This window comes from Bubalus kerabau, chromosome 11 (assembly GCF_029407905.1).
Source record: "Bubalus kerabau isolate K-KA32 ecotype Philippines breed swamp buffalo chromosome 11, PCC_UOA_SB_1v2, whole genome shotgun sequence".
Classification (NCBI taxonomy): domain Eukaryota; kingdom Metazoa; phylum Chordata; class Mammalia; order Artiodactyla; family Bovidae; genus Bubalus; species Bubalus kerabau.
The window spans coordinates 105,834,834-105,956,793 of record NC_073634.1 but is presented as its reverse complement, the minus strand read 5'-3'; the positions used below and the strand labels follow the sequence as shown (position 1 = coordinate 105,956,793).

At 56.3% G+C, this 121,960-nt stretch overlaps 4 protein-coding genes, 2 long non-coding RNA genes and 1 other non-coding gene across 17 annotated transcripts; 3 read left to right on the top strand and 4 right to left on the bottom strand.

Annotated features, from left to right (window-relative positions):
* Positions 1 to 10,613: 10,613 nt before the first annotated feature.
* GBGT1 (globoside alpha-1,3-N-acetylgalactosaminyltransferase 1 (FORS blood group)) lies at positions 10,614 to 20,998 on the top strand. Of its 2 annotated transcripts, none has more exons than XM_055539221.1 (7): positions 10,614 to 10,733; positions 11,825 to 12,013; positions 12,596 to 12,661; positions 17,750 to 17,797; positions 17,881 to 17,916; positions 18,634 to 18,768; positions 19,708 to 20,998. In XM_055539221.1, the coding sequence occupies exons 2-7, from the start codon at positions 11,943 to 11,945 to the stop codon at positions 20,390 to 20,392; spliced, it is 1,041 nt and encodes a 346-aa protein (XP_055395196.1). In that variant the 5' UTR covers positions 10,614 to 10,733; positions 11,825 to 11,942; the 3' UTR covers positions 20,393 to 20,998. The 2 variants fall into 2 exon arrangements, with proteins under 2 accessions (XP_055395196.1, XP_055395197.1); XM_055539222.1 differs by having other exon boundaries at positions 10,639 to 10,733; positions 11,914 to 12,013.
* Positions 20,999 to 51,356: 30,358 nt separating this feature from the next.
* Positions 51,357 to 75,113, top strand: RALGDS (ral guanine nucleotide dissociation stimulator). Of its 5 annotated transcripts, none has more exons than XM_055541509.1 (18): positions 51,357 to 51,612; positions 60,953 to 61,063; positions 62,288 to 62,481; positions 63,249 to 63,344; positions 63,901 to 64,214; positions 64,544 to 64,842; positions 65,844 to 66,059; positions 66,272 to 66,375; positions 66,817 to 66,901; positions 68,105 to 68,173; positions 68,574 to 68,660; positions 69,119 to 69,151; positions 69,482 to 69,603; positions 69,777 to 69,872; positions 70,227 to 70,341; positions 70,483 to 70,725; positions 72,075 to 72,189; positions 74,098 to 75,113. In XM_055541509.1, exons 1-18 carry the CDS (start codon positions 51,430 to 51,432, stop codon positions 74,271 to 74,273), a joined length of 2,658 nt encoding a protein of 885 aa, XP_055397484.1. In that variant the 5' UTR covers positions 51,357 to 51,429; the 3' UTR covers positions 74,274 to 75,113. The 5 variants fall into 5 exon arrangements, with proteins under 5 accessions (XP_055397484.1, XP_055397483.1, XP_055397482.1 ...); XM_055541508.1 differs by having other exon boundaries at positions 51,358 to 51,612; positions 63,285 to 63,344; positions 70,140 to 70,341; XM_055541507.1 differs by having other exon boundaries at positions 51,358 to 51,612; positions 70,140 to 70,341.
* Positions 65,067 to 65,139, bottom strand: TRNAY-GUA (transfer RNA tyrosine (anticodon GUA)). Its single transcript has one exon. It is a non-coding gene; the product is annotated as a tRNA-Tyr (tRNA).
* A 2,325-nt stretch (positions 75,114 to 77,438) lies between the features above and the next one.
* Positions 77,439 to 88,662, bottom strand: LOC129622638 (uncharacterized). The gene is made up of 4 exons (XR_008700100.1): positions 88,553 to 88,662; positions 86,776 to 87,548; positions 86,026 to 86,124; positions 77,439 to 78,506 (listed from the first exon to the last, which is right to left on the bottom strand). It is a non-coding gene; the product is annotated as an uncharacterized LOC129622638 (long non-coding RNA).
* Positions 88,663 to 88,933: 271 nt separating this feature from the next.
* Positions 88,934 to 95,624, top strand: LOC129622637 (uncharacterized). 3 transcript variants are annotated; one of them, XR_008700099.1, is made up of 3 exons: positions 88,934 to 89,154; positions 89,358 to 89,444; positions 95,295 to 95,624. It is a non-coding gene; the product is annotated as an uncharacterized LOC129622637 (long non-coding RNA). The 3 variants fall into 3 exon arrangements; XR_008700098.1 differs by lacking the exon at positions 95,295 to 95,624 and adding an exon at positions 94,614 to 94,852; XR_008700097.1 differs by lacking the exon at positions 95,295 to 95,624 and adding an exon at positions 93,477 to 94,043.
* On the bottom strand, positions 91,227 to 100,040 carry CEL (carboxyl ester lipase). Its single transcript, XM_055539220.1, has 11 exons — positions 99,975 to 100,040; positions 97,702 to 97,852; positions 97,502 to 97,624; positions 97,101 to 97,298; positions 96,393 to 96,523; positions 96,130 to 96,237; positions 95,912 to 96,029; positions 93,969 to 94,155; positions 93,267 to 93,470; positions 91,865 to 92,062; positions 91,227 to 91,571 (listed from the first exon to the last, which is right to left on the bottom strand). The coding sequence occupies exons 1-11, from the start codon at positions 100,038 to 100,040 to the stop codon at positions 91,256 to 91,258; spliced, it is 1,800 nt and encodes a 599-aa protein (XP_055395195.1). The 3' UTR covers positions 91,227 to 91,255.
* A 2,643-nt stretch (positions 100,041 to 102,683) lies between these two features.
* GTF3C5 (general transcription factor IIIC subunit 5) lies at positions 102,684 to 121,569 on the bottom strand. Of its 4 annotated transcripts, none has more exons than XM_055541502.1 (12): positions 121,163 to 121,569; positions 114,728 to 114,947; positions 113,348 to 113,546; positions 109,237 to 109,432; positions 108,297 to 108,401; positions 106,942 to 107,056; positions 106,669 to 106,728; positions 106,422 to 106,502; positions 106,135 to 106,256; positions 105,042 to 105,124; positions 104,082 to 104,224; positions 102,684 to 103,286 (listed from the first exon to the last, which is right to left on the bottom strand). In XM_055541502.1, the coding sequence occupies exons 1-12, from the start codon at positions 121,319 to 121,321 to the stop codon at positions 103,126 to 103,128; spliced, it is 1,644 nt and encodes a 547-aa protein (XP_055397477.1). In that variant the 5' UTR covers positions 121,322 to 121,569; the 3' UTR covers positions 102,684 to 103,125. The 4 variants fall into 4 exon arrangements, with proteins under 4 accessions (XP_055397477.1, XP_055397478.1, XP_055397479.1 ...); XM_055541503.1 differs by having other exon boundaries at positions 106,135 to 106,232; XM_055541504.1 differs by lacking the exon at positions 106,669 to 106,728.
* Positions 121,570 to 121,960: the final 391 nt, after the last annotated feature.

Here is a 121,960-nt window from a genome sequence, read left to right as displayed (position 1 = left end):
GCAAAAACAAACCAAAAAAAATGCAGAAAGTGGAAAGATAAATCACAAACTGGAACGGCATTCCTCATATCTGTGCTATCTGCTTAGTCGCTCAGGCATGTCCAACTCTTTGTGACCTCGTGGACTGTAGCCCACCAGGCTCCTCTGTCCACGGGATTCTCCAGGCAAGAAGAGTGGAGTGAGTTGCCATGCCCTCCTCCAGGGGCATCTTCCCAACCCAGGGATCCAACCCAGGGCTCCCGCATTTCGGGTGGATTCTTTACCATCTGAGCCACCAGGGAAGTCCCCTCATGTCCCAGGGAAATGCTTAACACCTCTGTGGTCCTGGAAACTCTGCAGAGTCAGTGTTTTTAAAGGAGACAAACCACAAACACACGCAACGCCAACAAAAGGCAACACACACGGTCAGTATGCGCCACATGCCCAGCCTCCCCAGTGAGGACACGAGAACGTAAACGTGGAGACAGCGGTGCCACCGCCACCCTGGGTGACACCCAGCCCTGGGGACAGTGTGAGGCCCAGCAGACCCCTGGAGGGCAGTGTGGAAGGACACTCCGCTCTGGGAGAACCGTGTGTGGGACCCCAAAGCTCCACAGGTGCATCCCTTTACCTGCAGAGCGACTCCCAGGACCTCACCCACAGGGATCCTCGCGTGATGTGTATGCCCACGTGCACACGTGTGCCTGTGCACTTGGGGGTGTCAGGTGGGCAGGATCCCAAGGGCGTGTACCTGAAGAGCGAATCCTAGGACCTCACCCACAGGAACCCTCGCTTAGTTTTTCACGGATGCGTTGTCAAGAGTCTCCATCAATGCGCTGGTTGAAATAGCAGGGGACCAGAAACACTCATGTCTGTGGAGAGGGGATGGGATCCACCAGGTGTGGTCTGCATGGTCGAGTGAATGCCCTGTAGCTGATAAAGTGGGTGCCGGCAGGGACATCCCAGGATGGTCTTACCTGAGACTCACGTGGCCCAACCCTCTGCATCCAGGATCCCGGCTATAAGACCACATGGATGTGATGTCAACAGGGAGACACAAACAGAGGTGAATGAATCTGTATGTGAGAGGAAGAGCTAGCAGGAGAGACGCAGCTGAGAGATATGCGTCAAACCACTCACCAGGGTCACCACTGAGCGTGATCGATGTCTTCTCCTTGACGTTTCTGTGTTTTATAATGTGTATATTACTTTAATTCTAGAAAGATTAAAAACCATTCTAAAGTTATTCCTCTCTCACTCCTCTGTGGAGTAACATTATTTAGTGCTTTTTCTGTTTGTTTTTGGAGAGCATAATACAGTTGGGATCACAGTGGGACTGAGATTTACAACTAAGGAATTCTAGTGTTGTGGTCTTCTTCTGTGGTGTTGGTTGCCAATTCTCTTTCATTTTTGATTTTATTGATTCGAGCCCCCTCTCTTTTTCTTGAGTGTAGCTAATGTTCATTTTGTTTAACTTTTGTTAAACGAATTTAAAGAACCAGATCTTCATTTCGCTGATCTTTTCTGTTGGGTTTTTATTTTCATTTCGTTTATTTTTCACTCTGGTCTTTGTTGTCTTCTTCCTTCTGCAGACTTCGGGCTTCGTTTGTTCTTCCCTTTCTCATTCCTTGACATGGCAGTGTTTATTTGAGGCTTCTCCTGTCTCCTGATGCGGGCCTTTATCACAGGAGCTTCCCTCTTAGGAACTGCTTTTGCTGCAGCCCTACTTTTTATTTCTAAAGCTGTTTTATTAAGAGGACAATAAATGTTTATTACAGTGAAATAGAGAATTATAAAGAGATTAAGAATCAAGGAAACCAAGTCCTTCTGCCTAGAAGGAGAGCCGTAACAGGTGGTATCTGGTTCCAGCCCTTTCTGTTTGTGTGGGTGGTGGGGGTCCCCTGAGAGTGTCACCCATAGCAGGAATTCTGGGGCGTGTGCTCTTCCAGAATCTGACTCCCTCAGGGCTGGACACTGGTCCATCAATCCTCTCGCCTTTCTGTCCCCCGTGGCCCAGATCAGAATTTCTGGGGAGCCCCCTGCTTTGGGACCTGATGCCATCCCGATTTTTCACTTCCATTGTCCTTTGGAAAGGAACATCCTCGCCCATAAATTTTTATTTACCCCGGATCCGCAGAAGCGCAGTCTCTTTTTCCTAATGTAAAGGGATTTCAGGTGTCGGCTGCAGTTTTCCATGTCGGCGGTGTCAACTTTGCTCCCTGTCTAGGAAACCGGGGGTGCAGTCAGGGGTGTAGACTCTCGGGGCGGAGACCTTAGGGAGGCAGGAGAGGGAGGAGCTAGGAATGGAGATGGAGGAGGGCACCAACCACACCTGCCCCAGCCTGTTCTAGGCTCCACCCTGCCCTTCTCTCATTCTCTGCTCCCTGCCCTGACCCCCTTCCAGTCCCAGCACCTCCCCAGGCCCCCAAGCAAGCCTCGCCCCCAACACACCCCTGCCCCACCCCCAGGATCCGCCCCCATCCGTCTGTGAACTCCTTGGATCTACACCGCCAGAAAGACTCTGACCACCCAGTGCCCTTGGAAAGGGAAATGCTGCCTACCAAGTGCACAGAGAGACGGGTGGGTGGGGCACACTCCAGGGAGCTTGGGGCAGCAGGTTTGGTGGTTTGGAAAGGAAAGGAGGAAGGGAGGCTCACTATCCCTCCCTGCCTCCCACCTCTGGCCCCCAACACAGGTAGGGTAGAATTGTGCCATAAGCTGATGGAGAAACTGAAGTTGAAAGAGACTCGCCCCCTCTGTGCCCTATGGAGTGGCAGAGCCAGGATTTGAACCCAGTGCCTGTCAGACCCTGCAGGGCCCACCTGACATTAAAGCTGCATCCAGATGCTACAGGAGGGACCTCTGGGCTCTGACATTCCCTGAGCCATTGGTCCCGGTGCCAAGAGAGGAAACTCGTCGTCTGGTGGGGATAGGCTGGTCCAGGTACTGGGAGAGCCCACAGTGCCCAGGGCTGGTGGCCATTCCCCAGCCGTCATTCCCAGCCCCAGACAAAGAGGTTAGCTTTGCCTCACACCCCTCTAGTTCAGAAAGGGCTGAGGCTGGGAGGGTGCGGCCCCCCAGGGAAGCCAGGACTCCGGAGCTCCAAGAGGCCACAGCCTGGGACAGTGGCTAGCAAAGAGCACAGGGTCCAAAGCCAGGGAGGCAGGGATCCTAGATCCAGCTCAGCCTCGTTCTAGCTGGTGACCTCAGGCAAAACTCTGAGACTCAGTTTTCCCATCTGTGAAATGGCCTGCCTGATGGGTTATTGGGAGAATTACTCAAAAAATGACATGTGGATCTCTTGCCCAAAGCCTAGAATGTGTTCAGAGACCCTGCCAGGCTCACAGTGGTCCTGCAGGGCCCAGGGTCCATGATGTCCCTCCTCAGGGGCACCTCCTGCAGTCCTGCCCCCAGGAATAGGCAGCATTATGTGAAGAAGGTCCAGGAGGTCAGCACAGCACAGGTGAAGGAGTTTCAGTGCTGGAAGGACAGCTGGAAAGTCTCCATTCTCCTGACTCCCAGAACCAGCAAAGAATAAATCTAGAATTAACTGCATATTTGTGACACATTTTTTCTAACCAATAAGAGCATTTCAACAAACATCTTTCAGGTCCCCCTAATTTTCCAAAGGGCCCTTTGATCCTCTAATTCTGAAATCTTTCTCTTTGGGAACCTCCATTCCATCTTTGTCCCTGCCTCTTCCACTTCTCAGGGCCTACCCATCACCCAAATTCCTTCCTTGGCCTTGTGTTTCTTTGGCCAGGTTTGGTTTCCACTCTGTGGCCACCTGGCACGGTTCTCTGCCTCGGTTTGCATTTTCACCGTCCGTGTCCCCTCAGGGGCCTCAGTGATGCGGGCTTTTTGTCCCCTTCTTATAGGTGAGGAAGCCCACCTGTCCACTGCTCAAAGCCAAGTGTGGAGCTGCGGCAGAGCAAATGGGACTTGGGGGCAAGTCGTTTGCTTGCAAGTGAACCCAGGAAGCCTGGGGGAGGACTGGGGTAGGGGGCCTGGAGGAGGGAGCCCTGTGGTGGGCATCAGTTCAGTCTAGTTGAGCAATCAGGTCCCAAAGGAACTGGCTCTGTCCCCCACAGGTGGAGGGTTATCCCCAGGATATTAACACTGCAGGCTGGCACTGATTTGCAGGACGCTCCCCAAGGCTGAGAGGAAGGACACAGGTGTTCCAGGCAGACGCTGTTGGCCTCTCGGGGACCGGTTCCCCCAGCTACAGGTGCATTCAGGTGGACTGTGTGAGCACAACAGCAGCGTCACCACCCCAGGTTTCCCAACTCCAAGCCCTCGAGCCTCTGCAGCAGGTCGCCGCACCCTCCTCTGTTCTCAACCTGTTAAGTCCCGTTGTTGGTCCTGCTGTGGTCTGCTGCCTGCTCGGCTTGCTGATCTCATTCTGTCCAGCCCGGGAACGGGCACCACCACCGTGTGTAAACAAGGCTGCAAGAAGACCAAAGCTCAGGGAGGCAAGGGACAGCTCCAAAGTCACTCTGGGAGCGTGAGGATGGACGCCGCCCTGGTCCAGCCCTGCTCCCGCCGCCCCTGCCATGCAGACACACCAGGCGCTTTGACAGCTGGAAACCCCAGCATAGTGTCTGCCTCCCCTCTGTCACACGGGATCCTCCAGACACCTCCCTGCTCCTGCCAGGCCCTGAAGATCACATACAGGAGGCCAGGGCTGAAGATCTGGTCAGCCTAGTAGGACCCCAGCCTCCACAGGGGAAGAGGGCTTGCCCAAGAGCTGCTGGGGCCAGGCTGTGAAGTGATCCTAGAGCCTGCCTGGCTCCGAGAAGCTGGCTGGGTGAGATCACTGCCTGACGAGGCCGCGGGACAAAGGTTCATTGATCCTCTAGCTGCATTCACATGGGCCCGGAGCTTGAGGGCAGACCTCCATCATCTGTACAAGAGCCTCTGAGCTGGGCACCACGGTGCCCCCTTGTTCTAAGTGGACAATGAGATGCTAAATCCCTCCCTGGCCTGTGAGTAGCAGCCCTGGGGTTAAAGCAGCCCTTGGGGCTTCCAGGGGGCACTAGTGGTAAAGAACTTGCCTGTCAACGCAAGAGACATAAGAGACACAGGTTCAGTGTGGTTCGGGAAGATCCCCTGGAGAAGAGCATGGCAACCCGCTCCAGTATTCCTGCCTGGAGAATCCCATGGACTGCCTGCCTGGTGGGCTACAGTCCATGGAGTCACCCAGAGTCACCCACAAATGAGGTGACTTGGCATGCAGAGCAGGCGTGCATCCTCTGGTCCAAAGACACAAGCTTGCCCTCCCGTGCGTCTCCTTCCCCCTGACCGGTTTGGCCTCCACCTGGGGGACACCCGAGCAGGGGTGTCAGAGCCCCAGGACCTGGAATACCTCAGTGGCCTGTTCCCTAGCCCAGCCCCACCTGGGGCACACTTCACATCTGAAACAGTACGACACGCACGCGCACACACACACACACAGTCCACGAAACACTGGCTCTTCCTCGAAGAGCTGCCCTCTGATGCTTTCTTTTCTTAAGATTTTTTTTTAATATGGACCGTTTTTAAAGTCTTTATTGAATTTTTTACAATATTGCTTCTGTTTTATGTTTTGACTTTTTGGCCACAAAGCACAAGGAATCTTTTTTTAAATATTTTATTTATTTGGCTGCACGGGGTCTCAGTTGCAGCATGTGGGATCTAGTTCCTTGATCAGGGATTGAACGTGGGCCCCCTGCATTGGGAGTCTTAGCCACTGGCCTGAGAAAGTTCCAGCATGTGGGATCTCAGCCCCTTGACCAAGGGTCAAAGCCGTGTGCTCTGCACTGAGGGGCAAAGTCTTAACCACTGGACCACCAAGGAAGTCCCTTTAACGTTTTCTATTTTACATGAAAGTACCAGCTCTTCCAATTCGGCCATAGCCCCCTGAGCAGCGGTGAAGACTGTGGGTGCCTCTGAATGTTCCCACTGCCATGATACCAGACCATCCTGCCCACCCCTGCGGTTCCCCTACAGAGATGAACAGTGATGTATATGAGCAATTTATATGTCTCAAGCCATTTCCTCTGGTTTCTAGAAGTAGATAAACCCAGTTGAAGGGGGGATGGGTCAGTTCAGTTTAGCCGCTCAGTCGTGTCCGACTCTTTGTGACCCCATGAACTGCAGTACGCCAGGCTTTCCTGTCCATCACCAACTCCCGGAGCTTGCTTAAACTCACGTCCATCGAGTCAGTGATACCATCCAACCTTCTCATCCTCTGTTGCCCCCTTCTCCTCCTGCCTTCAGTCTTTCCCAGCATCAGTGTCTTTTTCAGTGAGTCAGTTCTTCGCATCAGGTAGCCAAAGCATTGGAGTTTCAGCTTCAGCATCAGTCCTTCCCGTGAATATCCATTCACTCACTGGAAGGGTGAATATGAACATTGGAAGTGGGGAGGGGTATCAGAGTCCTATTGCAGGGTCACCCGCCAGAAGGAGAGTCCAGGACCTTTTATCTTCCCTCACCCTTTCACCCAGCTTCTCCCAGGCCAGCCCTGAGGCTGTCTTTGGGCTGGATTTATAGCAGCAGGGGGAAGGGGGAACAGGGAAAACAGAGAATGCTGGTTTGGCTGTTGATGGAATGCTGGCCTGCATGCCAGGGCCCCAGGGCTGCATCTGTGCTTCGGGCTCACCTCAATGACCAGGCAAGGACCAATGCCTGGAAGGCACACGGAAGAACTTTGAAGACCTCTGAGTGAGACAAACCAGTCGGCTGGTCCCAGACCAGGTCCCAGCGAACCAGTTGTTTGCAGCTAAAAATGGAAGCACAATCTTTCAGTCAGTAATCACCAGCTCCCTGGCCTGTGCCAGGCCCCTGCAGACTCTGGGGAAACAAACCTGCCCTACAGGAACCTGTGACCCTCAAGGGAAAGCCCAGGGACCCGGGCAAAGGCACCCACAAAGGATGTTGTGCCTGGTGCCACACAGATCTGCGTTTGCAACCTCAAACTGCATCATCGTGACCCTGACAAACCTATAGTTGCAGGGAAGAGAGTGGGGGCGAGAGAGGATGGTCACACACCAGGTCACATCTCAGTCCCTGGGAGAGCCAAGTGGCAGTTCTTGGCTTCTTGAAGGAAAGAATTCAACAGCGAGCCATGGTAAAGTGAAACAAGGTTTATTTAAGGAAGAAACACACTTCATAGACCAAATGCGCATCATCTGGAGAGGCACGAGAGGAAGCAGGATGCAGAGTCGTCAGTTTTTATAGGGGTGGGTGATTACACAGGCTAATAAGTGGGACATGAGTTTGAGCAAGCTCTGGGACCTTGTGGTGGACAGGGAGACATGGCGTGCTGCGGTCCATGGGGAAGCAGTCTGACACTCCTGAGCGACTGAACTGAACTGAACTGAATGAGTGGGAGAAGTATTATAGCTGTTTTAGGGAAGTGGTGGAGATTTTCAGAAATTGGGTCACCACCCACTTTTTGACATTTATGGTCACGCCTCCTCAGTTCAGCTCAGTCCAGTCATTCTGTCGTGTCCGACTCTTTGCAACCCCATGGACTGCAGCACACCAGGCCTCCCTGTCCATCACCAACTCCCAGAGCTTACTCAAACTCATGTCCACTGAGTTGGTGACGTCATCCAACCATCTCATCCTCTGTCGTCCCCTTCTCCTCCCGCCTTCAATCTTTCCCAGGATCAGGGTCATATTCAAGCCACTTGGGATATTATAATGAGCTGTATACCGAGACTCAAGATCAAGTGCGAGTTGAGTCTGCCATCATGGACCTAATTGATTCTAATCAATTTAGGTCGTGTCCTCAAGCTATGTCATCCTTTTAAAGGTTGTGCCCTGGCCCCTTCCTGTCTCACTATAACCTCTCTGAGCCACAGTTGTTATTTGCCTCCAACGCTATTTCTCTGCATAGATATCCCTTAACTTACGTTAGTCGCTCAGTCGTGTCTGACTCTTTGCAACCCCATGGACTGCAGCACACCAGGCTTCCCTGTCCATCACCAACTCCCAAAGCTTGTTCAAATTCATCTCCATTGAGTCCGTGATGCCATCCAACCATCTCATCCTCTGTCGTCCCCTTTTCCTTCCACCTTCAATCTTTCCCAGCATCAGGGTCTTTTCCAATAAGTCAGTTCTTAGAATCAGGTGGCCAAAGTTTTGGAGCTTCAGCTTCAGCATCAGTCCTCCCAATGAATATTCAAGACTGATTTCCTTTACAATTGACTAGTTTGATCTCCTTGCTGTCCAAGGGACTCTCAAGAGTCTTCTCCAGCACCCAGTTCAAAAGCAACAATTCTTCAGTGCTCAGCTTTCTTTATGGTCCAACTCTGACATCCATACATGACTACTGGAAAAACCATAGCTTTGACTATATGGACCTTTTTGGCAAAGTGATGTCTCTGCTCTTTAATACACTGTCTAGATTTGTCATAGCTTTTCTTCCAAGGAGCAAGCATCTTTTAATTTCATGGCTGCAGTCACCATCCGCAGTCATTTTGGAGCCCAAGAAAATAAAGTCTGTCACTGTTTCCATTTTTTCCCATCTATTTGCCATGAAGTGATAGCACTGGATGCCATGATCTTCTGCGACAAGATGATCTGCCGCAAGTGTTACGCCCGCCTGCACCCCCGTGCTGTCAACTGCCGCAACCGCAATCTTCATTTTTTGAATATTGAATTTTAAGCCAGCTTTTTCACTCTTCTCTTTCATCCTTCTCAAGAGGCTCTTTAGTTCCTCTTCACTGTTTGCCATTAGAGTAGTATCATCTGCATATCTTGAGGCTGTTATTTCCCCCCCAAATCTTGATTCCAGCTCATGCTTCATCCAGCCCAGTATTTCTCATGATGTACTCTGCATATAAGTTAAATAAGCAGGGTGAATACACAGCCTAGACATACTCCTTTCTCAGTTTTGAACCAGTCTGTTGTTCCATGTTCTAACTGTTGCTTCTTGACCTGCATACAGGTTTCTCAGGAGATAGGTAAGGTAGTCTGGTATTCCCATCTCTTCAAGAATTTTTCACAGTCTGTTGTGATCCACACAGTCAAAGGCTTTAGCATAGTCAATGAAGCAGAAGTAGATGTTTTTCTGGAATTCCCTTGCTTTCTCTCTGATCCAGTGGATATTGGCAATTTGATCTCTGGTTCCTCTGCCTTTTCTAAATCCAGCTTGTACATCTGGAAATTCTCAGTTCACTTACTGCTAAAGCCTTCCTTGCAGGATTTTGAACATTACCTTGTTAGCTTGTGAAATGAGCGCAGTTGTATGGTAGTTTGAACATTTTGGGGGATTGGAATGAAAACTGTCCTTTTCTAGTCCCATGGCCACTGCTGAGTTTTCCAAATTTGCTGGCATACTGAATGCAGCAGTTTAACAGCAGCATCTTTTAAGATCTGAAATAGCTCAATTGGAATTCCACATCACCTCCACTAGCTCTTTCTGTCATAATGTTTCCAAAGGCAAACTTGACTTCACACTCCAGGATGTCTGGCTCTAAGTGAGTGACCACCATCGTGGTTATCCAGGTCATTAAAACTTTTTTTGTATAGTTCTTCTGTGTATTCTTGCCACCTCTTTTTAATCCCTTCTGCTTCTGGTAGGTCCCTACAGTTTCTGTCATTCACCATGCCCATCCTTGCCTGAAATGTTCCTTTGGTATCTCCAATTTTCTTGAAGAGAGCTCTAGTCTTTCCCGTTCTATTGTTTTCCTCTATTTCTTTGCACTGTTTACTTAAGAAGGCTTTCGTATCTCTCTTTGCTATTCTCTTGAACTCTACATTCAGTTGGGTGTATCTCTCCGTTTCTCCTTTGCCTTTCGCTAGAAAAGACATACCCAACTGAATATAGAGGGGTACATTCCCTTCTTTTCTTCTTCTCTAATTTATTTGTAAAGCCGCCTCAGACAAACCCCTTTGTCTTCTTGCATTTCTTTTTCTTTGCGATGGTTTTGGTCACCACCTACTGCACAGTGTTAGAAACCTCTGTCCACAGTTGTTCAGGCACTCTGTCTACCAGATCTAATCCCGAATCTGTTCGTCACTGGCTCTTGTTAGGACTCCCTTCTTTACAAACAGGGTGCCTTCCTTTCTGTCTCTCTGAATGCTCCCTCCCTGACCACCCCTCTGCCTTTGAGGTCCACTATCTCTGCCCTTGGCCTACCCTTGGAGATATCTAAGACAGTCCTCCTGGGGCTCCTGTACTCCCTAGGATGAACCAGGGTCAGTACAACCTCTGGAGGAAAGTATGGCTAATTCCGTTCAGAGAGGAGGCAGAGGCTCCGAGAGATTCCGAGAGCTGCTCACGGTCTCCAGGCCGGCATTTCAGGCTCAGGGCTCCTAAGCAAGAGTGATGATCCCAAGCCAGAAAGTAAGGACGACGTCCTTCTGGTTTTCCCTTCCAGTGATTGTTTCAACGCTCTCCTAAAAACAATGAAGTTTTCTCCCCAAATCGGATCCCTGACTTCTCAAGCGCGCATCGCGCCGCATCCCGGAGTTCCCTGACCCACGCTCCTCTCACCTAAGATGGGTCTTCCGCCTTGGAAGCGTGGCCCACGTGGCCCACAGAGTGTAGAGCCCCAGGGGACCTCTAGGGGGCGGGGGCTGCAGCTGGTGGGCGGGTCGAGAGGCTCCTTTCCCCGCCCCCCTCGAGCCCGCCCGGGCCCGCCCACCGGCTGCGTCCGGCCCCGCCCACCGCGCTACCTGAGGCGCCCCGGCCAGCCGCGTCCCTGATTTCCGGGCCCAGCTGCGCCCCTCCGTTCGTCCCCACCTCGGTCCGGCCTCAAGAGGTGAGTCTGCAGGCGGCAGGGACAGTCGCGCTCCGTCCGCCGCGCCACGGGTCTGGCTGGGGCCCGCAGTGGCAGGCGGAAGTGGAGGCGCTCGCGTGCGGGCCCCGGGCTCCGGGGTGCAGGTCACCGGCTGGGGCGGCCGGAGTGCTGGCCGGGCTCTGCATCGGCGGCGCGCCCCACGATCTAGCGGAGCCGACGCGTCAGGTGGAGCCTTTGGAGGAACTGGCGCCCCAAGCCCGGGTGGGGAAGCGGAGGTCCGCAGAGGGAGCGAGAGCTCCAGCGGGCTTGCCAGAGGCCACGGAGTGAGCGGGACCAAAGCCCCGAAGCTCCTGCCTGGGGACCTCGCTCTGACCTCGGGCGGACGCAGGGGTGTCCCGCGCTCCCTGTGGCCCGGACTGGGCCTAGCGCTTTCACAGCCCTCCCCCTCGTGTCCGGAGCGGCGCGTACTGCGTCTTGTCCCCCGCACCAACCCCTACTATAGATGAGGAGGACCACCCCACCCCCGCCCCCACCACCAGGCTGTAATGGACCGGGGAGGAGAGTGCCTTGCCCAAGGTTGGCGCCGAGCCGGTGGAGGTGAAACGTGCTCCCGGGAGAGCTCTGCCTCCCGGAGGAACGGAGGAACAGTCGGCTGCCACCCCTGGCCCCCAACCTCTGCCAGGGAGATCGCCGCCACCCATCTCTGCCCAGCAACCCCCTTCCCCAGGCCGCGTGTGCCCCCGCGGTGCCGGCTCCGGCTCCGGGCAGGATTTCCAGCGACCCGGCTGTTTCCCCCAGAATCCTTAAGGCTCCATGTGCTCTGGCCCTAGTCGCTAGGAAGGCCGGCTCATCATGGAAGATTTCAGGAGGGAGACCTGCGAGCCAAGGGCAGTGGGGGCGGCCAGTCGCCTTTCCGGCCCAATGCCTCTCCCAAGGCACAGCAGCAGGCTTTGGCTAAATCCTGAGCCTCTGTCCCCTGGAACTGCCAGATCTGGGCCTGGGGTCCAGCTGGACAGGACGACGCCTGGACACCACATTCCCCTTGATGGTGGTGCCCAGGGGAGGGCAGAGCAGCGGTCAGTGTCCTGTGGATAAGGAGCATCCCTTTGCAGGTATTCCCCGACCCCGGAGACCAGGACTCTGAGCCTGACACCCCTGAGAGAGGTGGGCCGATTCACCAAGACCCACTTGGTCTCTGCAGGTGCCCAGGCTCAGAGGCCACCCCCAGCGATGCACTGCCCGAGACTGGCCCTGGGCCTGGGATTCTGCCTGCTGCTGGGCATCACCCTCTACTCTCTGTGGTGAGCATGCCCCTTGCAGCCCTCTGTCCCCACCCCAGACTCCTCCCTCTCTCAGCATCTCAACCCCCAAACCTGCACCCCTTCCCAGGATTTCCAGGTCCCACCCTCCTCTCTAGGCACACCTGTCCCTCCCCACCAGCCCCAGTACGACTGACCCAGCCTGGCTTATGGGTTTTCCTTTGCACTGACCTCCCGGCCTCTACACCTAACTCTTGCCTCTGCCTGGACTATTCTTCTAGCCGTGTTAATGAGGAACTCCTGTCTATGCTCCAGAATTCACCCCATGTGTCCTTTCTGCAAAGCTCTGGGGGTTCCCCCACACCACCAGTCCCTTGTGGGGCTGGTGTCAAGAATATTCCTCCCCCAGGAATGAATGGCTGCATAGCTGTATAATGACTCACTGCAGAAGGCCAGGAGGCTTTGTCCTCTGAGGTCAGCCAGACCCAAGGACTAATAGGTGGAGGGCGGGGGAGGGGGGACCCCAGGTGCGCCACTGGGGACCTGCATTTCCACTAACATGCACCAACGTGACTTCTCAGCCTCAGCTTAAAAATCAAGTCAACACATGTATTTCCTTCCTAGGGTGTATGTTGAGAACTGGCTGCTGGTCTCCTACATCCCCTTTTATCTCCCCTGCCCAGAGATCTTGTAAGTATGGGGCAGGCAGACTTAGGGGCCCCCGGAATAGGGAAGATGGGAAGGCTTTTCAGGTCACTTTGTAGGTTCTTAGATCCTAAACTCATGATTCTGAGCCACGAATGTGGAAGTTCCCTGTTTCCGTCTTCAGGTATCCTTGCAGTGCCCTCTCCATGGTGTGACTTTGAGCGTGTTGCATAGCTCAGAGCCTCACTTGCCATATCTGTAAAACGGGATGATAGAGTTTGGGGTGTGATGATGCCTGTAAATATCCTGGTGCTGCACCTGGTATATAGGAGGTGCTCAGGAAAGAATGGTTTCAGGACTTGACCTTTTTGCTCAATGTTGTGCTCTCTGTGAATTCGAAGGACAAATGCACACGTGGCCAGTCTCCCTCAGATAACAGATCTGACATTTGGACAGTTCAGAGTGATAAAGATGATTTGGGACGGTCTCAATGTGGCATTTGGCCCCGTGGTCTTCTGGTTTTCATGACACCGAAAGGAAAGTTTAAAATCTGGATCATAGACGACTAATTAACAGTAAGGTGTGTTTTGCTATTATAAACAGAATGTAGTAAATTAGGCAGGACAACAGAAAAGACAAAAGAAAACAAAAACCCTCTTGTGTCCGGGGGCCTGAATCGCACTCTGATTCCATGGTCAGCTTGTTGATTGCTGCACTTTCTATTCAGATTGTTCTGAAAGCAGAAAGTACGCTTGCTGTTGGAAATAGCTGTGACCAGAATGTTTTTGCAGTTCTTATCGTATTTCCCCAGAATTGGCTTCACTTTTCAGCATCTGGTCACAGTCACTTTACTCCACCCAGGGGCTGGGCCCTAATTCTTAAACCGTCTCCTTTTTCCACCAACGACTGTGGGCATTTAGGTTGTTTCTGGTTTACCAGCTTCTAAGTTAGTTCGTAATGAGCAACTCTGGATATAAAGCGTTCTTCATTTTTTTTTTAAATTAATTTATTTGCCTATGCTGGGTCTTAGTTGCAGCACGAAGGACCTCCCATCTTCGTCTCAGCGTGCAGGATCTTTAGTTGTGGGTGGCACGTGGGATCTAGTTCCCTGACCAGGGATTGAATCCCAGGTCCCTGCTTTGGGAGCATGGAGTATAAGCCACTGGGCCACCCAGGAAGTCCCAGCTTTTTCCATCTTAGAAATCCTTTTATTTGGTACATTCCTGGACCAAAGGATATGGCCAGGGTCTTCATCCATCTCATCAGGCTGCTCTCTAGGCTGCCTGCTTAGTCGCTTCAGCGGCGTCCAACTCTTCATGACCCCATGGACTGCAGCCCGCCAGGCTCCTCTGCCCATGGGATTTCCCAGGCAAGAATACTGGAGTGGGTTGCCATTTTCTCCTCCAGGGGATCTTCCTGACCCTGAGTCAGAGTGATTCAGGCCAATAGGATGTGAGGGGTTTTGTTTGGACCCAGGGATCCAACCTGCATCTCTCTCGTCTCCTGCGTGGGCAGGCAGGTTCTTTACCACTAACATGACCTGACGCCCCAGGAAGCTCTCCAGGGGGACCGTGGCAAACGCAGGTACACCTCCCCACCCTCCCCCACCCCCAGCAGCTGCACTGCACCTGGGCTGGGGCTGCAAGTATTCAGATCAGATCAGTCGCTCAGTCGCGTCCGACTCTTTGCGACCCCATGAATTGCAGCACGCCAGGCCTCCCTGTCCATCACCAACTCCCAGAGTTCACTCAGACTCACGTCCATCGAGTCAGTGATGCCATCCAGCCATCTCATCCTCTGTCGTCCCCTTCTCTTCCTGCCCCCAATCCCTCCCAGCATCAGAGTCTTTTTCAATGAGTCAACTCTTTGCATGAGGTGGCCAAAGTACTGGAGTTTCAGCTTTAGCATCACTCCTTCCAAAGAAATCCCAGGGCTGATCTCCTTCAGAATGGACTGGTTGGATCTCCTTGCAGTCCAAGGGACTCTCAAGAGTCTTCTCCAACACCACAGTTCAAAAGCATCAATTCTTCGGCGCTCAGCCTTCTTCACAGTCCAACTCTCACATCCATACATGACCACAGGAAAAAACCATAGCCTTGACTAGACAAACCTTTGTTGGCAAAGTAATGTCTCTGCTTTTGAATATGCTATCTAGGTTGGTCATAACTTTTTTTCCAAGGAGTAAGCGTCTTTTAATTTCATGGCTGCAGTCACCATTTGCAGTGATTTTGGAGCCCAGAAAAATAAAGTCTGACACTGTTTCCACTGTTTCCCCATCTACTTCCCATGAAGTGATGGGACCAGATGCCATGATCTTTGTTTTCTGAAAGTTGAGCTTTAAGCCAACTTTTTCACTCTCCACTTTCACCTTCATCAAGAGGCTTTTGAGTTCCTCCTCACATTCTGCCATAAGGGTGGTGTCATCTGCATAGCTGAGGTTATTGATATTTCTCCCAGCAATCTTGATTCCAGCTTGTGTTTCTTCCAGTCCAGCGTTTCTCATGATGTACTCTGCATATAAGTTAAATAAACAGGGTGACAATATACAGCCTTGACGAACTCCTTTTCCTATTTGGAACCAGTCTGTTGTTCCATGTCCAGTTCTAACTGTTGCTTCCTGACCTGCATACAGGTTTCTCAAGAGGCAGGTCAGGTGGTCTGGTATTCCCATCTCTTTCAGAATTTTCCACAGTTTATTGTGATCCACACAGTCAAAGGCTTTGGCATAGTCAATAAAGCAGAAATAGATGTTTTTCTGGAACTCTCTTGCTTTTTCCATGATCCAGCGGATGTTGGCAATTTGATCTCTGGTTCCTGTTCCTTTTCTAAAACCAGCTTGAACATCAGGAAGTTCACGGTTCACATATTGCTGAAGCCTGGCTTGGAGAATTTTAAGCATTACTTTACTAGTGTGTGAGATAAGTGCAATTGTGCGGTAGTTTGAGCATTCTGGCGTTGCCTTTCTTTGGGATTGGAATGAAAACTGACCTTTTCCAGTCCTGTGGCCACTGCTGATTTTTCCAGATTTGCTGACATATTGAGTGCAGCACTTTCACAGCATCATCTTTCAGGATTTGAAATAGCTCAACTGGAATTCTATCACCTCCACTAGCTTTGTTCGTAGTGATGCTTCCTAAGGCCCACTTGACTTCACATTCCAGGATGTCTGGCTCTAAGTCAGTGATCACACCATCGTGATTATCTGGGTCATGAAGATCTTTTTTGTACAGTTCTTCTGTGTATTCTTGCCATCTCTTCTTAATATCTTCTGCTTCTGTTAGGTCCATACCATTTCTGTCCTTTATCTAGCCCATCTTTGCATGAAATGTTGCTTTGGTATCTGCAAGTATTAGGTGTCATGAAAAACAAAAACTAAACACCTTGCTGATTTGAGAGACGGGAAATTTGCGCTGTGGTTTGAATTTCACTCCTTTGACCACGGCCCTCATCGCCCCACGCCTTCCCGTTTACTGAATTTCCTCTCGGGTGACCTGCCTGCTCCACCACCTCCCCGCTTGGCCTGTTGGTGGGTCCTCTATCACCACCTTTGGCTGAAAGTACTCAGTGCTTTTTTTTTTTTTCTAATTATTTGCAGTTTTTTAAAAATTATTTGCAGTCTGAGTTTTTTAAACAGATTACAGTTGGAGGTTTTTTGTTAGTTTTAAATGGTTACACCTTCCTCTCTGTTCATTTGGATTTCTTCTTTCAATGTTATTACCTTCAGAGGTCTGGAAACATGAAGTTCCTGTTTTTATTTTGGCTCTGGCTCATCTGTGCTTTGGTGTTCTTATGTCTGACTCTTTAATGTGGCCAGAACGGAGCGTGTCGGGGCTGGTGAGGCGAAGGGAGACACCGATGGCCAGGGAAGTGTGGGACGAGGGCCCCTTTCCTCTTCTCATTTCTGACCAACTTCTCAGAGTCCCGTCACTTTCTGAGCAGGACCTGAAATGTGCTTGTTTGTGTGAAACTGAGGCAGAGGGCCAAGTTGATGGATCAACTTTAAAAAATATATCTTCCAGAGTATAGGCTAATCACTATAGGACAAATACTGTAGGGTTTCATTTATAAGAGATCTCTAGTATAGAGAAATGGGACTTCCTGGTGGTTCAATGGTTGAGACTTCATACTCCCAATGCAGGGGGCACAGGTTCGATTCCAAGTCGGGGAACTAAGATCCTGCATGCCACATGGCATGGCCAAAATGAATAGAGGTCTTATTGAAAAAAAAAAAAAAAGAAGGTTTTTTTTTTTTACAGAGATGGAAGTAAGCATAATAGTTACCAAGGGTTGGGAGAAGGGATGGAGAGGCAGTATCTCAGGGAGAGAGTTTCAATTTGGGGACGATGAACAAGTTCTAGAGATGGGTGGAGGTGATCTTTGCACAGCAACGTGAGTGTACCTAATGCCCCGGAACTCTATGCTTTCAAATGGTTAAGGTCGTAAATCTTTGTCTTGTATATCTTACCACACACACAAAGCATAGCCGGAAGGCACCAGGACAGCTCCAGGAAGCTGAAGCCAGCCCACCATGGGTGATAGAATGAAGAGACCCAGGTGAATGGCAGGCACCCTCCTCAGGTGGTCCGAGCCTCACAGGCAACCTCAGGCCTCTGCTGGAAGTGGCTCTGACCGGCTCCCTGGGTCAGAGGAGCAGGCCTTTCCCGTCTCCAGGCCTCACTTCCATCCTGCGGAGCGACTCTGTTATTGTCCCCACTTTAAGGGAGAGGGGACAAAACCCCAAAGAGTGGGATGTCCAGCCCTGGGTCTCTCCAGCCGGAGGCGCCTCACCTGCAGCCTCGTCTGTCTGAGCTCCCGGGCTAGAAAGAGGCAGAACTGGGCTCACTTTGCAGCTTCTCAAAGCTTCTCCACGGTGCCCAGGCTCTTCCAGAGCCGAAAAAGACTGTGGAGACAAATGGCACCAGGTTGAATCACTGCCCTGCCACACGGGACCCTGGATGGATGGCCTCTGTAGGAGCCCAGCCCCCGGAGAGCGGGCAGAGCCATGGAGGAGGGGCCAGGGAGCCTGGGGGAGGGGGTGCCTGGCCCATGGGGGTGTTTTGTCCCCGCTTCATCCGTCCCTGCTGAGCGTCTGTACTGACGGCACCGATGGCCCTGTCTCGCCTCTCCCACCAGCAACATGAAGCTTCAGTACGAGGAGGAGCCGTCCCAGCCCGTGGCACAGTAAGCAGCCTGTCCTTTCGCCCTCTGTGGCCGCAGGGCGGGGGGCTGCCATCCCTTTAACCATTCGCCCTTCTTGGTTGCAGGTCACAGTACCCTCAGCCCAAGCTGCTGGAGCAAAAGTAGGTGTTGATTAGGGCCTGGGTGCAGGATGGAGAGATTCGAGGGGGTGGGGGTCGGGGGCAAAGCTCTGATTTAGAAGCTGGGGTGCCGGAGGGGTCAGCTGACCTCGGGGTCCGGGCACTCGGGGACCTGGGCTCCAGTCCAGCCTGATCACCAGCTGTGTAATCTTGGGTAGGTGACCCAGCTCCTCTGAGCTGCTTCTATACAGGTGGATGGTTAGTGATACCCACTCGACAGGGCAGAGGACCAGATGAAATGAGGTTGGCAAAATGCAGAGCAGCGATTCCTGGGAGCCCCAGTGGCTAGGACTCTGTGCTTTCACTGCCAAGGACCCTGACTCGCTCCCTGGTCAGGGAACTAAGATCCTGCAAGCCAGGCGATGCAGCCAAAAACAAACAAACAAACCAAAAAAACTGTAGAGCACTGTGCCTTCAGTGCTCAATCCATTATTAATTATGAGAATGATAACCCCCATCTCCAAGGCCCTTAGCAGACCCCAGAAATGCCAGGCTCCTCTAGACACTGGACGTGCAGTAACTCCTGGTCCTCTTGCCCTCGCTGGGAAGGAGCTATTATCATCCCCACTTGAGGATACGGTGGCCCAGAGACAGGGATGAAGCTGCCCAGGGTCACACAGCGTGGGAGGCAGGACCAAGATGAGATGGAGGCTTTCCCCAGGGGAGGGTCTCAGCCCCCTCGGCCCCCTCTGCTGCCAGGCCCACAGAGCTACTGACACTCACACCCTGGCTGGCGCCCATCGTCTCCGAGGGAACCTTTAACGCCGAGCTTCTGCATCACATCTACCAGCCACTGAACCTGACCATTGGGCTTACGGCATTTGCTGTGGGAAAGTGAGTAGGTGGCTGGGGGTGGGGGTGGGGTCTGGGGAGAGACAGGACCCTGCCCGGGCACCAGGGAGGCTGTGCCAGGTGGGAAGCGACAGAGCAGAGTGTGATGGTGGGAGAGGGCTTCCTGGAGGAAAGAGGCGGTCTGGGCCTGGCATGCAAACGGGGAGGGGAGGCAGCCCAGTGAGGGAGCACCAGGAGCCTTTGTCAGGAGACACCTTGCCGCCTCATCCTGTCTGCTTCCCCTGAACCATCCAGGCAGGTGTAAAGGAATGGCAAGCCCCCAGAAATGGAGGGTCCACACTCAGGCCACAGGCAGGTCAGGAGAGAGCTGGCCCTGCCCTGGGGACCCTCTCTCCTCCACCCCCGGGCCTGCCTGCTCCCTGGACGCCCCCTGTTTTCCCTCCTCCTCCCTTACCCCACCTGGCCTTTCCTTTCTGGGACTCCTGAGAGAGGGACCCCAATGGGGGGGGTCGATGACTAAAGGTAATGAATGGCCCACCTGGAGTCGGGGGGCTCCCTCTCCCCCAGCCCAGTCAACACCCAGCACCACTCACTTCCCCTTGATGTGCAGCTACTTACCCAATTCTCAACTCCTTTTTTCTCTCTGAGCCTCAGTGTCCTTGTCTGTAAAGCGGGGAGTTTGTGAGGCCAGGAGGTAATCCCTTAGAACATTGCCTGGCACTTGTAAGTGCTCAGGAAAAGTCAGGGCGTGCAGCCTGTGAATATCATCAAGATATCGTTCTTAGGACGGTCCCTAGAGGTTGGTACTGTGATCAGGGGAACTTGACAGACGAGGGGCAGACCAGAGTGACTTCTTGAGACAGGAAGCTGGGAGGGGGACCCCAGCCTAGCCCTGGGCCCTGCGGGGTGTGCCCGCCCGGAGCGGGGACCAGGCAGTGGCCCTGCGGAGGCCGTGGTGCATGACGGGGTCCTCTCCGGCAGGTACACCCGGTTCGTCCAGCACTTCCTGGAGTCGGCCGAGCGGTTCTTCATGCAGGGGTACCGCGTGCAGTACTACATCTTCACTCACGACCCCCAGGCCATTCCTCGGGTCCCACTGGGCCCCAGCCGCCACCTCAGTGTCATCCCAGTCCCCGGGCCCTCCCAGTGGGAGGAGGCCTCCATGGGCCGGATGGAGGCCATCAGCATGCACATCGCCAAGAGGGCGCACCGGGAGGTGGACTACCTCTTCTGCCTGGATGTGGACATGGCATTCCGGAACCCATGGGGCCCCGAGACCTTGGGGGACCTCGTGGCTGCCATCCACCCGGACTACTTCACCGTCCCCCGCCACCAGTTCCCCTATGAGCGCCGGCCTGTCTCCACTGCCTTCGTGGCAGATGGCGAGGGGGACTTCTACTATGGCAGGGCGGTCTTCGGGGGGCGGGTGGCCAGGGTGTATGAGTTCACCAGGGGCTGCCACATGGGCATCCTGGCAGACAAGGCCAACGGCATCATGGCAGCCTGCCAGGAGGAGAGCCACCTGAACCGCCGCTTCCTCTCGCACAAGCCCTCCAAGGTGCTGTCCCCCGAGTACCTCTGGGACGACAGGAAGCCCCAGCCCCCCAGCCTGAAGCTGATCCGCTTCTCTACCGTGAACAAGGACACTGCCCGGCTGTGGAGCTGACGGCAGAGGTGGGGCCGCCGTGGACGGGGGAACCCCAGCGAGCGCCCGGCTCACCAGAGCCTCTGGGCTCCAGGGCCTCACTCCTCAAGCCTTAGGTGGGACCAGCCCTGTGCCGTCTAACCTCCACCTTTGCTGGTGGAATCCAGCGGGAAGACGGGCCTAGAAAGGCCTCTGTCCACTGTGAAGAGCGGTGTCTGTGTGGAGGAGAACGCAAAGATCACACTGTCTGAGGCCCAAGGAGGGGAGGCCAGAGGTGGAAGAAGACGGGGCCTCCGCCAGCTCACGAGCCTTCGGGGCAGCCCCACCCAGCGCCCCAAATCCCCTTTCTGCCACCCGCTCATTCGTTGCCTGCTGCCCTTGAAGTTGCACTTTCTAACACTTGTAGGAAAGGCATCCCCACCCCCCTTTTCTCTGGCTGCAGGGGTCCCCCCTGTGTCCCCGCCAGCCTCCGGAGCCAGTTTTTCACTCAGGACCCAGAGGAGCCTTCTAGGCCCTCTGGTTTCAAGTCCCTGCCTCACTCGAGGTGGACGGTCCCTGGCACCAAGCACCTCTTCTGTAAGAGGGTTTGGGCAGCGTTTAATAAAAGTAGCGTGTGCTAGGCTCTAACCGGGCTTTCTTCACCTGCATTTCTGAGCATCCGGGCTGCCAGGCCCCTAGGGATACAGGCAGCCTGGGCTGTAAGTACAGTCAGCCTGGGTGGGAGGGTGGGGTACAGTTTTCTAGAAAGCCTGGGCTGCTGCTGGCCGCTGCAACAGGCAGGATTTCATCCCAGTTCTCCTGGGAGATGGGTGAAGTGAAAACATCACCGGCTATGCAGCCCTCCTGAGTCGGGGGGAGCAGAGCCCCTGCCCCCCAGCTGGATGTCCTGTGGGCTCTTGGTCCCTAAGTGCGGAGCACGTGTGTCTGATGCATCTGCTATCAACCTCAGCCTGGGGGACTCCTGGTAGGCGCGGGGCACCAAGGCCACAAGGCAGGCCTAGGATTAGAGGGGCTTCAGAGCCCTGCAGTGGTCGCATCTGCCTGGTGGGACAGAAGCAGTGGGCAGGGGGGTGGGGGGCCCAGTATACACTCCCCTGGGGGCAGCAGCATCCTTGCCACATAAGGTAGAGGGCAGGGGGTATGGACTGTGGCCAAGTCAGGAGGAGCAGAACCTACCCACCTGGGCACCTTGGGCAAAGCTGGGGCCAGCCTGAAGCCTACTCTTCCTGCAGCCTGTGCTTAGATGGCAAGCCAGGACAGACTGCAAGAGCACGTGGGGAGATAGCCTGAGCCGGAGAGGACGAGTCAGAGAGGCCCTGGGGTGCTCCCCGGGCAGAGGGACAAGAGTGGATCCATGGCCCATGTGTCCCCACCTTCCCAGGGTGCCCAGCCCTGCCCTGGGGAGTGTATGAAGCTGGCGGTGTTGAAGGGGCAGGCCCTGCCTTCACCGAGCTTCTGTGCTGGACCAGGGAGAAGGCCCTTGATGTGGAGAGCAGAGGAGGAGGAGTGGCCCTGCGCCCGGGCAGCGTCACAGGAGAGAAATGAACCCTTGCTCCCTCCAGCCCAGCTCTGGGTCCAGCTGATGGGCCCTTCTCAGCCTCAGCTCAAGCCCCCAGGCACTGTGGCTACCCCAGACCACATCCCAGGCATGGCCCTCAGACACAGTTGAGTGAATGACTACCCAACTTCCTAGACCTAAAACAGGGTCCAGGCTACTTTCCCAGAGAGCTGAGGACTTGGGCCCAGAGCTGCTCTGTGGGTGGGAAGAAGTATGGGGCCTGGCAGGAGTGGGAGGGGTGGCAAGAGACAGGCCTGACCCAGTAGAGAGAGGGGGAGTACCAGAAATAGAAATCAACAGAAGCACAAACGCAAAATGTCTGCAGTGTCCCCTGCAATGGAGACCCCTGAAACGTAAGCTTCCTGTCCCCTCATGGCCAAATAGCTCCTCCCCACGCCTTACAGTCCAACATCACTGCTCTGCCACAGGGCCAGCACCAGCATACCTTTGCTTACGCTGCCTAGTGGTCAGGCCTCCCTGTCCAATCACCTGGCCCAATTCCAGGAACATAGTCATGACACCTCCTCTAGGAAGCCTGCCTTGATTTGTTCCCCCTTCCTTCCAGAGTGGGTGCCTTTTGGTGTTGCCATAAATACTCATCCCTATGTCATCAGTTACAATGTTCTGCCCATCTCCACCCCTTTCCCAGTTCATAAACCCCAAGAGGATACAGGTGCTGGTCAACCAGGTTTACCCCGGTACCTGAAACCCAGGAGGCATTCTTTGAATGTTGAATGACTGCATGAATGTGAGGCAGCTGAGAGAACACGGGTTTTAGTCTGTCCTAGCACACATGGGATGCTGGGCAGGCCACTCCACCACCCTGAGGCCCTGGGGTGACAATCAAATGGGTCTATGGCTGGGAGCCCTCTGGGCACTGCCTTCTGGGCAGTCACTTGGAGAAGAAGCCGGGCAATTTGCCCAGCCCTGAGAAGAGGCAGACAATCACCACAGCCCCCTCTGTGCACAGGAGGAGCAGGCCCCATCCCTGGTGGCATCGCAGGGGTGCACGCTTGAGTGGTGGGGTGAATACACTCTCGCTAAGCTCCTCCCGGCTGAGGTGCTGCGGCTCTGACAAGATCACCTGGAGACTGTGCCTTGCGGGCCCGGCCTGCGATGACCCCCGCCAACCTGCGGTGACTGACCCCCGACTTCTTACCCTACACTCAGAGCCCTGCGGAGGCTGGTCCAGACACCCTCTCCACGGAGCACCCCTCACCTCCCCCACCCAGCCTCCCTACAGCCTTGCTCCCTCAGGGACCACCCCCGTGCTCTCCCCCTCAGAGCCCCCTGCCTGCAGCGCCCCTCCCCACAGCCCCGCATCCAGCATGGACTCACCTCCAAGGCCAGGCTGAGAGGCCACCTCTGCAGGCTCCTGTGAAAGCACAGCCATTGGGGTCAGAACGACCTGGGCTTGAACCCACAGTGGGGCCACCTCATGGCCCTGTGACAGGCCAGCTCGAGTGGTGACTCTCAGGCCTCAGTCTCCTCCACTGAAAATGGGGTCAGTAACTCTGCCCTTGGGAGGGAGGGCTGGGGATGAAAGCAGGGAGAGGAAGACACCCAGAGGATTTGGGCTCAGGACGTGGCCTGGCTGGGAGAGCCAAACCCAGGACACGGCCTCTGATGGTCAGCGCCGTGGGCTGGGCAAAAGTGAGGGGCAATGATTCTGAGTCCTCTGTTCACAGCTGGCCTTGCTCACTTACATCTGAGCGACCTTGAGAGCTGAGGTCACTGTACATAAATTAAAAGGGGCAAAATCCCTGAGCACCCAGGGGTATCCTTAGTCACACTAATGCCCCCTGACAGGCATTCAGCCCAGGTGGGCCGCCCCCTCCTCCCTGGGCTCCTCCAGCCCCCCATTCACCAACCAGGGCTACAGCTGGGGAAAGGCTGGACCTCGTGTCTGAAAGTCCAGGAAGACAAGGGAGTGGGGGTGGGGGAGGGCACGATCTCCTTTTCCTACTCTGCCTCTAGGACTGCTGTCCCAGCCGTGCATCGAGCTGGCCCGGACACGAGGTGCAGGACAGAAGGATGCGGGTGCACAATCCATGACTCCCACATCTCCAGGCCTACACGACCACGCGGCCCAGCACCCCCGCCCGGTGGGGTTTGGGGTGGCCCGAGGCGCTAGGGAATGCCAAAGAATGCCAAAGAATGCTCAAACTACTGCACAATTGCATTCATCTCACATGCTAGTAAAGTAATGCTCAAAATTCTCCAAGCCAGGCTTCAGCAATATGTGAACCGTGAACTTCCTGATGTTCAAGCTGGTTTTAGAAAAGGAACAGGAACCAGAGATCAAATTGCCAACATCCGCTGGATCATGGAAAAAGCAAGAGACTTCCAGAAAAACATCTATTTCTGCTTTATTGACTATGCCAAAGCTTTTGACTGTGTGGATCACAATAGACTGTGGAAAATTCTGAAAGAGATGGGAATCCCAGACCACCTGACCTGCCTCTTGAGAAATCTGTATGCAGGTCAGGAAGCAACAGTTAGAACTGGACATGGAACAACAGACTGGTTCCAAATAGGAAAAGGAGTACATCAAGGCTGTATATTGCCACCCTGTTTATTTAACTTATATGCAGAGTACATCATGAGAAACGCTGGACTGGAAGAAACACAAGCTGGAATCAAGATTGCCAGGAGAAATACCAATAACCTCAGCTATGCAGATGACACCACCCTTATGGCAGAAAGTGAAGAAGAATTAAAGAGCCCCTTGAAGGAGATGAGTGAAAAAGTTGGCTTAAAGCTCAACATTCAGAAAACGAAGATCATGGCATCCGGTCCCATCACGTCATGGGAAATAGATGGGGAAACAGTGGAAACAGTGTCAGACTTTATTTTTCTGGGCTCCAAAATCACTGCAGATGGTGACTGCAGCCATGAAATTAAAAGACGCTTACTCCTTGGAAGAAAAGTTATGACCAACCTAGATAGCATATTCAAAAGCAGAGACATTACTTTGCCAACAAAGGTTTGTCTAGTCCAGGCTATGGTTTTTCCAGTGGTCATGTATGGATGTGAGAGTTGGACTGTGAAGAAGGCTGAGCGCCGAAGAATTGATGCTTTTGAACTGTGGTGTTGGAGAAGACTCTTGAGAGTCCCTTGGACTGCAAGGAGATCCAACCAGTCCATTCTGAAGGAGATCAGCCCTGGGATTTCTTTGGAAGGAATGATGCTAAAGCTGAAACTCCAGTACTTTGGCCACCTCATGCAAAGAGTTGACTCATTGAAAGACTCTGATGCTGGGAGGGATTGGGGGCAGGAGGAGAAGGGGACGACAGAGGATGAGATGGCTGGATGGCATCACTGACTCGATGGAAGTGAATCTGAGTGAACTCTGGGAGTTGGTGATGGACAGGGAGGCCTGGCCTGCTGCGATTCATGGGGTCGCAAAGAGTCGGACACGACTGAGCGACTGATCTGATCTGATCTGATCTGAGGCGCTAGGGGGCACAGGAGGAATGCAGCAAGCGGTGGTGGGTGGGGGACGCGCTGGGTCCACACCGCGCGGTCAGCCCTCGGGGCGCGGCGCGCGAGCCCGCGGCAAGGCGGGGCTCCGGTGCACGCGCCGCCCGCGGGCCCGCGCAGGCCCTGGATGTGCACGTGCGCGCGCGCGGCCGCAGGCTCGCGGCCCGCCTGCCCCCGCCGGCGTCCACTCCCACGGTCCTCCCGCTGGAGGGAGGCCGCTGCGCGCGGCGGGGCCCGCCCCTCACACCTGCGGCGGGCGGGGGGCGGGACGAGCGGAGGCGGGGCTGCGGCGGGGCCCGCCCAGCCGGCCGGAGCCCGGGAGCCCGGGCGCAACCGAGCGGCGCGGCCCGAGCGGCCGGTGGCGCGGCGCGGGCGCAGACAATGGAAGCAGCGCGGGCGCCGGCGGAGCCCTGGGCCCGGCGGGGACGGGAGGCCGCGCCATGAGCCCCGCAGCCGGGCGCCCCCCTGCGCCGCGCGCGGGCCGAGGCGAGCGGCCTCTGCTAGCCCGGGGCCCCGCCCTGGGGCCGGCCATGTGCTGCCGGGGCTGAGAATGATGGTAGATTGCCAGGTGAGTGCCCCGCCCGGCCGCGGTCGCCCTCCCCGTCGTCGCGGGTGGAGGGAGGACCGAATGCCCCCCTACCCCGACTACCCCGCCCACACCGGACCCAGCCGGGAGGGAGAGTCCACGCAGAGCGCGCGCTTACGCAGTTCCGTGTCCAGCCCTTCCTGGTACGATTGGGAAACTGAGGCCAGGAGAGGTACAGGGGCTGGCCCGGGGCCCACGGCGTGGTGGGGGAGGGGGGCGGGCGGAAGGGCAAACTCCAGAAGAGAAGGAAAGGTTCCAGCCTCCTAGTTCAGGGCTCAGCCACTCCCATGGAGTTTCCTTGGGGAAGGAGAGCCCCTGACGTCCTGGGGGAACCCTTGTCCATCCCCTCCCACGAGGGGCCCTGTCCTCTCGGCCTCCCGACGTGCCCACAGACACACACAGTGACCTCACAGGTGGAGACCATGGCATACATTCAGGGGAGCAGTGGACACGGAGATGACAAGGGGGAAAGAAGAAAGCTGTAGGAAGCAGCTCCACCATGGGTCAGGACCATCCGGTCTCTTGGCAACAGGCTCAGGGCCCTAGGCTGAGGGACAGAGATGCCAGGGGCAGGTGGGCAGGTTCCCGGGAGTCGACCTGGGCAGGGAGCATCCCCAGAGCAGCCTGGAGAGGACACTTTCTGGGGTCCTGCATCTGGGCACCTGGAGCCACAGTGAGGCTCGCCCCTAGTGGAGAGGGAGCTACAGGAGAGACGTCCTTGGGTTCCTCTGCTGTAATATGGGGTGCATGGCTGGGGTGATCTCGAGGGTTCTACAGCTTGTAGAAGAGTCTGTTGGCCTTGGTTCTCCATCCCTGACCCACTGTGCTCCAAGTCCTTGGAAAATACTATCTGTTCCCTTCAGGTCCTTCTGAACATGTGGCAGCCTGGAGGGCTGAGGACCTGGGTGGTGCAGAAGGAGGCAAAGCCCTGGACCACTCGTCCAGGGGCAAAGTGCCATCTCTGTTGGCACCTGGGTTTCCTCATTTGGAAGGGGGTGGAGTTAGTTACCCCCGGTTGGGATGAGGAGGCCTCCGGAGGGACCTGGGGACCGGGACAGTGGAGGGAAACAGGGAGACGAGGGCAGCTTCTGAGGTTCTGCACAACGCCCCTGGAGCCAGCCGGTCCGGCTCCTTTGCCCCTGTGAGGGAGAGAGAGCCGCTGCCCTGACTACACCCAAACAAAGGTGTGGGTTTTGTTTTCTGGTTTTTCCCTGTCTGGGGCTGCAGTGCTCGGGCTGATCACTAGGGGGCGGGCTGTGCCCACAGTGCTCAGTGGTGGCGACTGGCGCAGGGAAGGGCCCCGGGGGAGTCCGGCTGCCTCTCACCCAACAGGCAGCTTTTATTACTAGCCTCCACATCCGCAATATGAGCGGCCCAGAGGCAGGAGGGGGCTCTGAGATCCTCTGTCGATTCAGCAACTGTGCCCCGGGCATTCACCCAGGAGCGTACGGCTCAGAGGGCAGATGGACAGAAAGCAGGAAAGTGAGTCCATGAGTGAGAGAACAGCACGTGCTCCTGGGAAATGAGTCAGGGTCCCAGAAGGAGGGGCAAGAACCCCTGGGACGGGGTGTCTAAAAGGCCTCCATGGTGACACCGATGCTGTGACCAGGACAAGAGGCGCCAGCCTTGCACGCTGAGGAGTCTGGAGGAAGGTCAAAGATGCAGATGCTTGGAGACAGAAGAGATGCTGGCGGGAGAGGAAGTGAGACAGGAGCCAGGGTGGCCGTGAAAGCTGTGGGCGGAGGGCAGAGAGGAGGGCAGGGCGAGACCTGGAAGGGTGTGCCGGGGTCTGCGCCATGTGACAGAATCCCCCTCCCTGGGCGCTTACAGGGACACACATCGACCGTCTCACAGTGTCTGGGACCAGGAGCTGGGCTGGGGTCTCAGCCAGGGTGGGTCCGTCTGTAAAACCATTCATGGGTTATTGGTGGGATTCACCGAGGCAGTGGATGTGCAGAGAGGTATGCATTCTGGAAGGAGACGCCCTGTGTTCGGGGGTGATTTGAGGCGGGGAATGTAATGCTGAATGTGAGGGTGGCGCCTGGGCCTGGCATCTGTTGAGTGCCCTGGCTGCACTTGGCCGGGGGAGCGGAGAGACGGCTTGGCCCCAGGAGCCCGGTGTGTTAGTTTCTTGTGGCTGCAGTAACGGTACCATAAACCGTGTGGCCCAAAACAACAGAGATTTACAGTCTCTTGGTCCGGGAAGGCAGAAGTCCAAGATCAAGGTGTCGGCAGCACCACGCCCTCTGAAGCCTCTAGAAGGGTGATCCTTTCTTGCCTCTGCCAGCCTCTCATTGTCGGCAATCCTTAAAGTTCCTCGCCTTGTAAGTGCGCCGCTCCACAGTCCGCTTCTGTCCTCACTTGGCCTCCTCGGTGTGTCTGTGTCCAGTCTTCCGTCTTGTCTTCTTATAAGGACACTGGTCATTTGATTAGGGCTAGGCAATGGCAACCCGCTCCAGTACTCTTGCCTGGGAAATCCCATGGATGGAGGAGCCTGGTAGGCTACAGTCCATGGGGTCGTGAAGAGTCTGACACGACTGAGCGACTTCACTTTCATTTTTCACTTTCCTGCACTGGAGAAGGAAATGGCAACCCACTCCAGTATGCTTGCCTGGAGAATCCCAGGGACGGGAGCCTGGTGGGCCACTGTCTATGGGGTCACACAGAGTCAGACACGACTGACGTGACTTAGCAGCAGTAGCCTACTCCTGAATGACCTCATTTTGATCACATCTGCAAAGGCCCTATTTCCAGAGAAAGACAAATATCATATATCACTTATATGTGAAATCTTAAAAAAAAAAAATGGTACAAATGAACTTATTTACAAAACAGAAATAGAATCACCAATGTAGAAAACAAACTTACGGTTACCAAGGGTGGAGGCGGGGGGAGGGATACTTTGGGAGACCAGGATTGACATATACACACAACTATATATAAGATAGGTAATTAATAAGAACCCACTGCATAGCACAGGGACCTCTACTCAGTACTCTGGAATGGCCTATACAGGAAAAGAATCTAAAAAAGAGTGAATATATGTATTTGTGTGCTAAGTCTCTTCAGTCATGTCTGATGCTTTGTGACGCCATGGACTATATAGCCCACCAGGCTCCTCTGTCCATGGGGTTCTCCAGGCAAGAAAACTGGAGTGGGTTGCCATGCCCTCCCTCAGGGGATCTTCCTGACCCAGGGACCAAACCGCAGTCTCCTGCATTGCAGGTGGATTCTTTACCACTGAGCCACTGGGGAAGCCTGAATATGTGTATATGTATCAATATAAAGTCACTTTGCTGTACAGTAAGTAGAAACTAACACAACATTGTAAATCAACCATCAGTTCAGTTCAGTTCAGTCACTCAGTCGTGTCCGACTCTTTGCGACCCCATGAATCGCAGTATGCCAGGCCTCCCTGTCCATCACCAACTCCCGGAGTTCACTCAGACTCACGTCCATCGAGTCAGTGATGCCATCCAGCCATCTCATCCTCTGTCGTCCCCTTCTCCTCCTGCCCCCAATCCCTCCCAAATCAACTATACTCCAATAAATTTGTTTTTTTAAGTGCTGCTAAAAAATCCTATTTCCACATCAGGTTTTATTCACAGGTGCATGAGGTTAGGACGCCAACTTATATGTTGTGGGAACACAGTTCAATCCAGGACAAGGGCATTGGAGTAATCCTACCCCCGAAGGCCAGGTTCCCACGTGTCCACAGGGATGGGGAAGCGTTTGGGTCTGATCAGGTCTCTAGGATGTGGCCCCCGGCACAGGGCTGTGGGGTGTGAGTGGAGCCTGGGGGTGCCCCCCGGCTTGGGGGCGTCCTGGCACAGCACCAGCAGGTGGCGCTGTGCCCTGCTTGTGGCCACCCTCAGCGGCCACACCACAGAGACAAAGGTCTCACCTTCCAGTTGCGAGGAGACGACACGCTCAAAATTGTAAACAGACCAGGCCCGCAGTCATTTCAGGGGTGACGCACGGTCGAGGAAGCCAAACAGGGCGGGGCCGCAGGGGAGCAACTGGGTGGCAACCTGGATGGGCAGCCCGTGAGCCCGGCCCGGGTCAGACCCACGTGGGTTGTCAGTTCTGCGTTTTTCCTGCTTCACCTGCAAGCCGAGCCGGCTGTTCTCAGCTGCTTGCAGGGGCCCCTGTGGCTATGATTACCCTGGCGGTTTCCAGACAGTTCTCCCGTTACTGCAGGGCCAGGGACCGTGTGTCCCAGATGTGGGGGGGCAGGGGGAGAGGGACCCTGAAGGCAGCCACGGAGATGGATGGGCATGCAGGTGGCGGCTGGAGAAGCCCCTTCCCCAGAGGCCCTGCCCAAAGAAGAGGCGATGCTGCGTTGATTTTCCCACTGCCCACCTGGGGGGGTTCTGCCCTGTTGTACAAAGCTGGGTGTGCCCTCTGGAGCTGAGAAGCAGGGGCCCTGGGCTCCCTGAGGGACAATGGGAGTCGCTGGGCATCAGTGAGATGCAGCAAAGTGCCCCGCGTGGCCCTGGCCTGGGAAACGGAAGCCATCTCTTACCGCGGCTCTGGGGCACTTCTGAATCTCACGAGGCCGGGGCCAACAGCCCTTGGCGGTGGGTCACTGATGGGTTCACACAGCAGACGCTCATCCACGGAGACTCAGAGCTGAGCACCTGGCCTGCACGGAGCACCTTGGCTCGCATCCGAGGGGATAAGACCCCGTAGAGGAAGAACGCAGGGACAGGGTACAGAGCAAGTGATAAATCCATGGGGAAGGTGCTGGGCCGGGAGCCTGGGGACCTGGCTCTGCTGGCCACTCTGCCATCAGGGGCACACTAGCCATGGGGCCACCCTCCATGAAGTGACCCCACACCTCCATCCATCGCAGGGCAGGTGCCTGCTAACGACAGCCAGCCCATGGCACTTTCCCTGTGCCCACGCTTTGGCCACAGTGTCTCGTTCTATCTGCAGGATGGCTCCTCTGCCATAGCCACTGATGGTTGCGGAAACTGAGGCCCTGGAAGTCCAAGGGAGCTCCCACAGCCAGGTGGTGGCAGGGCTGGTAGGGGCACGTCTCTGCGTGCAGACAAGCCTGGGAGGGGCTGGGCGTGGGTGCTGAGGCCAAATTCCTTCCAATTACAGTGGGCTCGCAACGGTCAGGGCAGGGCCAGCCCCAAGGTGGTGGTTAAGAGCCGGAGCAGAGACGTAAACAGAGCTAATGAACCCCTTTCGCCCTCTCCCCACTATAATGAAGGCCTTGGACTCTGTTCTCTGCATTTTCTCAGGGTTCTGGGTTTTTGAACCTCAAAGAGTCTTCTCTTAGGGTCACGGCTAGGAGGTCTCCCTGGGGAGTGAGGAATGAGGTTTGGGGACCTTGATGAATTCTCTCGGGGCAGCCAAGCCAGGGAGAGGGAGGTGGAGATAAGAGGGCTTCCCCCTAAAAATGATAAGCCCCGGGGAGAAAGAGTTCCCATGGCAACCTGGAGCAGTCACTTGGCAACTGAAGGTCCCCAAAATACTTGCCTGCAGGAAGGCTCAGGGCCGGGGCTTTCCCATGGCCTGTGTGTACGCCTTAGCTACTCTTTGTGGCTGACCCACAGCACCCTCTACTTCCACCCAGCAGCTCCATCCTCTGAGCCTTCCTGAGGGAAACCCTAGCCTGCTCCCCCACTCCCCATCACCCCAGCCTGCCAGCCAGCCACCTGGCATCAGGCCTGGCCCCTAGCAACGTCCCTTTCCTGGAGACCTGAGTGACAGCTGACGGTAGCAGAATGTCATAAAATGCAGGGTCAGAGGGCACAGTGGGCGGAGCCAGGCACCAGCCAGAGTTGGGGAGAGCACCTTGTGCTTTGTACCCCCTACAACCTGAAGCCGTGAGCAACCTAGCCTGGAGCAGGATGGCCAGGCAGGGTGTGGATGGAGGGGGGCAGTAGGTGGAGCCCCTGAAATAGGGGATTTCGGTTCTGGGCCAGTTTTGAGACTGGCTGTGTGACCCTGGCATGCCCCTTCTTACTAGCCTCAGTTTCCCCATCTGTAGCCCCATCTACCCTTGTATCTCTGTGTTCACCATTCAGTGCGTCAATTATGCCACTTATGGGGCCCTGGGGTGGGAGGGTGAGGGGCCAGGACCAGGCCAGCCACCATTTCTTCTTCCTCTGCCCACCTGTATCCATCTCCATGCTCAAGGGGAGGCAGGCGGCCTCGTGGGGTAGACCACTGGCTTTGGAGACGGACACCTGTGTCTGTACCCCAGCTCAGGGCTTAGCCTCGAGTGTCCTGGAACTGGCACTAACCCTGGGAGCCTCGCTGCTCCCCGGTGTGAGGACATTGGGGTGCCGTGGGGAGGGAAGACAGTCCGGCCCTGTGGGCCTCTCATGGGACACTTTTACTTTGAGGGAGCTGATCCTGTGTCCAGCAGAGCCAAGCCCATGGATCAGGGCCGTGTCTGGCCAGGATGGAGCCCCTGACCCCAGGACAGAAGGATGTGTTGGAATGGAGGGAGCCTGGTTGGGGCCAGGCCACCCAGGGGTTGGATTTGGGAGCTGGGCAGGGTGTGAGCCCCTCAGACGTTCTCTGGGGAGGGCAGTGAGGGATGGACTGTTGGTGACCGCCCCCCCCACCCCCATACGCACAGGGGTTTCTGGGTGCCCTCAGGGAGCCAGCATCCTAGTCTGACCGGGTCCATGCACTCTCTAAGTGACCTCAAGCCATCACCCTCTGTGCCTCCCTGGCCGCATCCCTCAAAGGCGGAGGGGGCGTGCCCACCTCCGGAGTTGGGGGAGGCTCCGGTGGTACCCGGTAATGTGCTGGGCGTGCGGGCTGTGCGCGGGGTGGGGGGTCCTGACTATCCTGGCCTTGACTGCCCAGCCCCACCCCCGGCCCCCGTGGAGCGCCGCGGGAGGAGGGGGCGGGGCGAGGGCGGTGCAGACAATGGCCCGGGTCCGGGTCGCCGGCGGCTGTGCCCGGAACGGGGCGCGGGGGCGCGGCCGGGCCTGGCGGCGAGAGCGGGCGGTGCGCCTCTGCCCGCGTTCATGCTGGTGGTCCCGCTGCCGGGCGCGCGGGCGGACGAGGTGAGCCACGGACCAGCGGGCGGCCCGGGAGGAGGGGCAGGAGGGAACCACAGGGCGGGGGCGCTGCCCACCTCCTGGGTTTTGCCCCCGGGAGGGAGCGCAGTTTACCGAATTGAAGCCTCTGGGCCCCGCCCCACTACCTGCGCAGGGTAAGAGGCGGAGGGTCCCACCCCGGGGTCTGGGGGCACCTCAGATCCTCCCCTACTTTCTGGCTTGGGGATCCAGAACCGGTTGGCTTGGGGAAGGCACAGGGCCTCTTCTGGTACCACTGGACCGTCCAGTTGTGCCCACCTGACTGTTTGGAGCTGGGGTGGGGAGGGGCTGACCTTGGACAGTGGAGACAAAGTCCTCTGGCCAGTGAGTGGCCCTGAGCCCAAGAACTCCCCACCCCCACCCCCACCATCCACCTCCTCCCCTCTTGGGAGTCTCCCCTGATCACCGGTCTTGTCCCAGGAGGCCATTTCCCAGTAACTGTCCAGCTTAGAACTGGGAGAGTGAGAATGTGGTGGGGGGGAGGGGCAGAGGACGCCCTTTAAGCCCCGGGGCTGCCAGCGCCTGACTCCATTCCAGGGAGATTCTTGCCTGGGTCCACTCCCATCTGTCTGGGCTGTGGCAAAGGGCGGGGGAGCCCAGCCCCAACCATCCTCATCACCATCTATCAGGGAGGCCCTGGCTCCCCCGGGCATTGGGAGGTGAGGCTGTCTAGAGGTCAGAAGGGAGAGAGAAGTCTGGGTTGGGGAGACTCAGGCCCTGGAAGGCTGCCTTCCCCCAGCGACGTCCCCGGGCAGGCGGGCTTCTGGGAACCTCCAGGCCCCTATTTCCCGGAAAACCTGGCTGACCCGCTGCTCCAACTCCCCTGACCGGCCCTGCCTCCCATCTCCGCTCCCAGCTGCGTTCTCTGGAAAGCATTGTAGGGACAGGTTGGCAGACTGGGCCTTGCCCTTCTGCTTTTACCATCCCTCATGCGCCTCTCCTGCCTTGCTGCGTCCTCCAGGAGGAGGCAAGAACCAGGGAGCCTGGCTAGGGTTTGCAGCATCCAGACAGGTGGGTCCCTCCACCCTTAGGTGTCTTGGCAGCCTCACCTGTGGACTCTTGGAGGTCAGGGTGTGTGAAGCCCCTGGCCCGGGCACAAGCAAGCCCTCTACAGGTGCCGTGCATGCGCGTGTTCAGTCGCTTCCGTCGTGTTCGACTCTTTGCAAACTTGGGGACTGTAGCCCTCCAGCTCCTCTGTCTATGGGATTCCCCAGGCAAGAATACTAGAGTGGGTTGCCATTTCCTCGTCCAGGAGATCTTCCCCACCCAGGGATGGAACCTGCATCTCTTATGTCTCCTGCATTGGCAGGTGGGTTCTTTACCACTAGTGCCACCTGGGATGCCCGCAGGTGGCAGGAGATGTCTTTTCCCCTCCAGGAAGGCAGGTGGCCAGGTGGCCCATCGGCTGTGTGGACAAGCCGTGACTGCCCTCGAGGAGCTGGAGGCAGGGCCCCCGACTTGAATCCACCCATATTTCCAGGTGGGGAAACAGGGGCCCCGAGAAGTTGAGACAGTTGCCCAGACCATACGGTGAGATGGCCTTCCTCCCTGAGGCTGGTTCTCCAGGCCCCTGACCTCCAGCACTCCACCACCCCACCCTGTCATAAGGTGTGCTGACCAGGAGGTTGCCCTTTGACCTTCTGGTTACTGGGAGTTGAAGTTCAAGGGCGAGGCAGTCCACCTGGCCTGAGGCCCTGTCTGGCTCTGGATCTGGCAGGTGGGCAGTGCCGGGTGTGGAAGGGCTGGACTGGCAGCAGATGATGGCAGTTTTCCAGGATTTCAAGAGCAGTTCCCTCCACAGCCCCTTGGGTCCAGGAAATCCCTGCACAGGGTCAGGCCTCCTTCCCCTCTCACTCACCCTGCCAGGAGCAGGCTTGGAGCATCCCTGAGGAAGTGTGCTTTCCAGGCCTGGGGACACAGGGTGGCGGCATCTGCCAGTAGGGCACCCAGCAGGATCAGGGTCCTGGGCCTGGGTGTGCCGTTCTGCACACGCGTATCTTGGGAGCCTCCCCGGCCTCTGAGTGAATATGTGACCATATGTCAACCTGGTGGTGGCTGAGTGAGCACGTGTGTGAAAGGACGTGTGCAGACACATGACAGGTGCCTGGGGAAGGGAGAGCGTGCATTGTGAAAGCGCGTGCACACGCGTGCAGGCATCTTGCTTGTTCAAAGCTCCAGGCCCGAGCCTTGACCGTGAGGAGGCCTGAGTGTTCATGCCCGGACCCCCCAGCCTCTCATCTTTAAACGGGTAGGCGAGCTTACCAGCTCACAGGGCTCTAAGGTGCTTGGCGCACGCCCGGCTCACGCTGGTGTGCTCTCGCCTGACAGTTGCACGGAGACCTGTCCAGCTCGTGGAGAGTCCCCTGGCAGGGGAGGCCACCTGGTGCCTTGGCGCCCTCTCGCCAGTCCCAGGTATGAGCAGGCGGAGGCCAAGAGGGGAGGCCCTGGCGTCTTGCCTTCTGTGGGAGATACCAAGGAAGGAGCAAAGTCCGGGGCTGGGCAGAGGGACTGTGGGTGGCAGGAGGGTGGGACAGAGGCTGTGCAGCTCAGCCCCAGAACCTGGAAACCCAAGGCGTCTTCACCCTGCCACCCCCACGGCCGGCAGGAACTCCGTTGCTGGAGAAGAAGTGTGGGAAGGAGGGCAGCGGGCACCCCCCCACCACCTCCTGGCAGCCATCTGGAGCTCCAGGTCCTTTCCAGAGGCCGGGACAGCTCAGGAGATCCCCTCTGAAAGGGCAGCCCTGGCCCCCCGCAGGCGGGTGGCGGGGTGGGTGGTGGCACCGGGCACGCAGTGTCCCTGGCACGGAGGGCAGCCTTCTCACAAGAGCCCATTTGTCCTGCCTCCCCGGCCCTGAAGCTCCCAAGTGACCAGGCTGCGCTGGGCACAGGGGCCTGACTGTGGGCTCAGCTCCCTGCCCTGCAGGCCTGGCTTCCCTTCGGGAAGGGGCTTCTTAGTGGTCAGACCACTGCAAAGCAAACTCTGTGTAGCCGGTGAGCAGAGTTCCATTCCCCAAGAATCATTACTGAGAAGGGAATTCAGGAAGGAGGAAAAAATCCCCGGATTGAACCAGAGCTGAACTGACTGCCCACCTCCCCCGACCGACATCCCCAGGCAGGTGGGCTTCTGGGAACCTCTAGGCCCCTGTTTCCTGGAAAACGGGGCTAACCTGCTGCTCTGACTCCCCTGACCGGCCCTGCCTCTCATCTCTGCTCCCAGCTGCGTTCTCTGGAAAGCATTTTAGTGATAGGTTGGCAGACAGGGACTTGCCCTTCTGCTTTACTGTCTATCATGTGCCTCTCCTGCCTTGCTGCCTCTTCCAGGAAGCTTTCCTGGTCATCTTCCCAGAACGAAGTAGGTGGCCCCGAGCTCTTGAATATTTTCAAGTCCTGGAACTTGGAAGCTGGAGGAGGAGCCACCTGGACCAGGGAGTGTTTCTTGAGAGCCCACAGTGTGCCAGGGGACCATTCTAGGCATCGATACGTCAGGGGATCAGAGCCCTGCTCTCAAGGAGCTCAACCCTGTTCCAATTTTTTAAAAAAGAAAAGAACTAAAAAATGCTCAGAACACCAGTATCTTTTGTGCTCCTGTGATGGTGTGTGCGTGCGTGTGTGAGTGACATAGTCATCCATCTACCGATTGACTGGGGTGGGCATCATTCCAGCCACTTGGGCGAACAGGGCAGATTGAGCTAGAGCCCCACTGAGTTGGGGGACACAAACCAATCCCACAGTGGATGGTTCTTTTGTTGACATTTTATTAATGTTACTTTCTTAGCTCATCCTTATTCAGAGTTGCTGCTCTCCAGTCCCATTGTTGTTCAGTCACTAGGTCGTGTCTGACTCTGCAACCCCATGGACGTTAACCTTCAGGCTCCTCTGCCATGGGATTCTCCAGGCAAAAATACTGGAGTGCATTGCCATTCCCTTCTCCAGGGGATCTTCCCAAGCCCGGGATCGAACCCCAGTCTCCTGCATTGTCAGGCGGGTTCTTTACCGTCTGAGCCACTAGGGAAGAGCCCCGGCTAGATCCTGCTGGGCACAAAGCCAGTGGGAGCGGCTGGGGCAAGGCCCGGATTCTCAGATTCTTGGCTTCTTGGCAACTTGTGTGACTCAGTGGGCTGGTTAAAGGAGCCAGCAGACGGGCAGCCGGAGCAGGGGAGCCCTGCGGTGGGTGAATCAGTAATCAGAGCAGCTGACTGCGGGGTTACTGTCCTGCCTGGGGTGGGGCCAAGCCTCAGCTGCCAAAATAAGCACCGCCCCCTCTGCAGTCCTGGTGGTTCAGCTGGTAAAGAATTTGCCTGCAATAAGGGAGACCCCGGTTCAGTTCCTGGGTCAGGAAGGTCCGCTGAAGGGATAGGCTCCTCACACCAGTCTTCTGGCCTGGAGAATCCCATGGACTGTGTAGCTCACGGGGTCCCAGGGTCGGACTGGACGACTTTCACTTTCCCCTGCCTTTCTTCCTAGGGCTCTGCTGCTCTGACCGGCCCCTACTTCTCCCCAGCCTGGGAGAGGGGGCAGAGCCTCCCCATTAAGGCATGTGACCTTTCATACAAGTCACTCTGAGGCTCTGGCCCCGATGGTCGTCCTCTAAAGAGGAACCCCTGCCAGTGCAAATAAGAGCAGAATCGTCCTCAGCTCTTAGAAGAAGCTGGGAGCAGTTTGGGAACACCAGCCTCAAAAGCCAGCCTGCTGTGTGGCTTTGGGTGAGTCTGGTGCTGTCTCTGAGCTTCTGGCCCCAGCTGCTCACCTGCAGACCTGCCTCATACATTGTGACTGTTAAACGATGCCCACACTGGCACATCAGTGAACAGCAGAGATAAGGGGGAGGGGAGTGGACCCCTGACTCCGGCTTAGGCTCTGAGTTGGGTGTTGGGGAGGCAGACAGGGACATGAAGCTGGACATCATACAAGGGACCAACCACCTTCTTACATCATACAAGGACCATCATACAAGGTCCCTGCTGACAGGGACCCAGCAGCGCCAAGCTGGACTTGTGCTGCCAGGAACAAATCCACTTTAACCCAGAACTGAGCAGAGGAAAGCAGGCTGCCCTGGGACCCGACAGGCCCAGGCATAGCCCTGGGCATGGCACTGACCCGCTGTGTAGCCGCAGGCAACTTGTTTGCCCTCTCTGGGCCTCAACTGTCTCAGTTTTACAACAGAGTGTAATTACAGCGGCTTCATCTGTTTCACAAACGCTGAGTGCAGAGGTGCTTTGTCCCACCGAGGAGCACCAGGGACAGGGCCAAGCTGGGTTCTGGGGTTGGGGCTGGGACTGGGGGGACGTCAGTAGCTGCTTCTGCCTGCAAGACTTCTCAATGTGGGCGTTTGCCTTGGAGGGAACCCCCGCCCCAGACCACTGCGCCTTTCCCGGTTTGGGGGGCTGGGTCAGTGGCGTGCATGGCCACAGCATCACCCCTACCTTGCAGAGCCAGGCCGGTGGTGACCGTGTGTTGAGTGACTTGATGATGGGCCTTGGGTTCCCGGAAACGAGAGGGAGGAGAACCTGGGCTGTCTCCCACCCCCAGCAGGACCCTGAGTCAGGTCAGGAGCCTGCAGGAAAGAGGAGTGAAAACCTGGCCCCGGGCCTCTGCCGTCTGCTTCCTGGACAGGATGTTGTGCTGAGCAAACAGCCTGAAGAGGAGTCACCACTCTGGCTCTGAGTCACAGCGCCTAGCGACAGCCCAGCAGTGTTTATAAACAGCACCCCGCCTCCACCCACGCCCTGAGCCTGGAGGGGATGCCCAGATGCAGGAGGCAGCAGGACCCCCGCCCCCGATCCTGGAATCCCTGCCCCCCGCAAGAGCGGAATTCAGGGCGCATGTCTGTGCGTACACATGTGTCCACCAGTGGGGTTTTGTCGGTCTGAGCTCCGTGTGTGGCTGGCCAGGTGCCTTATTCTGGGGCCACCTGCATCGTGGGCAGAGCGCTAACGGCAGGTCACGTGCCCACGGTATCCTGGGACAAGTGTGGGAGGCAGGTTAGCATCTCAGGGCTGCTGTAAATGTCCCCCCGAAGCCGCGCCCACCCAGAGCTCCATTCACGGTAGGGGCACGCGGATGGAGGTGGAGAAAAGTGTTGGGCGGGCGGCCAGTGTTGCAAGTGGAGCGTCCCTAACCGTCCCAGCCCCAGAGCCCTGGCCCTCCATGTCCCGTCTCCGTTCCAGGCCGTGACAGTGATGAGGTGGGCCATGTGGTGACTCAAGGCCGGCAGGGAACAAAGGCGCCTCTGCCGTCCCCCGACGCGGTGGGAGGCGGGGTGGGCGGGCCTGGGAGGCTGGGTGGGCGGGGCCCGCCCCAGGCCCCGCCTCCTCGGGGCTCTGGCCTTTCTTGCCTGCAGCTGGTCCTGTCCTGCCCCCCGGCCTGTGACTCAGGCCCTCGGCCTTCCCAGCGGCTCGGGGCCCACTGCTCTGAAGCAGCCCTGCCTGGGCCTGGTCTAGCTCGCAGAGGAATGGCCTAAATGGCTCCGAAGCCAGGTTGACCTGTGCAGAAGGTTGGGGTCGTTGGAGAAGAGCACTCAGGAGCCATGGGTGGTAGACGTGCCAGTTGGCACAGAGCTTGGTACCAGGGAAAACGCTCAATAAATGCCTGTCGAATCTAAGGCATGAACACACAGGCACACCTCACTGGGCAGCCTGGTTCCCTGTTGGTTCCTGTAACCCCACCCCCGCTTCCTCAAGGGCCTCTGGAAGCTCTCCCCCTCACCCCCAAATGTGTCCTCACAATTGGAAAGGCTTGTTGGTCCCCACACTGCCCACTGATCCCTGCCACAGGCACTGAGCCCGGGTCTCCTTTTTCATCCACTGTCCCAAAGGCTGGCAGAGCTCACTGGTCCACGTCCAGGGCAGTCAAACCACAAGGGATGCCCGAGGTCATACGACCAGTCAACTGGCAACATGGCAAAGAGAGGCCGAGGGTGGGGTCCTCCCAGGGCCCCGCCCCCCCCAAGCCCAGGGCTGTCCCCCACCTCACCCAGGTCCTACTGGGGCCTGCCCGGGGCTTCTCCCCAACTAGATTGAGCACTCAGGGGAGCCCTGCTATGCCAGCCTGTCCTCAGGAAGGTAGATCAGACCATATCTGCCAGCCCTCTTGGCCTCACCTTTGCGGGACCAGGGCTGCCTTGAGGTGCCCAGTGCATGCTTGCTGCTTTTAGACGACAAACGTTTCCAAGTTATCCCCTGGGACCCGGTTGTAGGGCTGCATGCCGAGCACCCAACAGGCCTCAGAGTGTCCTCTGGAGCTTGCTCTTGGAGGAAGAGCCAGGCCACCCTACCCCCGGTGCAGGGCTAATCTCCGCCAACATCCACTGAGTGTGTGTCAAGTGCCAGGCCCTGGGGCAGGCACATGACCATGGGAGACGATCAGAGTGCCGCCCAGAAACCAGGCCTGTGCTGAGTTCTTGTCGAATCTGGCAGTGTCTTTGTGCTCATTTGACAGATGAGGAAACCAAGGCCACTAAGTCGCTGGCGCAGAGTCCCAGAGCTGCTAACAGAGCCCAGTCACCTCTGCTGTTTCTCAAAGGTCCAGATTAAGTGTCTCTGTGTGCAGTAGGGCCAAGGCGGCTGGGGAAAAGGAGCAGGGGGCCCGAGGGGAGGTGAGCTTGGGGCGGTGGTCAGGGCTGACTCAGAGGAGCCTGGAGGCAGGGACAGCAAGGACTCTGAATTCTTTTGTGGGTTGGACAGAAGCCTTTGGAGTTTTAGTGCGGGAGACATGTACTGGGTGCAGGCATGAGGGAGGGTGTGTGGGAGGCAGGAAGGCTGCTGCCTCAGGGTCCACCTGGAACCCCCTGCCCCTCAGCCCACCCACCTCCAGATGCCCACCCACATTCCCTAGAGCAGAGGTCCCCAGCCTCCGGGCTGTGGACCAGTACCTCCCGTCAGATCAGCGGCGGCCTCAGGTTAGAAATAAAGTGCACAGTAAATGTACCACCGTTGAATCATCCCCAAACCATCCCCCTCACCCCCAGTCCATGGACAAACTGTCTTCCATGAAATCGGTCCCTCATACCAAAAAGTTGGGAACCTCTGCCCTAGAGAACCCCCGCTGCAGAGGCTCCCCCGTCAGGGCATCCTTCCTGCCATGAAAGAAATTCTCCTGCCCCAGCACTGTGGTTGGGTTATGTGAAACTATAATTTGAAAACCTCTGTATACCACACCCCCTCCCATAACGGATCAGAAACAGTGAGGCTCAGAGAGAAGAGGAACGTGCCTGTCCCAGAGGAAGGCAGTGTCAGGCGGGGGCAGGAACTAGGTCTCAGTTCCCCGGCTCTGAGCGGCCTCCTCTGCTGGGTCCCCTGCGCCCCCAAAGCCACCGGAAGAGGATGTGAAATGCTAGCTAGCTTGGAGAAGCAGGGCTTGGCGCCAGGCCGGCAGGCTGGGCCCCTGCCTCTCCTCCAGGAACCGGGGACCTGATGTGCCTGCGGGCTGGCTCCGGAGCCCCGGTCCACCCCCCTCTCCTCTCAGTCCCCACGATCCTGTGTGCCCAGCCGGCCGCCTGCCAGGGCCCAAGAAGGGTAAGGAGGCAGCCCAGCCTTTGGGTCACCCTGGCATCTTTAGGTGTGGGGATCTGAGCTCTGAACGCTGAGGCAGGGGGGATATGTATGTGGGCTCTGCAGAGGTGCGCAAAGACACAGGACCTGGACTCTCCCTGTGACATCTTGGGCAAGTCCCTGCTCCCCGCGGCCTCAGTTTTTCCATTTGTCAAATGGGTATGTTGGACTCAACTCGGGTTTCAGTGTCTGGTCTGCGGTGAAATGAGAGAAATGGAGACAAAGTCATGCGTTTGCCTTAAAGCCAAATATATTCATTTAGTGACCGTCAGTTTTTTTTGATCGTATGCCCTCTTAGTTACTTTTGGGGGATCTTTTCTGAAATGATGATGATGATGGTGGTGACAGTTTTTTGTTTTTTTTTTTACCTGCCCTACTTGGCAAGATAAACAGTTGCTAACCCTAGGTTGGTCCCGGCCGTTTAAAATTAAATCCCATGTCTAGGTGGCAGACGTGGAGGAGTTCTGAGGGCTGAGTGAGGGGGAAGGCTTCCAAAATGAGACAGTGGCTTAAGAGGAAACGGAGGGGGTCAGGCGGGTATCCTGTGCCCCACAGCACCCGGCTGGGCTCACTCCTGGCTGGTGGCTGAGCTGTTTTGATCTCTGTGACTTGTCCCTGGGTGGTGATTTTTTCTCCCAGGCAGGGCGAGTGAGGACAGGGCCTCAGGGTGTTGGGGACACAGCTGGGCCCTCCCCCCAAGACAGCAGATCTGAGCTGGAACTCCTGGCCGGGCTTGGGACAGTCCACCCACCCTTGGCTGGACCTCAGCCTGGTAGGAGCAGGAATTCCTGGCCCTGCTTGTCACAGGAGCAGGTATGACAGCCACGCGGGTGACACCAGGCCTAGGCACTCGGGAGCCTGACTCCACTGGGGCCAGCGGACGGGCAGGCAGACTGGCAGAGGGCCTCCCCGGGAGCCCATCCCAGGCCCACCTGCCTCCCCGTGATGGCCCGGCAAGCCAGGCCCGCCGAGCCCAGGGGCAGGAAGGGCTGGGTGTTCCTCGCCTGTGTCTCTGTGGTGACTGCCAGGAGGTGGGCCGTTGCCCGCCACGCTGCCCTCCGGAGCCCCACATCTTGGCCAAAGACGCCTCTGCCGGCACCCGCCACTGAGGTGAGTTTCCAGGGCAACAGGTGCTTCTAGGCCATGGCCGGGCCCTCGACTTCCTCCCCTCCCATCAGAACTGGTTGAAGGAGTTTGGCTGGAAATTGCCTGGAGAGGCTCCATCTCCCATTGTGGATGTGAGCGAGGCGGCTGGGTGGGGGGCGGGGTGGGGGCGAGGCTTGGTTGCCACTGGTACCCGTGTGTGCCCACCAGGCTGGCCGCCTGTCTACCTGCTCCCGCCTGGGCAGGGTGGCGTGGCTGAGGATTGTCTTAGCGGCTCCTGTTTGAGTGATTCTTCTCCGATCACAAAGCCTCTGTGCACTGTTTTATCATCTGCTCCCCTGAGCGCCAAGTGGTGGTGGTATTACTATTCTTCTTATTATTATTATCTCCATCCTCCTGATGCAGAAACTGAGGCTCCGGGAGAGGGAACTGAAGCTAGGAAGGTGCAGAGCAGGGACCCGAATACAAACCTGGGCTCTGCATTTTAAGAGAGTTTCCCAAACCCGCAGGCCCCCTCCTCTGCCCTGGGCGCGGAGTCTGCGTCAGTGTGGGCTTTTCAGGGGACGAGACCCTGCCTCTCCGATCGCTCTCTGTTGTTCTCACGTTTCGGGCTCGGTTGCAAGTCTCAGTGCGCGTTTCCTCCTGTTTATGTCCTCTCCCCGTTTCCCTGCCACACCATGCGGCACGCAGGATCTTAGTTCGCCGACCAGGGATCAAACCCGTGCCCCCTGCATTGGGATCAAGGAGTCTTAACCTATGGAGCCCCAGGGGAGTCCCTCCCCCATCTGTTTCTCTTCCTCTCTCCTCTCCTGCACCCCCACCTTGGGCCCAGCACCTGCTGGGCAGGTGGCCTTTGGGGGTGTCGGGCCCTGAGCGCTCTGGGAGAGGAGGACAGTTATCAGAGTGGTCCTTGGTCTCACTCTGTAAGACCCTGGACATCATGTGTGCTCGTCTCGAGTGCCCCCCACCCCCAGCATCCTGAAAGTCAGAGTCGGGGGGCCATGCCCACCCCTCTCCAGGGGAGGACGGGGAGCCAACTCATGGCTGGTCCAGAATGCCGGAATCCAAGTCCTGGGCCGTTGCCATAGATCTGGGCATTGATTCATCTTGTCCTGCTCACGCTGGGACAGCAACGCCCTGTGAGGTCAGAGATTTGGGGTAATGATGTCAAACCCCTCCACCCCGGATGGTCTCCTGGTTGTTTGGAAGCTTCATGTCCCGCCTCCTGACCGTCTCTGAGTCTCTTGGCGTCTAGCCCCTGGGGACTCCCCGTTGCCCTGAGGAGGAGGCCGTCCCTGGAAGTTCCCAGGAACCAGGGGCGGAGGAGGTGGCCCGCTGTGCCAACAGTTCCCACACTCAGCCCAGGTGCGTCACCTCCTGCCCACAGAGGGCCACCCCAGGACCCATGCAGCCAGGAATGGTGACATCAGGTCAGGGAAACGATCGAGGAGCCTGGCCAGGCCACACCCCATCTATGTCCTCCCCAGACTCTAAATATAGATCAGAAAAGACAGACCAGGTGACCTCCACCCGCTCAGTGAGAGATGAAAGGTTTTCCACAGCCTGACCTGAGTCTGGGTCAGTTCAGTTCAGTCACTCAGTCATGTCTGACTCTTTGTGACCCCATGGACTGCGGTACGCCAAGCCTCCCTGTCCATCACCAACTCCCGAAGCTTGCTCAAACTGAGTCTGGGTACCTGACTGCTGTTCCTCACTGGGTCACCAGCTCCCTCCGGCACCTTGACCGAAGTTGGAGGAGGTGGTGGCCAAGAACCTTGTCACCTGGATGTGGCCTTTAGCCAGTTCTTGCTCTGAGCCATCAAGGTACCTGGAGTGGTACCCTGGGCCCAAACCCCATTCCCTGGGACTTTGTGCCAAGCAAAGGGGTGGATAAAAAGTGGGAAGCATGGGCCAGGCAGAGAGAGGATGGCTTGAGGCTCTGGGGACCGCAGCCTTTCTGTGTGAGCCTCCCTGGGCATCGTGAGAGAGGACCCCAGAGATACCAGCTGAGCTCACACCAGGCAGTTGGTCTTTTGTCTGAAGGCGGAGGTTGGGGGTGGTGAGCTTTGAAGGGTCAAGACCCCTCTGGCTGCTGTATGTCTGGGCTCCAGTGATTGGATGATAGCGGGAAGGGAAAGGGGCCCCAGAGGTTTGGCCTGAGCACACCTTTCTCTTAAACCGAAGGCGGCTACTGAGGGGCCTGTGAACCAGGGAGTGACGGGAGGCCCAGTGGGGTCTGGGGCAAACCCATGAGCACAAGGCCTGGCTGCAAAGGACAAGTGCCCGTCAGCTCCCACCCGGCCTCCTGTCACGTGGGGACACAGACCCGGTGTGTCTGGATTGTCCCAAGTTACGGGAGCAGCCAGAAATGGGGACTTTTATATGAAGTCACCTGACCTTTTACTGTTGGCTCAAAAATTGAAAAACACTTTGCACGCCAACCAAAACACATGTGGGCTAGGTTTGGCCCGGTTCTCTTCCTGGCTGTCAGCTCAAAACCTGTCTTTTAGGCTTCCTGTGCTGGGAGCATCCTGATTACAGGAGCGGTCTGTACAGCGATGTTATCCAGGGCTCCTTGTGATCTCCAGGGAGGGACGGGTGCACCCCCCCGCTCCCCAGGGAAAGGTTGGGACCCTGGGATGGCTAGGATGGGGTGCACTGTGAGCCAGAGCAGGAAAGCAGGGAGCGACCCCCATTCATAAAACCCTGCACTTTGTACATAGCTTGGTGTCTCCCTCCCGGCAGACCCTCCAAGGGCCTGGGTCAACAGAGCTTCGATTTCAGACTAGCCCGAGGTCACGAGCCCCATCTGAGCCTCGTGATTCCGATTCTGCCCACTGCCTTGGGCCATCATGTTGTCTGGATGCTCTGAGAGCCTCAGGAGCACGGGAAGTGGTGAAGCGGGTTGGGGTCACTGCGGAGGGCTCCAGGTCTGGGGATTGCTGCCCTCCCTTCAGGGCTGATGGAGCCTCAGCAGCATTAGAGGATGAATCGAAACAAACTGTGTCCTTTTTCTTTCTTAACGTCTATTATGAAAAATTCTCCAGAACACAAAAGTGGAGAAAATGGCATAAAGATATGCAGCTCCTCTCATCCCACCACGGGGCCGCTCTCGCTGCTTCTCTATGGGCCCTCCTTCCCCACCGCGGACGACGTTGACACAGACCTCAGACACACGGCTCCGTCCATCAATATTTCAATAGGTCACTCTAATAGTAGAAATCCCATGATCACATCCAAAAAATGATGTCAGCTATCATCAGAGACCCAGTTGTTGTTCAGTCACTCAGTCGTGTCCGATTCTTTGCGACCCCGTGGACAGCAGCGTGCCAGGCTTCCCTGTCCTTCACTGTCTCCCAGAGTTTGCTCAAACAGATACCCCATAGTGTTCAAATCATCCCAGTTGTTCCTTAGGTTGTTTTGTGTGTGTGGTTGTGTGTTTGTTTTTTTAAACAGTTGCCCTGTTCAAATCCCAGTCCAGAATCCATATGTTGCCTTTGGTTGCGTGTCCCACCTTTATTTTAATCTACATTTTCCCTCTTGCGTTTTCCCCTGAAATGTATTTGTTGAAGGAACTGGGTGGTCTGTCCTGCGAAGATTCCCAGAATCTAGAATTTGTGGGGTGCGTCCCTGTGTGTGTTTAACGTGTTTTTCTGCACCCTGTCATTCCCCCAGTGGTCGTTGCGTGCAGAGGCCTGGCTGGATTCAGGTTAGGTTTTCAGCAAGAGCACTTTCCTGGGTGGCTCTTCCATGCGGTCCCTGCAGTGCCGGTTCCCTCTCTTTAGGGCTGCTCTGCCCTTGGGAAGACAGCTCCCTGGCAGCTTTGAGGGAACATCATGAGACGAGGTGCTTGGGGGCTGGGGAGGGGGCCTTGCACATGCGAGGTGCCCGGGGATTCTCAGTCCCTGGTTTGGTTTTTTTAATATTTATTTATTTGGCCACATTGGTCTTAGTTTGCGGCAGGTCCGCGATCAGGGATCAAACCCATGCCCCCTGCATCGGGAGCACAGAGTTTTAGAGTTTTAGCCACTGGACCACCAGAGGAGTCCCTTCTCAGCCCCCGTTAAGGTGCTTTACCTGTGCTGTCCCTTTGCTAAACAGGAGAAAGCTGTGCCTTGCAAATACAGTGATTTGAGGGGGCAGGGTGGGTGGGGGTGGGCATTGGCTAGAAGGGAGGGCCACACAATAAGAAAGGAGTGGAGTTGGGCTTCAAACCCAGGCATTTCGGTGCTGGGTTCTGTACTACACTGCACCCCTGGGAACTAGGACTGTGTGTGTGTGTGTGTGTGTGTGTGTGTGTGTGTGTAGCCAGCTGGAGCAGTGAGCAAGCTTCTGAGGACCCAGAAGGAGGCCCCCAAAGCAAGGAGGGGGACAGACACTAATCAGACAGACACCAACCAGAGGAAACCAACCCCCCCCCAACCTCCTCCAAGCAGATGATGTCTGGGTAGCTGGATGGGAGGCAGCCCCGCCAGCTGTGTTGCTGTGTAGTGTGGTGATGGAGAGCGCCCTGTTCTCACCTCTCCAGTCGGCTTGGGCCCCCTCACCCCAGTCCCCTTGACCTTCAGGGTCAGAGAGGTGGTGAGCCTGGTGTACTCAGAAGTCACTCGGCCTCTGTGGGCCTCTTTCCCAGTTGGAAAGTGGGCAGAAGCTTGCTTGCCAGGCCCCTCCCTGGGAGAAAAGAGATAAAAGGAACCCAGAAGAGATAAAGTGAGTGCAGTCAGGTGCTTAGTTCCCCAGGCTCTGAGAGACTGACTCAGAGAAAAGTTTCTAGCCTGAGGCAGTGTCCGGCCTGGAGGTCACCCCTCACTTCTCTTGGAGAGCCTCATTCCTCTCTGAACATACATGCCCTACCCATCTCACCCTCCCCTGGGGCTTCCTAGACAGCCTTCTTGGGATCTCTGCCCCAAGCCAAATCTTGCTTTAAAAACAAAAACAACAAACAAACAAAACCCAGTGTTTATTATTATGTATGTGTGATTACTAAAATATTTTAGAAAAATTAGCAAATTCTGAGACTTAAGAAATGTGTAGCACTGCCCAGAGATAACCACCATTACTTTGGCAAAGTAGGTCCCTGTGGTCATATGCACACGTGTAATATCAGCTTCTGAAAGCATGTGCTGTATCCTGGGTTTCTGACTTGTGGGCTTCCCTGGTAGCTCAGATGGTGGAGTCTGCCTGCAGTGTGGGAGACCCCGGTTCAATCCCTGGGTCGGGAAGGTCCCCTGGAGAAGGAAATGGAAACCTACTGCAGTAATCCTTGCCTGGAAAATCCATGGATGGAGGAGCCTGGCAGGGGGTCACAAAGTGTTGGACACCACTAAGTGACTTCACTTTCACTTTCATAGCCGAGCATCTCCCTCTGGGAGATGGTGAAGGACATGGAAGCCTGGCGTGCTGCAGTCCATGAGGTTGCAAAGAGTTGGACACAGCTGAGCGACTGGACAACAACTCCCTGTGTGATGGTCCTCCTGTGGTGGGTCATGGCATGTGGGGTCTGAGCCTGTGCCGAGTGTTTGAGTGAATTCCCTTGAAAGTGAAAGTGTTAGTTTCTCAGTCATATCCGATTCTTTGTGACCTCATGGACTGTAGCCCGCTGGGCTCCTCTGTCCATGGAATTCTCCAGGTAGGAATACTGGAGTGGGGTGCTGTTTCCTTCTCCAGGGGATCCTCCTGACCCAGGGATCAAACCCGTGTCTCCTACGGCTCCTGCATTGCAGGAGGATTCTTTACTGTCTGAGGCCCTGTAGCCTGTAATTCCTTTGGCAGAGTAGTATACATCCAGAGCAATACATGGAAATCCACGTCCCCACTCTGAACGCTTTCTCAAGGTTACTTCCTAAGAGTGAGGTTGTCAAGTCTAAGGGCATGAGTGTTTTCTAAAATTTTATTTTATTGAAGCAGAGTTGATTTACAATGTTATCTTAACTTCTGAAGTGTACAGCAAAGGGATTCGGTCATGCATATATGCATGCTTCTTCATGGCATGAAGGTTTTTAATAGAAGTCCTCAAGCTGTCTTCCGTGGGTCTTTGTCAAAGCCTTCCTTGTGCCTGAGGGAGGACCATGCACCTACTGCAGATGTGGGCTGCACATCTGGTGGGCACACAGGTCAGAGGGAGCGGCTGGGTCCCCGCTGTCCATGGATACCTGCGGTGGGGCTCAGGGTGGGTGAGCCAGATATGCTTATGGAGTGAGGAGCCCAGACCCGCCCCCTCGTTTTGCAGATGGGAAACTGAGGCCCAGCGGTACGGAACCAGTTCTGGAGAGGTGGGTGGCATTGCCAGGGCTGCTGATAGCGACCACCAACCGCTGAGAGGGCTGAGAACTGAGGCCAGGCAGGGCAGGCCTGGGCAGTGTGTTGGTGTGAGGAGGTGTTAGGTAGGTAGAATAGGGAAAAGGAGTCCAAAATGGTGGTGGCTAAAAGACAAGGAAGGTCAAAGGAAGGTCCGAGGACCAGAATGAAGACTTCAAGCAGAACAAACAGCACTCCTGGCTAAGCCCAATTTGCATAGGGCAGGCCCAGGTGGAGGAAAAACATATAAAAGGAGGCGCCAAAGCGCTTTCTCAAGGACTCTCTCTCCCTCGTGCGTGCGCGCCCTCTCTCTCTCTCTCTCTCTCTCTCTCCCCGCCCCTCCCCACGCACTCCTCCACTCTCTTCAAGTCTTGGATTCTCCTGCTATCTTCTAAATAAAATGGAGCTGTAACACTGATTTGCCTAAGAGCTGTAGCACGGTTTGTCCAAGACCCGAGAGCTGTGACGCGCCAAGGGCTTTAATGTCCGTTGCTCCAAATCTTTGTTGTGACGAGACAAAGAACTGAGGAACATACACTCGCCTGACATCTAAGAAAAGAGCGCGCGCACGCGGGAGAGAGAGTCTGAGAGAAAGTGCTTTGGCTCCTCCTTTTATGTTTTTTCCTCCACCTGGGCCTGCCCTATGCAAATTGGGCTTAGCCAGGAGTGCTGTTTGTTCTGCCTGAAGTCTTCACTCTGGTCCTCGGACCTTCCTTTGACCTTCCTTGTCTTTTAGCCACCGCCATTTTGGACTCCTTTTCCCTATTCTACCTACCTAACAGAGGAACGTTCTCACTGGTTTCTAGAAAGAGCAGCTGAGGCTCCCCAGCCAGCCCTCAGCATCCTCAAGGGCAGGCTACCTGGAGACCCTGAGTACTCAAGCTTCCAGGGGTCCTAGCCAGCCAGGCTAGTGGCAGGTGCGTGGCTGGCCTGAGTCCCTCGTGACCCCTCACTCTTGAATGTGGACACCCAAGCTGGTCATGCTGAGTGTGGACTCTTCCCCCTTACTCCCCTGACTGCCTCTCCTCCATCTCCTTTCTGCCTGTACCTCCTCCGGGTAGCCTTAGGGCTGACAAAGCCCCTGCAGAGGCCCTTCCCCCAGCACCACACCTTGACCCTCAGTTCCCTTCAGTTGCTCAGGCATGTCCAACTCTTTGCGACCCCATGGACTGCAGCATGCCAGGCCTCCCTGTCCATCACCAACTCCTGGAGTTTACTCAAACTCATGTCCATTGCCTCGGTTATGTCATCCAACCATCTCATCCTCTGTCGTCCCCTTCTCCTTCTGCCTTCAACTTTTCCCAGCATCAGGGTCTTTTCAGGTGGCCAAAGTATTGGAGTTTCAGCTTCAACATCAGTCCTTCCAATGAATATTCAGGACTGATTTCCTTTAGGATGGACTGGTTTGATCTCCTTGTCCAAGGGACTCTCAAGAGTCTTCTGCAACACCATAGTTCAAAATAATTCTTTGGTGCTCAGCTTTCTTTATGGTCCAACTCTCACATCCATACATGACTACTGGAAAAACCATAGCTTTGACTAGACGGACCTTTGTTTGCAAAGTAATGTCTCTGCTTTTTAATATGCTGTCTAGGTTGGTCATAATCCTTACCCTCAGGATGGCCAAATACAGGGGTGCAGGGAGGACCCGGTCCTGACTCCAGGACTCAGGAGCACATAGCCAGGTACAGGCACCTGGCTGAGAGTGTGCCATACAGCGATTACCAGCTGTGACTTTCCTGGATGAAGAACCCGAAGCTCAGAGAAGTTAAGCAATTTGTCTTAGGTCACAGAGCTAGTGAGGGGCTTCACTGGAGTCTGTAGCAGATGGACACCCACTGCTTGGCCACATGTCAACGCATACCCCACACACCTACACAACCCGTGCAGGGCACCCGCGCCTGCACAAAGGGCCGAACTGTGTTTAACTGTGGTGTGTATCTGGAGCCGCAACACACACACGCGCACACACACACACACACACACACGACACATGTTCTTCCCTAAGACGCAAACAGGAGCCGCAATACACACACACACACACAGGACCGCAACACACACACACACACACGACACGTGCTCTTCCCTAAGACGCAAACAGCCAGCAACACGCGGCGGGTACGCTCGCGCGCGCGCGTGCACACGCCCCTCTAGCGTCTCCAGCCCCGCCCGCCCCGGCGACTCCAGCCCCTACCCTCGAAGCCGCAGGCCCCGCCCCCGGAGGCCAGCCCCGCCCCCGGTCTGACCTCCGCGGGGCCGGCTGGCGCGCGCAGAGCGCAGGCAGCGCCGAGCCGCGCGGCCCGCCGCCGCCGCCGCCGCCGCCGCCCCCGCTGCGCGCCGGGCCGGCCCCGCGCCCGCGCCGCCCCGGGTCCCTCGGCCCGGCCGGCCGCCCGCGCCGCTTCGAGCCGCCCATGGTGCAGCGCATGTGGGCCGAGGCGGCCGGGCCTGCGGGCGGCGCCGAGTCGCTGTTTCCGGGCTCCAGGCGGAGCCGCAGCGTGTGGGACGCCGTGCGCCTGGAGGTGGGCGGCCCCGACAGCTGCCCGGTGGTGCTGAACAGCTTCACGCAGCTCGACCCTGACCTGCCGCGCCTGGAGGTGGGTGAGCCTCGCCGGCCCGGCGCTCGGCCGAGCGAGGAGTGGGTGGGGACGCAGCGCGCTTAGCGGATCGCCCACCGCGAGTGGTGGTGGCGGTGGTGGTGGTGGTTACCACCCCCCAGCCCAGGAGTTGTGCGGCGGGAGAGTCCTTCCGCAGAAACGCCCGTCCTTGCGCCCACTCCCAGGGCAGCCAGGTGGGCGTAGGGGCGACCGCCCGGCGGGCAAAACAGTTTCGGGACCAGATCCGGCTCTGGGATCCTCTCCGTTCCAGTGCCTGCCCGCCCCGCTGCCCCTGCAACCCGGGCAGACGTGTTCCCGCGGGCGGTCTCCGTCTGCTCTGAGTCTGCCTTTCCCGGCCGCAGGGCTGGGCCGTAGTTCATCCCCGTGGCCAGCCAGGGGGCCTGCTCAGGCGGTTTGGCTTCGAAACTCAGGTGGTGCACCAGCGATTAGGGCGGTGGCCTCCGGGAATCCTCAGGGGTGGCTAGGACCACAGCGGCCTTCCAGGCAGCCCCTTTGGAGGGCAGAAGTGGACTCTGATGTTCAGGGCTGATCAAAAGGGTGGGCGGGAGGAGGGAGAGAGGCCCCCAACCTGTGGGCCAGGTGTCCAGGCGGACACAAGGGCCTCTCAGATGGAGGGGTGACCTCCCTTCTGCTTGATTAGAAAATGCGCTTCCACCCTGAATTTGTGAAGGTCGGGTAGGATTCAGCAGGGGGGTGTGCCTCTCATGAACTTGGTGAGGGCTGGACTCCTGTTTCTAGTGCGCTGTTGGGAGGAGGGGGCCAGTGGGTCATGGGGAGCAGTGCCATCCCCCTCCTCCCGCCTGACCGTGACTCTGACCCCCTACCTGGGGCCAAGGTAGCAGAATCCGGGGGCTGGGGCCTGAACGGAGGGAGGCCGTTCCTGGGTCAGAGGGCTCAGTGGAGGTCCTGATCCCCCATGCTGGTATCCCCCACGTTGTTACTTTAGGCCCCGGTGAGCTGTGATTGCCAGCCTGGGTCTTGGGCCTCTCTCTGTGTGACCCCAGTGCCTAGACAGGGTCTGGATGCGTAGTTACAGGAGGATAAAGCACATCTTGTCCAGTGTGGGAGTGGGGAGAGGGGGGAGGTAACTCTTGGGAGGACGGCAGGCCTGGGAGACCCTTTATTGGTGAGCTAGGCGGTGGCGGGGCCAGGCCTCTTCCCCGACCCTCATCCACCCACAGCTCTGGTCTTCATTGGTGGCTGGAATGAGACCCCTGGGAGGGTGGGGGCGGGAGGCCTGACACCAGCCCAGCGCTCATCTGACTTTCATTATGTCTGGCAGCTCCTCGGGCTTTGTGTGCTGGAGGGTCCAGCCGGCGCACTCACAGGGGCAGGCCGCCAGGCTGCTTTTCCTCCCTCCTTCCCTCCCCCTATCCATCTGTATCCCCAAGGAACCGAGGGAGAGTGCAGATCTGAGGCCTGCCCCTGCCCCGGGGTCTGCCTGCCTTTGCCCCCTCTCGCCTCTCCCTTCTGGCCCCAGCACTGGCCTCCAGGCCGCGGCCGCTGTTTAGATATCAAAGGGGAAGCTTCTGGCTAGTGCAGGAAAGCCAGGGTCCTGGCAGGAGAGAAGGCCACTGCCGGAAACCAAACACAATGACCATTTACCGTGAGCTGGGGGAGGGCGTGGGGAGTCCCTGTCCCTCCTGCCAACACCGCCCCCCTCCACCCCCCACAGCCAATTTCCTGGTTGCGGTGGCCTGCCAGAGCTGAGGCGGCCGCCTGTGGTCCCTGTCCTGTCTGGAAACCACGAGGCAGTTTCTGTTTCCTCCCCAGGCCCCCTTTTCCTACCAAGCCTCCACCCCGTCCTTCCCTCTCAGGGCTGCCAGATGTCCTCGCACATCTGGGCATCTGTTCGTCTTCATGATTCGGAGCCAAGCCACTGCTGACCCAGCTCGGCCAGCACGGTTCCGTGCTTCGTGGAAGTCCCTGGGCTCGCGCCCCTGTCTCCATGCAGGCCACCAACTCAGCCAGGCGGGGATGGGTCCCAGAGTCAGGAGCACATACTGGCTGCAGTCAGGACTCCCTCGTTCAAGCTCACTTTGACCAACCCTCTTGACTATGTGTCAAGCTCAGAGGGCTTCCCTTGTGGCTCAGGTGGTAAAGAATCTGCCCTCAGTGCGGGAGACCTGGTTCGATCCTTAGGTTGGATAGATCCCCTGGAGAAGGGAATGGCAACACACTCCAGTATCTTGCCTGGAGAATCCCATGGACAGAGGAGCCTGGCGGGCTATAGTCCATGGGATCAGAAAGAGTTGTACTGAGTGATTAACGCTGGAGCTCAGAGAAGTAGAGTCCTTGAACATACGTGCAGCCAGTGAGAGTGCAGCCCTGATTTGAACCCGGGCTGTGTTCTCTGCTGGGCGCCTGTTGTGTACAAGAGCCCACGGGGATCGGAGAAGGACAGGGCTGAGTTCATGGTGAGATCATTACAAGTGTCCCTGGAGGACAGGGGAGCTGTGGAGGGGCCAGAACCAGGCCCAGGCAGCTCAGAAGCCCCCCATGGTTAGTGAAGGGTAGGGGTGCTTAGAGACCAGAGGTAGGTGAAAGTGCTTTGGGCCAAAAGACACGGGGAAGAGCTTCAAGGAAGAAATAAGCCCACAGCTGGACCCTGAGAGTTTAAATAATATCTCGTATGAGGCTGCATTTGGTGGGAGGCTCTGCGCCGAGTAGTGTGCATGCATGGGGTCTGTTTGGGGTCACAATTGCCTGCCGTCCTTTGAACAGATGGAACAACCAAGGCACTAAGTTGCACAAATTTGCCAGTAAGTGGCAGGGGCGGGATTCTGACCCCAGGCCATAAGCCTAGAAGCTCTGAGCTCAGCGTGGGCGTGGAATGAAAGGAGAAGGGCTTCAGAGATGTGAGGGGGAAACCTGTCTCCCTCCAGCCTCCCCGCCTCCTTCCCCATTGTCTGTTCTCTGGATTTCAGGGTGTGCAGGGTTCTAGTCTAACCCCCAGGGCTCATTAGCCTCAGGCCAAGAGGCATGATCTGAAAGGGGTGTGTGTGTATGTTTGTGTGTGTGTGCAAAAGCCTGTGTACCATCCTCTTCCAAGCAGGCCTCCTGGCAGACTCCAAGGGGACAGCCTCGGATAGCTGCAGAGCCTGTCAAGTTCAAGAGGGGGACTGACCGGCTGCCACCTGCTGGGCCCCCCACTTCCCATCTTGCTTTCCTCCTTAGGAGAAGAGGCAGGTGGGGGCCAGTCTGGCTGGTACTGCGTCTTTGTCTTTGTTCCTTATCTGGGGGAGGGACTTCTCCAGCACTGGTCTGGTCTTTTCCTCGGAGGCTCCAGGATGGCCCTGGAGCAGGAGTGAGTGGTGGGGATCAGCACTGGGAGGAGTCAGCCCTGTGCCCAGTCTGGAAGTTAGCCGTTTGCAGCAGTTAGCTGTTTGCAGGCCCCGTCTTCACTGCTGGTCAGGAGCTTTTGGAAGGGGACTTAGCACGGCCACCTACAGCCCTCGAGCGGCCAGTGGGGTGGTTTCAGGAGGCTGCACCCAGGCAGTCGAGGACCAGCTGCCCAGATGGTCCCCATGCGTGGCACCATGCTGCCCAGCCTCCCAAACCCAGAAGCGCTGCATTATTGGACCTGTGGCTCCAGCGAAGTCACTGTCCTCAACCCAGTGCTGCGGAGGTGGGAGTTGAAACCTGCAGCCTGGTGTAGGAGGGGGTCTCTGAGTGGCCCCAGTCTCCATCTGTTGGCCAGCCTGTGGCGGGGGTGGGGTATGGTGCTTGGGGAGCCGGGCAGGGGTGCCCAGCAGGGGGGCGGGGTTTGAGGAGCTCTTGGGAGCAGGTGTGGCCTGACATTTTCTTTGCCACCCCACCTCCCCTGGGAAGCCTCAGATGCTGGCACAGCCAGCTCTGTGGTCTCGCCTGGAGGCATGTTGGCTTTTTGACCCCGGGGGGCAGCTCCACGTAGGCTGGTCCAGACTTGGGCTCTGAAGGGAGGAGAGCTGGGCTGGAAGCCTGGCTCAGCCCCTCATAGCCCTCGACCTGCTCTCGTTTCCTGAACCTTGGTTTTCTTATCTGTAAAATGGGCTTAATGCCACTTTCTCCGCTTAGGGTTCTGGCGAGGCCTGAACAAGACAGGCAGCCTGACAAAGTGGTCCCCACCAGTGCCTGGCACCGTGTCAGGGCCGGCTAGGCATGCCTGCCACCATTATGTCGTCTGACAAGCTGCCAGGGGAGTGCCTGTGCCCAGGGCTCCGAGAGGACACTGGCCAGCCTGGTCAGCGCAGTGCTCCCAGGCCAGGTTCTTACAGCTGAGCTTGGGCCTTGGCTGCCTTGGCCACCCCGTGACAGGAGCCCTTACCAGACCCGTTTCAGTGGAGAGGTGGGGGTCTGAGGGTGCTGGGCCCTGGTGCACGCCCACCCCGCAACCTGCTGTGTGATCTGAAGAGGCCTGTCCCGTCTCTGGTCTCCCTCCAGTGTCTGTCTGAGCAGGGGCTGGACTCCACGTGGACGCTGTGACTGGCCGTAGCCACGGTCCAGGTGGAGCATGGAAGCCTGGGTGTGTCTTCATGGACACCAGGGGCCCAAGCTAAGGTTCAGTCCTGCCCTGGCTGCCTCTTCCTGGCTCCTGACGGAGATCAGCTCCCACCCATAAGTGAGGTGTCAGGAGGATTACATGTGACGGGTGTGCGAGGGGCGTGGCACCCAGGAGATGCCCACATGTGCTGGATGCTGTGTCCGTGGTGGTGGTGTCAGCCAGCTCTGCCTGGCACTCCCCCCGCCCGAGACAGGTGCCCCTCCCCTCCGCTGCCACCAGTCAGGCCCCCTTGCAGGCCTGGTCCCTGGAGGCCTGACAGTCTGGAGCCGGTCCTGAGTGGGCAAGGCCAGCCTGGAGTCTGGTCCCTCCTCCCCCGGAAGCACGTTTCTTTTCTAAATGCTGATGAGCAGCGAAGCTCAAGCTGGCCGGGAAGGTTCTTGGGAAGATGGGTCAGCCTCTGTGGGGCTCAGCCCAGGCCAGTCCCCAAATGCCAGTTTCTGGGGTCACTAAGCTCTCTGGTTGCCCTGCCACCCAGGAACCTCGTGTGGTTCCCCCTATCAAGGCCGCCTCTGGGGTGTGGTACCTGGGGACCAGGAGTGTGGCCCACCTCTATCCAGCACTGACTGTCCGCCCTCAGCTAGGCTCTATTCCGGCCCAGGGCCCAGGCCACCCACCTGAGGTGGGGGCAGGCTGGAGGGCGAGGCCCTGTTGCACACCGGGAGGGTCACGCACACTTGGCCTTTTCATTCTCCCTGCCTTGTTGGGCACACATTCTGAGAGATGAACCAGGTCCCTTGACCGTCTCCCCTGGGCCTCAGTCTCCATCTGTGTAAAATGGGCGTGCGACTTGGTCTTCAAACCCAGGAGCCTGTGTTCCTCACGTTTTTCAACAAAAGGCATTCCAGCAAAAGGCTGAGAGGTCAGAAAGCCGCAGGCCTGGTTCCCTCCTCCTGGCACTTTTAGAATGACCCACCGTCCCTTTCACCTGGCCCTCCCCCAGGTTCCCAGGGCGTCTGGCAGGTCTTCCCAGAGGCTTTCCCCGCCCCGTGTCCCGCGTCAACTCGCCAGTAACAGTGTCCTCACGCCCCGTTCCTGGGGCTGGTCCTTCCTCACACTTGTCCCTTCTCGTGACTCCCCCGCCTCATCCTGTTGAGTGCTGCTGCCCTTGGCCCCTCTCTCAGACAGGCTCACTGAGGCTGGGGGCTGCGGGACTCAGCCAAGCTGGGAGCAGAGCCCTGAAGGAGAAACAGCACCCTGGGGCCCGGTGGGCACTGGAGAGGGGCCTCGTGTGTCCAGGGCTGCAGGTGCTGGTGAGTGGCCGGCTGAGGGCCTCAGGGGACCTCTGTGACTCAGTGGCCCTCAGCAGCAGCTCAGCAGGGTGCCATCAGGTCCCTGAGCAGTGAGCTTGTGCATGTGGGGCCCACCACCACCCGCCTCACCCAGCCCGACCTGAGCGAGACCAGGTTTCTCCATGTGCAGCCCCTGCCCACCGGGGATCGGGGGGACAGGGAGACCGTGGTGTGGGTTCAAGCCTTCCTTTTCCACCTGCCTCCCCGCTCAGCCAGGTCCCCTGGGGCAGGGAGCATCCTGCAGCTGGAGGCATCCATGGATCTGGAGGCCCTGCATGGCTCTGGTGTAGTTTCCACCAGAAATGAACAGGTGAACAGGAGTGCAGGGGTCTCCAGGGTGGGAGAAGGGCCACCTCCACGTTTGCAGGCACGAGCACCTTCCTGCGGGAGACAGCGGGGCTGGGAAAGGCCCAGTGGGTCCTGGCGGGTCTAGCCTGAAATACGGGTGGAATCAGCTCCTGGCTGATCCGTTTTTTTCTGCCTTGAGGGGCTTGGGGCTCAGCCTGCAGTCAGCTGGGGACGCAGCACCTTGCTGCCCATCACCCTGAGAAGGCTGATCAGGTGGTGCCCTAACATACGCCACCACCCCAGCCGTTTCCTTGTCCCTGAGCCTCTGGGCTGTGCTCTGAGGGACGGGGTGGCGGGGGTGCTGTGGGGCGCCCTGGTGCCCATCCTGCCGGCCTCTGCTCACCAGGGCCCGGCAGTATCTCACCACCTTCCCTCCAGACCCAGGTGGTAGAAGACTGGGCAGCTGCCAGCTGGGTCCCATGGGGCCCCGGGGACACATCTGTGGGTGCCTGCTTGGGGCGGGATGGGAGGCACTGTCCTCTGAGGACATGGCCGCCCTCATGGAGTTGTGTTCCGCTGCTTCCCAGGTGGCTCAGCGGTGAAGAATCTGCCCGCAGTGCAGGAGAGTCAGGGTCAATCCCTGGGTCTGGAAAAGCCCCTGGAGAGGGAAGTGGCAACCCACTCCAGTATTCTTGCCTGGGAAAGTCCAGGGACAGAGGAACCTGGCGGGCTACAGTCTACAAGGTCACAAAGGGTTAGACACAACTGAGCCATGAACACTTTCAATGTTTTTCAAGAGCTGGGGCAACTCTATGGACACCTGCCTTCAGGGCATCTGCTGTTTGCTTGCCCACTCCCTCCCGCTGCGGCCCCGAGCCGCAGCCAGAGCATGACCGGGGCTTGGTACCGCCCACATGGGCTCCCAGTTCCCAGGCCTGTGCGCTGTCTGCTCTGCTAACAGGATGGGTCACCTGCTGGGGCCAGGGCCCTGCCCTTCCTGCCCCAGAGGGTCCCGGGGGCAAATGCTATTGGCCACTCTCCTTCTCTGGCCCTGGAAGAGCAGTGGGAGCGGGCAGCTGATGCCCCGCTCGACGGCTTTGTGCCCAGGCCCGCCGCCCCGCAGCTCTCCTGGGAGGCCTCTCCGCTGTTGTCTCTCGGTAGCTGGTTTAAATGGCGCCTGCTTTCTGCGCTGCTTGGACGATCTGGTGGTGGTGTTTTTTTTTCCTGTTGCTGCTGCTGTGAAGGGACCCGGGGTGGGGGGACAGGGTGGGTGGGCTCCGCGGGGCTGGTGCAGCTCCCCATCTGTGTGACGGGGCGGTGAGCCCCGCCCCCCCCAGCGTAGCCTGTGCGGCTCTCAGCGTCCCGCCCCGCCCCCCACCCGGCTGGCGGGAGGGGGCCCCTCGGGTGGGGGCAGGGCTGGAGGATTACATGAATCCCGGGCAGGGCCGGCCAGCTGCCCCGAGAGCCCCAGAGGAGACTCAGAGGTGGGTGGACAGGGCCCTGGCCTGGCAGGTGGATGGCAGGCCCCTGACGTCACCCAGCACCGTGGCCTCCTCTAGGCGGGGGAGGGATGTGTGAGGCAGGGAGGACACTAAGCATCTGTCTGGGGTTTTCTGCTTCAAGACGGGGGATTTCTCCTCCGGATGGCAGGGCTGGACCTCCCTGAGTGTGGGCTGTAGGGGTGTGCAGAGTGGGAGGGTGTGCTCGGGCTGGGGGAACCTCCGCCTGTGGGTTCCCTGCTGACTTCCCAGAAACGCCTGGCTCTCTCTCCTGAGGAGGCGAAGGGCCAGGAGCCCCGGCATGTTGCCCTGGCTTTCCCGTTGGTGCGATGCCCGGAGTGGGAGGGCGGCCTCAGGTCAGAGGAAGTGGATTTCCGGAGGATGGCTTTCCAGGCCTCCCGGAACCCTCCCAGAGTCCTGGAGGTAGGAGGTGAGAGGCCCAGCCACCCGCCCACCTCAGCCCTGAGCCCCGAGGGCACTGATGTCCAGGGGTACAGGACCCTGGGCAACTGGTGCCTACCCAGGGCCCCCGCTGAGGCAGTGGGCTTTAGGGAAGGGCTGTTGGCGGGGCCCAGGCTGAGTCAGCGCTTTCACTGGGCCTTCTCTGAGCGGGGCCAGTGACCCGAGATCCCAGCTACCGGCTTTGACCTTGTGACTGATGGCCCCGTCAGCAAGCACCTCCCCGCTCCTCCCTAAACTCGCAGAGTTCTGTCTCTTTACTCCTAGCCCCCACCCCCCTCTCCACCCTCCCCAACTTCCAGCTCACCTCATCTCTGGTCAGGAGCAGTGGGAGAGGAGACAGTGTGGACCCCAGGGCAGCAATGACCAAGGCCTTGATCAGGCCTTGGTGAAGCCCCCCCAACAAAGCCTGTCTGCCCCGTGGGAGGGGTGGCTACCTTTTAAAACAAGGGCCTCTCTGCCGGGGGTCCAGGAGCTGCCAGATGACCCCACCCCCCACTTCTGGCCCAGGGCAAGTCCTGTGGTTTGTGGTTCTGTGGAAGTCCGGGCGCCATCCTTCTCATGCTGTGCCCATGCATATGATGACAGGCAGGGAACTGGGAACTCCTTGGTTGCCCAAGAGGCATGAGGCCATGAATGAGCAGAAGGGGAAGGAAGCGCCTCGGCTTGTGGCCATCGAGGATGCCCATACCTGCCGCAGAGCCAGGGTGCTGACTCCAGGGCAGGGGTCAGCTGTGGAGCGGGGCCCCCGGGGAGGGACCAGGGCCCCCAGGGGCAGTTGGCCGAGTCAGGGCCTTGGTTCCTGGGTCTGCCGTTTAGTTGCCCACGGTGGTGTGCCCGTGGACAGATGGTCCCTCCCAGCTCCGTCCACTGCGGTGTACTCAGCTGTGAAATGACCAGGAACCGTTCTCGTCTTGGCGCGGGAAGTAGGGGGGGCAGGGGCGGCGCCCAGGACCAGAGCAGACTGTGGTTGAAACTTTGGTGAGTGCATCTTGTCCAGTCGCTCTGGCTGGTGGGGTGAGGACGCGGGGCTGGGGGCAGTGCCAGCAGCCCCGAGGACAGTCCCCAGCCCTCCCGCTCTGAGCCTGTTCCATTCTGGACTGGAGGTCCCTGTGGCCACCCCCCTTTGCCTCATCCAGGGACAGAAGGTGGCACGGGGGTGTCTCCCCCACCCCCACCATCGCCGCACAGCCGGGCAGGCCCTGACACCCCCGCCCGGCGGCCGGGCACTGTCTTTGCAGAGCTCCACGCAGGAGATCGGCGAGGAGCTGGTCAACGGGGTCATCTACTCCATTTCCCTGCGTAAGATCCAAGTGCACCACGGCGCCAGCAAGGGCCAGCGCTGGCTTGGGGTGAGTGCGGGAGGGCCCGGGGTCCAGGGGCCTCCCACAGGGATCTGGGCCCCAACCCTGCCCCCCACAGCCCAGACCACAGTCCACTGCTCTCTTATTTGTGTGAAACATCAAAAAGACACTTTCATGCTCTTTCCCTTCACGTTAGGCTGGGATTGTGGGTAAAGAAGTTAGAGAAGGCAAGGTTGGAAAAAGAACAAGACCGGCAATTTATAGAAATGGATCGCCTTTAATGAGGCGAGAAGGGGCAGCAGTCAGATTAGTGAGCTGCTGCACTAACCCAAGAAAAGATAAGTAAATATAGGCATATATGTGGAAATCTACTGTGTTAAGGGGGCCTGTTCTCCAAGGTTGTTACCCTGCAGGGATTATTTATGCATTTTGCCCCAGTTTTTTTTTTCTTTTTCTCTTTTTCCGTTGTGGATAATCAGTTGGTGTCCTCCTTTATTTGTTTTATTGTTTGGCCACACTACGCCGCAGGCACGCGGGATCTTAGGTCCCCAGTCGCGTGGGTTGGTTCTGCGCCCCATGCGTTGGAAGCGTGGAGTCTTAACCACTGGACCGCTGGGGAAGGCCCTGCCTCGCACTGTCACGGGTGGCCATCAGCCTGACTGCCCTTCCACATGTCTCCAACCTTACATCATTTGACTTACTAGGACTTTAAAAAAAAAAACCCGAAGGGCTCAGGCGACTGTATATGGTTCTCCATAATCACTGTGATGGAGCCCAGCCCCACAACCCTTCCAGGTCGGAGCAGGGGCCTGACGGATGCACAACCTTTCAGAAAGGAGGCCGATTGCCACTGTGACTCAGGCTTTCACTCCCCGGGACCTGGGCCGAATTCCTTTCTACAGCCGTTTCCCCAGTGCTGCCCCGACAGCCTCTGTGTCCAGACACACTGTTCCCGGTACCCGGGGGATGAGCCTCTGTTTTCTTACCTCTAGAATGGGTCTGTTTTGCCAGAGCTCATGGGGATGATACTCCTCATATTGATGAGTTACGACCACTACTCAGCTAATAAAATAACCTCAAGGAGTTGTTTTTTATCATCCCCTCCTCCAGTCCGAGCTGAGACCCTCGTTCCATTCAGGGCACTCACGTTCCTGTCTCCGGCCAGAGGTCACCGAGCACTTGGGACTTCCTCTGAGCTCCACCCGCCCCCCTGCCCACCCCTTGGGCCACAGTGCTGCAGCTGACCATCCATTCTCCTTTGTGTCTCCGCAGTATGAAAATGAGTCGGCCCTGAACCTGTATGAGACCTGCAAGGTGCGGACCGTGAAGGCGGGCACGCTGGAGAAGCTGGTGGAGCACCTGGTGCCCGCCTTCCAGGGCAGCGACCTCTCCTATGTCACCATCTTCCTGTGCACCTACCGAGCCTTCACCACCACCCAGCAGGTCCTGGACCTGCTGTTCAAGAGGTGAGTGCCCCGCTCCTCCCTGCCCACCCACTGGCTGTGTGTCTTGGGAACGTCGCTTTGCCTCTCTGAGCCTCAGTCTGCTCCTGTGAAAGCAGGCTGCAGGAGGCCCGACCTCACAGCATTGGCAGGACCGTCAGATTAGCAGCCTTACACCCGGCCCTGTGGAAAGGGCTGCTGAGGGTTGGCGTGGTTTTAATTAAGGTGTTCCTCCACCGTGAAGGGGCTTCCCTGGTGGCTCAGACAGTAGAGAATCTGCCTGCAATGTGGGAGACCCAGTTCAATCCCTGGGTCAGGAAGATCCCCTGGAAAAGGCAGTGGCTACCTACTCCAGTATTCTTGCCTGGAGAACCCCGTGGACAGAGGAGCCTGGCGAGCTATAGTCCATGGGGTTTCAGAGAGTCAGACATGACTAAGCAACTAATGCTTTCTCTCTTTCCCCCCATGAAGAAGCTCTCTGCCTCCAGCCTTTGGGCAGAGTCATCTTCCCATTTGTAAAGGAAGTTCAGGAGCCTATCTTGGGGTCCCCTCCTGGGATTAGCCAGAGCAGGGATCACTGGGGGCTGGCAGAAGGCCCGAGGCCACTCAGGTGTCTGTAAGGTGCTGGTTGGGGTTCATTCATTCAGCAGATCTGTATGAAGCACCTACTGTGTGCAGGCACTTTTCTGGGGTTTTGGCTTAATTCAGGGAAGGGAGCAGATAGGAATCCTGCCCTCCCGGGCTTCCGTGCGAGTCGGGGGGTCAGCCGGTAACGCTGGACGTCATAGCAGGTACGGTAGATGTGACGTCCTCACGGCCTCCTCTAGATACGGGTGCATCCTTCCCTACTCCAGCGAGGACGGCGGACCCCAGGACCAACTCAAAAAGTGAGTGTACCTCGGGCCTGGTGGGAGGGTCTCCCGTCTACAGGGTGGGGAATGGTGGGGGCTGAGGCTGGAGAGGCCTGGGCAGAACCCTGGCTCCCCTACATCTTGTGATTCCCGCTGGAGGGCCGAGGTCTGGGCGCTTCTGCAGGACGAAAGGGGTCGGAGGGCAGTGGCTGGGGTCCCAGGTCCAGGGAGCAGGCGGGAGGCAGGGGGCTCAGAGCTGGGTCCTGAGACCAAGTTCAGGTGTAGGAGGCTCATGATGGCCGGCAGGGGGCTCTGCTTGTCCCCTCCTCCCTCCCATGTTTATGCAGTGCCTACTGTGCGCAGCGCAGCCAGGCCAAACCAATGAACAGAGCAGGCGCAGCCCTGCCTGCCCTCCTGCAGTTCCCTTTGTAGGGGGTTCAGAGTGGGGGTGGAGGCCAAGAGTGGGGTGGGGGGCCCAGTGTGGGGGTGGGGGCAGACAGGAGTGAGTTGGGCTCTCCCAGGAAGGGGGAGGTGGCCACTGTGGACAGAGGGCTCCCTCCAGCTGAGACTGCCTGCCCCCCCTGCTGACCAGGCCTTGGCATCCAGATGGGCGGGGCGAGCCCAGAAGCCCGGCCCCCAGAGGGTGCCAGGGGAGGGCCAAGAGGAAGGAAAGGCCAGGCCCTGACTCTGCTGCCCGCCCGCCTACCCCCAGTGCCATCTCCTCCATCCTGGGCACCTGGCTGGACCAGTACTCGGAGGACTTCTTTCAGCCCCCCGACTTCCCCTGCCTCAGGCAGCTGGTGGCCTACGTGCAGCTCAACATGCCCGGCTCCGACCTGGAGCGCCGGGCCCACCTCCTCCTGGCCCAGCTGGAGCATGCAGACCTCGGCGAGGCAGAGCCGGAGGGTGAGGAAGGTGGGGTGGGCGCTGGACTCAGGGGGGCGCCCCCATGGCAGAGCCGGAGGGTGAGGAGGGCAGGGTGGGCGCTGGACTCGGGGGCAGCCCCATGGCAGAGCCGGAGGGTGAGGAGAGCGGGGTAGGTGCTGGACTCGGGGGAGCCCCCACGGCAGCTGCTGGGCTGGGAGCAGAGACTGACCTCAGAGTGCCTGCATGGGCACCGCCATCAGGGATGATGTTCTGTTGTGGGGTTTGGGGCCAAGGCTTCTCTGGAAGGCAGAGGCATGCTTTCTGTCTTGGAAGGGCAGGCGTGTCGCTGACCTTTTCTCCTCTCGCAGCTCTGTCCCCAGCTCCAGTTCCAGCTCTGAAACCAGCTGCCGAGCCAGAGCCCACACTAGGCCCAGACCTCGAGCCCACTCCGGCACTGGCCCCAGAGCCAGCCCTGACGCCAGCTCCGACGCCACCTCCAGAACTCGAGCTGGCTCTCTCGCAAACCCTAGAGCTCGAGCCGCCTGCAGCCCCAGACCCCCCCTGGCCTTTGCCCGTGGCTACAGAGAATGGGCTGGGGGAGGAGAAGCCCCACCTCCTGGCGTTCCCTCCTGACCTTGTGGCAGAGCAGTTCACACTGATGGATGCGGTAGGCAACCTGTCTCGGCAAGGGTGGGCGTGGGCACCCCTTCCCTCTGGCCTCTGCCACCCAGACCCTCTGGGGCCCGTCCAGAGCAGCTGGTGGTCGTTTAGTCGCTAACTTGTGCCCGACTCTTGTGACCCCATGGACTGTAGCCCACCAGGCTCCTCTGTCCATGGGATTTTTCCAGGCAAGAATACTGGAGTGGGTTGCCATTTTCTCCTCCAGGGGATCTTCCCCACCCAGGAATCGAACCTGGGTCTCCTGCATTACAGGCAGATTCTTTACCAACTGAGCTATGAGGGAAGCCCAGAGCAGGTGTCCAGCCCCAAGTTCCAGTGCCACTGTTATAAACGTGTCAACTGGGCAAGGTTCCTCACCCCAGGGCCTTGGTGGCCCTCCAGGCTGTGGACCTGGGACCCTGCTCTCCACATGCATTGACTGTGGATGACATTGGGTGGAACAGTCGGAAGTTGGGTGGGGTCTGGCCCACTTGGGAGGGGAGAGGAGGGCTCGCTGAGGTGCCGCCAGCTCCACGGACCACCCCCCGCCCCGGGTCTGCTGAGCAGGCCTCAGGAGCTTCTGCATTTATTAGGCGCCTGATGTGTGTGAGAGACCAGGGCAGGCAGCAGACAAAGGCTGTGGTTGTAGCACCCAGGTGAAGGTGCGTCTGCAGAGGGGACAGGCCTGACCGCGGCCTGGGGCTAAGATGCCACTGGTCTGGGCAGGCATGAGCCTCTTCTGGTGCCGCGAGTCAGGATGGGCTGGTGACAAGGCCCAGCTAGTTCTCTCCTGCCAGTTTCATCCTGGGTCGTTGACGTGCCGGGCGCCCACAGTGAACAGGGAACAAAACCCTGAGACTTCACCCCCCAAGCCAGCTCCCCCCACCCCCTGCACCACCTCCCCAGCTTCCTGAGCTCCAGCTCTGACCAGGGACCTTGGGGAGGTTGGGGCCGGGGGGGTACCTGGGGTGCGGCAGAGCCGGGTGACCCTCCCCCTGCCCCCTCCAGGAGCTGTTCAAGAAGGTGGTCCCCTACCACTGCCTGGGCTGCATCTGGTCCCAGCGGGACAAGAAGGGCAAGGAGCACCTGGCCCCCACCGTGCGCGCCACCGTCACCCAGTTCAACAGCGTGGCCAACTGCGTCATCACCACCTGCCTCGGGGACCGGAGCGTGTCGGCCCGCCACAGGGCCAGGGTGGTGGAGCACTGGATCGAGGTGGCCAGGGTAGGCACACCCTCCAGGGCCCGGGCACCCACCCCTTTTCACCCTGGGATTGAGTTCAGACCTTCCCCCTGGAGGGGGTGCGTTACTCACAGGGCCCCAAGAGCGCCTCCCAGGGCGTCAGTCTCTTCCGGGAGGGAGCTCCCCGCCGAGAGAGACCCAAGCTGGAGCAGGCAAGCTGGGTCCCCCTCATGGCCTGTCCCCTTGCCCCCCAGGAGTGCCGGGTCCTCAAGAATTTCTCCTCCCTCTACGCCATCCTCTCTGCCCTGCAGAGCAACTCCATCCACCGGCTGAAGAAGACGTGGGAAGAGGTCTCCAGGTGGGCAGCCCTCTCCCCAGAGGGGCTCCGAGGGCCCTCCGGCGGGTTTGGGGGCCGGCCCCCAGTGAGCCTGGGACTTGCCAGAACGTGTGGCCTCCTGTGGGCGGGGTCCCCCAGGGCCCACTGGCCTTAGGCCTGCGGTTCTGCCTCTGGACTCGGTTTCCTTCTCTGCCGGGTACTGGATTGAGCCTCACTGGAAGTTTCTCTGTTTACCTCACAGCCACACAATTCTGTCCACTTAATATCAACACAGCACCCCATGGTCTAACGGCCGTGGGGGGCCCGGGTGAGCCACAAGAGCCCCTCCCCAGGCGCGAGGAGCCCTTAGCGCCCAGTGGAACCCTGTTTGAAAACTATTGCAGGCAGAGGGGGTCTCTGGGTCCTTAAATATTTTTGCCACCCCCGACACACACACCATTCCCCACTCTCTCTCTCCTCCAGGGACAGCCTCCGCGTCTTTCAGAAGCTGTCGGAGATTTTCTCGGATGAGAACAACTACTCCCTAAGCAGAGAGCTGCTCATCAAGGTAGAGGAGGGGGCATGGGCTGGGGTGAGGGGGCTGACATTCCCATTGGAAGTTTCTGGGAAAACTCCTCCTGGGATCTGTTTGGACCATGGGCCGGTGGCCGGACAGGGGCACTTTGGGGACAGGAGGCCCTGGTACAGGGAGGGGGTGGGGCAGGGCTGCTGCAGAGCTCTGGGGGGGTGAGGGGCGAGATTAGAGTCCCCTGGGTCCGTGCTGGTTCCCCCCACCCTCAGGCACTCAGCTGCCCCCTCCAGGGGTAGTTGGGATCCAGGCTGCGGGTTTCTTCCCTACCCAGCCCAGCCTGTCCCCAGCAAGCCAGGCACTGCTGCTCCTCTGTCTACACTGTTCCTGGAGGGCCGAGCCCTCTGCCCACCCAGGGACCGTACTGCAGGGGCTCCCAGCCCAGGGTCCCAGGGAGGTGGGCCTGGGGGCTGGGAGCATGCAGCTGCCTGGGGCCTCACGCTGCTCCAGGGCAGACCCTGCCAATGCATCCTGGGGACACTTCTTGGATTCTCACCACGGGGCCTCTCTCGGCCATGACAAACACCCCAGATGGCTGGGGACAAGTGCAGGGGGTCTCCGCATTCACCGGGGCCCCTCCACAGAAGCTTCCACAGCAAAGGGGAAGCAGAGCGGCAGCCCCAGCGCCCCCTGTCAGAGGTGGCACCCAGGAGACCCCTCCGGAGTGGGCGAGGGCAGAGTTCTGTGCGGCAGATGTCCAGACGGGCTCCAGGTGGCTGTGGAGCCTTTGGACAGCGGACACCCCGCCCGAGCCAGGCGCCCCGAGTCCCTGTCCCTCTCGCCAAGGCCTGCCTGAGCTCTGAGCCAGGACCTGGTCCCCGGAGTGCGGCAGTGGGGGGTGGGGGTGTGGCAGAATTCCTGCTCTCCTCTTTGAGTCCTTCCGAGATGAGGGAGATGGGGGTGGGCAGCACAGGTGATGGAGGTGTGACCCAAGTCCTGGGAGACCCCGCAGGGGGGCTGTAGTCCTCTTTCCAGGTGAGGAGACAGGCTCAGGGAGGCCAGGCTGCCAGCCCAGGTTCCCACCCCCATGAGGACTGGGTCAGGGGTGCAGTTCTAGAAGCCGGGTCTGCTGGGGTGCCTGGAGCATTTGCATCAGTGACCAAGGCCGAGGTCGGTCTGCTGGTGACGTAAGAAGGGGGGATGGGGCAGGAGGCCTCACCGACGCTGTCCTCGGCCCTGCAGGAGGGGACCTCCAAGTTTGCCACCCTGGAGATGAACCCCAAGCGAGCCCAGAGGCGCCCGAAAGAGGCGGTGAGTTTGCTTGAGGCTGGGAGCGGCGGGGGCCCCCCTCCTGGGGCTGCGTTGCTGGACATGCCCATTAGCTAGACCCCCTCCAGGCCCTGGTGGTGTCCTGATCAGCTGGTGTCCCAGGGACTGTAGCCGCCAGAACAGGGACCTGGAAGAGCTGGGCTCAGTGGGGTTTGGTGGTGGGGATGGGGGTCAGGGGCCAGGGACCCTGTGATCCAGGGGATTTGCCAAATATCAGCCTTGAGGGTGACTAGAGGGACTTTGGGGTCCGTGGACCCTGGTAGGGGGGTTGGGGGAAGATGACTAAAGGTGCCTAGGGTGCTCCAGGTGGGGGGCCTGGGTGGGGCTGGGGGAGAGGGGCCTTGGGCCTTGCTTATCAGGCCCCCCACCCCCCATGTCACAGGGTGTCATCCAGGGCACCGTTCCCTACCTGGGCACATTCCTCACGGACCTGGTGATGCTGGACACTGCCATGAAGGACTATCTGTATGTGAGTGCGCCCAGGGGCTGGGCTGGGCTGGGCTGGGGGTCCCTGGCCCTGCACTCTCAGCAGAGGGCGTGCCTCGTCTCACGAGAGCCTCGCCCCTGTGTCTAGGAGACACCTGCCTGTCTTAGCAACCGGTGACCAGAGCTTGGTGCTGGCGGGTGGGGCTCAGGGCTGCAAGGGGAACAGGCTACAGCCCCTCCCTCAGGCAGTGGCTGTGGGTGGAGAGAGGCTGGGCCCTCAAGTGGGGCACAGGGTAGCCGGGCCCTCCTGCCCCAGGCCTCATTCTCTCCAGCTGTCCCCAGACCCAGAGCCTCGGGCCACCGCCCTGATCCCGCCCAGGTCCAGCTGTGTGCTACGCTGCCCCCTGGCGTTTGTTCTGGGTAGCGCAGCCTGAGCGGGGGCGAGGGGGTGATCTGGGCAAGGGGACCCTTTCTGATGAAAGCTGGCTGTCTGCTTTGCAGGGGAGACTGATCAACTTCGAGAAGAGGAGAAAGGTGAGCGGCCGCAACATCACGGGAAAGGGGCAGGTGTTGGGGGGGAAGGGAGGTCAGAGTCCCACCCAATTAGAAACCTGGCTCCACCGTCCGCCTTCCTGTTACATTTGGGAGGAGAGTTGGATACAGAAACGGTGGGGGAGCTTCTCCCACCGGAGGGTGGGACAGGAAGTCGAGTCAAGAACAGCTTCAGGGAGGGGGGTTGCTGTTTAACCCCGGCTCTGAGGACAAGGTGGGAAGAGGGGACCCAGAGGCTGTCCCAGGCCCGGCCCCCCACCCCGCGCCGCCCCGGCCCGGCCGTCAGCATCCCATCCTCACTCTGGCCCCCAGGAATTCGAAGTGATTGCCCAGATCAAGCTGCTGCAGTCAGCCTGCAACAGTTACAGCATCGCGCCCGAGGAGCACTTCGGGGCCTGGTTCCGGGCCGTGCAGCGGCGCAGCGAGGCTGAGAGGTGAGTGCGGGGCGTGGGGGCACGCCTGAGAGGCAGCGGGCTGGGGTCCTGGTCAGCCTCAGGCTCTGCCACTGGTGACGGCCGGGGCGCTGGACTCCGTCTGGCGGACAGGCTCAGGGTCAGAGCCCCGAGTGTGGCTTCTGGTAGGCTCATGGCCCTGCTCTGTCCTGAAGCTACACATTGTCGTGCGAGCTGGAGCCCCCCTCCGAGTCGGCCAGCAACACCCTCAAGGTCAAGAAGAACCCGGCCATCGTCAAGCGCTGGAGCGAGTGAGTGCCCAGGTGGTGGGGGAAGGCTCCCTCGGGGTGAGGAAAGCTTCAAGGGGAGATCCAGACAGCTGGCACTGGGGTCGCAGCTCCTCCACTTACTGCCCTGGGATGGGGCCATCTGCCTCACTTCTCTCAGCCTCAGTTTTTGCCTCTGTGAAGTGGGCTGATGCTAAATGATCTGTTGGAGGCTGGAGCCCATGGGGTGATTGCCTGAGCACCCGGCACAGAGGCTAGGGGACAGGACAGTAAGTTAGCTGTTCTGTGCAGCCGCCAGGCCCCCAGCGCAGAGCTCAGTACCAGCGGCAGCTGCCACTCCAAGTCCTGTGACCAACTCAGGTATGGCCCCTACCTCAGCAGCGGAGACATTGCTGACGCACTCAGCGTCCACTCGGCCGGCTCCTCCAGCTCCGACGTGGAGGAGATCAACATGAGCTTCGTCCCAGAGTCCCCCGACGGCCAGGAGAAGAAGGTGACGACCGCCCCCTCCACTTCCCCAACAGCCCTTCCCAGCCCTTGGTTCCCTGGGCCAAGGTCCCCCGCTCCATGCTAGAAGCCCCTCCCGCGCTGGACGCTGGCCCGGGGCACCTGCTGACCGTGCCGTTGCCCGCAGTTCTGGGAGTCAGCCTCCCAGTCGTCCCCGGAGACCTCCGGCATCAGCTCAGCCTCCAGCAGCACATCCTCCTCCTCGGCCTCCACCACGCCCGTGGCCAGCACGCGCACCCACAAGCGCTCCGTGTCCGGGGTCTGCAGCTATGGCTCCTCGCTGCCCCTCTACAACCAGCAGGTGGGCGACTCCTGCATCATCCGGGTGAGCCTGGACGTGGACAACGGCAACATGTACAAGAGCATCCTGGTAAGCCAGGGGGCCGCCCCGGGCGCACAGACCTGTACTGACCACCGTAGCCATCCCTGCTCACTCCTGGAGCTGGCCTGCCAGTGGGCTGGTGAGCCGGGGGCCGCCCCGGGCACGTAGACCCGTACTGACCCCCGTGGTCATCCCTGCCCCCCTCCTGGAGCCGGCCTCCCAGTGGGCTGGTCAGCCGGGGGCCGCCCCGGGCGCACAGACCCGTACTGACCCCAGTAGTCATCCCTGCCCCCTCCTGGAGCTGACCTCCCAGTAGGGTGGGGAGGACGGAGGGCCAACCAGATACAGGACTAAAGAGGCCAGTGCTGATCACCGATGCTGAGCAGTGCTGGGGGCGGTGGACCAGGGGTTTCAGCAGCCGCAAGGCAGGGCCTCCCTGATAAAGGGTCTGAGTTGGGGAGGGGCTTGTGCCTGGAGCTTGGGGGGAGCAGCAGGAGGCCCTGGGTGAAGGAACTGGCGTCGGGGGACAAGTCCGGGGGTCAGGGGAGTGTCAGGGGCCTGGACCTGGGGGGAGGGAGGTGGGAGCCCCTGTAAGCTGGAGCAGAGGAGGACCACCAGGGACCACCCCCATCTCCCTGGGGGATGGGCAGGGAGGCCGGTTAGGAGGCTGCTGGGGCTGCACCAGGCTGGTGGCCAGCAGTCTCAGACACCGGATATAATTTGAAGTTCTGACATCTAGCCAGCGGGAGTCGCCCACAAACGCTGTGTGTGCTGGGGGGCGATCACTGGGGGGACTCTTCTCATTCTCCAGAACTCAGGGTGCTGATGAGCCATTTGCACACCACCCCCCCCCAACACAACCCTCCTATCCACCCCCACTGGGTCAGGTACCCCTTTATAACACCGTCACCTGTGTGACCCTGTGTCCAAGGCCTGCCTATGATCTGGCCCTCGGGATCAAAGCAGCAGGGGTCCACGCTGTCCTCCATTACAGCCTGTAGGCCATGCAGGCCTGGCATGGAGGCGGCCACCGGGCATCCAGCCAGCTCCTTCTCTCCCCTCCAGGGCGGGACCAGATGCTGTCTGTACCCAGACCACATGGATACCATTGACCTGGGTGGGCGGGGTTGAGGGGAGCAGCCCCCCAGGGGCAGGCAGTTTCCCTAGGTGGTGTGGCAGGAGGGGGCAGGCTTGCAGGAAATGGGGGGCAAGAGTGATTGGGAAAGACCCCTCTCATCATTGCATGGAGGCCCCCCCAGAGGAACAGGAGAAGCTGGTGTGACCCTCACGGCCCCAGCACCCGGCCAGAGGCTGTGAGCCGTGCGCACTGCACTGAGACAGCTCTGAGGGCCCAGCCCAGACCCCTGTCCTGACGGCCCGGCCCCTGCTCTGTCCAGGTGACCAGCCAAGACAAGGCTCCGGCTGTAATCCGCAAGGCCATGGACAAACACAACCTGGATGAGGATGAGCCCGAAGACTACGAGCTGGTGCAGGTTATTTCGGATGATCGAAGTAAGTCAGGGCCGGCCGGGTGGGTGTTGGAGCGGGGGAGAAGCGGGGGGGTCACCATGCCCCAGGCCTGCCACCCCAGAAGGTCCCACCGGGGTCAAAGTGGGTTTTGTCCAGACACTGACCTGCCCAGGGTCTCCCTATGGTCCCTGCTGGCCACTGGTCCCTGTCTCATGCCTTCCCTGGTCATGAACAGTCAGTGGGAGACCCTGATCAGCGCTGGCATTGTTGAGGAAGGGAGAGAAAAGGCTTTTCTCCTGGGGCAGGCAGCCAGATGGCTGAGTCCACAGGCCGTTCAAAGAGGCACTTTCTGGCTGAGATGGAAAGTGTGTCCTTCAGAGAGAACCGTGCTGGCCAGGACCAGAGCCTCGACTCTGAAAGTCCATGCACACGTGACCTTGTGTAAGCACTATACCACCACGGTGGCTTCTGAGGCCCGGGTCAGGGTGCCAGCGTGGTCAGGTTCTGGTGAAGGCCCTCTTTTGGGTTCCTGGTGTCCCCACACAGTGGAAGGGGGTAGGGAGCTCTCTGGGATCCCTTTTATAAGAGCAAACATCCCCTTCATGGGGCTCCACCCTTGTGACCTCATGGCCTCCCAAAGGCCCCACCTTCCAATCCCATCACCTTGGAAGCTGGAATTTTGGGGAATTTAGAGAGAACACAAGTTAGAATTCGTAGCAGATACTGAACACAGAGACTACGGGGAAACAGCTCTGTATTCTAGAAAGGGGAAACGGGGAAAGATCGGGAACAAGCACAGACTTGGAGCCAGGCAGCATCGGCTTGGAGATCTCAGGCAACTGACTAAAGTCCTTTGTAGCTGTTTTCCCATCCCGAGATAAGATAGGAGATACGATGCTCACGCATGTACGTGTACAATCAACACACCAGAACCGCAAATATTGTCGTCACTCGTCCCATCTTTCCCATGAGCTGATCGCCCACGCACGGCCATTACCCAGACAGTTAGCAGTGACCCCTACCGTCCCTAGAAAGCATCAGTAGTCGTTCAGTCGTGTCTGACCCTTTGCGACCCCGTGGGCCGTAGCCCGCCAGGCTCCTCTGTCCGTGGAATTCTCCAGGCAAGAATGCTGGAGTGGGTAGCCTTTCACTTCTCCAGGGGATCTTCCTGACCAAGGGATCGAATCTGGGTCTCCTGCATTGCAGGTGGATTCTTTACCATCTCAGCCACAGTCCCTGGAAGTTATTTTCTAAATCCTCTCTCACCTTCCTGCACCATTTTAGGTGAGGTGAACAGGGTGGGTGGGACTCGCCCATCTTACAGAAAAGGAAGACTGAGGCCTAGCCAGGTTAAGGACCAGAGTAAGAGCCACACCATGGAGCCCAGAACACACATTCCAGCCCAGCTGTGGGGAATAGATGGCTCAAGGCAGAGGAGAGGGTGGGAAGCAGAGCCAAGAGCAGCTGCCTGCTGAGATCCTGGCACCCAGGGGGCATGGAGGCCTCCCTGAAACGCTGCGCTGGGCCAGGGGCAAACCCTGCCCTTCACAGAAACCCAGAGCCCTTGTCCTAAGTTGGGTGGGTTTCAGGGGAGGTGGTCTGGGTTCTGGAAAACTTACTCCACCTGGAGAATCCTGTTCATTGGCGGCAGCAGGGGACAGGACAGGGCAACCCTTTGCCAACTGCAGGCTGAGGTGGGGCTTTCTAGAGTCAGGGCCTGTTTTTAAACAAGAGTCGTTGGTTTCCATTGGTGCCTCAGTAAAGCGTCCCAGGCAGGTGTCACTACGGGGGGTCCTTGGTGGCCCTGGAGTTGCACTGGGCGCCTCGTGTCTCTGGATCAGGCCTGCCCTCGGGCAGGGGTATCGGAGCCCCTGATTGGGGCTCTCAAGTGGTGCAGTGTGTGGTGGGGTTCCCGTAAGCCCAGCTGACCCTCTGCCCCTTCCTGACCAGAGCTGAAGATCCCTGACAACGCCAACGTGTTCTACGCCATGAACTCTGCCGCCAACTATGACTTTGTCCTAAAGAAACGGACCTTCACCAAGGGGACAAAGGTCAGACATGCAGCTAGCTCGACCCTCCCCCGCATGAAGCAGAAGGGACTCAAGATTGCCAAGGGCATCTTCTAACCGGTCCTTAGCTGCCAGCCACAGAGCCGCCCTTTCCAGGGTCTGGCTAGCCAGGCAGCTCAGCACTTACAGACTTTGGTGAGCCAGGCCAGGCGGACACCTCTGCCCGACCCGCCCAGCCCAGGCCACCCCCAGACTCCAGTCTCACCGCAGACCTCCCCCGCGGCCGGGATTGACGCCTCTGCCGACAGGCTGACCTGGCCTCCCGTGGACCACCCGCTGCCTTAGGTGCCTTCTGCTGTCTGGAACCGGAAGACTAGCTGAACCTTTGCCAAGGAGTGCGGCCAGTGGGCACAGAGCCCCACCTGCCGCCGGGCCCGGCCCCCCCGCACACCGCCCACACACCCTCCCAGGTGTGGACCACTGCCACCCGTGCCCGCGGGCACCCCCAGGGCACCCACTGCTCCACCAGATCTCACCACTGCAGTTCTCTCCTCCCACCACTCTGGCCTTGTCTCAGGCTGCACCAAAGAGTCCATCATCAGGGCCAACCGAAGGTGAGGGAGTCTCACCCACTGCCCACTCCAGCCCTCCGCCGGGGGAGAGGAGAAAGAGAGAGAGAGGCCGCCTTCACGGACCAGAGTCTAACTGGTGGGTGAGGATGGTCTCGGCTGAGTCCCACCGATGTCGGATCTCCTGACCCTGCAAGCGCTGTTCACTGCCGCATCCTGGGCTTAACGAGACCACGCGAGATGGGGGTTAGTGGGAAAAGGAGGGGTTGGGGGAGAGGGGAGGGGGACTGAATATTTGTATAAACGGTGAAAAAAAAATGTTTACCAGTTGGGGAGGGGCAATATTTATTTGTTGTAAATAGCAGATGCTAGACTTGAATCTTATATTAAAATCCTGTTTCTACTATAGCCTGAGAGTTGTAGTAAATTTGTTCTTTTCAGGGCCCGTGCTCATTTAAACGAGACACAGACTCTCACGTTCTGAGTTCAGGTAGGAAATCTGCCAGGGTTATTGGTTTATTTTGGGCAGGAAGAGCAAGAAGGGCCAGCCAGCCTTCTCAGGCTCTCTTTAGGAAATGGAGACATTCACCTTTCACAGACTGTATATTCACTTCAATATCATTAAACTGGGCCACGCGCTGAGACAGCTCCTCAGAACCCCTGGTATTTGAATTTGGAAGGGCTTTCACATGGCATAGTGACAACCTATGAACTTCCAGTGTTTTAAAAAATAATATTTTGATGGCTCGGAAGGTGAAGAATCTGCCCGCAGTGCAGGAACCACAGGAGATGCAGGTTCGATCCCGGGGTTGGGAAGATCCCTAGGCGTAGGAAATGACAACCCACTCCTGTGTTCTTCCCAGAAAAAATCCTATGGACAGAGGAACCCGGAGGGCCACAGTCCACAGGGTTGCAGAGTCATATGCAGCTGAGCACGACAGAAAGTGATGGAGTGAGGGGCAGTCTCTCCACGGAAACAAGGATTAAGCTGGGGGAAAAGCTATCAGAATCAATTGTTTTGGGGCTGAGGTATGTTATCAGACACGACACCCAGGAGAGTGCTTGAAGAAAGGCGATGCTGCTGAACCTCAGCTGTTATGGAACTCTGCGCCAGGTCACACACTGACTCCCTGAGACGGGGGGCAGAAGATGCAGTGGCCACATACAAGGAACACAGGTCTTGCAGAAACAGTTGGGGAAAGTGACGCAGAAATGGAAAACAGCAGCCCTCAGGCAACACACGCAGATCCTGAGGAGGGGGAGGGTCTGGTTTCCAGAGCTGCCGTGTTATAAGTCTCAATATCTGGTTCTCAACAGATCACAGACCATATCAAGAAACTGAAAATAGGGCTTGTTCACAGGAAAAACGGCATTTGACAGAAACTATACCTGAGGAGGCTCAGATATTAAAATAATCACAGACATTAAGTGAACTGTCTTAAATATGCTCAGCTGAAAGAAACCGTGGAGAAGAAACTAAAGGAAATCAAGAGGACAATGTAAGAACATGTAGGGATTTAGTAAACAGGTAGAAATGACAGGGACTTCCCTGGTGGTACAGTGGATAAGAGTCCACCTGCCAATGCAGGGGACATGGGTTTGATCCCTGACCCGGGAAGATCCCACATGCTGTGGAGCAACCAAGTTCATGTGCCACAACTACCGAGGCCACGCTCTAGAGCCCACGAGTCGCAACCACAGAGCCTGTGCGCCGAAACCACCGCGCCCCTGTGCTGCAGCTGCTGAAACCCACACGCCTAGAGTCTGTGCTCGGCAACGGGAGCAGCCACCGCCGTGGGTAGCCCGAGCCCCGCAGCAGACAGGAGCCCCCACTCGCCACAACTAGAGAAAAGCCCGAGCAAGCGATGAAGGCCCAGCCCAGCCAAAAATTAAATACATAAAATTTTAAGAAAAGGTAGAAATTCCAAAAAGAAGTCAGATGGAGATTCTGGAGCTGAGAAGTACACTAACTGAAGTGAAAAGCTCACTGGAGGGGTTCACTGGCAGATTTGAGCCCGCAGAAGAAAGAATCTGTGAACTTGAAGTTAACAACTCGTTGACCAGAGAAGTACTAAATTATTTTTTGTTACCTGAACATTATTGACCGGAGACATTTCAGTATGCACTTACATGACAAATTGCTGGCCACAGGTGTTCATTTCAGCAAAAATCCCCTGGTCAGTAATGTGTTACAGCAATTGAAGTTATTCTGTCTGAGGAGCAGAAAGGAGAAAGAAGGAAGAAAATTGAACAGACTCAAGGGACTTTGGCAACACCATCGATTGTAACAACATATGCATAATGAGAGTCCCAGAATAAAAGATTATTTGAAGAAATAAGGGCTGAAAACATCTCAGATTTAATGAAAGATGTAAATCTACGTATTAAGAAGCTCAGTGAACTCCAAGCAAGATAAACTCAGCCACACAAAACATGTCACAACATAGTTGTTGAAGGACAAAGAGGAGAGCTTGAAAGCAGCGAGAAAGAAAACAGTCCTGTGGAAGGGCTGTCCCCAGTAAGATTAACAGCTGATTTTTTTTTCATCAGAAACCATGGCAACCAGGTGGCAGTGAAATTGTTGGGGTCCTTTAATGGACCGGAACCTGGCGGTTTGGAGTCAACAATAAGAAAGTGAAAGAGAGAGAGAAAGACACGGGGACCCAAGCTCTGATGGAGCAAAGGTATTTATTAGCAGAAATGCAGGCTTATATATCTTTAGTAAGATGATTACTCAGCTATTACACAGGATGAAATTTTATCAATAGCCACAATATGGATAGTCTAATACATACAAGGTCGCTGACGCTGAAAAGAGTCATTGAAGGGAGTTACTGAAAAGAATCCAAGTAGATACTGTTTCTCATGATCTCAGTCCTGGGAGGGGCATGCAGCTCTACTCATTCTTGGAATAGGAACTGATAAGGAACAGAATTTATGAGAAACAGCACATAGGAATCCTCCTGTTAAACATTCCCTGACAATTCCCCCTTATTTATTTATAATATTTGTAAAAAGGGTTCTGACCATTTGAGTTTGTTTAGTTTTAACAATTTTTGCATGAAGGCAACAGTAAACGACAAATATAATTGTCAAGACAATCACCAAAATTACAGTTCCAGACCTGATGCTGTGAGTAATGTTTTGAAACCATCCGTGTGGGTCTAGCCCAGATAATTGATCAGCTATTTGTTCAGCTAAAGTTTCCAAATTAGTGGAAGAGGGCAGATTTTTAGAAAAGGTCTCAAAGATTTCCTTTTGTAATAATTGTGCATTCAGAGAGGCATTATCGTGCATGTTTTGTAAATGAAATTTGATTTGTTCCCACTTGTAGGCACTATTATTGAATTGAACAGGAGTAACACAAAATTGAGTAGAATTCCAATCCCATTTTAGCATCACCTGTTTTTGTACATCTGTTAATTGTCTCCAACCCATTTGATGGCTGTTTTTAGTTCCTGTATTTCGTCTTGAATATCCTCATCTATCTGAGCCTGACTGGCCCACATAGTATGAGCATCTTGAGTCGAATTTTGGATAAAATTTTGTGTTTGAATTGAGGTTTGTAAAGCGACGCCAGTGACGGCAGCAGGGGTTGAAATAGCTATTAATCCCAAAATGCCAAGAACCAGCCGTCCGATGAATCGTTCAGATCGCCGGAGCAGTTTAGTAAGTCACCGGGAAGCAAGTCCAGCCATGGGGCCTTCTTCCCAGGGCCGCTGGAGATGTATTGGTAACCACAGACTATGTCGAGATGGAAGAATCAAAAGGGATTCATTTCCTAAGGAAACAGAAGAGTTAAGTATGTAATTTGCAATTTATACAAGTTACAGAACGTAAAGTCTTATTGAATTGTAAACTTCCTATAGCTAGAACAAAATGAAGTGGAACATAGGCTTGTATAAATTTGATTGATTATAGCGAAAGAAATAATTACTGTGACTACGATTGGTCCCTGTGAAATGTCCGGTCCAAGTCCCAAGTTCTTCAGTGCTTGCAGCAAGTTTCTAGATGTCCCATTGTTCAGGCCCAATCTGTTTATTGAGGATGATTGGAGGATGAGAGGGGGCCATTCCACCATCAAGCCACCCAAGAAGCCCTCTGTCACGGCAATACCCCGTTGTAGTGGTCGTGACCCTCTGTGCTATCTGAGTGGCAGAGTCATACACAGTGCTGTTAATACCATCTGAGCAGCTAGATAACCACATACCGTGGGGTCCCCAGTCGACAACTGTATGATTAGCCACAAACATTAATCTTCCTGGTTGAGCCTGACGTTCGTCCCAACAAACAGGAGTATATTTAAAGTTCTCATTAGTAAACCCTTTGCATAGTGTTCTTTGTTCTTTCCCCAATTCTTTCCCTAAAGTTTCAGTAGTATAAACATGGTTCACGGACAAAGAAAGGGCAGTAAATAATCCAAGCAATGTGTGGAAGTTCCTTTTTGGAGGCAGGGACGAAAGCCCATGTTTGTCGACTAACATTAATACATAATTTTGTTGGGCCCGTGCATAAAGGAAGGATTTTGTAGCCTCAGATCAGATCAGATCAGTCGCTCAGTCGTGTCTGACTCTTTGCAACCCCATGAATCGCAGCACACCAGGCCTCCCTGTCCATCACCAACTCCTGGAGTTCACTTAGACTCACGTCTATTGAGTTAGTGATGCCATCCAGCCATCTCATCCTCTGTCGTCCCCTTCTCCTCTTGCCCCCAATCCCTCCTACCATCAGAGTCTTTTCCAATGAGTCAACTCTTCTCATGAGGTGGCCAAAGTACTGGAGTTTCAGCTTTAGCATCATTCCTTCCAAAGAAATTCCAGGGCTGATCTCCTTGCAGTCCAAGGGACTCTCAAGAGTCTTCTCCAACACCACAGTTCAAAAGCATCAATTCTTCGGCACTCAGCCTTCTTCACAGTCCAACTCTCACATCCATACATGACCACAGGAAAAACCATAGCCTTGACTAGACGAACTTTTGTTGGCAAAGTAATGTCTCTGCTTTTGAATATGCTGTCTAGGGTGGTCATAACTTTCCTTCCAAGGAGTAAGCGTCTTTTAATTTCATGGCTGCAGTCACCATCTGCAGTGATTTTGGAGCCCAGAAAAATAAAGTCTGACACTGTTTCCACTGTTTCCCCATCTATTTCCCATGAAGTGATGGGACCAGATGCCATGATCTTCATTTTCTGAATGTTGAACTTTAAGCCAACTTTTTCACTCTCTTCTTTCACTTTCATCAAGAGGCTTTTGAGTTCCTCTTCACTTTCTGCCATAAGGGTGGTGTCATCTGCATATCTGAGGTTATTGATATTTCTCCTGGCAATCTTGATTCCAGCTTGTGTTTCTTCCAGTCCAGCGTTTCTCATGATGTACTCTGCATATAAGTTAAATAAACAGATCAAATTGCCAACATCCACTGGATCATGGAAAAAGCAAGAGAGTTCCAGAAAAACATCTATTTCTGCTTTATTGACTATGCCAAAGCCTTTGACTGTGTGGATCACAATAAACTGCGGAAAATAATGAAAGAGATGGGAATACCAGACCACCTGATCTGCCTCTTGAGAAAATTGTATGCAGGTCAGGAAGCAACAGTTAGAACTGGACATGGAACAACAGACTGGTTCCAAATAGGAAAAGGAGTACATCAAGGCTGTATATTGTCACCCTGTTTATTTAACTTATATGCAGAGTATATCATTTCATAGCCTAGAGAAATGTTAATTAGTCTTCCTTCCTCAGGATGAGAGGGCCCCTCCAAGCTCCAAGGAGGGGGCGTATGTGTTGAGCCATTAGTGGGTATGATTGGTCCTATATCTGTCCATTCTATAACCTACAATAAAAGGGGGGGTTAGGTTTATAAGCCCAGTAAGTGTGATCAATCAAGTCAGCCTGAGCAGGGGAAGCAAAAGCAAGCAAAGCAAGCATAGCGACAAAAATATTTTCAGGATTCCGAGGCATTCCCTGTTGAGAAATCAGATTTTCAGCTTGATTAGTAAGGGTTTTTATCTGTCCCCAAGTAGGGAGATCATAAGGTCGATGATGTCAAATGCGGCGTTTTTTGGAAATTTTTAAAGCCGCCATGGCTTGTATTGGAATTTCTTCCTCTTGGGGTTTTTGTTGTTTCGTCTCTAGTTTGAATGCTGGGGGCCCCCTTAGGTCGAATCTTCGGAAGAGGAAGCCATGTGAGTTCGTTGGATCCATCTGGAGAAATAGAAGCATACCCCTTTCCCTGTAAAATTAGTTTCCTTGATTTCCATTGATCAGTTAACCCGCCTTGATACCAAATGGGCAAAGGAAGGGAGGTGTCCTTCAATGTCTTGAAATGTTTTTCTGCTTTTGTCAAAATATCTCCTTGCGGTAAGTTTAAAAATTTTAAACAAATAAAGCTATATTAACAATAGTTATAGGCTTAAAAAATATATTGCATTGGACTCGAGTAACGTCTGCTCTGGATAAGGAAGGTAAATGTGTTTCTGTGTATTCCCCCTTATTTAATTTTTTATTTGTAGTTTCAGTGTGTAATGTGTTTGTTTAATTATGTCTTGTGTTTGTGGATTATAAGGAATGTCTGTAATCTGCTTAATAGAGAATGAATGTAAAAAGTGTTTGAACTGCTTAGAAATATAGGCAAAGCCATTGTCTGTTTTTATAGAATTAGGTGTTCTCATTATGGCAAAGTAAGCTAACAGGTGGGTTATAACATGTCGTGTAGTTTCACCTCGGAGAGGTGCGGCCCCTATAAAAGAAGAATTTGTATCGATCGAGACATGTAAGAAGGAAGAGGAAGAAAGTTCAGGGCAATGAGTTACATCCACTTGCTATAAAATTCTCTTTCATTTGTTATAAACCTTTCTTATATTTTTGTATTTATCATTTAATGTGTTATACTTTATACCTTTTTATTAAAAATATACATCTTATTTTTCTTTAGCAACCATGAAGTGTCTTGTATATTAGCATTTTATAGATTGGTGAATATATTTATTATATATATTTATTTTAATAAATATATATTTATATATAAGTATATTATATATTATATATTTATTAATAGTCTAAAATCTCTGTAAGAAAAACTTTCTATAAGAGGAAGTTAATGTTCAGTAATTAATGTTTTAAAATCTAATTTTTTTTGGAAATGATGTAGCTATTTAATAAACTTTTATTATTTAGTTTAGTACAATTCTAGAGATTTAAGTTACCCCAATCCTAAGAGATTATTTTAGATTATAATAATAGATTATTTTATTTAAAATGTAATTATTTTTAATAGAGTTTATCTAAAAGTTTTCATATCATTTATATATATATAAAGAGTTATCCTTTTGTTGACAAATTTAGTTTACCTTAAACCTAGGCATAATAAAAGTATTACATAATGTTGTTGACTTAAGACATATCTTAATTAGATTAGTAAACAATTACATTTAAATTATATTTAAATAAACATATTTAATATTGAATTTTTTTCAGTTCATGTGAACCTGAATTTAAATAGAGCTCATTAATTTCATATTATTCAAAAACAAAGACAGACATTTAGACATAGATAAATTTAGATAGACAGGCATCATTTTCCGTTTGAAATTTAAAATATCTTTTTGCCTTTTTTTTTTTTTTTTGAGTTCCACCAATTTGTTTACGGCTGGAGTCCCAGATAGAGTGGGCTGTGTATCCCAAGGACATGATAAGAGTTAACTTTAGGTTTTTTTCTTAGACCTGTTTTTGTTTCCCAGGCAGAATTGGCACTCCAAAAAAGTATTTTAACAAGTTAACCTTTTCCTAACTGCATGTGTAAGGAGAACCATTTTTCAATTTCAAAAAAGATTTTATTTTAATCAGTTTTCTCTGGAGTCTAAAGACTATCATGGCCATTCAGTGTGAAAACTGTCATTTGTCCTATTCGTGGCTACAGCACGTGATCAACGATGCACGCGTGAGGCAGCTGCTGTCCCCCTGGATGTAAAGCCTTGGCTACAAACTTTTGACAAATAGTAGGGCTGTTAAGCATACCTTGAGGTAATATAGTCTATTGAAATCTTTTATAAGGCCTGATATGATTAGGAAAAGGGAGAGAGAAAGTGAATCTCTCCCGGTCTAAAGGGTGTTCAGTTCAGTTCAGTTGCTCAGTCATGTCTGACTCTTTGCGACCCCATGAATCGCAGCACGCCAGGCCTCCCTGTCCATCACCAACTCCCGGAGTTCACTCAGACTCACGTCCATCGAGTCTGTGATGCCATCCAGCCATCTCATCCTCTGTCATCCCCTTCTCCTGCCCCCAATCCCTCCCAGCATCAGAGTCTTTTCCAATGAGTCAACTCGTCGCATGAGGTGGCCAAAGGATTGGAGTTTCAGCTTTAGCATCAGTCCTTCCAATGAACACACAGGACTGATCTTTAGAATGGACTGGTTGCAGTCCAAGGGACTCTCAAGAGTCTTCTCCAACACCACAGTTCAAAAGCATCAATTCTTTGCGTTCAGCCTTCTTCACAGTCCAACTCTCACATCCATACATGACCACTGGAAAAACCATAGCCTTGGCTAGATGGACCTTTGTTGGCAAAGTAATGTCTCTGCTTTTGAATATGCTATCTAGGTTGGTCATAACTTTTCTTCCAAGGAGTAAGTGTCTTTTAATTTCACAGTTAAAGGGTGTAAAGGTATATTAAAAAAGCAATGTTGTAAATCAGTAATAATAATGTACCGATTTTGAGGAACAGCAGTAGGCGATGGGATCCTTGGTTGTAATGCACCCATAGGTTTCATAGATGCATTAACTTTTCTAAGGTCTGTTAAGAGATGCCATTTGTTAGATTTCTTTTTTATAACAAAAATAGGAGAGTTCCAAGGAGAGCAAGATTCCTCAATATGTTTTAATTCTAATTGTGTGTCTATAAGTTCTTTAGTAGCCTGTTATTTTTCTTTCATAAGGGGCCATTGCTCTGTCTAAATAGGCTCGTCATTCTTCCAAGTTATTTTAATAATTGCTTTGTGGTGAGCAGTGGCCCCTAGGAAAAATGTGGAATGTATATCTGAGTTTGCCATTGCATAAGTAAGTCCTTTCCTATTAAATTAAGAGGTGCATCTATCACTTTTAATGTTGTAGGCTGGCCTTTTGGTCCTTCATATGGGTAGATTTGAACATTTTGATAAATTTCTTGTACTTTGGTTTGAGAAATTTCTGCAATTGGCAAGAGATTTTTTGTATAGGCCAGGATTGGGGCCATAAGTGTTTGGAAATAATAGTGATATTAGATCCAGTGTCGAGGAGACCAGAAAATCTTTTACCATTAATTTTGATATTTATATTTGGTCAGGCATATTCAGATACCAATCATGTCCATAAGGATTGTTTTTGATCTGTACTGCTGAATCTGCCTGTCCGTACAAAATTAGAGGAGTTAATAGAAATGTGTAAGGCAAAAGAAGTAATTGAGCAATTTTGTCCCCCTTTCTGAATTGCCATAGAATCTGAGATGACATCATGATTTGAATTTTTCCTTTATAATCTGAATTAATTACTTCAGGGTGAACAGCAGTTTCTTTAGAAGTCAAATTAGATTGCATGAGTAAAAGACCGATGGTTTGTGGGGGCAGGGGCCCAAAAAGTCCGGTAGGTATTCTAGAAGGGACTGCTTGAGGGTAAAGGAGACAATCATTTAGGGCTGGTATAGACTAGCAGCACTGCCCCTGCCGGATGTTGAGGGTTTGAGGGAAAAGATAGAATTTGCCCCTGGTTTTTGTTGAAGGGGACCTGGGGGCTCCCCTGCTTGGAGTTTTCTGGAATAGGTTTTCCTTCAATATCAAATTCAGATTTACAATCTTTGGCCCAATGCATTCCTCTACGGCAGTGAGGGCAGATTCTTGGAGGTTTTTTATTAGCCTTCTTAAATGGTTTTTATCTCCACATGTAAAGCATCCTTCATTTTTCCCTTTCTAAAGGCCAGCTAGCATTTGCATCTTTTGAGTTTCTGATCCTAGATTGCGACAAGCCTTCAAATAATCAATAATAGTCCAAGTCTCATGAATTGGAGCTCTTTGACATTCCTGATTTGCATTCTCATAAGCAAGTAATTTCTCTAGCTGTTTTTTGGCTTCTTCTCCGATTACAGTACGGGAAATAGCAGTTTCCAATCTAGCTAAAAAATCAGCATAACTCTCATTAGGTCCTTGTAATATTTTAGTGTAGCTACCTGTAGGCTCTCCTTGAGGAGTAATTCGATCCCAAGCTTCAAGGACCACTGTTTTTAATTGTTGGTATAATAAGGGAGGGCACTGTATTTGAGCTTCTATGGTATCGAATTCTCTGGAGCCAGTTAACATTTCAAAAGTAATTTGGTTTGGGGAGTGCCAGCTCGAGCATTCGTGTTAGCATGATCCCTGGCTATATCATGAAACCACATTGTCCATTGAAGATACTCTCCTGGTTTAAGGAGAGCTTTTATTAAAGTTCACCAATCAATGGGAATAAAGTTTCCAGTAGAAGATGCCACAACATTTAGAAGCTCTTTAGTAAAAGGCGGATGTGGGCTATACATAATTATAGCCCTTTTCATTTGTTGCATGTAAAAAAGATTAATACCGTCATATTGAGGTATTATGGGTCCTTGAGCATCAGGATTTCTTAAAACTGGAAAGGCAGAGGAACCATCGGCTTCAGAGATTTGTGATTGCCAAGCCAGTAATTCAGAGAGCCTCTGTCGTGGAGGAGAGTGAGTAAGTGCTGATTTTTTGCAAATATGAGTCTGTGTTAAGGACTTATTATTATCTAAAAAAGTATTGCCGGTTTTGGTGTCAAAAGGTGTCTCAGGAGAGTCGTTATCAGAACTATTAGGTTCTAGCAAAGGAGAGATCTTTGGAGTTGGGCCTGTTGGCAGAGAAGGAGCATTTGGAGTAGCTGGGGTAGGATTAGTGAGAAAATTTTGAAATATTTTATGTTGTTTTAATTGGGCCTTTTGTAAAGTTTTATCATTTAAATTATATTCATGTAATATGTGTTCTATCTGTTGTTGAATATTGGGAGGGTTAGAATTTACCTTGAAATGGCAGAATTACAGCTTTAATGAGAGCCCATAGGGGCCAGAAATCAACTGGAATATTTTTTCCCTGTTTGGTGGCTCGTTCAACATTTTCTTTGACCTGGTGCCAAATTTCTAAATCAAAATGGACCACTGTTTGAAAGCAAGGCTCTATTCATTGGCACGAAACCAAAAGTCCCTGAGCTTTAAACAAATGGTGAGGTAAAGCAGAGGAATGACGGGGCTTTCCCGCCGTTTGACCCGTGTCTTAGTACTTACCGGCCTCAGTAGGTCCCTGAGTCCCTCCGTCCGAAATGCCACATATGCCAGAGTCCCTGTTTGGGTGCCACTTGTTGGGGTCCTTTAATGGACCGGAACCTGGCGATCCAGAGTTGACAATAAGAAAGTGAAAGAGAGAAAGAGAGAGAGAGAGAGAAAGACACGGGGATCCAAGCTCTGATGGAGCAAAGGTATTTTATTAGCAGAAATGCAGGCTAATATATCTTTAGTAGGATGATTACTCAGCTATTACACAGGATGAAATTTTATCAATAGCCACAGTATGGATAGTCTAATACATGCTGAAAAGAGTCATTGAAGGGAGCTACTGAAAGGAATCCAAGTAGATACCATTTCTCATGATCTCAGTCCTGGGAGCTGCGTGCAGCTCTACGTGTTCTTGGAATAGGAACTGATAAGGAACAGAGAATTTGTGAAAAACAGCACATAGGACTCCTCCTGTTAAACAGTCCCTGACATAACATATTTCAAATGCTGAAAGAAGAAGAATTCTATATTCAGTAAACTATTCTTTAAGGATGAAAGGAAATCAAGACATTGCCAGATAAACAAAGTTAAGGGAGTCTGTTATGAATAGACGTGCCTACAAGAAATTCTGAAGGGAGCCCTTTAGGCCAAATGAAAAAGCCCTAGACGGTAACTCAAAGCCATGTGAAAAAGTAAAGAACACTAGGAGAAGTAACGAATTGGTAATTCTAAAAGCCTTTATTGTTGCGCTTTTGTTTGTACCTTTTTTCCCTGTGTGACTTAAAATGCAAATTCAGGGACTTTCTTGGTGGTCCACTGGTTAAGACTCCATGCTCCCAGTGTAGGGGGTCCAGGTTTGATCCCTGGTCAGGGAGTTAGCTCCCACATGTCTCAAGGGAAGATCAAAGATTCTGAGGGCTGCAGCCAAGACCTGGCACAGCCAAAGAAACAAATATTTTTTAAAAAAAGAAAGAAAATGCCTTGAGACAAATGAAAACAAGAGCAAAGCATCACAAAACTTACAGGATACAGAAAAAGTAGTGCAAAGAGGGAATTTTACAGCTTTCCACACCTACGTTAAAAAACAAGTCTTCAAATCAGTAACCTGACTATACATGTAAAGAAGTAGAAAAAGAGCAAACTAAACTCCAAGCCAACTGAAGGAAGAAAACGATAAAATGACAGTGGAGAGAAACAAAGCAGAGCGTAGGAAAATAGAGAAAAGTCAACAAAACCAAACCTCGATTCTTTGGGGAAAAAATTGACATCGGTATTCAAATTACTAAAATCTGAAATGAAAGTGGGAACATCATCACTGACCTTACAGAAATAAGGATTATAAGAGAACACTGGGGCTTGCCTGGCAGTCCAGTGGTTAAGAATCTGCCTGCCCATGCAGGGGACATAGGTTCGATCCTCGGTCCAGGAAGATCCCACATGCCGCGGGGCACCTTAAGTTTTTGTGCTCCACAACTGCTGATCCTGAGCTCCAGAGCCCACGTGCTGCGACTGCTGAAGCCAGGTGTGCCTAGAACCTGTGTTCGGCAATAAGAGAGGACACCACAATGAGAAACCCACGCACCACAGCTGGACAGTAGCCCCTGCTGTCTGCAACTAGAGAGAGCCCACGTGCAGCAACAGGAGACCCAGCCCAGCCAAAAATAATAAATACATTTTTAAGAAGAAAGACTTGAAAAAAGAGTACCACGCACAATTGTATGCCGACAATATGCGTGGTAATATTATTCAGCGTAAAAAGGAGTGGAGTTCTGATTCATGCTACAACATGGATGGACCTTGAAAACACAGGTTCCACTTGTAAGCAACATCTGGAATAAGCAAATTGATTGGAACAGAAACGAGAACAGATTACCAAGGGTGGGGGCGGAGGGAAGATGGGGAGTTAATGCTTAATGAGTATAAAGTTTCTGTTTGGGGTAATGGTTGCTCAACAGTGTGAGTGGAATTAATGACACTGAATCATCCTTTTAAAAATAAAATATTGATTTAATATCTAATTAATATTTCAATACATGTTTATAAAAGTAACATTTTATGTTATATATATCCCAATTAAAAATTTAGAAAACTTCCTCGAAAGCTGCTTTTCTACAGCTTTTGAGGAAGACGGAACATTTTCTGCTTATCTCATTGAGTTTCTTTTGACCACCAGTCTACCACTGGTAGACGGTTGTAGATGGTTGGATGGCATCACGGACTCGACATGAGTTTGGGCAAGCTCTGGGAGATGGTGAAGGACAGAGAAGCTTGGCATGCTGCAGTCCATGGGGCTGCAAAGAGTCGGACAAGACTTAGTGACAGGACCACAACAACTGAAACCACTTGTAGATTTCAAAGTCAAAGTCTGGGATTCCATCAGCACTAAGTGGGGAGAAATTGTAAACAGATTAAAAAGTGAGAGGAAGCAGGCCAGGGGGGCGATTATCAGCCAGGGACTATGGACAGGGGGAGATCTGCATTCACCCAACTCTGGGGCCCTATGATTGACCCTTGACTTCCTGGAATCCTTGTCTCTCACCTCAGAATTCCTTTTCCTGCTCATTTCACGTCTGGGGCAAGTATTTGTGATGCAGCTGTCAAAGCCACAGCTGGGCCTCATTCCTTAAGCGTTTCGGCTCCTTGTGAGCTGGGATTTCCAGCAACTCTAGGGTTTCTGCAACTTTTAAAAAAATTTTATTTTTAATTGAAGGATAGTTGCTTTACAATATTGCTTTGATTTCTGCCATGCATCACCATGAATTAGCCATAGGTGTGCGTATGTCCTCTGCAACTCTTTACACAATTGTTTTCACCTAGGATCTCGCTAGGAGGTCACGTGCCTCTCCATGTCAGGCACGTGGGGCCACTCATCCAGGCTGTCATCTGACAAATCCCAGGTGAGCGCTGGTTCTCCAGGATAAGGGGGCTCATTCCTGTCAGTGAAGGACCCCTGCGCTGCCCTTCTCTGGCTGAGACAGAGTCAGAGATCGTGTAGTTCAGAGGTCCAGCGTCTCGCACAGTCACCAATTTACAAATGCAATCGTGTTGGTACCAACTTTATCCTGAAGGGCAGCTGGACTGGACCCCTTCGAGCTGCACCCCCTAGGATGGCTGCATTCTTTGTCCAAGTCTATGTTGTGGGTATGTCATGGGGAGATGGGAGGCTTGACCCTTTTCTGTGGGGAAGGCTGAAAGATGAGGTGTAGGGGGCAAGGGATGCTCCCAAGACTGCCAACCCACAGGCACGCTCGGGAACAGCCTTGCCCATGAAATATTGAAACACCACGTCTCATCAGGGTGGTGAACAGACTCTGACCGGAGGTCCCCCCGCGTGTCCCCTCCAGGCTTCACCCTAAGAGGAGCTAAAGGGTCATCTCTTGGCCCAGCAGGGAGACTCCAGAACCCTGGACTGGCCTCTAGCCTGCACCTCGGTAGGTATTTTCTGCTTCGTGGCCTGGAGAAAGCCTGGAAAGGCAAGAGCCGGACGAATCACAAGGCATCCCCACGGCTGCAGGGGTGTCACCCAGACACACGGCCAGGCTCGCTTCTGCCTGGCCGTGTCTGTGCAGCGCACGGACTGAGCACACATCCTGATGCAGCCCAGCCCTCCGGGGACGTGATTTCCTGCACGACAGGCACAGCTGAGCTGTCCCCCAGTGCGGGAGGGAAGTGCTATGTCGCAGGATAGTCCAGGCCCCGAGGAGGCTCCTGAGAACAGACCCCGCAGGTACAAACACTTCGTTTGTGGCAGAGGGCAGGTAGATGGCATCCTTGGCTCCATCAGCCGAGAGCAGGGACGGGCCCCAGGAGAGCCTGCGCTGGGGGCATCTCAGTCTTGAGAGGGCTCGTACTTGACAGCCCTGGACTGACCAGGAAGCCCAGTGCAGACAAGGTGGTCACGGGCCAGGCTGGTGTGCCCCCTGCTCCCCGGGGGGCCAGGTTTGCTGTCTGGGGCCACGGGACTCACAGCCCAGGCTCAGCCCGTCGTCTGTGGCTGGTGAGTGTTGGGCTGCCTGAGCATGGGTTGAAAATTTTCCAAACATGGAGTATTTCAGAAGGGAGTGGATTTATTAAGAATGAGGAGCAGAGATCAAGTGGGCACAGTGAGCGCCGTGACCTCCTGACAGATCAGGGAAGAGTCAACAGTTTTCCTGAGTTAATAGCCAATTCTTAGAGCCTCGAGACAAAATTCCTCCTGGAAGGTTGGCATTAGGTGATTGGTCGGGGCGCTAAAGGGCGCTCACCGGAGTGGGCATCTTTGCCTAAGGGGGAGCCAGGAAGAAGCTTGTTAGTAATCATCAGGGCCTTTGGCAACAGTTACAAAGGTGCTCAATCGGCTTCAGAGGTGATCTTGGTCCTGGGCTCCGCACCTGCGGCCTCGGGGGCAGAACTCGCCAGGGAGGGAGCCTGGGGCTGGCAGCTGGCTCTGCTGCCCCACACACCCACCCAGGACCCTGGACCCGCTGGTCCCTCACCCCCACCCCACAGTGATCACAGAACGGTCGAGGAGAAGGGAGAGAGGGAGCCCCCTGGCCTTGTTGTGAGCACTGGCTTTGGAGTCTCTGGGTTTGACTCTTGCTCTGATGTCCTCGGGCACATACCCAGGCCGAATTCCCAGCGGCGGAGACAACCCTGACTCTGCCCTCTGCCCCTCACCCCTTCACGGGGCACAGCCCCACGTGCATTCCTCTTGCGACCTTTGCTCCTGTCCTTCCAGTGCGATGCTCTGTTCTCCTGGACGTGGAGCCACCTGGAGGCAGAATCCGATTCTCTCCCCCAGAATCTACTTAGAACAGTGGTCTCTAACCCAAAGGACCTGGGTGTGGCTGGGCTTCAGGGGTCCAGAGGCGGACCCCGCTGCAGAACCCAGTTTTTCTCTTGGCTGCGGCCCCGCCCACCCTCGGGAGCAGAGCCCAGCGCTCGGGAGCCGACAGCCTTTCATGGAGGGGGGTCCACACCTGAGTCCCAGTCCTACCCTGACGCTTCACTTCTATGGACCTGTTTCCTCCTGTTTAAAGAGGATGGTCCTGTTGGCTTCCTGGGCTTGAGGGCTGACGGATGGGGGAAAACACCTTGGGCCAGGCGCCTGGGTCTCGTGATAACTGAAGACCTCGTTTTCCTCCAGCTGGGTCTTGGGAGCATAAAGAGACGCCAGAGAGAGATGGTTGAGGCTTTATTCAGGAGGCACTTGGGAGGGAAGGTGGGCCCTGGGGTCTCCTGTGGCCCCTGGAGGCCAAGGACCTTAGAAGCCAATGACAACAGGCATCTGAGCCACCTCAGAGTCACCCGCAGAGGGTTCGGTGGGAGCCCCAGAGTTGTCCGCTGGGGGCACGGGGCTGGCCTCAGAGCTGTCCTCGGGGGGCACCAGGCTGGCCCCCTCACCGGCCACCGTAGGCAGTGCCTGGTAGGTCTGGGTCCAGAACTGCAGGTAGTTGGTCCTCAGGTGCAGCTTCATAGAGTTGCTATCCATCTGCTTGTTGATTTCCAGGTAGTTATCATCTTCCAGGGTGTAGGGATCCCAGTTTGCGGGCACTGTCGAGTGGCCCGTGTTAGGGTCCCTGCAGAGCGAGAAAAAAGGCTGGGTGGCTGGGTGGGGCCGGGGGCTCACAGGAAGCTGGAAACCCCCGTCCCCTGCTCACCTGGGCAGTCTTCCACCCTCTGCCCCATGGGCACTTCCATGTCTCCCACGCACTGGTTGGGCACGTGAACATCCTGGGGCCCAGCCAGGAGCCCTTGGCCTCACATGGATGGGGTGCCCGGGCTCAGGGAGGGTAAGTGTTTAAGGGAACAGGGACTGAACCCCCAGCCTGCAGGGTGATGTGGACAGAGGCCGTCCCCACCCCTGCCTTACCCAGTTCTGGCAAAGTTGGTCCAATAGGCAATCATGGCCTTGGAGACAGTCCTGTCTTGGGCCCGGTAGCCCAGGGGTGTGGCGAAGGGCTTCCCGAAGACATACTGGAGGTCATCGGCGTGGTCAGCCCCCATCCACTTGGGGTAGAGGGGCATCCGAGACGGTTGGGAGAACAGATAGGTGTAGGTGTTGGCGCTCCTGAGGAGGGAGGGGAGACCACCCAGGTTGGCAGGGTGCCCACCTGGGGCCGCCCACCCCAGAGATGGGCCCCAGGGGAAGGCCGTGGGGGAGTAGGGAAGGGTCTGGGCAATTCCCACAAGACTCAGGAAGGGGAATTCCCTGGCAGCCCCGTGGTTAGGAATCGGTGCTTTCAGTACCAAGGGCACAGGTTCAATGCCTGGCTGGGGAACTGAATCCCACAGACTATGCAGCAAGTTCAAAATAAATACATAAAAAAAAGACTCAGGAAGGATCTGGATCTTTTCACCCAGGAGAAGGAAAATTGTGGCCAAATTTTTGACTTCATGGATTTACAATTTCAAGTGTATTTACACTTGGCCTCCACCAAAGGTATAGAGGCATCTTGCTTCATAATTCGGTGTCAAGAAAGATTGTTTTTCTCTGCACATGAATCTGTATTCTTGATTTGATGGGACAAGGTAGTGTGTGTCCTCAGTTATTTCCTTTTGGCCTCGACTGACAGGAAGCTCCAACCAGATTTATTGCTGAGTTTTCATCCTAGATTTCTGTGTGTGTGTGTGCTCAGCCATGTCTGACTCTGCGACCCCATGGACTCCTCTGTCCATGGGGAATCTCCAGGCAAGCATGCTGGAGAGGGTTACCATTCTCTCCTCCCGGGGATCTTCCCGACCCAGGGATTGAACCTGTGTCTCCTGTGTTGGCAGGTAGATTCTTTACCACTGTGCCACCTGGGTTCTAGGTGAAATTTTATCTTCCTACTTTTTAAGCATCCCTAGCTTATTTTTCATTTTCGTTGGCTATTATCACATGGAGGGTTTAAAAGTGGCCGCAGGCTTGTTCTGAAAGTTGTCAAATTCGGAACCCACTGCAGAGAATGTCACCCAGCGGCACCGCCTTCCAGACAGCTTGCAGATGGAAGGCCAACTCAAGGACTTTCTGACGGGGAGGGCGGAGGGGTGTGGGAGAGTGTACAGGCCTGGCCTGGGCTGGGAGTCACAGGAGGGTTCAGTAAGCCCCCAAGCCAAGGCTGGGAGGACGGGCCTTCTCAAGGCCCATCAGGCCTGGCAGACAGCGCAGGCACAGGTGGGGACCGAGCCTGGCTTTCCCAGGCCTCCTGGACTCCTGGGAGCTGCCCGCCTCGAGGCCTTGCTGGGAAGGTGTTTGCGATCCCCGGTGGGCCACTCCCGCCCGCCCTCCTCACTTGGCGTGGCTCTTGTGCTGGGCCACAGCGATCTTCGTGGGGATCAGGAAGAGGATGTCAGTCTCCAGGTCCACCATGGTCTTCTTCCTGGTCTCCTGGGATGAGTCCTGGGCCCAGGGCTCAGTGTACACCTCGTACGTGGCATTGGCACCTCTGAGCCCCTTGGTGACAGTGAGCCCGCTGACCAGCTTATAGAAGTCCTCCCTGCAGATAGCAAACGGCCACTGGACCCTCCACCCCCTGCCCACAGGAGGGCATCTGCCGCCTTGAGACTGCAAGATCGAACCAGTCAGTCCTCAAGGAAATCAACCCTGAATATTCACTGGAAGGATGGATGCTGAAGCTGAAGCTCCTGTACTTTGGCCACCTGAAGTGAAGAGCCGACTCATTGGAAAAGACCCTGATGCTGGGAAAGATCGAGGGCGGGAGGAGAAGGTGGTGACAGAGGATGAGATGGTTGGATGGCATCACCAACTTGATGGACATGAGTTTGAGCAAGCTCTGGGAGATGGTGAATGGGCAGGGAAGCCTAGCGTGCAGCAGTCCATGGGGTTGCAAAGAGTCAGACACGACCGAGCAACTGAGCACCAGTAACACCAATGCAGCAGAGGGCCACAGACGGCCCCTCACACCCTCATGGTGCCGACTTCCTCATTTGGCTGATGCCACCCCCTCCGAACCCCCTCCACTTCCCCAGCTTACTCCGTGACGTCCCGTTTGTTGCTGTTGATGGCTGGCACGTCCATCCCGACGAAGAGGTGGCCGTCCATGTCGTTGGTGCCCGCTATGTAGTCGATGTCTGCGGCGTTGGCGTACAGGTTGACAGGGTCATCAGGGATGAAGTCTCCATCAATGACGGGGACGAAGGACAGATAGTGCAGCTTGGGGTCTGGGGGTGAACAGCAGCAGGTTCCAAACCTTCCGCTACCCACCTGCGCCTCCCCCAGCCCTCCAGGGCAGGAACTGACTCCATCCTGAGGCCACCAAGGAGCTGCACCTCCTTTGATGGAGACCGGGGCTCCTCGGCTTCAGCATTATTGACCTTGTGGGGTCAATATCGTGGGGGCGCCGTCCTGCGCAGTGTAGAGTGTTAGCAGCCTCCCTGACCTCGACCCACTAGACGCCAGTGGTGCCCCCTCCCCGCTGCGACCATCAGAACCGCCTGCAGGCTCTGCCACGCGTTCCCTGGGCACAAAATCCCCCAGGACGAGAAGCGCTGGTCCAGGCGCCAGGCCTGCTCTCTCACTGCAACCTGATGCCCTTCTCCTCTCCCTGTTCTCTCTCTATGTTTTTTTTTTTTTGTTTTTTTTTTTTTTTGTCCCTGTTCTCTTGCTCTCTTGAATCAAGAAGGAGGAAAGTCTAGAAATCTTGGAGGGGACCGCTGGAGAAAGAGGTGCCCCCTCTCTGTGGCAGGTTCCAGTGCGTCAGCCAGAAACGGTGTGAGACCCCTGAACTGGCCCCAAAGGACCGTATGCCCTGCCCCCATTAGGCTTGTCCCGTTTCCCCTCCAATTCAGCTCAAAAGAAAATACAGTCACATTTCTGCAAATCCATGACTAATGCTACCAGGACACCAACATCCAAGTGCTCAAGTCTCTTATATAAAATGGTGCACTATTTGCATACAATCTACCGACATCTCCCCGTATACATATGTGTGTGTGGCTCCTCTGTCCATGGGATTCTCCAGGCCAGAATACTGGAGTGGGTAGCCGTTCCCTTCTCCAGGGGATCTTCCCAATCCAGGGATCAAACCCAGGTCTCCCGCATCGCAGGCAGAGTCTTTAACCAGCTGAGCCACCAGGGAAGCCCAAGAATACTGGAGTGGGTAGTCTATCCCTTCTCCATCAGATCTTTCCAACCCAGGAATCGAACCAGGGTCTCCTGCATTGCAGGCAGATTCCTTACTGAGCTATCAGGGAAGCCCTGCGATGGGGGGCAGGGGGTGCTGCAGGGAGGGTGGGAGGCCAATTCAAGTTTTGCTTTTTGGAACTTCCTGGAATTTTTTCTTAATGTTTTCGATCTGCAGTTGCTCGACTCCCCAGACGCGGAACCCTCAGATATGTAGTTGGTCTGCATCTTGGGCCAAGATGTTCACGTATCACTTGTGGTTCACTTCACATCAGGTCCAGATGCAAACGATGGCGTTTGCATTGCACTTGGCCTTAGAAGGAGTGAGAGAGAATGATCGCTTCCTGGGTTGATGAGATTGGCACTTGCAGGATTTTGCCGCTGGGCCCCTGGCCTCCCTGGGGTACAGAGTAGCAGAGCTGGAAGGGGAACGCTGCAGCAGGTGTTCAGGAGATGTTTGCTGAATTCATCAGCGGAGGAAAGAATGAATGCTTATCTATGTGCAGAGGCTGTCTTGATCTGGGGTCCATAAATCTGCTGAAAATCATGCACGAATGACCGCCTATGTGTGCGTGGTTGGGGATGGGGCCAAACTGTTCTCCAACAGGTCATGACCCACCGAAGACAAGAGGAAAGACACCTCCCCCACTTCCAGCCATGGCCACGGAGGCCTGCCAGGGCAGGGGTGGCAACGAGGTGCCTGGGGATGCCAGCAAGCTGGCAACAGAGCCAGGATGAGATCCGGCACCCAGCGGGAAGCCCCTGGGTCCCCAGCCCCCAGCAGCCCCTACTCACATTCCGTGCTTCCCAGGGGCAGCTTATAGGCCAGCGTCAGGGCACGGGGGTCGGTGATCTTCAGACACCCGGCCATCTTGCTGGTGTCGTCCACGGGGCAGCCCACCTTCTCTGCAATCTGGGGGTTGGGGACAGAGAGGCAGTGCTCGGGGCACTGGACACAGGGTCCAGAAGAGAGTGAAAAGGAGGGAGGCCCCGCCCCCAGAGTGCCCCCTTACCCTTTTAGCCCAGAAGAGGGGATTCTCCTGGATGGCCCAAGGGCACAGACCCACTCCACTCTGGCTGATGGCTCGCTTGATGAGGCCCTTGTTGTAGGGAGAGAGGGTCTGCAATACAGAGAGGTCCAGTCACCCCCTGTGCCCGCCTGTCTGCAGGGCTCGGCCAGGGACACCCCCACGGAGGCGCCCATCAGCCTTGCTTCTCCCCATCACCATTGACTGCCTCCCACTCCTTTGAGTGACCCCTTTAGGGACCCCCAGACCTGCAGAGAGACGCTGGCGCCTCCAGCCGACTCCCCAAAGAGGGTGATGTTGTCGGGGTCTCCTCCGAAGGCCTCAATGTTCCTCTTCACCCAGGCAATGGCCATGTGCTGATCCCAAAGGCCATAGTTACCTGTGGGTGGGTCAGGGGGGCTTCCTCAGGGGGCTTGGCCCACATTAGGTGCACAGTCCATGTGAGTGGGATGAGATCATCCCTGACGGCATGGAGACCCTGTCCAGCCCTAGGGTGGTGCATGCTGTGTCCCCGGGAGGCTGGGTGGGTGGGTGCTGGGGGAGGGGAGTCTCGGGCCGGGGGAAGGAGAGCTGGAGGCCGGGGGCTCAGCTCTCTCGGTCCGGTCAGAGTCCCTCCTGTCTGTCTGTCCAGGGAATTCTGTGTTGTTCCCCGCCCCACCCCGAGGTGCCGCCTGGGTGTGCGAGCTCCTGTGTCTCTCAGCGGCTCCCACCCCCACGTCTCCTGGGGTCTGGCCAGCTGGCCGGCAGCCTTTTCTCTTTCGCTTCAGCTGCCAATCGGTTCCTGTGTCTCACGGTCCAGCTCCAGCCCCCCCTCATTTAGCAGATGGGAGGCTGGGCCCTTTCTGGGGGGCTGTGGGGAGCTATCTGGGGATGAGAGATACTGAGGGGCATGGCCTCTGGGCTCAGAGCTCAGAGGCCAGGCACACTGTTTTCCCCCCCTGGTGACCCTGGCAGACCTGGCAGGTTGGAATCCCCAGTGCTGAGAAAGCCCAGGGGCCCGACGCGGTAGTTGAACGTGACCACGATGACGTTGCCCCGTGTGGCAATCTCCTCCCCGTCGTAGAGGTAGTTGCTGAGAAAGTTGGCCCCTTGGCTGGACCCCATGAGGAAGGCACCTCCGTAGATCCAGATCATGACGGGCAGGTTGTGGGAGACTGAGGGGGAGGAGAGCAGGCTGCGTGATGCCAGATACACCCCTCCGACACCCCACACCCCTCCCACGTCCAGCCCATCCCCCCACCCCATCCGATCTGTGCTGATGTCGGGAAGTTCAGCTCTGGAGCCCCAAGACACAACCCAGGGGCCGGAGCCAGGCCTCTGGCTGCTTGGGGAGCTGGAGGGCGTGGGGGGGACGGACCTTCCTTCCTGCCCTGGGGGACCCAGATGTTGAGGTAGAGGCAGTCCTCGTTTCCGTAGGTGCTCTCCTGTGTGAGCGTGGCCTGCAGACACCGTTTCTTGAAGCTCTTGGCCTTCAGGGTCCCTGCGGGTGGCCGGAGGGGCTGGCGTGAGGCAGGGCCCCCCCACCTCGGGACCCGGCCCGCCCTCGCCTGCTCCCACCTTGCCAGCCGGGGTGTCGCTCGGGCTTCTCCAGGGCCTTGGGGGCGGCAGCGAAGGGGATGCCCTTGAAGATGTCAACAGAGTCGCCAAGGAGGCTCAGCTTCTTGTTGACGCCCTCCACGAAGCCGCCTTCGGTGTATACGGAGCCCAACTGGCCAGGGAGGGGAGAGTTCAGGGGCGCTCTGGCTGGTGGGCCCCCAGAGGAGGATAGCCCCCCTGCAGGCTCCAGGTTCCCAGAGTTTCCCCTGAGACAGCTTCAGGGAAGGGCCTACCTGAATCTGGGACCGAGACCCCTGCCACCTGCTCACATCGCTGGAGGAGCCGGTTCACTCCCCATCCCACCCCACCCCACCCCTACCCCTGGGGTGTCCCGCTCCCTGAATCTCAGAGGAGGCTGGTTCAAGCCATGTGTCCGCATTCAGGGAAGCATTCCAAGGAGGCTGGGACAGGTGGGGTGGAGGTTTGGATTCTCACCATGGCTGCCCATGACCTTGAGCCTCAGTTTACCTGCCTGTAAGATGGGAGACAACACTATCCCCCTCGTGGCCTATCGGTTTGTCCAGCTGCCAGCAGTGGTTGGCGGCCTAGGGACGCCAAATGGTTCATGCCCAGCAGTAAGCTCCCTGATCAGCAGGCCCGTCTTCCTCCTCCCCTCATCTCCCCCTTGACTGAGTCCCCTCAAATCCTCACAACCCCTGTGCTTCAAGCTGGGACAGACCCCTGCCCACCCAAGGTCGCCAGAACTCCCACTGAGCTGGCGCCAGATGGGCCAATGTGTCCAGCCCTCACCAGTGTCCTGGGGGCTGGCGTCCATCGACCCACTTTTCCTGAAGGAAGCTGAGGCTTTCCCGTTTGGAGTCGCTGCTGGGCAGCTCCTGTCTGACCTCAGAGCTGGGCCCTTCTCTCCCAGAGCTTCGCCCCCCTGATCTGGGGGGAAAGCAGGTCCGGGCTTTCTGGATCTCTCCTGAGCTAGGTTCCAGGGGGGGCGAGAGTGGGCCAGCCCCACATCCCAGGCCTGGCCGGATCCCAGCTGCCCTCTGATCTAAGTCTGGGCTGGGAGGGGCCCCCTGCCTCAATGGGGCAGGGGGAACAAAGTTCCAGGCCGGGCTGGAACTACAGAGAAAGAAGCTGGAAGCAATCCCTGCCAGATGCCCTGGGAGTTGGGCCCCTGTCTCTCCCATCCCTCCATGCTCCAGGCGTTTTTTCCTGAACAGCCTCCCGGCTGTTGGGAGAGGACACTGGGGGGCTAGGGGTTGACAACTCTGTGTGACTGAGACCGGCCTGAAGGCCCCCCATGGTGGACAGGGCATGGGGACCCTGGCTGTGTTGGCAGCGTGGGGAGGGGGTGTCGCTGGCTGCTGGAACAGCACAGAGGAAACCAGGGCCCCCTCAGCCCCCAGGAAAGAACCCCCCAGAAGAAGGAGAGCGGCAAAAGGCACCCAGGACCAGGGCCTGAAGCTCTGGGCAGCAGGGGTCCGAAGAGCAGGCTGAGGGGTGGAGGGTCCAGCCTGCGGGGCGCGGGGGCCCCTGACCGAAGCCCTGCCAGAGCACCCACACCATCTGCGTGTGGCTGTTGGCTCCGTCCTAGAAATGTCTCCCTGCCCGGGTGCTCACACCCGCAGGAGGTCAGTGAGGGTGGGCGGGGTTGGCTGCCCCAGGAGGGTTGGCTGGGCCTCCTGACTTGTGTCTGGGCAGAGACGCTGTAGCAAGCAGGTGCTGGAGGAGCAGGAGATGGAGGTTACACCAGGAGCCGGACTCCAGGGTTGGACTAACGTGGGTTCCAGATTCCTGCTCGGCTACAGTGGCTGTGTGATGTTGGGCAAATCGCTTGTCTGCTCTGGGCCCCCGTCACCCCTTCTGGGAAAGGGGGACCACACTGACGTCTCTAGACAGATGACAGAGCCAGAGGGGAGTTGTGGGTCAGGTGGCTGACTCAGCAAGGTTGACCAGTTACACTTGAATTTCAAATAAACAACAATATATATATATTTTAAGTGTATGTCCTAATCATTGGGTGAAACGTACACCAAAATTGACTCATGGTTTATGTGAAATTCCAGTTGAATTGGATATTCTGTATCTGGCAGCCTGAGTCATCCTGCTAGAAATGCAGAGTAAGTGCCTGGGAGATGCTGTTAACAATGGTGGTCGGGTTCTGCCAATGACTCTCTGTCTTCCCCCTGCTGGGCCCTGTCCCCAGGGTCCAGGTCTGGCTTAGCAGAGGTGAGGGGGCTCCCTCCCCTGGCCGACCTCTCAGCTGGGCTCTTGCTTACCTTCGCTGCACTCGCTACTGCCAAGCAGCAGGCGAGGCCCAAGACGACCAGCTCCCAGCGCCCCATGGTGTGCGGCTGCCTCTGTGACACCTGCCCTCGGGGCCTGCAGGTATTTATGGGGCTGGAGCCAGCCCAGAGCTTCCCCTCCTCCTGTCATTGGTCCTTCCTCCAGGCTGGCCACACTCCAGGTGGCATACCTGGGGCCAGGGGACAGCTGCTGTTTCCAGCAGGGCTCGGACTGGGCCAAGGTCACATGCACACAGACAACACACGCACACACGTGCGGGGATGGTCTGTCTTTCCCAGGGTCCGCTGCTCCCACGTGACCTGGTCCGCACAGGGCACCTGTGCAGGTGACTGCCTACCTGGGAGCCCAGGCAGATGGCAGGGCGGTGGGGAGGGCAGGGCCTCAAGGACTGGAGCTTGGCTGGGCGCACAGTGCCCACAAAGGACTTGCTTTTGCCCTCAGGGAAATGGGCTTGCTGTGCCCCTGTGTCCTGACTGCAGTTCAGCAGAGGCCGTTTACAGGGTCTGGGCCTGTGACTTCTGGGACAGAGCTGGCCATGGGCTACCGGGCGGCTGGTATGGCCGCCCGCTGGTACCCAGGGTGCGCTGGGTGTCTGTACGGTGTGAGATGGGGGTGAGGGCTGAAGCAGCGCCAGGTCATCACCGGGCAGCACAATGCTGGGAGGCAGGGACAAGACTCCGGTCCTGCCTGGAGGCTTTCCCCAAGGAGAAGGAAGGGCCAGGCTTTTCAGCCACACAGACGGCCCAAGCAAAGACCCCGGGGCCACCAGCCTCTGGCCAAGACCCACAGAGACCTGCAGAAACACAGTTGGTCCATCTGCCTGTCCACCTATCATTTCCAGCGCCCAGATCTTTTGTGATGCCGAGTGAGTGGAGAGAAGCTGGAGAAATGTGGGAGGGGTGGGTGGCAGCAGGTGGGAGCCAGGAGTTAGGATGCTGGGAAGAAGGACCGGTGCCGACTGGGCTGGGCCACGGAGGTTTGAGGGATGCCGGCAGTGACAGGAAGATGCGCATGTTGGCTCACACCTTTGCCTAGCCCCTCCAGTTCTAAGAATCTGCTCTAGAGGAAGTGACTGTGAATATGGGGGAGGGGAAGCCTCCTGTGCTTGAGCAAGTTCAGTGGCAGTAAAAACCAAGCGGGGCACCTGAGAGCAAACGGTGGGCTGGGTCTAAGGCCGGAAGTGAGGTGGAAGAGCCTGGGCCATCGCAATGCCCAGAAGCAAGAAGGCTGGGAAGACCAGATGGTATGTCAAAGGACACAGCAGCCAGCCTGGGGCTGTTCTCAGGCCAGAGATGAGACGAGCTGGGCAGCAAAAAGCAAGACTGCGATTGATTGAAACAAATCATCGTAAAGCTAAACAGGTCCCCCTGGTCATCACTCCGTCCAGAAATGAGGCTGGGGGACGAGGGTGACCACACCCCAACCTGCCGGTCAATCAGTGCTCGTGTCTCTGAAGGGGCCCAGCAGACACTGGGGCCTCCCAACTGCACGGGCTCATCTGAGGCAGAATTGCTGTTAATTTGTTAGGTGTGATGACACCATCACTGTGTTTTTGAAACAAAAGCCTTGATGTGTTAGAAACACACACTGAAGTACGGATTTCCTTAAAACAGTTCCAGCAAAACACAAATACGAAATAGCACGGAGAGGGATTTCCCTGGTGGTCCAGGGGCTGATTCCATGCTCCCGATGCAGGGGGCCCAGGGTCAGAAAACCAGGCCCGCATGCCACCACTGAAGACCCTGCATGCTGCACCCGAAAGCAGCCACGTGCCACCACAAAGACATGGCACAGCTAAACACAGACGCGGCTTCTGAAACCAGTAGATGCAACAGACCTGGTAGAGGGCAACTGGGGCTTTTTATACAACACGCAGTATTTTCATGTACATTTGCTCTTTTCCATAGATAAAACGCTATTTAAAGGGGGTGGTGGTGTAGGCATGCAGGTTTCTAAGCTGAGGATCACTGAGCACTTGTCAAGGACCTGGCAAGGCCGTGAAGTCCGGCACACGGCAGGCAGGCTCCAGGAACCGTGGGGCTGAGCTGCAGAGGCAGCGTGCTTGCCCGCCCCAAGCGTGCCTGTCTCAGCTTTGCACAGGAACTGAGGTGGCTTCCTGGCGGGGGGCCAGAACCCAGACCCTCTCCCCTGAGGTCTGAGCTTGGCAGCATGGCTCAGGAGAGGTGGGACAAGTCCCAGCTGAGATCCACCAGCCAGGACCGGGGCCTGTGGGAAAGCCTTGCAGACATGAGGGGCGGGGGGCAGCCCGGCCTGACCTTGGGAACAGCTGCTTCTGGCTGAGGTGGGGCGACGGGCTCCCCTCTGGCTGGGGCAGCGTGCGGGGTGTGCCCCCCAAGGTTCGGCCCCACCCAGGGACCTGCTTGCCCTCTGGTTTCCCACCAGGCAGTGCTGAGACAACAGCATCATCCCCGGGAACCCCTCCGCAACACGTCCTTGTGGAACAGGAAGGGGTGAGCGTGCGGCTGGAGCGCCCTCTGAGGCTGCTCTTGCCTGGCCCACCTGCCAAGGGGCACCCGGCCTGCTCTCAGCCATTCCAGCATCGCCAACATCAGGGCACCAATGAGCAACTGAAAGGACAAATGACGTCCAGCTGGAGCCCAAGCCCTGAGGCCAGAGAAAACCCCTCTCGGGTTCTGACACCCACACTAAGACACCGAGACTCCTTGGGGAAACATCTTTAATGAGGACAGTTCCAGCTGGGCCTGCCCTTTGCCAGGTCACCTCAACGGATGGGGTCTAACACTAAGGACAGTCTTCACCCCCGTGACCTGGACCAGGGTCCCCGCGCCGCCCTCACCTCCAGTCTGACCCCAGCCAGGCCGGCCCCTCCCGGGTTGCACCATCCCCACCGCCAGCTCACACTGGTCTCAGCCAGGGGTGGGGCAGGGTGCTGGGCTGGTGAGGCTGGGCACAGGCACCCGGGGCCAGGGGGCAGCCTGGGCGGGACCAGGGGCAGCGCACCCAGCTGCTCTCCTCAGACAGGCCGCCTAGGGCTGTGCTGGCTGCTGTAGATGGCGCCGGGGTCCCTGGCGTGTCCCAGACCCCTCATTGGACCTGGGCAGGGGCCTGGGCTGGGGGCCCGGCTGAGGGCCCAGGGCTGCATTACACGTAGTCCAGGATCTCTGTCTCCATCTCGTTCTCGCTCCCATCAGACGGCTTGAACTCCTCCTCCTCCTCGTCGTCTTCCTCCTCCTCATCTTCCCCGGACTCGCCGGTCAGCTGCTCTTTCCCACTGTCCGCTTTGGTCGGGCTGGAGAAGAGAGCTGGGCCCAGAGACCAGGCCGGGTGTGTCCCGACGCTGGCCCGGGCAGCCCCTGCACCAGCCGTTCCTGGGCTCAGCCCCGGGGGGCCTGTCTACAAATTCAGGGGCTGGGGCTCCAGTCTGAAGCTGCTCCAGGAAGTATGATGGCCGGTGGACCCGGACTCATTTGACCAGCACCTCAGAGCAACACTGATGCCCGGGGCCTTGGGAGCCGCCCCAGAGCAGTCCCAGGCAGCTCCTGCGTCCAGGGGACCCCGCAGGAGTGGGCCAACGCTGCCTTTCCCCGACTGGGCGCTCAGAGGGGCCCGCGTCCTGGGGGAGGCTGAGAGCCCTGGCTCTCGGCAGCTCTGTGGGGTTCGGTGATCTGGGACGCCCCCACCCCAAGCCTGGAAGGAACCCCAGAGAGGGGTCCTTTCCCTTACTCTCCCCCAGCTCCGTCAGAGCCGCAGGGCAGCACAGGGGTCAGTCCCCGCCCCACGCCCGGGGGAGGGGCGGGCAGGGCCTGGCGACAGGGCCCCCGCCCCCAGGAGCAACCTGCCCACAGTGGTCGCAGGATGCAGGGTGAGGTCGGGGCTTGAAGTGGCAGCCCCGAGGGCAGCCCCAGCCCCACTCTTCTGGGCCCGGCTCCTGCCTGGACCCCCAGGGCTGAGCGCCTCGGGACCGCCAGGGGTGGGGGTTGGGGGGGGATGCTGGCTCCTGGCTCCCACTGGGTGAGGTTTCCTGCAGAGCAGGTCCTTGAGGGATGCCTGCTCTGGCCCTGGGGGGGCCCACAGCAAGTGGGGTGAGCTGCTCTCACCAGGCCTCTTGGAGCGGATGGTCTGCCGGATCATGAGGGACATGGTGTCCCTCAGCTCGTCTGTAGTCTTGGGGAGGCACCAGCCATCGCGCTCGGTGCAGGAGCTCTCCGCCCCATCGTTGCGGTGAATGACTCTCTGCAGCCTGGGTGTCGGAGACAAAGGTTGAGGGTGGGTCTCAGCTCAAAGGTGGGGGGGAAGTCTCTGCTCAAAGGTCCAGGCTGTGGGACTCTGCTCAAAGTTCTGGGGGGGTCTCTGCTCAAAGTTCTGGGGTGGGAGTCTACTCAAACGTCCAAGGTGGGGGTCCGCTCAAAGTTCTGGGGTTGGGGGGGTCTCTGCTCATAGATCTGAGGTGGAGTTCTGCTCAAAGTTCTGGGGTGGGGGTGTCTCTGCTCAAAGGTCCGGGGTGGGCGGGGGGGGGGGTCTCTGCTCACAGGTGCCAGTAAGCAGTTTCGGCAGAGCTGGTGTGCTCAGAAAAACAGCACTCAGAGCACTGTCCTGCGGATGAGCGCGGTCGCAAAGGGCCTCCTCGAAAGCTGCTCGCTGGACTCCAACCTGGAGTAAGCTGCCCCTCCAGCCCAGCATCCCTCCCCCAGCTTTCTAAACATCACTGGGAACAGCTGGGTTAAAAATATCTGGGATTCTGTCGGCTCTGGGGACTGGGAACCATGTCAGGAACCCTCGTGCGGGCCACAGCGGAGGAAGACAGACCCCAGCCCAGTGCCAGGCTCTGCACCCAGGACAGCTGGCTGCTTGGGGGCAGGGTGGCCCACGGGGGACCCAGGAAGCCACTGCTGGGTGCCGCGCGAGCCCGGGCGAGGAGGGCCGGCAGCACTCGCTCCCAGGGGCCAGCCGTCCCCTGAGGGGGACATGAGGGAAGAGAGGCAGGACAGTTCCTGGCAGTTTCTCTGCTCTGCACCCGAGTGCCCCGGTCCCCGCCTCGGTACCCCTCAGGTACGTACTCCTCCACGTTCAGGTCACAGAACTGGTAGAACATCTGTCGGTACGGCGGCAAGGCCCCCTCCTGGAAGATGTACACTGAGTCCTGGAAAGGAGGGCCGAGACGAGCCGGGAAGGTCAGGGGAGCATCCCAGAGGTGGATGGCGCTGGAGACCCTGCAGGGGGCAGCTCCCTGGGGCCTCTTCCAGGGCAGCGGCCTGTGCCAGCCCTGAGACCTGGCAGGCTTGGCTCTCCTCTCTGGATTCAGGTGGGTGGACGGGTCAGAGGCCGGGACAGGTCAGTAGGACATAAGCTGTGATTCCCCAGGCGCTGATGGGGGTGGAAGCAGCCAGGCCTCCCGGGACCCTAGAGCCGCCCACAAGACCAGCCAGGCGCGTCTAGTGGGGAGGCCCCACTGGGGTCAGGCTCTGCCTCAGTGCCTCCCTGCCTCCTCACTTCTCCTAATTGGTCATCTTAGGGAGAGCTGCAGACCAGTTCCAGAGGTGGGGACTATGGCCTAAAATGAGGTTCCCGAAGGCGGATGGCCACTCGGGCGAGGATGCGGGCTCCCACCCTGAGGAGAGAGGAGACGGACCCTGCGGGCATATAGGTGGCCCCAGCCCTCTGTGCCCGGGACACCCCCCAGGCCTGGAGCAGCTCACATCAGGCCTTGGGATGTCGCTGCCTCTGCTGGGTGGCTGTGCTGAGGAGGCCCGGGCCTGGGAGGGCGGCCCTCATCCAGCCCACGGCTGGGTGCAGGTGGTCTGCTGTGGCTCTGGGCTCACAGCCCTCAGTCTCACCCTGCCCGGGGGCCTCAGGGCCCGACTCAGAGGGCAGTACACGCGGCTGCTGGTGTCTAAGACCCTCCCTGAGACGGACGTGCCCCGGTGGTCAATACCCCCACCCCGGGGGCTCGCATCCTGAGTTGTGTTTGGAGGCAGTGCTGGAAGCGGAGAGTCAGGTGAAGGGACTGGAAGGGCAGGGCCGCCTCCGTCAGAGCCTCCCCATGTCACAGGCGAGGCCCAGTGCGGGCAGTGGGGCTCAGCCTTCAGGGGAGGGCCCGCCGCTCCACCCACCCCTCCCTCTCGCCCAGGCAGGCAGCCCGCGGATGCCCACCTTGAGCTTGTACTTGTTGGGACTCGACTTCTGTGCGGAGGCCGACCCCGAGGGGCCCAGGCCTTGCTTCAGGTCACGCATGGTGACGAGCTGGCTGGCTGCGAGGGGACCACGGCAGGGGTCTGGAATACAGGGGGGTATTTCTCCCGCCCCCCAAGCTCCGCCTCCCACCCTGGGGCGCGCTGGCCAGCAGGGCCCTGGGGTGGCCCTTCGGGAGGCCCCTGCCCTCGCACAGTCTGGACGCCCTCTCCCGGTGCCTGCTCTGCAAGGCAGCCCGAGGCCCTTACTGGTCTTTCTGACGGTGATGGGGAGGCTGTAGCTGTAGGTGCTGCGCTTGGCCTTGACGGGCATGTCGCTGGGGGCGTAACCTGCCGGAGAGGGCGGGCGCGTCAGGCTAGGGGCGCAGAGCCCCTGCCAGCGCGGCCCACACCACAGCTGCACCAGGGCTCCCAGGGCCGGCTCCTGAGAGGGCCGCAGGCCCCGAGCTGCAGACAGGAGCCGCGGGTCTCGCTGCTTGGTGTGCGGGGCACTCACCGCAGGCGGGGGACGGACACTGACCGGATGCCTGGCCTGCACGGCAGGAGCCACAAGTAACTGTGGAAGAACAGAAGGACCACTAAAGCGGCACCACGGGGGCCAGGACAGGAGCTCGGGTCCTTGGGTCTGCGCTAGCCCGCCTCCAACAAGCCCGCCGAGGGCAGAAGGCGTTTATCCTCTCCGTGCAGATCTATTCTCATTACCCAAGAGAATGCTGCAAATGCAACGCTAGGAAGGGAAAGGAAAGCAAAGGCTTCGGTAATCGTTTACCGTATTTCATTCCACATCGGATTCGGAAGTCGAGCACTTGATAAATCTTGGCCTCTGGGCGTTTTCGGGGGTCATATCCAAATCGAATCCACAGGCTTCTCCAGGGGCCTGTTATCTGGAGACAGACAGGGTGGAAGTGCGAAGTGAGGTTCAGGCTGATCCTCGGCTCCCCTGAGATGCAGGCCCAGGTGGGGCTCTGCAGCCCCTGCCCCACAAGCTCACACATGTGGCTCTGTCTCCTGGGATGTGTCACTTGACCCTTCCAAACCTTGGTCTTCCTGTCAGAAGGCATTTTGGGGAGGATTAAAGGAGTATTAAAGCTGAAGCTCCAATACTTTGTCCACCTGATGCGAAAAGCCAACTCATTGGAAAAGACCCTGATGCTGGGAAAGACTGAAGGCAGGAGAAGGGGAAGACAGGATGAGATGGTTGGATGGCATTACTGACTCAATCGACATGAGTTTGAGCAAACTCTGGGAGATGGTAAAGTTCAGGGAAGCCTGGCGTGCTGTAGTCCGTGGGGCTGCAAACAGTCAGACACGACTGAGTGACTGAACAGCAACGACAAAAGGAGACGGTGACCCTGGCGCCCTTGGCACACAGCGCCTGGCACAGAGGAAGAGCCTGCGAACCGTCACAACTGTCCTGACGGACGGGAGGTTCTGAGGCCCCATGTCCAGAGAGCCCAGGCTGAAAGGCAGCTCCGTGAGGCCGGGTCTAGGCCCAGGAGGGACGAGCCGTCTGTGCCGCCCGCCCCCGCACCCCCACCCCCCAGCTATCACAGTCACGCCATCTGCCTGAGCCCTGCAGGGCCCCACGTTCAACCCCTGGCCGGCAGGAGTGCCTCCTCGTGGGCCCTTGGGGAATCTTGACAATGACACCCCCATCTCCGTGCCCTCCTGGACTCAGTCCGAGGTACATCTGCTGCGCGCTGAAGCCCACTCGACCAGGGGAGAATGAGTGAATGCGGGCGGCACTGTGGGCAGGCCCCCAGGAGCTCTGCCACATGCTGGCTGCAGGACACTGGCACGTCGAGCCCCCAGACCGAGCCTAGCATCCTCACCAGAGCAATGCCCCTGCTGCTGCACCAGCGGAGAAGAAAGAGGCTGTGCACACAGCACTTACCCCAGCCCCTGGTCCTGGAAAGCTCTCAGCTCAAGGCCATTAAAAACGTACAATCCCTTTATTTGCAAGTTACGTAATCAGTCTTGAATCCCACAGTCACCCCAGTGTGGCTGACATGTGACCGTGGAGGCTGGGGAGGGCCTCTGCAGGGGCAGTAACAAGCCATCCAGTGGGTGCTGGGATCAGGACGACCTGGCAGGAACCCAGGGGGGCGGCAGGCAGACCCTTACCATGTAATAGGCCACGAAGGGCAGCAAGATCTTGAGCTTGTCGGGGTGGACGCTGATGTTGGCCTTGAGGGCATTGCGTGACCAGATGGGACGGATGTCAAACAGCTGGAGGGGCAAAGCAGAGGCTGAGAGGAGGGCAGGCAGCTTGCCCGCCAGCCCCAGGGCCCCCTGCAGGGTCCGGCCCCACAGGAGGGGCAGCCGGTGGGGAGCCGCCTGCAAGAGCCAACGCGCGCTCGCTCGTCCCTCCCTCGGAAGTGGCCTATGCATCCAGCACGTGTCCAGTGCAGCTGGGCCCGAGTGTCCTGGAAGGACCACGAGGAGCACCGTCAAAGGGTAACAGGGGAGGCAGAGGACCAAATGCCAGAGTGGGGCCTGGCCAGAGCTCCAGGACCCTGAGCAGCCCCAGAGGGCAGAGGCCTGAGCTGGGATGTGAGGAGGCCCTGGGGATGGCCCAGCCCAGGGCAGGGCTGTGGAAGGCTGGCGGGTGGAGGAGGGTCAGGGCAGGAGTGGCCCCAAGCTACGAGGAGGCTGGGCTGCGCACAGAAGAGCGGCCCCACGTCCCCTGACCCAGTGACTCGGGCCACGCGGAAGGCTTCTTCCTTCCAGGGCCACCTGGCCAGCCGACTCTAACAGGGAGGAAGGGCTGGGCCTGGCACGCAGCAGGTGCCCCAGCTGATGTGTGTCCTGGCCAACAACTGGAGGAAGGAAGTTTCTGGGACCTCAGAGCTCCAGGCTGCAGTCATGCCTGGACCACGCTGACCCCCAGGGGACCTCGGAGGAGGCTGAAGAACACTTTCAGCCTTGGGAAGGCAGGGCATGCACTGGCAGAGCTTTAGACACGGCATCTGGAGGTGAACGGTTCCCGCGAGTTAATAAACGAGTCTGAGATGAGCACGGGGCCCAGCGGGTGAACAGGGGGCGGCCGAGGGGCAGGGCGCACCTTCCTCAGCTCCTCCTCCACTTTGTGGTCCACGGGGTTGGTGCAGACCTTCTTCCACGTCTGGACTGCGGCCTCCATTGGCCGCTCGGGCACCTCGTCCCCCTCAAAGTTGACAAAGATGGCATTGTGGGGGCGCCGGGCCCTGCTCAGGCCGATCAGGTTCTCGCCCGAGAGGGCGGGATTGTTGTAGCCTTCCCTAAGGGCAGAGAGAGAGCTGAAGGCAGGGCACCGGGCGTGGGCCTGGCTGGACACTGGCAGCCCACGTCTGGGTGCTTCCCCTGGAAGCTGGGCGAGGGGACGGCCTCGGTGCTGGCCGGGGGTGAAGGGGCAGCAAGTCGGAGAGCTCAGGGAGGCTCTGAAGCTGGGGCCAACATCCCAGAGGCTGGTGACCTCACAGCCGTGTCGAGTTGTCACGGCACCATCCAGCCAGTGAGAAGCTGGGAACAACCCAGCGTCTGTCAGATGGGGGTGGGGATCAGCGGAGGTGCGGCCACACAGGAACCACGGATCCTCTGCCGGCTGTGCTTACTGATGTCACAGCTCACTCATCTAACCCTCGAAACGAAGGTTCTAACCCTTCCCATAATGAAGGACCCAACTTCCACAAGTCCCTGCGGCCACGGGGGTTGGAGACCTGCTTGAGCCAGAGCTTGAGGCGACAGAGCTGGGAGGCCAGCCCAGGGAGGCCGGGCAGCTGGTGGCGGCACCAAGCACTGTCTGGCCGCCTGCGATGGCGCTTGAGTCCCTGACTTGGAAGCATCTCAACGATACCGCAGTGAAGGGAGGACGGATACTACCAAACGGTCTCATCACAGAGCAAGAGGCTAACAGGATTCTGCTTCCACTTCAGGGGACACAGGTTCCATCTCTGGTCGGGGAACTAAGATCCCGCAAACCACGTGGCGCGGCCAAGAATAAAAATAAGTTTTTAAAAAAGGTCTCTGTTTTTATAGCAGAAACCAATACAATATTGCAAAGCAATTATCCTTCAACTAGAAACAAATTAAAAAAGAAAAAGCTCTCTGCTGCCAGCAACCGTGCTGGGCCTGCCTTTATGAGCACGGAACCCAGGGGCCAACACTCCAGGAGGCTCCGAGTGCCTCCCTCTGTGGTGGGAGTCGGAGCGTCCGGCCTCGCTGAAGCAGGGGAGCAGCCCCAGGGACCCCCAGACGCCCCCCATCAGCTCCCACAACTGCCATCACATGGCCACTTCCATACCATCCAGGCCCCACCCCAACCCACTCTATTATTTTGAAGTACTTTTCAAAGTACATCCTGGGTGTCACACAGGGGATTATTCCCTTTAAAATCTGTTTCCATTTCACTTTTGTTTTCCATGAGTACACACCATCTGCATATTTACAAAGAATAACAAAGTGATTTTTCACTTTGGGAAACAGAATTATAAAGACGGGATCGAACCTGTGCCTTTTTTCAAAAGCGTGACTCCATCTGAAACCCCCTGAATTTGTCCAGTTTTCAAAGACACCTCCCTGAAGCCCTAGACACCCAAGCAGGAGAGCCCCTGGCGGCCCCTCTGGGCCCGACGGCAGCTGCAGGGAGAGGGACCCTGCCTGGCTGTCTCTGCTGGCTACCCCCACATCAACTGCCTCAAGGAGGAGGGACCCCGTCAGGGGTCCACGGGTCATCTAGGAAGGTGAACCTCCCCGGACCAGGGCAGGCCAGTGAGGTGGATGCCAGGCCTCCTCAGCCAGTCCTCGGTACCCAGGAAGGTCAGCAGAGCAGAAAAATCGATAGCAGCCCTGGGAGAAAAGGCAGGCTCTTTCAATGTGCCGGAAAATCGATAAACCACACAGGAGAAAAACAGGGCCCGTGGGTCCCAGGGCAGCTGGCTTTCCCCCCGTCTCCCTCCCAGGGGCGGGGGGCAGAGGAGGGGCTCCAGTGCCGCCAGCCAGCGCCAGGGCCAGAGTGTCGGGGGAGGGCGTGCTCTAGTTTCTTCTGGGGCATATTTGTGTTTGTTTCTGACTTAGGAGTAAAATGTTTGTAGGAGGAAAATAATTAAAACATTTTCAAAATATGCAAATTTTAAAAATTAAAACTCTTGTACCGAGTATAACATACACACAGAAAACTCTGTCACTGCACAGGCTAGAGTTTTCAGCGGGAGGGGATGGACTTGATTCTTTTTAGTTAAACATGTCTATAAGGTTTGGTCTTTTCTAAAAAGCACAGTTTACTCCTGCGGTCAGAAAAAAGGGAGGGGGTGGGATGATGGGCTCAACAGGCCTGAGAGATGGCGATGCTCGCCTGGCTCTCGAGTCGCCTTGGAGACAACAGGGCAGACATCCGGGGCCGGGATGACGTTACGGACGCTGCTGCGTTCGCTCGCTCTGCGCCCGGGGCCGGGGCTCCCTAAGTCCTTCCCGGCAGAGGTGCACGCCGACTTGTTTCTGGAGGACGTGCTGTGACGCCGGGGTGGCGGAGGGGGAGAGGAAGCCAGCAGCGGAAGCCTGCGAATGGCTGAAGCTGGTGACGTGGGTGGGGGGTCCAGACAGCCCCCTCTCCTTTTGGAACACCTCAGAATGCATTTTTTGAAGGAAGAGAACAATTCCCCTTTCTCTTCAGGGAAGAATCTAAGCTCCTCCGCGGGGTCTGCAGGACCCTCACCCACGAGTCTCTCGGCTTCGGGGACCACGCCCCTAGACGAGTCCTCTGCACCGGCCGGCAGCAGCCCCCAGGTCTGCAACGCCGTCCCTCCCCGGACCTTCGCCTGCCTGGCTCTGCTTCAAAGGTCACACCCCCCAGGAGTCCTCCCTATGCCCCACTCATGGTCCACAACAGCCCACTCCCCACTTGTCTCCTTAAAGACACACGCCTGCCCACTGGCCCCTGCCGCCCACTTAGTCACCCCACGTGCTCCACCAGCTCCCAGGCTGGGCCCATACAGAGCCACCTGTCATGCTCCCTCCAACCCCAGCTCCAAGGGGAGGCCTGGGCCCTGCCAGGTGGGCAGTGCTCGTTGATGGAAATATTTGATGAGGGAAAAGAAGGTTCTCGTCCTTCCGCCCCTTCAGAGATGACTGTCTGGGCCCAATCTTCCCGGTTTTCCCAGGCTTCTGTTATCACTCAGTTTATTTTTATAGCATGCAGTCTGCTCTAGTGAGGTTCTCTGGACATGAGCCACGTCGGCCCATGGAGCCGGCTCTGGTACAGGCGGTGTGGTCCTCCCTGGCACAGACAGGCCATCATTTAAGTAACTGCATGGCGCCTATTCATGGACTGGTCACCACCCGCTTATCCACTGTATCACACTGTGCCGGCACTCACTGTGCTGAGTATCCCCAGGGGCTTCAGTCATGCAGCTCTCTAACGATGCCGAGACACGGGGACTATTACTATTGCTATCAGGTGGAGAGGCTGGAGCAGGAGGTCGGGGCTCTTGTGGGATCACCGGCCCAGAACCTGAACACAGGCCCCCGCCAGCCCAGGCTCTCCCACTACACCAGGTCCTCCCAGCTTCCTGTCCACAACCAGCCAGGAAACGCTCTCGTCAGTGTATCTTTGAGCACCGAGGTGGGAATCACTATGGGATAAATTCCTACAAGACGAACCACTTGGTCGACTGGAAAGAACATTTAACACCATAGTAGGGGAATTCCCTGGTGGTCCAATGGTTAGGACTCCATACTTCCACTACAGAGAACATGGGTTCGATCCCTGGTCAGGGAACTAAGATTCCCTAAGCCACGTGGTATGGCCAAACTTAAAACTGTAATAAATTCTGCCAGATCGCTTTCTAAAAAAGTCAACCAACCTCGTTCTCTGCCCCCAGGTAGGAGGTGTCTGTCTCTCCACACTTTTAGGAACACACTTTTGGCGATCGGCCCTCAAGTCCTGAGGCGACATCTTGATCTACATTCCATGGTGTGGGGACAGCCCTAAGCAAGGCCTCTGGGTGGGATGCAGGGACCAGGGCAGGCTCCTGACTCCCCTGGTCACCAGCTGCTCTGCTTTTGGAGGCACTGGGGCCATGGGCCTGAGCAGAGCCGGCTGCCCTGGCCCCCTGACCGTGAGTGGCAGAGTTCAGCCCTCTGAGCACAGGGCCCCACCCCAATCCCGAGCTGTGGGCGGCAGCCGAGGGGGCGCTCACCGGTGCTGTGTCTCTGGGCGGTAGTAGTAGTCCACCGGCGTGTCCAGCCTGGAGAAGATGGGCGGGGGGATGTAGAGCGGCAGGTCCTGGTGGAAGAAGCTCTCCTTCTGGGGCTTGAGCATGAGCACCTTGTCATACATGGACACCTGCCTGCCGTCCGCCTCTGTGTGCACCGCCAGGTACTGGAAGTCGGACATCCCTAGGGAGAGAGGTGGACAGGCGGCGGACGCCCTTTAACACCACCCAGGCGCTGGCAGCTGCCACACAAGGCCCACATCTGCTTGGGGGCGCTGAGGGGGCCTTGCGGCAGAGGCTGCCGGGCAAGAGTGGCAGGAGCTGAAACCACCCCCCTTGAGTCGCTTCTGGGAGCTCGGCCCCTGGCGCTCCGAGTCACCTGGAGAGACATTATGGGGGAGGGGGCGGGTTACATGACACTGAGGATGGAGTCCGGGTCAGGAATGTGCAAGATGCACCGTGCGCAAGCTGAGACACGCTCCAGGTGAGGCTGATGCCTCACCTGCCAGGACACACACTGAGCGGGGAGCTGCCGGCTCGGTTAGAGAGAGGAAAGCGCATGACGGGGAGAGCCCCGTCCTGGGAAGGACAGCCCTCTCTGGTGAAGACACATCCACCAGCGATGAACGTTCAAAACGCCTGCCGTGTGGGGGTCCCAAGGCCTGTTTTAGTCTTTGCACACTTTCTATTATTCATTTCCAGAATTTTTTCAGTTTCTGCCTTAGACCTGCAACGGCCACCACAGATACACTCCAGACTTATTAGTTATTCGCCAAGTGCTTCCCGTGCGCATGGATCAGCTCTCTGAGAGCACCATCTCCCGAATCCCCATGGGGGCTACAGGGCTCAGGGCCCCCACTGTCAGACAAGCACACCCACGGAGGCTCAGGCAGGCATGACTCCCCTCCCCACACCACACCTCACCCCTGTGAGGACCCTGCAGGAGACATCTAGTTGGCTGAGAGGTCAAAAGACATGAGGTCCCGAGGGGTTGAGGTGATCTGGGAAGGATTCAGAAGGGAGACATGACCAGCAGCGGTCAAGACTCACAGGTCCCCAAATACGAGGGAGGGGGTGGGGTTGAAAATTGGAGGCCTGTAGACCTTTTCCTTTGGCACCACAAAATGGCTTTAAACATAAGATGTCTCAGAGAACTCCAGTGGCCAAGAGCCCAGGGTCCACAGGGAGCTGCTGGCTGGAGTGAGGGCACCCTGCCTCCTGGACAGGGCCCACGCTCTGCCCTCCCCTCACGCCTGGGCACAGCCCGGCCCCCTTCACGGGCAGATGATCCAGGCAGCCCCCACAGGCACGAGGGACACAGGTCCGGAAATAACCCAGCACAGGAAAAATGCATTTCGCAGTTACCTTGAAATTTGAAGACGGTGGAGACGACTCCAAGGCTCTCTATGTCGTACGTGACCTGGGGGCGAGCCTCAGGCCCCAGCACCCCACTCTGTCGCCTGGTCTTCCGCTTGATCCGGAGCAGCAAGCTGTTGGTACTGAAGCGGTTGGCACACACGGGGTGGCAGTAGGGGTCCTTGGGCCGGAAGTAAAGCTCCAGCCTCTTGGTGGCATCTGTGTAGATCTGCGGTGAGGCCAAAGGAGACAGTGACGCGGAGGCCGGCTGAGTAGCGGGCAGCTCCTCCCTCAGTGAAGGCCCCATGGGGACCCAGGAGGCTTTTTCTGTTTTGTGTTCTAGGCTTTTAATTCCCAAAAGACTCATTTTCCAAACCCAAGGATCTCAGCTTTTATCTGGTAGAGAACATGAGGACAGCCTCTTCCTTTCTAAAACTTCCCTGGTGGCTCAGATGGTAAAGAATCTGCCTGCAATGTGGGAGACCAGGATTCATTCCTGAGTCGGGAAGATCCCCTAGAGAAGGGAATGGCTACCCACTCCAGTATTCTTGCCTGGAACATCTCATGGACTGAGAAGTGTGGTGGGCTACTGTCCATGGGGTTGCAAAGATTTGGACACGACTGTGCGACTAACACTTTCTTTCTTCTAAAAGGTTGTAAAGCAGCAAAGTTAGAGACAATAACGGCCAGTTAAGCAAAGCCTGGTCAGTGCAGGGAACCGCCATTCTTCCGGCAGCACTTTGTGGCGGTGTCAGCCCCGCGTCTACCATGGAGAGTCTGGGTGGGAGCCGCATGACTTGTCTAGGGTCAGGAACTACCCACACAAAAAGGTCCTAGTATTCAGCCTCATTTACAAATGTTCCGAGGTCCGAAGGAGGTGAAATCAGTACCAAGCACTTTGGCCCTGACTCGTGTGACTCCTCCTTTCCAGGCTTGGCTCCTTCTCCTTAAAATGGTAATAGGAGGACCCATTGATCAGATTCTTACGATGACTAAGAGAACATATATATAAGGCGCTTAGCCTGGCACCTAAGTCATGGCAAACACGCTACCTGTGCCATCCATACAGAAAGCCTGCCCCACACGGGCTAAGAGGGAACAGTCAATGTCCGCTGTGTGCATGTGAAAGCACCAACATCCCCTAGGCCAAGGTCATCTACCTGCTGGCGCCCCAACACCCAGGACACAGCCTGGCCCTTAGCAGGCATTCAGGAAGCGTCTAGGGAAAGAAGGTTAAAAAGAGCCCCATCATCAGGGAACAGGTCTATTAGACTGCTGTGCTGGGAATGACCCTAGATGTGGGCCTGGCACAGAGTAGGTGCACAAGAAACAGGAAGATAATGAATGAATGACCAGTCTTTTCCCCAAAGGGCTCACCCTGTACCTGGGTACAAACATCCCTGGGGTTAGCAGCAGTACAGATCCTGTCAAAGGCACAGTAAAGTCAGTAAGTCAGGGTGAAAGAACAAGACATGGATGACTGGGCTGCTACGAGCCTCCTGTGCTCAATGACAGGTTCAAGGCTTTTCAATATTCATAAAGGATGAGGAAGCAGAATTAAGAGTTCAGACTTCAGAGGGAGGCATGTATGTGTTTAAATTCCCATTGTACTATGAAGGGGCTTGTTTGACCCAACTTTTCTTCCTGTGTCTTTACCTAAAAAATGGGCATAATAATGGTACCTAACTCACAGAACTGTGTTTCAGTGTCTCCTGAGGCGATCCGGGTCAGCAGTGGCCTGCCACAGGGGTAGGGGCTCTGGGAGCAGCAGACCTGAGTATGGCATAAGCCCTCTTGGAGGAGGTCGTTATTAACCCCAACATAGAGCTGCCAGAACTTACCCAAGACTGGGAAACACTCTGGGAGGGCACAAACAGAACCTTGTGCACCAGGACCCAGAAGAAAGGAGCAGTGACCCCACAAGAGACTGCCCCAGGCTTGCCCGGGAGTCTCCGGGGGAGGCGTGGGTCGGCGGTGGCCTGCTGCAGGGTCGGGGGCACTGAGTGCAGCAGTGCGTGCAGGACCTGCTGAAGGAGGTCGCCATTATCCTCACCACCTCCACCATAGTTTGGCCTCAGGTCAAACAACAGGGAGGGAACACAGCCCCTTCCAATCAACATAAAACTGGATTAAAGATTTACTGAGCATGGCCCCGCCCATCAGAACAAGACCCAGTTTCCCCCAGTCAGTCTCTCCCATCAGGAAGCTTCCAGAAGCCTCTTATCCTTTTCCATCAGAGGGCAGACAGACTGAAAACCACAATCACAGAAAACTAACCAATCTGATCACATGGACCACAGCCTTGTCTAACTCAATGAAACTATGACCCATGCTGTGTAGGCCACCCAAGACGGACATGTCATGCTGGAGAGTTCTGACAAAATGTGGTCCACTGCAGAAGGGAATGGCAAACCACTTCAGTATTCTTGCCTTGAGAACCCCATGAGCAGTTCAGTTTAGTTCAGTTGCTCAGTCGTGTCTGACTCTTTGTGACCCCATGGACCACAGCACGCCAGGCCTCCCTGTCCAACACCAATTCCCAGAGTTTACTCAAACTCATGTCCACTGAGTCAGTGATGCCATCCAACCATCTCATCCTCTGTTGCCCCCTTTTCCTCCCCCCTTCAATCCTTCCCAGCATCAGGGTCTTTTCAAATGAAAAGACTTCTTCGTATCAGGTGGCCAAAATATTGGAGTTTCAGCCTCAACATCAGTCCTTTCAATGAACACTCAGGACCGATCTCCTTTAGGATGGACTGGTTGGACCTCCTCGCAGTCCAAGGGACTCTCAAGAGTCTTCTCCAACACCACAGTATGAGCAGTATGAAAAGGCAAAAAAAATAGGACACTGAAAGATAAATTCCACAGGTCAGTAGGTGCCCAATATGCTACTGGAGATCAGTGGAGAAATAACTCCAGAAAGAATGAAGGGATGGAGCCAAAGCAAAAACAGCACCCAATTGTGGATGTGACTGGTGATAGAAGCAAGGTCAGAAGCTGTAAAGAGTAACATTGCATAGGAACCTGGAATGTCAGGTCCATGAATCAAGGCAAATCGGAAGTGCTCAAACAGGAGAGGGCAAGAGTGAACATCAACATTTTAGGAATTAGCAAACTAAAATGGACTGGAATAGGTGAATTTAACTCAGATGACCATAATATCTACTACTGTGGGCAGGAATCCCTCAGAAGAAATGGAGTAGCCATCATGGTCAACAAAAGAGTCCAAAATGCAGTATTTGGATGCAATCTCAGAAATGACAGAATGATCTCTGTTCATTTCCAAGGCAAACCATTCAATATCACAGTAATCCAAGTCTATGCCCCAACCAGTAATGCTGAAGAAGCTGAAGTTGAACGGTTCTATGAAGACCTACAAGACCTTCCAGAACTAACACCCCAAAAAGATGGCCTTTTCATTATACGGGACTGGAATGCAAAAGTAGGAAGTCAAGAGATACCTGGAGTAACAGGCAAATTTGGCCTTGGAGTACAGAATGAAGCAGGGCAAAGGCTAATAGACTTTTACCAAGAGAATGCACTGGTCATAGCAAACACCCTCTTCCAACAACACAAGAGAAGATTCTACACATGGACATCACCAGATGGTCAATACCAAAATTGACTGATTATATTCTTTGCAGCCAAAGATGGAGAAGCTCTGTACAGTCAGCAAAAACAAGACTGGGAGCTGACTGTGGCTCAGATCATGAACTCCTGATTGCCAAATTCAGACTTAAATTGAAGAAAGTAGGGAAAACCACTAGACCATTCAGGTATGACCTAAATCAAATCCCTAACAATTATACAGTGGAAGTGAGAAATAGATTCAAAGGATTAGATCTGACAGAGTGCCTGAAGAATTATGGACAGAGGTTCATGACATTGTACAGGAGACAGGGATCAAGACCATCCCCAAGAAAAAGAAATGCAAAAAAGCAAAGTGGCTGTCTGAGAGGGCCTTACAAATAGCTGTGAAAAGGAGAGAAGCAAAAAGCAGAGGAGAAAAGGAAAGACATACCCATTTGAATGCAGAGTTCCAAAGGAGAGATAAGAAAGCCTTCCTCAGCGATCAATGCAAAGAAATGGAGAAAAACAATAGAACGCGAAAGACTAGAGATCTCTTTAAGAAAATTAAAGATGCCAAGGGAACATTTCATGCAAAGACGGGCACAATAAAGGACAGAAATGGTATGGACCTAACAGAAGCAGAAGATATTAAGAAGAGGAAGGCGATGGCACCCCACTCCAGTACTCTTGCCTGGAAAATCCCATGGACGGAGGAGCCTGGTAGGCTGCAGTCCATGGGGTCGCTAGGAGTCGGACATGACTGAGCGACTTCACTTTCACCTTTCACTTTCATGCATTGGAGAAGGAAATGGCAACCCATTCCAGTGTTCTTGCCTGGAGAATCCCAGGGGTGAGAGAGCCTGGTGGTCTGCCGTCTATGGGATCACACAGAGTCGGACACGACTGAAGCAACTTAGCAGCAGTAGCAGCAGCAAGAATACACAGAAGAACTATACAAAAAAGATCTTCACAACCCAGATAATCACTATGGTATGATCACTCACCTAAAGCCAGACATCCTGGAATGTGAAGTCAAGTGGGCCTTAGGAAGCATCACTATGAACAAAGCTAGAGGTGATGGAATTCCAGGTGAGCTATTTCAAATCCTAAAAATGATGCTGTGAAAGTGCTGCACTCAATATGCCAGCAAATTTGGAAAACTCAGCAGTAGCTACAGGACCAGAAAAGGTCAGTTTTCATTCCAATCCCTAAGAAAGACAATGCCAAAGAATGCTCAAACTACCGCACAATTGCACTCATCTCACACGCTAGTAAAGCAATGCTCAAAATTCTCCAAGCAAGGCTTCAACAGTACATGAACAGTGAACTCCTAGATGTTCAAGCTGGATTTAGAAAAGCAGAGGAACCAGAGATCAAACTGCCACCATTCGGTGGATCATCAAAAAAGCAAGAGAGTTCCACAAAAACATCTATTTCTGCTTTATTGACTATGCCAAAGCCTTTGACTGTGTGGTTCACAAAGAGTCGGACATGACTGAGTGACTGAACTGAACTGAGCTGAGCTCACTAGATGGCTGTGAAGATTCAATCATGCATTCAAACAATATTTTGGAAGCAGGCACAATTAGGGACGTTCAGATGACAAGAGTGATCAAGAGAGACCAGGACCCACAAGAGCTGATCATCTCAGAACCAAGGGTCCAAGACAGACAATGCTGCTGCTGCTGCTGCTGCTAAGTCGCTTCAGTCGTATCCGACTCTGTGTGACCCCATAGACGGCAGCCCACCAGGCTCCCCCATCCCTGGGATTCTCCAGGCAAGAACACTGGAATGGGTTGCCATTTCCTTCTCCAATGCATGAAAGTGAAAAGTGAAAGTGAAGTCGCTCAGTCGTGTCCGACTCCTAGCCACCCCATGGACTGCAGCCTACCAGGCTCCCCCGTCCATGGGATTTTCCAGGCAAGAGTACTGGAGTGGGGTGCCATTGCCTTCTCTGAGACAGACAATAAAGACTCTAAAACACAACTTCAGATTGGAATTAGCAGGTGAACTGCTAGCAGCCACTTTAGTAAGGGCAGGCAGGGAAGGACTCTCTAAAACAGAGACACTTTCAAGACCTGGTGCATTTAAGTCACTGACATACAGCTTTGCACCAGGTAAAGAATTCATCCCAGCTCCACTGTTTGCTGGGTGAACTTGAACAAGCTGTTTTTCAGTTTTCCTGTAAAATCTGGACAACCACAGTCCCTACCTGGCAGGTTCTGATGCGATGCGAATGTAGGTAAAGAACCTAGAAATATAGCTGGTGCAGAACAAATTTGCAGGAGACCAGAGTTCGATCCCTGGGTCGGGAAGTTCTCTGGAGAAGGGAATAGCAATCCACTCCAGTATTCTTGCCTGGAGAATTCCATGGACAGAAGAGAAGCCTGGCGGGCTACAGTCCGTGGGGTCGCAAAGAGTCAGTGTGCCTAACACACATACATTACTACCCTTCAACTCTAATAACATAATCCCTCCTCCCCTTCTCATGTAGGTCTGTTGTTGTGTCGCTCGGTCGGTCCGACTCTTTGCGACCCCCATGGACTGCAGCCCGCTGGCCTCCTCTGTCCATGGGACTTTACAGGCAAGAACACTAGAGTGGGTTGCCACTTCCTTCTCCAGAGATCTTCGAAAGGTGCGTCTCCTGCTCTGCAGGCGGATTCTTTGCCACTGGGCCACCAAGGAAGCCCCTCTTCCCTCAGATCCTAGGGGAAATCAGTCTACGCCCGGCAGCCCCCAAATCAGACCCCCGCCCCCTGGCCGCTCCAGAACCTCCTGGAGCTCCGTTGCCAAGGCAACCTCAGATCCCTCCCGGGGTGGTCTCGCCCCTCAGCCGCAGTCCCGCGACTCAGTGCTCCCCTGGGGACTCCTCACCCGGGAGACGCCTTCCTCGCCGCCCAGGGTCCGCAGCATCTTGGACACGTCGCGCACCACGCCCGGGTACTCCACACACACCATGCGCCTCTCGCGCCGCAGCTCCACCGGGATGGCGGCGCCCGGCCGAGCGTCTGCCGCCGCCGCCGCCGCCGCCATCCCTGCCAGTCCAGTCAGGCCCACCGCGGGGGTGGGGGCAGAACGTCCCCTCCACACGCTCCTGGAAGCCTCGTCTCAATGGTTCCGCGAAGGAATCGTTCCGGGGACCCTTCCCTGCTCGCGTGTAGTCTATATCCCTGAGTTCCGTGAGGCTCGAAGGCTTCGAGTAGGACGGCGGTAAGGAGAATGCCGGAGGCTGGGCGGCAAACGACCGAGCGGACCTCCAACCTCTCTGTGTAAAATAATAAGCTGAGGCGCCCGAGGGGCGGGGTAGAGGCCAATCTCATCAACCAACCCGCGAGGGACCCGGAGGACGTGTAAGATACGCCCAGTGAGACTTTAACCAATGAGAACCCTGAGGGCCCCGCCCAGTCTTTTAGCCAATGAGGAGTCGAGAGGAAGCCGTGTTCCGGCCCCCTCCTTCCGGTTTCCTTTCCGCCAATAATAAACCAGTCGTAGGCGGGTCCCCGCCCCTTCCTCCAATTCCTCCCACTGACAGCTCGAGGGCGGGTTCGAAGCGGACTTCCGGTGTGTCTTCTTTGGCGGGTTTCCGGACGCTCACCTCAAGAGGTTTCTTGAGGGGCTGGGACCCCCCCCCACCCCTCACCCCCAACCCGACCCCACTCCTGCTGGCCCTCC

Coding starts and splice junctions, on each gene's coding strand:
- GBGT1 (XM_055539221.1), top strand. CDS start 11,943: ATGCACTGCCCGAGACTGGCCCTGGGCCTGGGATTCTGCCTGCTGCTG. Junction 12,662..17,749: donor CTCCCCTGCCCAGAGATCTT/GTAAGTATGGGG, acceptor CTCTCCCACCAG/CAACATGAAGCTTCAGTACG. Junction 18,769..19,707: donor ACGGCATTTGCTGTGGGAAA/GTGAGTAGGTGG, acceptor CCTCTCCGGCAG/GTACACCCGGTTCGTCCAGC.
- RALGDS (XM_055541507.1), top strand. CDS start 51,430: ATGGTGCAGCGCATGTGGGCCGAGGCGGCCGGGCCTGCGGGCGGCGCC. Junction 63,345..63,900: donor CCCCAGGACCAACTCAAAAA/GTGAGTGTACCT, acceptor CCTGCTGACCAG/GCCTTGGCATCCAGATGGGC. Junction 66,376..66,816: donor ACGTGGGAAGAGGTCTCCAG/GTGGGCAGCCCT, acceptor TCTCTCCTCCAG/GGACAGCCTCCGCGTCTTTC.
- CEL (XM_055539220.1), bottom strand. CDS start 100,040: ATGGGGCGCTGGGAGCTGGTCGTCTTGGGCCTCGCCTGCTGCTTGGCA. Junction 97,625..97,701: donor GCGACACCCCGGCTGGCAAG/GTGGGAGCAGGC, acceptor GGCCACCCGCAG/GGACCCTGAAGGCCAAGAGC. Junction 93,471..93,968: donor AACAAACGGGACGTCACGGA/GTAAGCTGGGGA, acceptor TGCTATCTGCAG/GGAGGACTTCTATAAGCTGG.
- GTF3C5 (XM_055541502.1), bottom strand. CDS start 121,321: ATGGCGGCGGCGGCGGCGGCGGCAGACGCTCGGCCGGGCGCCGCCATC. Junction 109,433..113,347: donor CGCCCAGAGACACAGCACCG/GTGAGCGCCCCC, acceptor CTCTGCCCTTAG/GGAAGGCTACAACAATCCCG. Junction 106,503..106,668: donor GTGTCCGTCCCCCGCCTGCG/GTGAGTGCCCCG, acceptor CCTCTCCGGCAG/GTTACGCCCCCAGCGACATG.